This window comes from Nomascus leucogenys, chromosome 10 (assembly GCF_006542625.1).
Source record: "Nomascus leucogenys isolate Asia chromosome 10, Asia_NLE_v1, whole genome shotgun sequence".
NCBI classification, from domain to species: domain Eukaryota; kingdom Metazoa; phylum Chordata; class Mammalia; order Primates; family Hylobatidae; genus Nomascus; species Nomascus leucogenys.
The window spans coordinates 58,430,905-58,553,000 of NC_044390.1; the positions used below are offsets into that span (position 1 = coordinate 58,430,905).

The 122,096-nt window shown below is 45.7% G+C and overlaps 3 protein-coding genes and 1 pseudogene across 5 annotated transcripts; 2 read left to right on the forward strand and 2 right to left on the reverse strand.

Moving 5' to 3' along the window:
• Positions 1-444: 444 nt before the first annotated feature.
• ZNF791 (zinc finger protein 791) lies at positions 445-19,382 on the reverse strand. Of its 2 annotated transcripts, XM_003275581.4 has the most exons (4): positions 19,218-19,382; positions 6,940-7,066; positions 6,047-6,107; positions 445-3,139 (listed from the first exon to the last, which is right to left on the reverse strand). In XM_003275581.4, the coding sequence occupies exons 1-4, from the start codon at positions 19,218-19,220 to the stop codon at positions 1,600-1,602; spliced, it is 1,731 nt and encodes a 576-aa protein (XP_003275629.1). In that variant the 5' UTR covers positions 19,221-19,382; the 3' UTR covers positions 445-1,599. The 2 variants fall into 2 exon arrangements, with proteins under 2 accessions (XP_003275629.1, XP_012365050.1); XM_012509596.2 differs by lacking the exon at positions 6,047-6,107.
• A 97-nt stretch (positions 19,383-19,479) lies between these two features.
• ZNF490 (zinc finger protein 490) lies at positions 19,480-62,204 on the forward strand. Of its 2 annotated transcripts, XR_004032009.1 has the most exons (6): positions 19,480-19,736; positions 21,111-21,155; positions 45,419-45,545; positions 46,078-46,138; positions 47,266-48,896; positions 62,179-62,204. XR_004032009.1 is itself a non-coding variant. In XM_003275786.3 (5 exons), the coding sequence occupies exons 1-5, from the start codon at positions 19,620-19,622 to the stop codon at positions 48,503-48,505; spliced, it is 1,590 nt and encodes a 529-aa protein (XP_003275834.1). In that variant the 5' UTR covers positions 19,480-19,619; the 3' UTR covers positions 48,506-53,177. The 2 variants fall into 2 exon arrangements, 1 of the variants encoding a protein (XP_003275834.1); XM_003275786.3 differs by lacking the exon at positions 62,179-62,204 and having other exon boundaries at positions 47,266-53,177.
• Positions 62,205-66,576: 4,372 nt separating this feature from the next.
• Positions 66,577-67,334, reverse strand: LOC100598285 (annotated as a pseudogene).
• A 1,523-nt stretch (positions 67,335-68,857) lies between these two features.
• On the forward strand, positions 68,858-93,708 carry ZNF564 (zinc finger protein 564). The gene is made up of 4 exons (XM_003275785.3): positions 68,858-69,052; positions 90,025-90,151; positions 90,412-90,472; positions 91,172-93,708. Exons 1-4 carry the CDS (start codon positions 69,050-69,052, stop codon positions 92,640-92,642), a joined length of 1,662 nt encoding a protein of 553 aa, XP_003275833.1. The 5' UTR covers positions 68,858-69,049; the 3' UTR covers positions 92,643-93,708.
• Positions 93,709-122,096: the final 28,388 nt, after the last annotated feature.

Sequence of the window (122,096 nt, forward strand, 5' to 3'; positions counted from 1 at the left end):
ATTGTACAGCTGTACAAAAATATTTTATGTCCATATTCTATAAGCTTTTTCTATTACATTTTTTTTAAACTATTTTTGTTAAAGACTAACTAAGACACAAACACACATTAGTGTAGGACTACACGGGGTGAGGATCACCAATATCATTGTCTTCCGCCTCCATGTTTTGTCCCACCAGAATACGTTCAGGAGCAGTCCTGCACATGGAGCCATCATCGCCTATCATTAACAATGCCTTTTTCCTGGAATATCTCCTTAAGGACCTGCCTGAGACTGTCTTACTGTTAAAAAAAAAAAAATAGGAATACATTCTACAACAGTATTGTGAATATATAAACCAGTAACTTAGCCATTTATTATCAAGTATATATTGCACATAATTATACGTGCTGTAATTTTTTTTTTTTTGAGATGGAGTCTCGCTCTGTCACCCAGGCTGGAGTGTAGTGATAGATCTCAGCTCGCTGCAACCTCCACCTCCTAGGTTCAAGCGATTCTCCTGCCTTGGCCTCCCAAGTAGCTGGGACTACAGGCACACCAGAACGCCCAGCTAATTTTTGTATTTCTAATGGAGACAGGGTTTCATTATGTTGACCAGGCTGGTCTTGAACTCCTGACCTCAACTGATCCTCCCACCTCAGCCTCCCAAAGTGCTGGGATTACAGGTATGAGCCACCGTGCCCAGCCAATTTTTTTTTTTGATAGTCTCACTCTGTCACCCATGCTGGACTGCCATCGTGTAATCTTGGTTCACTGTAGCCTTGAACTCCTGGGCTCAGGCAATCCTCCTGCCTCAGCCTCCCATGTAGATGGGACTACAGGGTGTGCTACCACATTTAGAAAATGTTTTTATTTTTTGTAGAGACAGGGTCTCACTAGGTTCACCAGAGTAGTCCTGGCATCAAGCAATCCTACTGCCTTAGTCTCCCAGTGTTGGGATTACAGGTGTGACCATGCTCAGCTGTGTTGTACTTTTTTTTTTTTTTTTTTTTTTTTTGAGACAGAGTCTCGCTCTGTTTGCCGGATCTCGGCTCACTGCAAGCTTGGCCTCCTGAGTTTATGCCATTCTCCTGCCTCAGCCTCCCAAGTAGCTGGGACTACAGGCGCCCACCACCATGTCTGGCTAATTTTTTGTATTTTTAGTAGAGACGGGGTTTCACCGTGTTATCCAGGATGGTCTCAATCTCCTGACCTCGTGATCCACCCGCCTCGGCCTCCCAAAGTGCTGGGATTACAGGCATGAGCCACCGCGCCCGGCCGCTGTGTTGTACTTTTATACAACTGAAAGTGCAGCAGGTTTACACCAGCACCATAAACACTTAAATAATGTGCTGCACTATGGTGTTACTACTGCTACTAAATTGCAGTTGATAGAAATGTTTTAGGTGTTATATAATCTTATGGGGCTACCAACCTATATATGGTCCATTGCTGACTGAAACATGACTATGTGGTACCTGACTATACATGAATTATCTTGTATCTCGCTTTCTATATTACTTACATTGATAGGATTTCTCTCTTCAGTGGGAATTTTCACAACTTTGAAAGTATCTGTTAGAATTGAAAACTTTCCCCTATTTCTCACATTTATAGTTTCTATCGATTGTGCATTCTCATATGTTTTTTTAAGGATGTGGACACACTGAAGGCTTTTCCACATTGCTTACATTCAAGAGATTTCTCACAATTGTGAACTCTTGCATGTCTTTGAAAGGAACTGTGAAGACTAAAGGCCTTCCCGCATTCTTTACATTTATAGGGTTTCTCTCCAGTATGCATTCTCATGTGTCCGTGAAAGCTTGTGGGATAAATAAAGGCCTTCCCGCATTCCTTACATTCATAAGGTTTCTCCCCAGTGTGAGTTCTTTTATGTATCCGAATGTAACTAGAACAACTAAAGGCTTTTCCACATTGTTTACATTCATAGGGTTTCTCTCCAGTGTGAGTTCTTTCATGTGTTCGTAATGCACTAGGAAAAATGAACACCTTCCCACAGTCCCTACATTTATAAGGTCCGTCTCCAGTGTGGGTGATCATGTGTCTTCGAAAGTTCTCGAGAGAAATGAAGGTTTTTGCACATTCCTTACACTCATAGGGTTTTTCTCCAGTGTGATTTCTCCTGTGGATTTGCAAATCTAGAGGATAATTGAAGGTTTTCCCACATTTTTTACATTCGTAGGGTTTTTCTCCAGTGTGAGTCCTTTCATGTATTCGAAAGTAACTGATCCTACTAAAGGCTTTCTCACATTCTTTACACTTATAGGGTTTCTCTCCAGTATGCACTCTCAGGTGTACTCGAAAGGCTGCGCGTGCACTGAAAGATTTCCCACATTCTTTACATTTATAGGGCTTCTCTCCAGTATGAATTCTTTCATGAATTTGAATGGAGGTGGAACATCTGAAGGCTTTACCACATTGTTTACATTTATAGGGTTTCTCTCCAGTGTGAATTCTTTCATGTACTCGTAAAAAACTGGGAAAAATGAATGCCTTCCCACATTCCTTGCATTTATAAGGTCTATCTCCGTTGTGTGTTATCATGTGTGTTAGAACACTTGTGTGGGAAATGAAGGCTTTCCCACATTCCTTACATGCATAGGGTTTCTCTCCAGTGTGAGTTCTTTCGTGTACTCGAATAGAACTGGAACAACTGAAGGCTTTCCCACACTGTTTACATTCATAGGGCTTTTCTCCAGTGTGAATCCTTTCATGAACTCGAAGTGAACTGGAACAACTAAGAGCTTTTCCACATTGCTTACATTCATAGGGTTTTTCTCCATTGTGAGTCCGCTCATGTCTTTGAAAGGGTTGGTGATATATGAAGGTTTTTCCACATTGTTTACATTTATAGGGTTTTTCTCCAGTGTGACTCCTTTCATGTCTTTGAAAGGATTTGAGATAACTAAAGGCTTTCCCACATTCCTTACATTTATATGGCTTCTCAAATAGCTCATATCCAGTGTGAGACCTCATGTGTCTAGTAAGGGATGAAAGACGCATGAAGACTTTTCCACAGATAGTACATTCATATGGTTTTACTCCAGCAGTCTTCTTTGTCACACTGAGATTGGGACTGAAGGTTTCTGCACATTGACTACCTTCTTTACCTTCACAGAGTCTCTCTCCCATATGGCTTCTGTAAAATATTAGAAGCACAGTAATACTGGTTGTGTATTAATGATTTTATATTTATTATCAGGTAGTAGAACTAAATTTTTTTTTTTTTTGAGATGGAGTTTTGTTCTTGTTCCCCAGGCTGGAGTGCAATGGCATGATTTCAGCTCACTGCAACCTCCACCTCCCAGCTTCAAGTGGTTCTCCTACCTCAGCCTCCCAAGTAGCTGGGATTAACAGGGATGCACCACCACGCCTAGCTAATTTTGTATTTTTAGTAGAGATGGGGTTTCACCATGCTGGTCAGGCTGGTCTTGAACTCCTGACCTCAAGTGATCTGCCCGCCTTGGCCTCCCAAAGTGCTGGGATTACAGGCATGAGCCACTGCACCCAGCAGCAGAACTAAATTTTTATCATTTTCAGGGAAATAGTTTTCTGCCCCGTCTGACTTGTTTAAAAACGAACATACTCAATGTTCTGCAAGAGGGCTTGTGTCACTGATAGCTATTATCAAAACAGTAATATTGATGTATGGGTTTTTTTTTTTTTTTTGGTTTCGTTTTGAGACAGAGTCTCACTCTGTCACCCACACTGGAGTAGAGTGATGCAATCATGGCTCACTGCAGCCTTGACCTCCCCAGCTCAATCAGTCCTTCCACTTCAGCCTCCCATGTAGCTGGGACTACAGGCATGCACCACCATGACTGACTGAATTTTCTGTTTCTTGTAGAGACAGGGTCTTGTCTTGTTGCCCAGGCTGGTTTCGAACTCCTGAGCTCAAATGATCTGCTCACCTTGGCTTCTGGAAGTTATATGTGAGGCTTTAAAATACTGTTTCTGGGCGGGTACAGTGGCTCACGCCTGTAATCCCAGCACTTTGGGAGGCTGAGACGGGCAGATCACGAGGTCAGGAGATCAAGACCACCCTGGCTAAGAGGGTGAAACCCCGTCTCTACTAAAAAAACAAAAAAATTAGCCAGGCGTGGTGGTGGGTGCCTGTAGTCCCAGCTACTTGGGAGGCTGAGGCAGGAGAATGGTGTGAACCTGGGAGGCGGAGCTTGCAGTAAGCTGAGATGGCACCACTGCACTCCAGCCTGGGCGACAGAGCAAGACTTCATCTCAAAAATAAAAATAAAAATAAAAATAAAATAAAATACTGTTTCCACACCTAGGCATGGTGGCTCATGCCTGTAATCCTAGCACTTTGGGAGGCTGAGGTGGGTGGATCAATTGGGGTCAGGAGTTTGAGACCAGCCTGGCCAACATGGTGAAACCCCATCTCTACTAAAAAATACAAAAATTGGCTGGGCATGGTGGCTCACGCCTATAATCCCAGCACTTTGGGAGGCCGAGGCGGGCAGATCACGAGGTCAGGAGATCGAGACCATCCTGGCCAACATAGTGAAACCCTATCTCTACTAAAAACACAAAAATTAGCTGGGCATGGTGGTGCATGCCTGTAATCCCAGCTACCTGGGAGGCAGAGGCAGGAGAATCCCTTGAACCAGGGAGTGGGAGGTTGCAGTGAGCCAAGATCGCACCACAGCACTCTAGCCTGGTGACAGAGCAAGACTCCGTCTCAAAAAATAATAATAATAATAATAAATAAAAAAAAATTAACCCGGTGTGGTAGTGTGTGCCTATAATCCCAGCTACTTGGGAGGCTGAGGCAGAAGAATTGCTTGAACCCAGGGGTTGGAGGTTGCAGTGAGCCAAGATCACACCACTGCACTCCAGCCTGGGTGACAGAGCGAGACTCTCTCTCACAAAACAAACAAACAAAAAAAACCGTTCCCAAGTACAATATTTTTCTTTCTTCTTCTTCTTTTTTTTTTTTTTTTTTGAGATGGAGTCCCCCACTCTGTCGCCCAGGCTGGAGTGTAGTGGTGTGATCTGGGCTCACTGCAACCTCTGCCTCCCAGGTTCAAGTGATTCTCCTGCCTCAGCCTGAGTAGCTGGGATTACAGGTGTGTGCCACCACACCTGGCTAATTTTTGTATTTTTAGTAGAGACAGGTTTTCACTATGTTGGCCAGACTGGTCTTGATCTCCTGACCTCTGGTGATCCACCCACCTCACCTTCCCAAAGTGCTGGGATTATAAGCGTGAGGCATAGTGCCTGGCCCAAGTGTAATATTTTTCAGCCAGTGGACATCTGTGTCACTTGAGAAAACATTTTTGGTAAACATTTTCTGATAATAAATAAATTTGGGGCCCAGTGGCTTGTGCCTGTAATCCCAGCACTTTGGAAGGCTGAGGCAGGTGGATCATCTGAGGTCAGGAGTTTGAGACAAGCCTTGCCAACATGGTGAAACCCTGTCTCTACTAAAAATACAAAAATTAGCCAGGTGTGGTGGCACGTCCCTGTAATCCCAGCTACTCGGGAGGCTGAGGCAGGAAAATCACTTGATCCCAGGAGGCAGAGGTTGCAGTGAGCAAAGATCATGCCACTGCACTCCAGCCTGAGTGACAGAGCAAAACCTCATCTCAAGAAAAAATAAATAAAACAAATAAATAAATAAATTTGGAGCTGAGCTTGCTTCTTGTTTTAAAAGTGTCACGAGTTTTTTTTTTTTTTTTTTTTTTTTTTTGAGACAGAGTCTCGCTCTGTTGCCCAGGCTGGAGTGCAGTGGCGTGATCTCGGCTCACTGCAACCTCTGCCTCCTGGGTTCAAGTAATTCTCTGCCTCAGCCTCCAGAGTAACTGGGATTACAGGCGCCCACCACCACAGCTGGCTAACTTTTTTTGTATTTTTAGTAGAGATGGGGTTTCACCATGTTGGCCAGGCTGGTCTTGAACTCCTGACCTCATGATCCACCCACCTCAGCCTCTCAAAGTGCTGAGATTACAGGTGTGAGCCACCGTGCCCGGCCATAACATTTTTAAGATTCTTTCAAGGAACACTGCTATTTCTTGTGAGTGCAACTCACCTTAGATTTCGTCCTTGGTTTTTGTGTTGATCTTCAACACTTGGGTCTTCCCATTTTTCCCCTAAAATGTAGATCAAGAATAATCATGATAAATTATTAAAAATTATACAAATGTTATTAGATTATAGGTTCACAATGAGCTATAACCATGCCTGGTTTATTTACAGAAGTGTTCCCTTTTCAGATTCCAAATCTCGGAACAGTGATTATGAGCAAGAAATGCCAGTTCTCTAATTGACGATATGAAAAAATGATGTCACCAGGGTGCGGTGGCTCATGCTTATAATCCCCACACTTTGGGAGGCTGAGGCGGGTGGATCACCTGAGGTCAGGAGTCTGAGACCAGCCTGGCCAACATGGTGAAACCCTGTCTCTACTAAAAATACAAAAATTAGCCGGGCATGGTGGTGGGCACCTGTAATCCCAGCTACTCGGGAGGCTGAGTCAGGAGAATCGCTTGAACCCGGGAGGCGGAGGTTACAATGAGCCAAGATCCCGCCACTGCACACTGCACTCCACCCTGGGGAACAGGACGAGACTCTGTCTCAAAAAAAAAAAAAAAAAGGCCAGGCACAGTGGCTCACGCCTGTAATCCCAGCACTTTGGGAAGCTGAAGTGGGCAGATTACCTGCGGTCAGGAGTTCAAGACCAGCCTGACCAACATGGTGAAATCCCGTCTCTACTAAAAAGAGAAAAATTAGCCAGGCATGGTGGCACATGCCTGTAATCCCAGCTACTCGGGAGGCTGAGGTAGGAGAATTGCTTGAACCTGGGAGGCTGATGTTGTGGTGAGCTGAGATTGTGCCATTGCTCTCCAGCCTGGACAAGAGTGAAACTCCATCTCAAAAAAAAAAAAAAAAAAAAAGAAAAAGAAAAAATGATGTCATCCTTACCTATAGATGCCAGGTTCTTGAATGTTTCCTGCATCACATCTCTGTAGAGTTTCTTCTGTGAAGGAGCCAGCAGAGCCCACTCCTCCTGGCTGAAGCTCACAGACACATCCTCAAAAGCCACTGAGTCCTGAAATATCCAATATAAGTAAAGGAGAATAGGTGAGATTGACAAGGATGAGAGGTATACTCAATTCATAAGAAATTCACACACGATTTTGTGGTCTCCAAACATTTAGTGTATGACTCGATTGTTAGAAATTTAACAGCACATTGAACACATAAACTTGTAGCTACATCTTCACTGTGGTCACTGTAAGTCCTACTGCTCTCTAATGGTAGTATCCAGTTCAACTTGGAAAAATGAAAAAAATCCTACACAAATGAGACAAATTTTAGGATCAATTTTTTTTTTCTTCCTTTTTGAGACATAGATGGTCTTGCTCTGCTACCTAGGCTGGAGTGCAGTAGTACAATCACAGCTCACTGGAGCCTAGACCTCCCCGGCTCAAGCAATCCTCCAACCTCAGCCTCCTGAGTAGCTGGGACTACAGGAACACACCACTACACCTGGGTAAGTATTTTGTGTATATTTTTTGTAGAGATGGGGTTTTGCCATGTTGCCCAGCCTGGTCTCAAACTCCTCAGCTCAAGCGATTCACTAGCCTTGGCCTCTCAAATTGCTGGGATTACAGGCAAGATCTTCAATTCTTTATGAGATAAATTCTTATTTCTTGTTTGTTTGTTTGTTGTTTTCTAAGAGACAGGGTCTTGCTCTGTCACCCAGGCTCAAGTGCAGCAATCCTAACTCACTGTAGCCTCAAATCCCTGGGCCCCCAAGACATCCTCCTGCCTCAGCTTCACGAGTAGTTAGGACTACAGATGTGCAACACCGCTCCCAGATAAATGGTTTTTTTTTCTTTCTTTTTTTTTTTTTTTGAGACGGAGTCTCGCTCTGTAACCCAGGCAGGAGTGCAGTGGTGCGATCTCGGCTCACTGCAACCTCCGCCCCTCCAGGTTTAAGCAATTCTCTACCTCAGCCTCCGAAATAGCTGGGATTACAGGCACGTGCCACCACGCCCAGCTAATTTTTTGTATTTTTAGTAGAGACGGGGTTTCACCATCTTGGCCAGGCTGGTCTTGAACTCCCGACCTCGTGATCCACCCTCCTCGGCCTCCCAAAGTGCTGGGATTACAGGCGTGAGCCACCGCATCCGGCCGGAGTTTTGTTATATTGTCCAGGTTGATCTTGAACTCTCGGCCCCAAGTGATCCTCCTGCCCCAGCCTCCCAAAGTGTTGTGATTACAGGTATGAATAACCACACCCAGCCCACAGCCTAATTTCTTATTACCCAAATCATTCAGCATTCCTTAAGATGTGGGATTAAATGAGGTGGAGGTTTTAATAAGTAAATACACATTGAGACTCTTCTATCCCCTTTTGTTATACATGAGAGGCCAGGAGGCTTGTGGAAATCCAACTTCTAAGAAGGTCTGGCTGCCCATATAGTCCTGAAGTATTTGAGGCCATTAGAAGCAGTCAGATTCTGCTGACTGAATGGAAATACTCTTTTAGAGACGTATTAATTTCAACTTGTTTCCGATATATATATCCTCATGTGTTGGCATTACAGGCATGAGCGACCGTGCCTGGCTGTGTGTGTAATATCTATCATAGACCCAGTTTTTCCTTTTACTTTCTGTCCCATTTCATGAGGCTAGGAAGTTACTGGGAAGACAAAGCTCAGGCACAAGGAAGGGGCCCTCACAACTTAGACCTTCACAAAATCCTTATACCCATGAGCCTCAGAACTGCTTGCAACCAATTTTTAGCACAAATACATATACACATTGAGATAAAATGTCAGAAGAGCACTTTCTGGAAGATCCATAATCATGTCATCTGGGCTTTGCTGACCTTGAAGAATAGATTGACAGTATCACTTTTCGGGGGACTTCATTGACGTCCACAATGGTCTGATGGTTAATTTGCCCATGATTATAAAATTAACAGGTAATTTCATACCTCCAAAAGAACGTAAAATCTGGGTCAGGATGGCTCATGCCTGTAATCCCAGCACTGTGGGAGGCCGAGGCGGGTGGATCACCTGAGGTCAGGAGTTCGAGACCACCCTGGCCAGCATGGTGAAACCCTGTCTCTACTAAAAATACAAAAATTAGTTGGGCATAGTGGCGCATGCATGTAATCTCAGCTACTTGGGAGGCAGAGGCAGGAGAATTGCTTGAACCTGGGAGGCAGAGGTTGCAGTGAGCCAAGATTGCACCACTGCAGTCCAGCCTGGGCAACAGAGAGAGACTCTATCTCAAAAAAAAAAAAAAAAAAAAAAAAAAAAGAACATAAAATCTCCTTTCTCCAGTTTCAGGAGGAAGTGATCCCAGACAGACAGTCTAGGGGCTGTTGTCCCAGGTTCTCTCATTTCCGTGCACTCACGTGCACCATACATTAAAAGATCCACACAGTTAGAGGGGGTTTTCTTCAGTAATTAGGACTATGGTCTGAGCAGGAAGAAATTTGGCTCCAGGGAGCTCTGCCTTGTGACAAGTCCATCTGCATGCCTGGGTGCTCTCTGTAAGGTTTATTTACATTTACATTTAATAGAAAATAAATATTTTGGCCAGGCGTGATGGCTCATGCCTATAATCCCAGCACTTTGGGAGGCTGAGGTGGGCGGATCGTTTGAGTCCAGGAGTTCGAGACCAGCCTGGGCAACATGGTGAAACCCCGTCTCTATAAAATATACAAAACTTGGCCAGGCGTGGTGGTGCATGCCTGTGGTCTCAGCTACTTGGGAGGCTGAGGTGGGAGGATTGCTTGAGCCAGCAAAGTCAAGGCTGCAGTGAGCCATAACTATACCACTGCACTCCAGCCAAAAATAAATAAAGATAGGGCACGTGCGGTGCTCACACCTATAATCCCAGCACTTTGGGAGGCCAAAGTGGGTGGATCACGAGGTCAGAAGATCGAGACCATCCTGGCTAACACAGTGAAACCCCGTCTCTACTAAAAATACAAAAAATTAGCTGGGTGTGGTGGCGGGTGCCTGTAGTCCCAGCTACTCGGGAGGCTGAGGCAGGAGAATGGCGTGAACCCGGGAGGCGGAGCTTGCAGTGAGCCGAGATTGCGCCACTGTACTCTAGCCTGGGCAACAGAGCGAGACTCCGTCTCAAAAAAAAATAAAAAAATAAATAAATAAAGATTTCATATATAGCCTTTTACTAAATAATAAAAATAAAAGAAAAAAAAGGTTTATCTCCTTGCTAATTAGGATATAAATGTCAAATAGTTCCCACTTCAAACTGAGTAGGAATACAAAACTAGTTGATTAAGATAACATTAGTGGCCGGGCACGGTGGCTCACGCCTGTAATCCCAGCACTTTAGGAGGCCGAAGCGGGTACATCATGAGGTCAGGAGATCGAGACCATCCTGGCTAACATAGTGAAACCCCGTCTCTACTAAAAATACAAAAAATTAGCCAGGCGTGGTGGCGGGCGCCTGTAGTCCCAGCTACTTGAGAGGCTGAGGCAGGAGAATGGTGTGAACACGGGAAGCGGAGCTTGCAGTGAGCCAAGATCGCGCCACTGCACTTCAGCCTGGGCGACGGAGCGAGACTTCGTCTCAAAAAAAAAAAAAAAAAAAAAAAGATAACATTAGTGTTGATGACTACAGAGAACAATCATGTACAAACGGAGGAGCAACTGATACACTCCACCACTTTTTTTAAGTTTGTAAATTTAAACTTGACCAAGATCCAGTAATTTTTATCCAACTACCAGAGAATTTATTGTGCGTTTGCACTTGCAGACTGAAACAAAAATAGTAGGAGCATTATTTTCTACAAAGCAAACAAAAACAAAACCTTGTGAAAAAGTGTAAACACCACAACCATTGGAATGGATAGCCTGCAGCTTCAGATAATAGCATGTGAGAAATATACTGAGAGGTGGCCAGGCATAGTGGCTCATGCCTGTAATCCCCAGCACTTTGGGAGGCCTAGGTGGGTGGATCATGAGGTCGAGATTGAGACCATCCTGACCAACATGGTGAAACTCCATCGCTACTAAAAATACAAAAATTAGCTGGGCATGGTGCTCATGCCTGTAGTCCCAGCTACTTGGGAGGCTGAAGCAGGAGAACTGCTTGAACCCGGGAGGCGGAGGTTGCAGTGAGCTGAGATCACACCACTGCACGCCAGCCTGGCAACAGAGTGAGACTCCATCTCAAAAAAAAAAAAAAAAATACACACACACACGCACACACACACACACACAGAGAGGTAAACAAATTACCATAAAATTATTATTTATTTATTTATTTTGAGGTGGAGTTTTGCTCTTGTTCCCCAGGGTGGAGTGCAGTGGCATAATCTCGGCTCACTGCAGCCTCCGCCTCCCGGGTTCAAGCGATTCTCCTGTCTCAGCCTCCTGAGTAGCTGGGATTACAGGCACGAACCACCACGCCTGGCTAATTTTTTGTATTTTAGTAGAGGCAGGGTTTCACCATGTTGGCCAGGCTGGTCTTGAACTCCTGGCCTCAGGTGATCTGCCCACCTTGGCCTCCCCCAAAGTGCTGGGATTACAGGTGTGAGCCACCACGCTCGGCCTTTATTTTATTTTTCAGACAGGGTCTCGTTGTTGCCCAGGCTAGAGTACAGTGGTGCAGTCAGGGCTCACAGCAGTCTCGACTTCCCGGACTCAAGCAGTCTTCCCGCCTCAGACTCCTGAGTAGCTGGGACTACAGGTGTGCATCACCATGCCTGGCTAATATTTTCATTTTTTGTAAAGATGGGTCTCACTATGTTGCCTAGGCTCCAAAAAACCCTTTAAGTGTCATTCCATTAATACTCATTAAATGTTCAAAGGAGGCAAAAATTAAAAAAAAAATACTTGTGGAAAAGAATAGATGGTTGGTGGACATGGTGGCTCATGCCTGTAATCCCAGTACCTTGCAAAGCCACGGTGGGTGGATCACCTGAGGTCAGGAGTTTGAGACCAGCCTGGCCAACATGGTGAAACCCCATCTCTACTAAAAATACAAAAATTAGCCGGGCATGGTGGTGTGCACTTCTAATCCCAGCTACTTGGAAGCTGAGGCAGGAGAATTGCTTGAACCCAGTGGGTGGAGGTTGCAGTGAGCTGAGATCTCGCCTCTGCACTCCAGCCTGGGCGACAAGGGCGAAACTCCGTCTCAAAAAAAAGAAAAAGAAAGCAAAACTTAGCCCTGTATGTGGCATGCACCTGTAGTTCCAGCTACTCAGAAGGCTGAGGTGGTGGTTGCAGTAGGCTGAGATCATGCCACTGCATTCCAGCCTGGGTGACAGGGTAATCCTCTGTCTCAAAAAAAAAGAGTTCCAGCAGGTAGAAAATCAGAAAGGACAAAGTTTAGTTGAAAGGCAACAACTGGGTTTAATTAAAATCCATGGAATGCTTCATCCAACAGAACAACACACATTCTTCTCAAGTTCATGTGGAACATTCACCAAGATAAACCATGTTTTCGACAAAAACACACCTTAACAATTTTCAAAGAATATACATTATATAAAATATGCTCTCAGACCACCATGGTATTAATCTAGAAATCAGTAACAGAAGAATAGTTAGAAAACCATCAAATATTTGGAAATAAAACCCAACACAGTTCTAAACATGAATCAAAAAAAATCTCAAGAAAAATTAAACTTGGGCCGGGCGCACTGACTCACACCTGTAATCCCAGCACTCTGGGGGGCCGAAGTGGGCAGATCACGAGGTCAGGAGTTCGAGACCAGCCTGGCCAACATGGTGAAACCCCGTCTCTACTAAAAATAAAAAAATTAGACAGGCACGGTGGCACGTGCCTGTAATCCCAGCTACTTGGGAAGTTGAGGCAGGAGAATCGCTTGAACCCAGGAGGTGGAGGATGCAGTGAGCTGAGACTGCACCACTGCACTCCAGCCTGAGTGACACAGTGAGACTCTGTCTCAAAAAAAAAAGAAGAAAAAAGAAAAATTAAATTTGAATTAAATGAAAATAGAACTTATCAAAATTTGTGGAATGCAACAAAAATAGTACCTAAGTGAAATTTATACTATTAAACTCTCACACACCCACAAAAAATTGGTACATGGATCTTACACCTTTCACAAAAATTAAGCCCAAATTGATCACAGATGTAAATGTAACATGTAAAACTATCCACTTGGCTTTGGTGATGAATTTTTAGATAAACCACTAAAAGCACAATCTATGAAAGGAAAAAATAAGTTTCACTTCATTAAAATGAAAAACTCCTACTCTGTGAAAGAAAGTGTTAAAAGAATAAAAATAAAAGGCACAGACAAATTTTTGCAAATCTTCAGAAAAGCACTTATCTGATTAAGGACTAGTATCTAAAATATCCAAAGAATTCTTTTTTTCTTTTTCTTTTTTTTTGAGACAGTCTTGCTCTGTTGCCCAGGGTGGAGTGCAGTGGTGCAATCTCAGCTCACTGCAACCTCCGCCTCCTAGGCTCAAGCGATTCTCATGCCTCAGCCTCCCAAATAGCTGGGACTACAGGGGTGTGCCACCACATTGGGCTAATTTTTTTTCTCCGATCCCTTGGCAGCTCCAGCCCCGGCCTCGGCCCCACCACTTCTCAGCCCTGCTTCCCAGCAGCCTGGGTGGCCCATGAGCCACCATGCCTAGCGTCCTTTTTGTTTTTTTGAGACAGGATCCATTATGTTGCCCATGCTGGGCTTATAATCCTGGGTGCAGGCAATCCTCCCACTTTAGCCTCTGGAGTAGCTAGGATGACAAGCGTGTGCCACCATGCCTGCCTCCAATTCGAACTCTTAAATCTCAACAACAATAAGACAAATGAACCAGTGAAAAATGAGCAAAAGACCTGAACACACACCTCACCAATGAAAGATATACAGATGGCAAATATACATATGAAGAGATGCTCAACATTATATGTCATTAGGGAGCTGCAAATAAAACTGAAGAGATATCACCTTACACTTATTAGAATGTACAAAGTTCAAAATGCTGAGAACAGTAATGGATAGCAAAGATGTAGACAACAGGAATTCTCATTCCTTGCCAATGGGAATGGAAAATGGTATGTCTACTTTGGAAGATAGGCAGTTTCTAACAAAACAAAACATCCTCTTACCAGAGGACCATGCAATCACATTCCTTGCTATTTACTCACATGAGTTGAACACCACTGTTCATACAAAAACCTGCCCATGAATATTTACGGGAGGTCTCTTCATAACTGCCAAATTTAAGACTTAACCAAGACATCATGCAACAGGTTTATGGATAAACAATCTGTGGTACAATGCTTTTTTTTTTTTTTTGAAATGGAGTCTTGCTCTTGTTGCCCAGGCTGGAGTGCAATGGCACTATCTCAGCTCACTGCAACCTCCACCTTCCAGGTTCAAGCAATTCTCCTGCCTCAGCCTCCCAAGTAGCTGAGATTACAGGTGTGTGCCACCACACCCGGCTAATTTTTGTATTTTTAGTAGAGACGGGGTTTTGTCATGTTGGCCAGGCTGGTCTCAAACTCCTGACCCTGTGATCCACCCGCCTCGGCCTCCCAAAGTGCTGGGATTACAGGCATGAGCCATCATGCCCGGCCGGTACAATCTTATGATGAAATATTGTTCAATGATAAGAGAAATCAGGTATCAAGCCATGAAGACACAGAAGAACCTTAAAAGTACATTGCCCAGTGAAGCAAGCCAATCTGAGAAGGCTATATATCCTGAATAACTCCAAGTGTATTACATTCTGGAAAATATAAAACCTTAAGACAGCAAAAGTATCTTTGGATGTCAAGAAATTGTGGGAGGCCATGCGCTGTGGGAGGCCAGAGCGGGAGAACTGCTTGAGCCCAGGAGTTCCAGACCAGCCTGGGCAATATGGCGAAACCCCATCTCTACAGAAAATACGAAAATTAGATGGGCATTGTGGTGCATGCATGCAGTCCCAGCTACTCAGAGGAGGCAGGAGGATCACTTAAGCCCAGGAGGTGGAGGCTGCAGTGAGCAATGATCTTACCACTGCACTCCAGCCTGGGCGACGGAGTGGGACCCTGTCTCAAAAAAAAAAAAATAGTTGAACATGGGAGACTAAGGTGGGAGGATGGCCTGAGGCCAGGAGTTCCAGACCAACTTGGGCAACAGAGTGAGACACTATATCCAAAAAAAAAAAAAGGCCAGGCACAGTGGCTCATACCTGTAATCCCAGCCCTCTGGGAGGCCGAGGAGGGCAGATCACCTAGGTTGGGAGCTCAAGACCAGACTGACAAACATGGAGAAACCCCATCTCTACTAAAAATACAAAATTAGCTGGGCATGGTGGTGCATGCCTGTAATCCCAGCTACCTGGGAGGCTGAGGCAGAAGAATTGCTTGAACCTGGGAAGCGGAGATTGCGGTGAGCCGAGATTGTGCCATTGCACTCCAGCCTGGGCACCAAGAGTGAAACTCCGTTTCCAAAAAAAAAAAAAAAAAAAAAAAAAGGTTAAACATATTCCCCAGCTTGGACCCAGACTCTCCCAGCTTGAAAAATGTAACCCCGGCCCAGCGTGGTGGCTCACACCTGTAATCCCAGCACTTTGGGAGGCTGAGGCAGGCAGATCACCTGAGGTCAGGTGTTCGAGACCAGCCTGGTCAACATGGTCAAACTCCATCTCTACTAAAAATACAAAATAAATTGGCCAGGCGTGGTGGCACACGCCTGTAATCCCAGCTACTCTGGAGGCTGAGGCAGGAGAATTGCTTTAACCCAGGAGGCGGAGGTTGCGGTGAGCTGAGATCGTGCCACTGCACTCCAGCCTGGGCAACAGAGTGAGACTCGGTCTCAAAAAAAATAAAAATAAAGAAAAATGTAACCCCTAGAGTGGGTCAGTACCTGGTAATGGAGGATGGAAGCACCTGATCAGCAAGGAACTATGGGAGCTCCACACCTCTTTCTCTCCTATGGCAGCAAAGAAACATTAGCTTCCCTAGGTTTCCGTTTTCCCAAGTGAGGAAAACTCTCAACCAGATTGAGATTGAGGTTCTGATGCAAATGAGCTCCCCAATTCATTAACCCTGTCTCTAGGAAACATAAGTCCTGACCTCCACAGACACTGTCAATATGCACCAGTTACACTCAGTACACCTATATTACGGAATTGAAACTCAAACGTAATGTCTAAAAACACACCCATGGAAACCATAATTAAAATTTCAGACATCCTCCCCCCTTCCCCTAACAGCATCTGCCTGTGCATCCTCAGCTTCCAAGTGCTCTGCAGTTTCTCTCAGTACAAGGGGATCCTTCCATGGTGGGCATGAGTAGCCGGCAGACCTGTAGGGGAGGCTCCCTAGGAAGAACCAATTGGGCCTTCAGTGATCTTTCTTTGCAGGCTCAAGGGTGGACTTGGAATCACTTATCTCAGGCCTCTGCTCCCCAGTCACAAGGCTCTGGAACACTACTAGTAATTTTAAATGAGACAATTTAATTAAATTCTTTTTTTTTTTTTGAGATGGAGTCTCACCCTGTCACCCAGGCTGGAGTGCAGTGGCGCGATCTCAGCTCGCTGCAAGCTCCGCCTCCCGGGTTCATGCCATTCTCCTGCCTCAGCCTCCAGAGTAGCTGGGACTACAGGCACCCGCCACCATGCCCAGCTAATTTTTTGTATTTTTAGTAGAGACGGGGTTTCACAGTGTTAGCCAGGATGGTCTCGATCTCCTGACCTTGTGATCCGCTCTCCTCGGCCTCCCAAAGTGCTGGGATTACAGGCGTGAGCCACTGCGCCTGGCCCTTAAATTCTTAAGGATTGTTCCTTAAACATCCAGCAGAAGGCCTGGCACAATGGCTCACGCCTGTAATCCCAGCACTTTGGGAGGCTGAGGATGGTGGATCACCTGAGGTCAGGAGTTCGAGACCAGACTGGCCAACATGGTGAAACCCCGCCTCTACTCAAAATACAAAAAAATTAGCCAGGCATAGTGGTGCGTGCTTGTAATCCCAGCTACTCGGGAGGCTAAGGTAGGAGAATGGCTGTCAATATGCACCAATTACACTCAGTGCACCTACATTACATATGTGAAACTCAAATATAATGTCTAAAAACACACCCAAGGAAACCACAATTAAAACCTCAGACATCCTCCCCTCTTCCCCTAACAGCATCTGCCTGTGGATCCTCAGCTTCCAAGTGCGGAGGTTGCAGTAAGCCAAAATTGTGCCACTGCACTCCAGCCTGGGCAACAGAGCAAGACTTGGTCTTAAAAAAAAAAAAAAGAAAATCCCAGCAGAATTACTTAAACACAGTGTTTACGTACAAAGGAAGCAAAAGACTGGGCGCGGTGGCTCACGCCTGTAATCCCAGCATTTGGGGAGGCCGAGGCGGGCGGATCATGAGGTCAGGAGATCAGGAGATCGAGACCATCCTGGGAAACATACTGAAACACTGTCTCTACTTAAAAAAAAAAAAAAAAAAAAAAAAAAAATTAGCTGGGCGTGGTAGCTTGTGCCTGTAATCCCAGCTACTTGGGAGGTTGAGGCAGGAGAATCGCTTGAACCTGAGAGGCAGAGGTTGCAGTGAGCTGAGATCGTGTCACTGCACTCCAGCCTGGCGAGAAAGCTAGACTCCATCTCAAAAAAATAAATAATAAATAAATAAAGGAAGGAAGAAAATTTTAAGGCATTTAACAAGAAAACCCACTATTGCTTTCAGAAAATGAGAACGTCGGGCCAGGCATAGTGGCTCATGCCTGGAATCCTAGCACTTTGGGATGCTGCGGGTGGAGGATCACTGGAGCCCAGGAGTTCAAGACCAGCCTGAGCAACACAGCCAGACCCCATCTGTTTAAAAAAAAAAAAAGGCCGGGCGCGGTGGCTCACGCTTGTAATCCCAGCACTTTGGGAGGCCAAGGCGGACGGATCACGAGGTCAGGAGATCGAGACCACGGTGAAATCCCGTCTCTACTAAAAATACAAAAAAATTAGCTGGGCGTGGTGGCGGGCGCCTGTAGTCCCAGCTACTCGGAGAGGCTGAGGCAGGAGAATGGCGTGAGCCCGGGAGGCAGAGCTTGCAGTGAGCCGAGATATCGCGCCACTGCACTCCAGCCTGGGTGACAGAGTGAGACTCCGTCTCAAAAAAAAAAAAAAAAAAAAGAAAATGATGTCAATTAATTATTTCCATGGCAATAAATAGTTTACAAAAGTATTACTCCTATCTGAATGCTTCTAGATGTTGCAAGTTTAAGTCCTGGAATATCATCTGAAACATCAAACTAAAAGAATAGACCTCAGAAACATATTCCACGTGCTCAGGGAAAGAACAAAGAATTTTTAACAAATGTAATATTGGGATGTTTTTTGTTTTCTGAGATTCATTTCTTTTTTGCCCTTTGGAAATATTTTGTACTGTCTCTCAAGTTCTTCTGATAACATATATTTTATATTTATTGGAAAAATGACATTCAAGTGAATAAATCTTTTCAAGGTCATAAACCCAAGGCGGGACAGTGCCAATCTGAAACTGTGCTGAAAAGATAGATTACCCAGGAAAGTTTACAAAAAGTTACCTCAACGCAAAGGAGTTCCCATAGGATGTCTGTGCCCTGGAAAGATACCAGGATGAGGGACACAGCATTTTATGCAGATTAGTTCCAAGTGAATAATTTTTCTGATTTTTCTGATGTAAAATATCCACAAACAAGAAATAAATCGTTTAAAAGAGGCATCTATTGGAAAAAAGATTATTAAAATACTGCGTGTGTTTGAAATGCACCACGCAGGACAAAGAGTTGGTGACGATGTTTTCCACTGGAGAGCGGAAATAGGCGTTTGAGAATGCGGGGAGGGATCCGGAAATCTAGGGATCAATGGCCCGCCGTGGGAGGAGCTAGGCTGGGGGACAGGGTAGTGGATTTGAGACTCCGCTTCCAACATCTTTGGAAGACTCACGGGGAAACCGCCTTTGGGAAGAAAGAAGGGACTGGGGACCCCACAGACTGTAGCTCCTCCCACACAAACCAAACACACAAGGCGGGATTCTCCCCATGACCCTCCCGTGGTCCCTGCACAATCTGGGAAAGACGCGGGGCTGCGGGCGCGGAGCTGTCCAGAGAGGGCTCCGGGGCTGGGACCGCGGTCGCCGCGCAGGGATGGGACAGGACGCTTGGAGTTCCAGCTGCCAGCCCAGCCCCACACTGCGGCCGGAGGTGACCGTGGGGAGGCCCGGGTCCCGCGATCACGGCGGGTTCCAACTAGTCTGGCCCTGCACACTCACCATTTTCCGGCCTCGCAGGTGTCTCGGTGTTGTCCCTACGGTTCACGGAGCCAGCGCAGGGTACAGCGCATCCGATGCAGGGGCACAGCAACCTGACGCGTCAAGGCGCCAGGAGACCCCAAGCTAGGCACAAACCGATCGCTTAGTGACGTAGCACGCATTTGCGCAGCGTAGCGGTACCCTCATTTCCGGCGCCGCCCCTGATTGGACAATTATGCAGCCACGCCCCCTTTTGTCCGAATGACAGCTAGGCGGCAGGTCTAGTAGCTAGGCAGACCTCGCTTCCGCCGGTGGGACGGAACTGGTGCCCTCCGTGGACAATTGTGTTGAAGGAGAAATTGTTCCGGATCTCGGGTCGGACACGGAAGTCTTTCTGCAGTGTTTCTGGATGCGGGGACAGGGATGCGCAGGAATTCCAGTCTCAGTTTCCAGATGGAGCGACCCCTCGAGGAGCAAGTCCAGAGCAAGTGGTCGTCTAGTCAAGGCCGCACAGGAACAGGAGAGTCTGATGTCCTCCAGGTACCAGGGGCTTGGCATAATGTTGTAAGGCCTCTCGTGGAATAGTGACCCTTGTTTATAAACAGACGGTTACCCCATCATGTGTAATAAAAAGTGTGGCTGCATTTTAATCTTTGACCATAACAGCGTTGAGGCGTCCACCTTTCTTTTCCCCACCTCCACACATTTGGCACTTTAGAAAAGGAACCCCAAGCCAGGGCTTGGTGGCGCACACCTGTAGTCCCAGCTACTGCGTGGCGGGGGCGGTGGGGGAGGTGAGGGGGTGGGTGGGCTGAGGCGGGTGGATCGCTTGACTCCAGGAGTTTGAGTTCAGTCTGGGCAACATGGCCAGAACTCATCCCAAGAAAAAAAAAAGGAAAGAAAGAAAAAAGAATCCGTAGGACACCCGAGCACTTGGCTCTGGTGGTAAATTGCAACCCTAACCTGGGCACAGGGACTCTTCAGACCAATCACGATCTATGAGACTTGCTCAGTAAACTGCGTTTTACTCTAGAAGGAAATGGTTTGTTTTTGTTGTTTTTTTGTTTGTTTTTAGTTTAAGCATGTTTTTATTGCTTTTCATTTTTATTTTTATTTTTGTAGATTTATGGTTACAAATGCACTTGTGTTACGTGGATATATTTCATAGTGGCGAAGTCTGGCTTTTAGTGCACCCATCACCCAAAGAGTGTATGTTGTACCCAATAGGTAATATTTCATCCCTTATCCCCCCCTCTCTGCAACCTATTGGCATCTCCAGTGTCTATTATTCCACTCTGTATGTCCATGTTTACCCATTGTTTAGCTCCCACTTATATGTAAGAAGATGCAGTTTTTGACTTTCTGTGTTTGCGTCATTGCACTTAGGATAATGGCCTCCAGTTCTATCCGTGTTGCTGTAAAGTGGAAGGAAATTTATCTTAAATAAGTTTTCTAGAGTGTCCCTACAGAATTTTGAAAGGCCAAGAATCCAAGACCAGTCCGGGCAACATAGCGAGACCCCATTTCTAAAAAAAATTTTAAAAATTAGCTGGGCATGGTGTTCACCTGTAGTCCTAGCTACTTTGGAGGCTGAGGCAGAAGGATCTCAAGGCTAAGAGTTTGAGGTTACAGTGAGCCAAGATTGTGCCACTGCATTCCAGCCTGGGAGAGGGAGAGACTGTCTCTAAAATTTTTTTTTTAAGTAGAAACATATTTTTTTAAAGTAGAAACATATTTCATTTTTCCCATTATAGAGGAGACAGTGTAATCTTGAAAACTCCCATGATCCACCCTTCTTGTAGCTCTGTGTGTACAGGTAGATGTAGGGGGAACAATGCTTCCAAGGTTGTCAAATGTAATGTTTGGTTCTAAATTGCTGAAACTCACAAAATGCATCCTCTTATTTCTAATTAGATGCAGAACAGTGAACACCATGGACAAAGCATCAAGACTCAAACTGTAAGTGAGATCACTACCTGTCAGTGTGGCGACCTTCCTTATTTATAATGACCATTTGGGTCTGTGCTTCCATGACCTCTTTGTGGGGGGTCTTTGGGGTCTTTGTGAAGACACTCTCATAGTCAAGGCCAATAACCAGGCTCTCAGGTAAGTCCTGTTCATTGCCCTCACCCTGTACTTCCATTGTCCCTTACCTTCATTGGCTATCCCAACACAGCCACCTGCATCCTTTTGAATATCACATTTGGGCTGGGTGCAGTGGTTCATGCCTGTAATCCTGGCATTTTGGGAGACTGAGGTGGGAGGATTGCTTGAGTCCAGGAGTTTGAGACCAGTGTGGGCAATGTAGTGAGACTCTGTCTCTACAAAAAATAAAAAAAATGGCCAGGTGTAGTAGCTCGTACCTGTAATCTCAGCACTTTGGGAAGCAAGGTGGGTGGATCACTTCAGGCCAGGAGTTGGAAACCAACCTGGCCAACATGCTGAAACCTCATCTCTATTAAAAATATTTTTTAAATTAGCTGGGCATGGTGGGAAGCACACCTGTAATCCCAGCTACTTGGGTGGCTGAGGCATGAGAATCACTTGAATCTGGGAGGAGGAGGTTGCAGTGAGCTGAGATCGTGCCACTGTACTCCAGCCTGGGCAACAGAGCGAAACTCTGTCTCAAAAATAAATAAATAAATAAATAAAGATAAAAAATTAGCTGGGCATGGTGGCATAGTCCCAGCTCCTCGGGAGGCTGAGACGGGAGGATGGCTTCAACCTGAGGCTGTGGTGACCTGTGATGGTGCCACTGCACTCTAGCCTGGGCAACAGAGCCAGACATTGTCTCAAAAAAACACAAAAGGGCCGGGCGCGGTGGCTCACGCTTGTAATCCCAGCACTTTGGGAGGCCGAGGCGGGCAGATCACGAGGTCAAGAGATCGAGACCACGGTGAAACCCCGTCTCTACTAAAAATACAAAAAAATTAGCCGGGCGTGGTGGCGGGCGCCTGTAGTCCCAGCTACCCGGAGAGGCTGAGGCAGGAGAATGGCGTGAACCCGGGAGGCGGAGCTTGCAGTGAGCCGAGATCGCGCCACTGCACTCCAGCCTGGGCAACAGAGCCAGACTCCATCTCAAAAACAAAAAAAAAAAAAAAAAAAAACAAACAAAAAAAACACAAAAAACACACATTTGGAGTTATGTTTACTTGTTTGCATAGTTTGGACAAAACGATCACTGCACTTCTGACCTTCAAGGTAACCGTGCAAGAGACGGATAAGGCATGGGTTGGTATCGGGGTACCTAATTTTGTCATTGCTATCAGTTCCCTGATCTAAGTGACTCTGTAATCCCAACACTTTGGGCTGCTGAAGTGGGAGGAATTTCATGGGGAATGACTACAGCCTTCATGCATGTGGATACATAATCTGAGCCTGAATATGTCATCTTCACATAAAACCACTATTTGGTTATTGACTGTTCTGTGAATCCTGGGTTCCTTGGATTATGGGAGCTTCATTGTGGCTTTTCTGGCCAGGAACTTGCCTGACATTTTCAATAAGCCAATCCTTAAGTTCAGCATGCTGGTATTTTTCAGTGTCTGGGTCACCGTCCTTCCTGTCTGCTAAAACCTGAAACGGGGAAGGTATCAATCCTGGCCTCCACTGATTTGCTGCTGCTTCTCTGTCTGCAGATGCTATGCTGTTCTTGTTCGTTCCTTTTTTTATTTGAGACAGGGATCTTGCTGTGTTGCCCACGCTGGTCTCAAGCTCCTGACTTCAAGCAATTCTCCTGCCTCAACCTCCCAAAGTGCAGGGATTACAGGTGTGAGTCACTATGCCTGGCCTGAGTTTTCAGTTTTTGACAGTGCTCAGTATATATGGTGGCACACATTTGGACTTTAATACTGAGAAGTTCCATTATTATTATTGTTATTATATTGTATTACTATTAGTATCATGTTCTGTCACCCAGGCTGAAGTGCAGTGGCAAGATCACAGCTCACTGTAGAGTCGACTTCACAGGCTCCCTAGTAGCTGGGACTAGTAGCTGGAACTGGGACTCGGTGTGCACCACCATGCTTGGCTAATTTAAAAAAAAAATTTTTTTTTTAGCCAGGCATGCTGGTGCACATCTGTAATCCCAGCTATTTGGGAGGCTGAGGCAGGAGAATTGCTTGAACCCAGAAGGTGGAGGTTGCAGTGGGCTGAGATGGTGCCACTGCACTCTAGCCTGGGTGACAGAGCAAGACTCCATCTCAAAAAAAAAAAAAAGAAAAAAATTAAATTTTTTAAATTTTAGAGACAGGGTCCTGCTATGTTGCCCAGGCTGATCTTGAACTCCTGGACTCAAGTGATCCTCCCACATCAGCCTCCCAAAGTGTTGGGATTATAGGCGTGAGCTACCGCACCTGGCCAATTTCATTATTACTTATGAGCCATATGAGTTTAGACAAGACTTTGTGCTCTCCATACTTAACTTTTTTCATTTGCAAGATGGGAGGTATGATTGGGTGGGGCTAATCAAATGAAATACTAATGATTATGAAATCACATTAGTCACCACAGTGATGTGCAAACATAAATTATTGAAATATTGAATAAAAATGGGATTTTACTTGTTCTTTAGTAAAACACAAAGCTGTTCATTTTTTTTCTTTCCTAACATGTGCTGGAAATCTACCATATGGAAATGACACTTGGGAATGGTCATGGACTTTTAGGCCTTTGCTGATCATTAAAATAAAAATCTTCCAGTGATTCCATTTATAAAAGGACATCAAAGCCTGGGCAACAGAGTGAAATCCTGTCTCTATAAAAATAAAAAAAAATTGGCCAGGTGCAGTGGCTCACACCCGTAATCCTAGCACTTTGGGAGGCTGAGGTGGGTAGATCACTTGAGGTCAGGAGTTCAAGACCAGCCTGGCCAACATGTTAAAACCCTATCTCTACTAAAAATACAAAAAATTAGCTGGGCATGGTGGTGCACACCTGTAGTCCCAGCTACTCGGCAGGCTGAGACAGAAGAATTGCTTGAACTCAGGAGGCAGAGGTTGCAGTGAGCTGAGATCGTGCTACTGCACTCTAGCCTGGGCAACAGATAGAGACCCTGTCTCAAAAAAAAAAAAAAAAAAAGAATTACCCAGGGTGGTGGCATGTGCCTGTAGTCTCATAGCGGAGATCCCTTGAGTCCAGGAATTGGAGGCTACAATGACCTATGATTGTGCCACTGCACTCCAGCTTGGGCAATAGAGTGAGTCTCTGTTTCTAAAATGGAAAAAAAAAAAAATCCTATTTTAGGCCAGGCACGGTGGCTCACGCCTTTAATCCCAGCACTTTGGGAGGCCGAGGTGGGCGGATCACCTGAGGTTGGGAGTTCGAGAACAGCCTGACCAACATGGAGAAACCCCCCCTCTACTAAAAATACAAAATTAGCTGGATGGGGTGGTGCATGCCTGTAATCCCAGCTATTCGAGAGGCTGAGGCAGGATAATTGCTTGAACCCGGGAGGGGGAGGTTGCAGTGAGCTGAGATCATTGCACGCCAGCCTGGGCAACAAGAGTGAAACTCTGTCTCAAAAAAAACAAATTAATTAATTAAAAAAAATTCTATTCGAGGGTCTCAAATACACTTTTCTTAAAGGGATAGGAAAACCATTAACAAAATATTTAACAGAATACTTCACTTCTGGTCCACCAATAACCACTTCTCAAGCAGACACCAGCTGGGTGTGCCATATCATTCAATTTAATTGTGACAGTATCTACCTGGAGACAGAGTCCAATACCAGAAGCTAACGGCTCACAAGAATGCCCCTCACTGCAAATGTCAGTTGTAAGTCCCAGGATGTGACCTATGCTGACCAACAAGCTGTAAATCAGGGTTTTCATGACCCACTCTTTGGGTTTGATTAATTTGCTATATAGCAGCCTACAGAACTCACAGAAACACTTTACTTACATTCACCCATTTATTACAAAGGGCTTTTTTTTTTAATAGAGCAGGGTTTCACTCTGTCTCCCAGGCTGGAGTGCAGTGGCAGGATCATAGCTCATTGCAGGCTTCAACTCTTGGGATCAAGCGATCCTCCCTCATCAGTCCTGCAAGTAGCTAGGAATACAGGCATGTGCCACCACACTCAACTAATTATGTCCAGGCTAGTCTCAACCTCCAGGTCTCAAGAGATCCTCCCACCTTGCTCCTCTCAAAGCACTGAGATTATAGGAGTGAGTCACTGTGCCTAGTCTTACAAAGGGTATTTTATTATTTATTTATTTACTCTTATTTTCAGACAGGGTCTCACTCTGTTGCCAGGCTGGAGTGCAGCAGCATGATCTTGGCTCACTGCAACCTCCATCTCCTGGGTTCAAATGATTCTCGTGTTTCAGCCTCCCGAGTAGCTGGAATGACAGGCATGCTCCACCATGCCCAGCTATTTTTGTATTTTTAGTAGAGAAGGGGTTTCACCATGTTGGCCAGGCTGGTCTCGAACTCCTGACCTCAAGTGATCCATCTGCTTTGGCCTCCCAAAGTGCTGGCATTACAGGTGTGAACCACTGCGCCCAGCCTACAAAAGATATTTTATTTTATTTATTATTATTATTATTTTTTTGAGACGGAGTTTTGCTCTTGTCGCCCAGGCTGGAGTGCAATGGCGCGATCTCAGCTCACTGCAACCTCTGCCTCCCGGGTTCAAGCAATTCTCCTGCCTCAGCTTCCCAAGTAGCTGGGATTATAGGCGCCCACCACCACGCCTGGCTAATTTTTTTTTTTTGAGATAGAGTCTCACTCTTTTGCCCAGGCTGGAGTGCAGTGGCACAGTCTCGGCTCACTGCAGCCTCTGCCTACCAGGGTCAAGCGATTCTCCTACCTCAGCCTCTCAAGTAGCTGGATTACAGGCCCACGCCACCATGTCCAGCTAATTTTGTGTGTGTGTGTGTGTTTTTAGTAGAGACGGGGTTTCACCATGCTGGCCAGGCTGGTCTCGAACTCCTGACCTCATGATCCGCCCACCTTGTCCTACCAAAGTGCTGGGATTATAGGTGTGAGCCACTGCATCTGGCCTAATTTTTGTATTTTAAGTAGAGATGGGGTTTCACCATGTTGGTCAGGCTGGTCTTGAACTCCTGACCTCAAGTGATCCACCTGCCTCAGCCTCCCAAAGTGCTGGGATTACAGACGCGATTACAGGCACACCTGGCCCTACAAAGGATATTTTAAATGATACAAATGAACAGCCAGATGAAGAGATACCTCCAGGCACATGGTTATGTTCTTATTTACCAACCAGAAGGCTCTCTGAGCCCTGTTTTTGGGTTTTTATGATGTCTTTATTATGGTGACACAATTAATCACATCATTCACTATTGGTGATCAACTCAACCTTCAGTTTTCTCTTCCCTCCCTGGCGCTGGGGACAGAGCTAAAAGTTTCAAAGCTCCAGTCACATGGTTGGTTCCCCTGGCAACTAGCCTCACATCCTGCGGTTTGTAGGAGCTTTCCGAAAATCACCTCAGTAACATAAACTTAGCTGTGGCGGAAAGGGGATGGTTATGAATAAGTAAAGACATTTCTTCCACCTTTCACTCTGGAACTCTTCTAGAGCTATTTTAAGAACTGAATACAAAAGGCCATTTTTTTTTTTTTTTTTTGAGATAGGGTCTCCTTCACTCTGTCACCCAGTGACAGTGGCACAATCTTGGCTCAATGCAGCCTCCACCCCCAGGTTCAAGCAATCCTCACACCACAGCCTCCTGAGTAGCTGGGACTACAGGTGCACGCCACCACATCTGGCTATTTTTTTGTATTTTTAGTAAAGATGGGTTTTCGCCATGTTGCCCAGACTGGTCTGAAACACCTGAACTCAAGCATCCACCTACCTTGGCCTCCCAAAGTACTGGGATTACAGATGTGAGCCCCAGCCCCCAGCCTTTTTTTGTTTGTTTGTTTTTTGTTTTTTGAGACAGAGTCTTACTCTGTCACCTAGGCTGGAGTGCAGTGGTGTCATCACAGCTCACTGCAACCTTGACTTCCCTGATCTCAGGTGATCCTCCCACCTCAGCCTCTCAAGTAGCTGAGACTGTAGGCACACACCCCTATGCCTGGCCAATTTTTGTATTTTTTGTAGAGATAGGATCTCACTGTGTTGCCCAGGCTGGTCTTGAACTCCTGGGCTCAAGCATCCTGCCTGCCTCAGCCTCCCAACGTGTGGGATTACAGGCAGCCCAAATATTTTAACAAAAGATACTCCAATTGCTCTAGTCGCTTAGGAAATTACAAGATTTTTAGCAACTGTGAGCCAGGAACCCTGGACAAAACGCAAATTATATATTTCACAATATCACAACTTTCTTTTCCACCAAAGTGGGGGGTGGTACTCAAAATGATACCCTCTCTCTGCAGTTTGACTCAATTATAACTTGGATATTCTCTAATTTTTGTATTTTTTGGAGAGACGGGTTGTGTCATGTTGGCCAGGCTGGTCTGGAACTCCTGGGCTCAAGTGATCCACCCACCTTGGCTTCCCAAAGTGCTAGGACGAGAGTCCTGAACATTTTTTCTCTATTCTGATGTCACAATCTCCAAAGTTATCTAAAACTTGCATTCAAGAGCACCTGTTAGAGCTTTAGAGCTGATTATAAAACCACCTTCTAAAGAGGACCAAGACAAGACAACAATTGTTTATGGATGACAAAGTTTTAGGGTAGCCATAGTTAAAGATGCAATTGACAAGGAAATCTGTTACTCTGTGGCACACAATAATTTAACATTACAATTATAATTATTACTGATAACATACACTAAGATATATCAGAATTACAAGAGTTTTCCATCATTTTGGAACACATACCAATAACATATATATACAGATATAGTCCAAAGAAAGCCATACCCCATTTTATATTTGACATTGCTTCCTCTATGATTTTTGTACCAAATAAGCCAAATTTCACGTTTACATTAGTATACTATTACTGTTAAACCCAATTCTTTTCTTTTCTTTTCTTTTCTTTTTTTTTTTTTTTGAGACGGAGTCTCGCTCTTTTGCTCAGGCTGGAGTGCAGTGGCACATCTCGGCTCACCGCAACCTCCGCCTCCCGGGTTCACACCATTCTCTTGCCTCAGCCTCCCAAGTAGCTGGGACTACAGGTGCCCGCCACCATGCCTGGCTAATTTTTTGTATTTTTTTTTAGTAGAGACAGGGTTTCACCATGTTAGCCAGGATGGTCTCGATCTCCTAACCTTGTGATCCGCCTGCCTCGGCCTCCCAAAGCGCTGGGATTACAGGCGTGAGCCACCACGCCCGGCCTAAACCCAATTCTTAATAAAACCTTATAGATATATTTACCCAATTTTATAGACATATTTACGCCAATGTTTGGCAATTTTTATAGTTTTTTATTACCCTTTACAATTTTTGTTGAAGAGCAGGTTAATGTTCTAAGAGAAACCCGTTGTGCTTTTAATATTCAATTTATAGAAAAACTGGATAATACCCAATTTAACTTTAGCCAATATGTTTACACACATAATTTCTTTTACAATCAACCTTCCACAACTTGCTTAAACTTTCAGCTTTATTTTATCTAAATCCATTAACCTTTTAATTTAGGCAAAAAAATCCACATTCCCATGCCTTCTTATAATCTTTTTACCAAAGGTGTACTCTACTTTACTTACACGCCTTGCATGTAAAACTGTTTTTTCCAGTAGTCTCAGTTACATGTTACAATATTGATTCTTAGCAACTTTTACTTTTGGTGAAAAACCTGATAAGTGATTTTAGTTATGTACCAGGTGGGGAGCCTAGGACATAGACAGAAGTGCAGATAAGGTCTGACTCATTCTAGCATCTAACTTCATGTGTCCCAGGCCTTCCCTAGCTGTAAAGCAGGCAAGTTGTACAGTTAAGAGTCATAATGGCATTTTATGAAGCATTCAGGAGGCCTAAACACCTTTAAATTGTACAGCATTTCTTGCATAAATTCCCTTTCATAAATTCTTTCATGACTTACACTCTGTGATAGGCCTTGACTTTCTGACTTGTCCTAAACATCCCTCTTTTTTAACAACCTGTCATTTTTCTTTAGGACAAGAATCTATCATACAAGATCCTTTTTTATATAAAATATCTTTAACCAAAAATACTTATTTATTTTTATAACTTTCTTTATGTCTCTTTTTTTTCTTTCTTTTTTTTTTTTTTGAGACAGAGTCTCACTCTGTTGCCCAGGCTGGAGTGCAGTGGCGTGATCTTGGCTCACTGCCCAGGTTCAAGCGATTCTCCTGCCTCAGCTTCCCGAATGGCTGGGATCACAGGCACCCTGCCACCACACCCGGCTAATTTTTTTTTTTTTTTTTTTTTGAGATGGAGTCTTGCTCTGTTGCCCAGGCTGGAGTGCAGTGATGCAGTCTCAGCTCACGGCAACCTCCGCCTCCCAGGTTCAAGCGATTTTCCTGCCTCAGCCTCCCTAGTAGCTGGGACTACAGGTGCACACCACCATGCCTAGCTAATTTTTGTATTTTTAGTAGAGATGGGGTTTCACTGTGTTGGCCAGGCTGGTCTCGAACTCCTGACCTCATGATCCGCCTGCCTCAGCCTCCCAAAGTGCTGGGATTACAGGCGTGAGCCACCGCGCCTGGCAGAATCCTAGGTTTTAAAAGGGGAGAATTATTGACGGGCATGGTGGCTCACGCCTGTAATCCCAGCACTTTGGGAGGCTGAGGCGGGCAGAGCCCAACCTAAGGTTGGGAGTTCGAGACCAGCCTGACCAACATGGAGAAACCCCGTGTCTACTAAAAATACAAAATTAGCCAGGCGTGGTGGCTCATGCCTGTAATCCCAGCTACTTGGGAGGCTGAGGCGGGAGAATCGCTTGAACTTGGGAGGCGGAGGTTGTGGTGAGAGGAGATCGCGCCACTGCACTCCAGCCTGGGCAACAAGAGAGAAACTGCCTCCAAAAAAAGAGAGAATTATTATGAGGCTAGACCATGTGATGCTTTTACAGTACACTTAACAATTTTTTTTCCCAAAGACATTTCTAAGTGTCTAAACCACACTTTTTCTTAAAAACCTGAGTAGCTTCTGTTGCAATAGCTATTTTTTTTAATTGTTGTTTTTGTTTTTTGAGACAGTCTCGCTCTGCCACCAGGGTTTGACCATGTTGGCCAGGATGGTCTCGATCTCTTGACCTCGTGATCCGCCCGCCTCGGCCTCCCAAAGTGCTGGGATTACAAGCGAGAGCCACCGCACCCGGCCGGAATCTATATTTTTTAATTTTTAATTTTTATTTTTGTGGAGGCGGGTTCTTACAATGTTGCCCAGGCTGGTGTGGAAATCCTGGCCTCAAGGGATCCTCCCGAAGTGCTGAGATTACAGGCTTGAGCCAACGTGCCCGGCCTTTAATTGTCTTAAAAGGAAGTAAATTCTGACACATGCTACAACATCGGGAAGATTGAGGACATTATGCTAAGTGAAATAAGCCAGTCGGAAAAGGACAAATACAGAATAATTCCACTTATATGAGGTACCCACAATGAAATTCATACAATCAAAAAGTCGCAAGAGTGGGTGTCAGGGGCTAAGGGTGAGCGGTAAATGGGATGTTATTCAATCGATAAAGAGTTTCAAATTTGCAAGATTAAATCAGTTCTAGAGATTGGTTTCACAATGTAACTACACTTAATACTACTGAATAGGCCACTTAAAAATGGACCTCGGGCAAAGAACAAATTCCTCTTACATGCAAATATCCCCGCCGGGAAAACCCACTCTGGGAAGCTAGCTCGGCTCAACCACGTGCCCTACTGCATGGCTGTCACTCAGGGGCGAGGGGGCGGGGCCACACAAACTGTCCAATCAGCATCGGTGTTGAAAAGGCGCTGGCACCCTAGCTCTGAATGCGCGTGTGAACATCCTTATTCTAGCGGTTCGCTAGGATTGCGTCCCAGCCTCGGACCGTCTGGGGCTCTGCATATGCTTTGTCGCACTGGGACCTGCAGGTAGTGAGGGATCCGTAGGGAGGACTCCTGGAGCCTCCGTAAGCCGAGAAATGGTGAGTGTGCGGGGCCGGGAGTCCCGAGACCTGAGGAGGGGACTTGTCGGAACCGGCTGTGGGAAGACCTGAGTCCCCCCTGGCGCAGCTGACCCGAGGGTGTCCCAGCAGCGTGGGGCTGGGCCGGCAGCTGGGACCTCAGGCGTCCTGTCCCGTCCCTGCGACTGCGGCCCCGGCCCCGGAGCCCTTTCCGGGCAGCTGGGCGCCCGCAGCCCCGCGTCTCCGAAGATTGCGCAGGGGCCACGGGAAAGTCATGAGGGATTCTCGTGCGTTTGAGAATCCATTTGGGTCAGAACATTAAGGTGAATCCACCTGTGAGAATTGAAGCCTGGAAGAGGGAACATTTTTTTGTAGCTAGGGGAGAGGAGGGCGTGTGGAGCTCCCAGAGTTCGTTCCTGTGGCTGCTCAGATGCCCCTGCTGTCATCACCAGGCACTGACCCACTGTCTGGGTTACCGTTCTCAAGTTTTGGAATTTGTTTTTGAGACGGTCTCGCAGCGTCGCCCAGGCTGAAGTGCAGTGGAGCCATCAAACCTCATCGCATCTCAAGCGATCCTCCCTCCTCAGCCTCCTGAGTAGCTGGGACTAAAGGCATCTGCCACTATTGGCTAATTTCAAATTTTTATTTTGCAGATACAGGGTCTTGCTATGTTGCTCATGCTAGTCTCGAACGCCTGGCTTTAAGGGATCCTCTTGCCTTGGCCTCCCAAAATGTTGGTAATATAGGCGTGACCATGCCTGGCCCTTGTGAATGTATTTACCTTTCGATTGTGAGTTTTCCATTTTAACGGTGGAGAAGCAATTCCTTATCTAAACAGATTAAAACGTTTGCGTTTCTTTCCCTTGGATTCCTTGATCAAATCACTTTTTTTGAGACAGAGTCTTTCTGTGTCGCCCAGGCCGGAGTGCAGTGACACCATCTTGGTTCACTGCAACCCCTGCCTCCCAGGTTGAAGCAATTCTTATGCCTCAGCCTCCTGAGTAGCTGGTATTACAGGCATGTGCCACCACACCCGGCCCATTTTTGTATTTTTAGTAGAGATGGGATTGCATTTCATTGACCAGGCTGTTCTCGAACTCCTGGCCTCAAGTGATCTGTCTGCCTCAGTCTTCTAAAGTGCTGGGATTACCGGTGTGAGCTGCTGCGCTGGCCCAAATCACCTTTTTTTTCTTCTTTTTCTTTTTTCTTTTTTTCTTTTGACAAAGTCTTGCTCTTTTGCCCAGGCTGGAGTGCAGTGGCATGATCTTGGCTCACTGCAACCTCTGCCTCCCAGGTTCAAGCAATTCTCCCTGCCTCAGCCTCCTGCGTAGCTGGGATTACAGTCACCTGCCACCACACCTGGCTGATTTTTGTATTTGTAGTAGAGATGGGGTTTCGCCAGGTTGGCCAGGCTGGTCTCAAACTCCTGACCTCAGGTGATCCACCCACCTCAGCCTCCCAAAGTGCTGGGATTGCAGGTGTGAGCCACCACGCCCAGCCCTGAAACCTTTTAATGCCACCAGTGCCATGGGTGAGGCCCATAACCTACGATTTGAGGTTCTCTGGAGGAAAAAATGTATTAATAAATATTAAGGTAGGAAGATAACCCTTCTGCCCGGAAGTATATCAAGTGACCACAGAAACAAAACAGAGAAAGATTAAAGAAGGAAGGGCACAAAAGAAAAAAAATGAAGCATTTTTCTAGGTTTTGACCTAATTGCAACTCCAAAATATAGTAAACGAATTATGCAACTAAAAAAAAAAGGCCGGACATGGTGGCCCACACCTGTTATCCAAACACTTTGTGAGGCCAAGACAGGCGGGTCAGGAGTTGGAGACCAGCCTGACCAACATGGAGAAACCCCTTCTCTACTAAAAATACAAAATCAACTGGGCGTGGTGGCGCATGGCTGTAATCCCAGCTACTAGGGAGCCTGAGGCAGGAGAATTTCTTGAACCCGGGAGGTGGAGGTTGCGGTGAGCCGAGATCACGCCCTTGCACTCCAGCCTGGACAACAAGAGCGAAACTCGGTCTCAAAAAAAAAAAAAAGAAAAGGACGCTGCATGTGCATGGCTTTCAGGCCTCTCCGACATTGATTCTGAATTTTATCATTTTTTAAATCATTCATATATATATATATATATTTCTGGTTTCAAACTCCTGGGCTCTAGCAGTCCTCCTGCCTTGGCCTCCCAAGGTGCTGGGATTACAGGAAAAAACCACCAGGCCCAGCCTAGTTCTGAATTAATTTTAACATCTCTGTAATGCACTAACTGACAATCATTCATGGGATTAATCAATCCTAGGAATCAGTTATATCTGGAGATCCCAGTAAATGTAAGCAAGGTACACTGATTGATTGATTGATGGATGGACTGATGGAGTCTTCTTGCTCTGTTGCCCAGGCGGGAGTGCTGAGACAGACTCTCACTCTGTCACCCAGGCGGAAGTGCAGTGGTGTGATCTCAGCTCACTGCAACCTCTGCCTACTGCTGTTGTTCCTGTTGGCACCCACAACATCATTTGGGCTTTTTTGATGTTCAGGAGGTAACACAGTCCTTTATAAAGATTCCTTAAGCCCATTTATGCTGTGACTTGCAAATTGGTCATCATTGCCTGGATATCGCTACCACAAAGGCTCTAGACACTGTTTAAATTGCCATACGGCAGGCACTCCTGTTAGTGCCTCCAGAGCACTATAGAGGCTTTTTTTTTTTTTTTTTTTTTCTGAGATTGAGTCTGGCTCTGTCTCCCAGGTTGGAGTGCAGTAGCGTAATCTCGGCTCACTGCAACCTCCGCCTCCCTGGTTCAAGCGATTCTCCTACCTCAGCCTCCAGAGTAGCTGGGATTACAGGTGTGCACCACCACACCCAGTTAATTTTTGTATTTTTAGTAGAGACGGGGTTTTACCGTATTGGCCAGGCTGGTCTCAAACTCCTGACCTCCGGTGATCTACCTGCCATGGCCTCCCAAAGTGCTGGGATTACAGGCATGAGTCACCATTCCTGGCCACTATAGTGGCTTTAGAAACCTCCTCTCATGCCTCTTGTAATTATCCATGATGACCATAAGTTGTCCATAGGGCTCTGATGCAACAAACAGCCCTTGACCCCACACTATATGCCATTAAAGCTGCAATGATCACCTTGTACTAGGTTATCCTGAACATTGAGGCTCTCCCAGGCCCTGAGCATGTGACTTTACTCAACTGCTCATTTTGCCATGGGTCCTGGAAACAGCAACCTACACAGACCACCTTTCAAAATTACAGAGCCAAATGTTAGCCTTCAGCATATCCTCTCTGTAGGAGTTGGGGTGGGAGGGTGGCTTCTTTTCTTACCTCCTTGCCAGATGTCATGGTGCTGGAGGAGGTCTACCTTGTCCTAGATCCTTTGCTACTGAGTGAATAGCAGTGGGGAGTGTGTAGACTTGATGGCTGACATGGCCACATTTGTACACGTTGGAGCTCTCGGTGAAGAGCTGCTGCTTTTTATCCCTTAATTAAAATGGACCTGATAAAGGACTGGATTCAAGGGGCAGCTCATCAGTTAGTCGTCTTAGCACTGGCCAACAATAAATCCCACCTGTACATGTTTACACACTCTTGAGTGATTGTCTAAGAGTTGCACCTTTGTAGTAAAAGAACTCTGGGAATATTAGGCTGGGTGTGGTGGCTCACACCTGTAATCCCAGCATTTTGGGACGCTGAGGCGGGTGGATCACTTGAGGTCAGGAGTTCGAGACCAGCCTGGCCAACATGGAGAAACCCTGTCTCTACTAAAAATACAAAAAAAATTAGCCAGGCGTGGTGGCTCGCGCCTGTAATCCCAGCTACTCAGGAGGCTGAGGCAGGAGAATTGCTTGAACCTGGGAGGCGGAGGTTGCAGTGAGCCGAGATTGCGCCACTGCACTTCAGCCTGGGCAACAGAGCGAGACTTCATCTCAAAGGGAAAACAAAAAAAACCCCACAAAACTCTGGGAATCTTTTTTTACCTCATGGTTAGCCATATAAGTCAAGATAATACACACCACTACACAGGGTAATCCCACAATCCAAGGCTCCACCTGGACACTCATATTCGTGCAAGAGTTCCAGAGGCTACTGATACTAATCAAAGCTCTTATTGCACTTCTCAAAATAGAGAGTGATGGGCTTCTGAACAAGGCATCCTGTGGAACTTCATCGCCTTTACCAGTCTCTGGCTCACAAAGCACCATAAAGGCTTACTAAAATAAAATTCATGAATTGAGTGGAAGGTTGTATGTTTCATTCATCAACCAGTCATGGTGTGAATTGTCATTATCCTGTCTTCATCGTTTTTCTTTTTCTAGTAGACTTTATTTTTGTAGAGCTATTTCAGACTTATAGAAAAATTGATGAGGAAGTGTAGTGTTCCCACTTGATCCCTCTGCCTCCACATAGTTTATCCTTTTTATATTTTGTATTACTTTAATACATCTGTTATAATTGATGTACCAATATTGATGCCTCAGACTCCACAATTTACATTAGGGCTGACTCTTATACAATCTATAGGTTTTGGCAAATGTATAATAACTGCTATTCATCATAGCTGCATCATGTAAGGACGCTTTCCCTCACCTAAATATCGCCTGTGCTTCTCCTATTCATTAATCCGTCCCTCTTCCCAAATTCTTGACAATCAGAAGCCTTTTTACTCTGTCATAATTTTATCTTTTCCTGAATGTCATCTTTGAAACTATACAGTATATAACCATTTAGATTGGCTTCTTTTACTTAATAATATATGTTCAAGTCAAGGTTCCTCCACATCTTATTATTTTTTTTTTAATTGAGATGGGGTCTCATCATAACACCCATGCTAGTCTTGAACTCCCGGACTCAAGTGACCCTCCTGCCTCAGTGCCCTGAGTAGCTGGTACTACAGGTGGGAGCCACCATACCTAGCCTCCATGTCTTTTCATGGCTTGATACCTGATTCTCCTGCCTCAGCCTCCCGAGTAGCTGAGATTATAGGCAAGCGCCACCACACTCAGCTAATTTTTGTATTTTTAGTAGAGACAGGGTTTCACCGTGTTGGCCAGGATAGTCTCGATCTCCTGACCTCATGGTCCGCCCTCCTTGGCTTCCCAAAGTGCTGGGATTACAGGCGTGAGCCACCGCGCCCGGCTGATACATGATTTCTTTTTATCATTCTATGGGTGAACCAGATGGTTTATCCATATGTCTATTGAGAGGTATCTTGGTTCACTCTAAGGTTAAGGTTTTGAATAAAACTATAAGCATTCATGTGCAAGTTTTGGCATGAACATAAGTTTTCAACTCTTTTGAGTAAATACCTAGGAGCATGATGGCTAGATTACAATTTAAGAGTGTGTTTTGCTTTCTAACTGTCTGCCTTTCAAAGTGGGAGTACCATTTTCCATTGCCAGCAGCAAATAATGATGATACTTACTGTTCTCTATCTTCATCATTTGGTGTTTTTAGTGTTTTAAAATTTAGCTATTTAGTGAGTGTGGTAATGTCTTACTCAGTTTTATTTATCTTAGTTTTTTTTTTTATTCCCTAATGCTGTGTGATGTCGAGCATGTTTTTTTGTTTTTTTTGTTTTTTTTGTTTTTTTTTTTGTGAGACGGAGTCTCGCTCTGTCACCCAGGCTGGAGTGCAGTGGCGTGATCTCGGTTCACTGCAAGCTCCGCCTCCCGGGTTCACGCCATTCTCCCGCCTCAGCCTCTCCAAGTAGCTGGGACTACAGGCGCCCGCCACCACGCCCGGCTAATTTTTTGTATTTTTTAGTAGAGACGGGGTTTCACCATGTTAGCCAGGATGGTCTCGATCTCCTGACCTCGTGATCCGCCCGCCTCGGCCTCCCAAAGTGCTGGGATTACAAGCGTGAGCCACCGCGCCCGGCCTTGAGCATGTTTTCATGTGCTTCTTTACCATCTCTAAATCTTCTTTGGTGATGTGTATGTTCATATCTTTTGCCCATTTTTAATTGGATTGTCTTCCTGTTACTGAGTTTTAATAGTTCTTTTAGTAGTTGGAATACCAGTCCTTTATCAGATAGGTGTTTTGCAAAGAATTTCTCCCTGTCTGTAGCTTGTCTTTTCATTTTCTTAACATTGTGTTTCCCAGAGCGGGACTTTTTTTTTGGGCGGTGGCGGGGATGGAGTCTCTGTCACTCAGGCTGGAGTGCAGTGGCGTGATCTCGGCTCACTGCAACATCAGCCTCTCAGGTTCAAGCGATTTATTCTACCTCAGCCTCCCAAGTAGCTGGGACTACGGGCATGCACCACCACGCCTGGCTAATTTTTGTATCTTTAGTAGAGACGGGGTTTCACCATGTCGGCCAGACTGGTCTCGAATTCCTGACCTCAAGTCATCCGCCCGCCTCGGCCTCCCAAAGAGTTGGGATTACAGGCATGAGCCACCGTGCCCGGCCCCAAAGCAGGACTTTTTTATTTTAATGAAGTCAAACTTACAATTTATGTTACGTTATAATTCATCATCAAACCCAAGGTCATCTAGATTTTCTATGTTATCCTCTAGGAGTCTTATTGTATTTTACAGTTACATCTTTGATCCATTTTCATTTAATTTTTCTTTTATTTAAAAAAAAATTTTTTTTTGAAGAAATAGAGATGGAGTGTTGTTATGTTGCCCAGATTGGTCTTGAACTCCTGGGCTGAAGTGATCCATTCCACCTTAGCCTCCCAAAGTGCTGGGATCACAGGCGTGAGCCACTACACCCAGCTGCCTTTGGTTCTTCATCAAAGCTCAGTTGACTATATTTATGTGGCTGTATAGGAAAGGAATTGGCCTTGTATGTTGAGCTTGTGTCCTTCAACCTTGCTCTTATTGGTTCCAGGAATTTTCTTTGTTGTGGATTTTTGAAATTCTCTACATACACAATCATGTCATATGCAGAAAGACAGCTTTAGTTCTTCCTTCTCAGTTGGTATATCTTTTATTTCTTTTTCTTTTTCTTAGTTTCACTGTTGTACAATGTTGAATAGAAATGGTGAGAGGGGCCAGGCGCGGTGGCTCATGCCTGTAATCCAGCACTTTAGGAGGCCGAGGCAGGGGTTGGGGGGATCATTGACGTCAAGAGTTCACGACCAGCCTGACCAACGTGGTGAAACCCCATCTCTACTAAAAATACACAAATTAGCCAGGCATGGTTGGGTGCACCTGTAATCCCAGCTACTCAGGAGGCTGAGGCAGGAAAATCTCTTGAACCTGGGAGGTGGAGGTTGTTACAGTGAGCTGAGGTGGCACCAGTGCACTCCAGCCTGGGCAACAGAGTGAAACTCCATCTCAAAGAAAAAAAAAACAAAAGGCCAGGCATGGTGGCTCATGCCTGTAATCCCAGCACTTTGGGAGGCCGAGGCGGGCGTATCACAAGGTCAGGAGTTCCAGACCAGCCTGGTCAATATGGTGAAACCCCGTCTCTACTAAAAATACAAAAAAATTAGCGGGGACGTGGTGGCACATGCCTGTAATCCCAGCTACTCCGGAGGCTGAGGCAGGAGAATTGCGTGAACCCAGGAGGCGGAGATTGCAGTGAGCCAAGATCATGCCAGTGCACTCCAGCCTGGGTGACAGAGCGAGACTCTGTCACTAAATAAATAAATAAATAAATGGTGAGAGTGTGAGAAGGGTCTTTCTTACCTTGTTCCTCATATTACTGGGAAAACATCTAGTTTTTCACATTAAGCATGATGTTAACCGCAGGTTTCTTGTATGTAGTTTCTCAAGAAGTTCCTCTTGCCCGATGCAGTGGCATGCACCTGTAGTCTTTGCTGCTTGGGAGGCCAAGGCAAGAAGATTGCTGGAGCCCACCAGTTTGAGGCTGTAGCAGTATGACGGCGCCTCTGAATAGCCAATATACTCCAGCCTGGGCAACTTAATGAGACCTGTCTCAAAAAAAAAAAAAGAAGAAATTCCCTTCTATTCCTAGTTTGCTATCATAAATGTTCAGTTTTGTGAAGTGCTTCTTCATTTTCCCCCTTTCGTCATATTAATAATCTTTGTCTTTTTGTTGTTAGTTGACTTGAGGAGACACTTTTCAGTTAATTATTGATATGTTCACAAGACCACCTTTTGGTTTTGTTGTTTTTTCTCTATTTATTTATTTATTTATTTATTTATTTTTGAGACAGAGTCTCGCTCTGTCACCCAGGCTGCAGTATGATGGTGTGACCTGGGCTCACTGCAACCTGTGCCTCCTGGGTTCAAGTGATTCTCCTGCCTCAGCCTCCAAAGTAGCTGGATTATAGGCCTGTGCCACCATGCCTGGCTAATTTTTGTATTTTAGAGTACATTAGAGAGTACTGCCAGGCGCGGTGGCTCACGCTTGTAATCCCAGCACTTTGGGAGGCCGAGGCGGGCGGATCACGAGGTCAGGAGATCGAGACCACAGTGAAACCTCGTCTCTACTAAAAATACAAAAAAATTAGCCGGGCGTAGTGGCGGGCGCCTGTAGTCCCAGCTACTCGGAGAAGCTGAGGCAGGAGAATGGCGTGAACCCGGGAGGCGGAGCTTGCAGTGAGCCGAGATCGTGCCACTGCACTCCAACCTGGGTGACACAGCGAGACTCCATCTCAAAAAAAAAAAAAGAGAGTATTTTTGTAATTTTGTATTTTGTATTTGTAGAGATGGGGTTTCACCATGTTGGCCAGGCTGGTCTCAAAGTCCTGACCTCAGGTGATCTGCCTGACTCAGCCTCCCAAAGCGCTGGGATTACAGGCGTGAGCCACCATGCCTGGCCTGTTATTAGTTTTTTAAGTTAGACATTGAGATTATTGATTACAGATCATTCTTTGGTGGTATATGTGTTCAGTCATATAAATTTCAGCCAGGCACTCCTTTTGCTGCATTCTACGTGTTTTGATAAGTTCTATTTTTATTTAATTCAAAATAATTTTTAATGTCTCTTGAGACTTTTCTCATCCATGCATTATTTAGAAGTTCAGGATTTAATCTCCAAATATTTGTGGGTTTTCAAGCTATCTTTCTGTTAGCAGTTCTGGATCTGAGAACATGTTTTGTATTCTCTAGTCTTTTAAATTTGCTAGGAAGTATTTTATTTACCAGAATGTGAGATATCTTGGTGACCATTCCATGTGAACTTGAGAAGAATGTATATTCTGCTGTTACTGAATGAATTATTCTGGTTTTCAATTAAGTCCAGTTGTTTTGATGGTGCTGTTCAATTTAATTATGTCCTTCCAGATTTCTGCCTGCTGGATCTCTAAATTAATGGTGGGGGTTATTGAAGTATACAGCTGTACCAGTGCATTCATGTATTTCTTCCTGCAGTTGTATTAGTGTTCCCCTCATATATTTTGCCACTCTGTGGTTATGTACGTACACAGTAAGGATTGCCTTGTCTTCTTGGTGAATTGACCCCTTTGTCAGTATGTAATGCCCTTCTATCACTGATATTTTCATGCTATGAAGTCAGCTTTTTCTGAAATTAGTAAGGCTGTGCCAGCTTTTAAAAAATTAGTGTTGGCCGGGCATGGTGGTTCACGCTTGTAATCCCAGCACTTTGGGAGGCCAAGGTGGGCACATCAGGAGGTCAGGAGTTTGAGACCAGCCTAACTAACGTGGTGAAACCCTGTCTCTACTAAAAATATAAAAATTGGCCAGGCATGGTGGCTCACACTTGTAATCCCAGCACTTTGGGAGGCAGGCGGATTGCCTGAGGACAGGAGTTTTGAGACCAGCCTGGCCAACATGGTGAAACCCTGCCTCTACTAAAAATACAAAAATTAGCCGGCATGGTGGCAGGCGCCTGCAATTCCAGCTACTCAGGAGGCTGAGGCAGGAGAATTGCTTGAACCCGGGAGGCAGAGGTTGTAGCGAGCCGAGATTGCGCCACTGCACTCCAGCCTGGGCAACAAGAACGAAACTTCGACTCAAAAAAAAAAAAAAAAAAAAAAACAAATTAGCCAGGCGTGGCGGTGCGCGCCTGTAATCCCAGCTACTCAGGAGACTGAGGCAGGAGAATCGCTTGAACCCGGTAGGTGGAGGTTGCAGTGAGCCAAGATTGTGCCACTGCACTCCAGCCTGGGTGACAGAGCGAGACTTTGTCTCAAAATAATAATAATAATTAGTGTTAGCATAGTATATCTTTCTCTATTCCTTTATTTTTAATATATCTTTGTGATATATTTATATATTATTACTTTTTATTATTATACTTTAAGTTCTAGGGTACATGTGCACAACGCGCAGGTTTGTTACATATGTATACATGTGCCATGTTGGTGTACTGTACCCATTAACTCGTCATTTACACTAGGTATATCTCCTGATGCTATCCCTCCCCCCTCCCCCCAATCTTTGTGATATATTTAAAGTGGATTTGTTGGCCTGGGTATGGTGGCTCGCACTTGTAATCCCAGCATTTTGGGAGGCTGAGGCAGGATGATTGCTTGAGGCCAGGAGTTTGAGACAAGCCTGGGCAACATAGTGAGACCCCATCTCTATAAAAAGAAACAACAAAATTATCAAGGGATGGTAGTGCACAACTGTAGTTCCAGCTACTCAGAGGCTGGGGTGTGAGAGTCCTTTGAGCCTAGGAGTTTGAGGTTACAGTCATCTGTCATCCCACAACTGCACTCCAGCCTGGGTGACAGAGCACGACCCTGTCTCTAAAAAACAAAAGAAAGTAAAAAATAGTGGATTTCTTGCAGACAACATATATTAGGTATTCTTTTTTCTTTTTCTTTTCTTTTTTTTTTTTTTTTTTTTTTTTTTTTTTGAGATGGAGTTTTACTCTTGTTGCCCAGGCTGGAGAGCCATGGCGCGATCTTGCCTCACTGCAATCTCTGCCTCCCAAGTTCAAATGATTCTCCTGCCTCGTGAGTAGCTGGGATTGCAGGCATGTGCCACTGCACCTGACTAATTTTGTATTTTTAGTAGAGACAGGGTTTCTCCATGTTGGTCAGGCTGGTCTTGAACTCCTGACCTCAAGAGGTCTTCCTGCCTTGGCCTCCCAAAGTGCTGGGATTATAGGCATGAGCCACGCCTGGCCAGGTATTCTTTTTTGTCCACTATGACAGTATCAGTGAGCTGAGATTGTGTCACTGCAATCCAGCCTAGGCAACAGAGTAAGACTCTGTCTCAAAAAAAAAGAAAAGAAATAAATTTGTGGTCTGATAATTCCAGCAGCTCTTTTATATCTCAGTCTGGTTCTGGTGCCTGCACTCTCTTCAAACCGTCTAAGTCTTTTAATATATCTTGTGATTTTTGTTGAAATCTGGGCATGGTGTTGAAAAGGAACTGAGACAAACAGGCTTTAAATGTGAGGATTTAGTTTATCCTATTGATTTTAGGCTGTGTTTACTATTTTCAGTAGCTGTAGGTGTCAGATAAAATTGCCTTTGGTGTCCCTGGTTTTCTGTGTTCTGTCATTTTTGGGGTTCTCTAGAGATTTCTTCAATTGTGAAACATGCAGAAATAAATAGAATATCGTTTCATTGTATCCTACTATTTTATTTTATTTTATTTTATTTTATTTTATTTTATTTTTCGAGGTGGAGTTTCGCTCTGTTGCCCAGGCTGGAGTGCAGGGGCGCGATCTTGGCTCACTGCAACCTCTGCCTCCGGGTTTAAGCGATTCTCCTCCCTCGTAGCAGGGATTACAGGTGCCCACCACACCCGGCAAATTTTTGTATTTTTAGTAGAGATGGGGTTTTGCTATGTTAGCCAGGCTGGTCTCAAACTCCTGACCTCAAGTGATCTGCCTGCCCCCAACCTCCCAAAGTGCTGGGATTACAGGCGTGAGCCACCACACCTGGCCTGTTCTACTGTTTTAAAACAAAAACCCAGGCTAAGAGTGGTGACTCATTCCTATAATCCTAGCACTTTGGGAGGCCGAGGCAAGCAAATTACTTAAGGTAGGAGTTCGAGACCATCCTGGCCAACATGAAGAAACACCTCGTCTACTAAAAATACAAAAATTAGCTGGGTGTGGTTGCACATGCCTGTAATCCCAGCTACTCGGTTGGCTGAGGCAGGAGAATTGCTTGAACGCTGGAGGCAGGGGTTGCAGTGAGCCAAGATTGCACCACTGCACTCCAGCCTGGGTGACAGAGCAAGACTGGGTCTCAAAATAAAAACAAAACTCTAATGTCACACTGTTACCAGTGGCTGGAGTGGAAACATGATATAATCCTATGAATCATCTGTCTTCTGGTGAGCCTGTGCCCCTGAGCCATGATGTTCTGTGCTATGATAAGAAAGACATTTGGTCTTTGTGTGTGGTTCCTAGTACAGAGTTCCTAAATCTCTTGGAATTTCATGAGCGATAAGCGTAATGGAGCCTCTTGTTGTAAATAAATGACTATTGGAAGGAATGCCTACCTAACTTCAGGGTGGGGATTGACATCCCGAAAAACACCCAGTCTTGATCTTCCTCTAGCCCTAGCCCCCAAAGTCGGGGGAGAGAAAAAGGGCTGGAGGTTTAGTGCTTGGACTCCTGACCTCAAGTGATCTGCCCACCTCTGCCTCCCAAAGTGCTGGGATTATAGGCGTGAGCCACCCCACCTGGCCTTTGACTGCTCACAGCTTTAAAACCTCATTCCTTGGTTTCCACTGTGTACCCCACATATGGATGTGGTAGGAAGAAAGCCTGGGTCACCCTCATTTGGTGCTGGCAACAGAGCCAATTCACATCAGCCTCCACCTGTATGCTTGAACTCACACTTGCCCACTCCCTAATGTCAGTAAAAATCCTCAGCCAGACTCTTTTTCTTGCTCTCTGAAGCCATTTCACAAGTGCTTGAGAGTTACACAGAGTTGCCTGAGATCTCAAGCATGCAAGTAATAAACCTTTATGAGTACAGGGGTTTTATAGAGGTCCAAGTTGCTGTGCTTTCTTTCCAATAACCTCCTAGACCCATGAAATGAGACAGAAAGGGAAAACTGAACCTATGATAAATATTACACAAACACATTGAAATTAATACTAATGCAAAAGAATATTTTCATTCAGCCACCTGGATTTGCTTGGTTCTAATGGCCTGAGATCCTTCAGGGCAACATGGCCAGTGACTTCTGGCTTTTCACAGACTTCCTGATCTCTCATGTTGTTTATGAAAAAGAAAAATACAGTTTTTCATCCTTAATGGGAGATGTGCAGCTTATAGTCTAAAGGGTGTATTCATTTATTAAAATCTCATCCAGATTCGACCCCAATCGAATCTATCACTCAGTTTCATGAAATGCTGAGTGATATGGTATGTAATAAGGTACAAAATGAAAGCGTTTTTCTCACAAGGAATTGATGATCTTACAATTTGTTTCATTTGTATAGCATTTCTCTCATATCTCCTAGATGGTCTTGGGCCTGCATTTAAAGAACAATAAGGTGGCCGGGCGCAGTGGCTTATGCCTGTAATCCCAGCACTTTGGGAGGCCGAGGGGGGGCGAATCAAGAGGTCAGGAGATCAAGACCATCCTGGCTAACATGGTGAAACCCCATCTCTACTAAAAATACAAAAAATTAGCCGGGCATGGTGGCACGCGCCTGTAGTCCCAGCTACTCAGGAGGCTGGGGCAGGATAATCACTTGAACCTGGGAGGAGGAGGTTGCAGTGAGCCAAGATCGCACCACTGCACTCCAGCCTGAGCGACAGAGCAAGACTCCATCTCAAAAAAAAAAAAAAAAAAGAAAAGAACAATAAGGCTTCAAGTGATCACAGTTAAAATATAGAAATAATAGCCGGGCGCGGTGGCTCACACCTGTAATCCCAGCACTTTGGGAGGCCGAGGCGGGTGGATCATGAGGTCAGGAGATCGAAACCATCCTGGCTAACACCGTGAAACCCCATCTCTACTAAAAATACAAAAAATTAGCTGGGCATGGTGGCAGGCGCCTGTAGTCCCAGCTACTCGGGAGGCTGAGGCAGGAGAATGGTGTGAACCCAGGAGGCAGGGCTTTCAGTGAGCCAAGATAGCGCCACTGCACTCCAGCCTGGGCGACAGGGCAAGACTCTGTTTCAAATATGTATATATTCAATATATTGAATATATATATACAGAGAGAGAGAAATAATTTTTGTATGTTCACGATAGTGTTAAATTTGTGAGGAAGTGAGTGTGGAAAGAGTCAAGAGTTCTGACAACCAAGTTATACCACTAAACCGAGACTACAGGATTATATGGAATTTCTCAGGAATTCTGAGAATGGATCCTCACTACTGCAAATCTCTCCCTTCCTCCTAAACACACATGGGGGATGTTTTAGGACTCCATCTCCCTTGAGGATGTGGCTGTGAACTTCACCCTGGAGGAGTGGGCTTTGCTGGATCCTGGTCAGAGGAATATCTACAGAGATGTGATGCGGGCAACCTTCAAGAACCTGGCCTGTATAGGTAAGGGTGACATAATTTATCTACTTAATTAAGGAGAGAACAGGTGTTTCTTGCACAACAACTGTGTTCCAAGGTTTAAAATGTGGGAAGGGGCCAGGCACGGTGGCTTGTGCCTGTAATCCCAGCGCTTTGGGAGGCTGAGGTGGGTGGATTACGAGGTCAGGAGTCTGAGACCAGCCTGACCAACATGGTGAAACCCCGTCTCTACTAAAAATATAAAAAACTAGCCAGGCCTGGTGGCAGGTGCCTGTAATCCTGGCTACTTGGGAGGCTGAGGCAGGAGAATTGCTTGAACCCGGGAGGCCAAGGTTGCAGTGAGCTGAGACCGTGCCACTGCACTCCAGCCTGGGCAACAGCGAGACTCTGTCTCAAAAAAAAAAAAAAAAAAAAAAAAAAATGTAGGAACAGAATACTTTAGTAAGTAGACCAGACAGGGTCATAGCTAATCAATAGCTAATCATAGATCTTAGAGTGTTATAATTTTCTGTAATTTCCAATAATTTATAGTGAGTTCTCTGGGCTTGTATTTTAGGAGAAAAATGGAAAGACCAGGATATTGAAGATGACTACAAAAACCAGGGAAGAAATCTAAGGTGAGTTGCATTCACGAATAATTATATAGCCCCTGAGAGAATCTTAGTATTTCATAAATTTCAAAAGCCAAGCAAGCAAAACAATAAGCAGAGTTTCAAGTTTATTCATTCTGAGAAAATTTTTACTGAAGGTGTTTCATTGAAACTGTCATGGGCAGCCAGGTTCGGTGGCTCATGTCTGTAATCCCAGCACGTTGGGAGGCCGAAGCCGGTGGATCATGAGATCAGGAGATCGAGACCATCCTGGCCAACATGATGAAACCCCGTCTCTACTAAAAATACAAAAAATTAGCCGGGCGTGGTGGCGCGTGCCTATAGTCCCAGCTACTTGGGAGGCTGAGGCAGGAGAATCGCTTGAACCTGAGAGATGGAGGTTGCAGTGAGCCGAGATCGATCCACTGCACTCCAGCCTGGTGACAGAGCGAGACTCCGTCTAAAAAAAAAAAAAAAGAAGCTGTCATTGGCTGGGCAAAGTAGTGAATACCTCTAATCCCAGCCTTTGGTAGGTGAAGGCTGGAGAATTGCTTGAGGCCAGGAGTTCAACGCCAGCCTGGTCAACATAGCGAAAACCTGTCTCTACAGAAAAAAAAAAAAAAAAGCAATAGATGTTCAGAGTGTGAAAAGAAATCACTATGAAACAGCATTTAAAAATCCTGGCCGGTCGCAGTGGCTCATGCCTGTAATCCCAGCACTTTGGGAGGCTGAGGCGAGCGGATCACCTGAGGTCAGGAGTTTGAGACCCCGTCTCTACTAAAAAAAATACAAAATTCATGGGGCGCGGTGCTGCATGTCTGTAATCCCAGCTATTTGGGAGTCTGAGGCAGGAGAATCACTTGAACCCAGGAGGCGGAGGTTGCCGTGAGCCGAGATCACGCCACTGCACTCCAGCCTGGGCGACAGAGAGACTCCGTCTCAAAAAAAATAATAATAATTTTTTTGACTTTTGATAATAGCTATGGTCACGGCCTGTTCTAGAGTATTGAGTATATTAGCTTTCAAAACAATTTAGACAGGGCAGATAACATACAGTTTCTCTGAAAATATTTAAAATGTAATTCTGGTACTTGCTAATAAATATAAGATCATTAATACAAAACTATTAATAATATGGTACTCATTCTTTACAGAAGTCCTATGGTTGAAGCACTCTGTGAAAATAAAGAAGATCGTCCATGTGGAAAAAGCACTAACCAGATTCCTGATGTTAATACGAACCTGGAAACTCCTACTGGATTAAAACCATGTGACTGCAGTGTGTGTGGGGAAGTCTTCATGCATCAGGTCTCCCTTAATAGACACATGAGATCTCACACTGAACAGAAACCAAATGAGTGTCACGAATATGGAGAGAAGCCACATAAATGTAAAGAATGTGGGAAAACCTTCACTCGCAGCTCCAGTATTCGAACCCATGAAAGAATTCACACTGGAGAGAAACCCTATGAATGTAAGGAATGCGGCAAAGCCTTCGCATTTCTCTTTTCCTTTCGAAACCATATAAGAATTCATACTGGAGAGACACCCTATGAATGTAAGGAATGTGGGAAGGCATTCAGATATCTTACTGCTCTTCGGCGCCATGAAAAAAATCACACCGGAGAGAAACCCTACAAATGTAAACAGTGTGGAAAAGCCTTTATATATTACCAGCCTTTTCTAACCCACGAAAGGACTCACACTGGAGAGAAACCTTATGAATGTAAGCAATGTGGAAAAGCCTTCAGTTGTCCCACGTACTTACGGAGTCATGAGAAAACTCATACTGGAGAGAAACCTTTTGTATGTAGGGAATGTGGGAGAGCCTTCTTTTCTCACTCAAGCCTTCGAAAACACGTGAAAACCCACACCGGAGTTCAACCTTATACATGTAAGAAATGTGGGGAAGCCTTCAAGTCATCTAGTTCCTGTGAAGTGCACGAAAGAACTCATTTTGGAGAAAAACCCTATGAATGTAAACAATGTGGTAAAGCCTTCAATTCTTCAAGTTACCTTCAGTTGCACGAAAGAGTTCACACTGGCGAGAAAACTTATGAATGTAAAGAATGTGGTAAAGCCTTTCTTTATTCCACTCACTTTCGAATCCATGAAAGAACTCATACTAGAGAGAAACCCTATGAATGCAAACAGTGTGGTCGGGTCTTCATTTACTTCAGTCACCTTCGAAGGCACGAAAGAAGTCACACTGGAGTGAAACCGTGTGAGTGTAAGCAGTGTGGCAAAGCTTTCACTTGTTTAAATTCCCTGAAAGTACACAAAAGAATTCATACTGGAGAAAGACCCTTTCAATGTAGACAATGTGGTAAAGCCTTCAGTTACTCAAAGTCTTTGCACGTGCATGAAAGGACTCATACTAGACAGAAGCCCTAAGAAAGTAAAGAGTGTGGTAATGCTATCAGTTGTATTAGTTCCTTTTGGAAGTATGAGAGCACTTATGCTGGAGAGAAATTCAAGGAATGTAAACGGTGTGATTAAGCCTTCAGTTGTCCTAATTCACTTTGAAGACATGACTCATGCGGCAATGAAATATTTAACAAATGGAGGAAGAACTTCCACTCTCCTGCAGTATTGTAAATATGTGAATGGACTCCATGGACAGAAACCCTATGAATGTAAGGAGTGTGGGAAAGCCTTCACTTCACATAATCTTTTAAAGACACTTGAGAATATATACTGGAGAGAAACTATAAAGAAAACTCTGTATCCATCCCATCTTTTGTGGGGTTTGTTTTTTGTTTTTGTTTTTGTTTTTTTTTGAGATGTAGTTTTGCTCCTGTTGCCCAGGAGTGCAGTGGTGCGATCTCGGCTCACCGCAACCTCCGCCTCCCAGGTTCAAGCAGTTCTCCTGCCACAGCCTCCCAAGAAGCTGGGATTACAGGCATGCGCCACCACGCCTGGCTAATTTTGTAATTTTAGTAGAGATGGGGTTTCTCCATGTTGGTCAGGCTGGTCTCGAACTCCCGACCTCAGGCGATCTGCCCACCTCGGCCTCCCAAAGTGCTGGGATTACAGGCGTGAGCCACAGCACCCAACCTTTTTCCCCCCCCCCACCCCCAAGATGGAGTCTGTCGCCCCAGGCTGGAGTGCAGTGGTGCGATCCTGGCTCACTGCAACCTCTGCCTCCTGGGTTCAAGCAGTTCTTCTGCCTCAGCCTTCCAAGTAGCTGGGATTACGAGTGCCCACCACCATGCCCAGCTAATTTTTATATTTTTAGTAGAGACAGTGTTTCACCATGTTGACCAGGCTGATCTTAAACTCTTGACCTCAAATGATCCACCCACCTCGGCCTCCCAAAGTGTTCATTTTACTTTTTTTTTTGAAATGGAGTCTCACTCTGTTGCCTAGGCTGGAGTGAAAGTGGCGCAACCTCTGCATCCCAGGTCAAAGCAATCCTCCTGCCTCAGGCCCCCTAGTAGCTGGGATTACAGGCACGTGCCACCACGCCCAACTAATTTTTATATTTTTAGTAGAGATGGGGTTTCACCATGTTGGCTAGGCTGGTCTTGAACTCCTGACCTCAGGTAATCTACCTGCCTTGGCCTCCCAAAGTGCTGGGATTACAGGCGTGAGCCACCACACCTGGCCCCCAGTTCTTTTTTTTTTTTTTTTTTTTTTTTTTTTTTTTTTTGAGACGGAGTCTCCTTCTGTTGCCCAGCCTGGAGTGCAGTGGCACGATCTCAGCTCACTGCAAGCTCCACCTCCTGGGTTCATGGCCTCGGCCTCCCAAGTAGCTGGGACTACAGGCGCCGACCACCATGCCCGGCTAATTTTTTGTATTTTTAGTGGAACGGGGTTTCACCGTGTTAGCCAGGATGGTCTTGATCTCCTGACCTCGTGATCCGCCCTCCTCAGCCTCCCAAAGTGCTGGGATTTACAGGCGTGAGCCACCGCGCCCGGCCTCCAGTTCATTTTAAAACCATGAAACCACCCACACTGGAGAGCAGCCTTCTTAAATGTAAGCAATATGGGAACATCTTCAATTACATCTGCAACCATTGTCGAGATTCCTCGTAGGAAGAATTAAAGGAATGGGGAAGAAGGACTTGGGCCCCAGCAGGCCTTTTGTGGCATCCAGTCAGAAGTTAGGAAACACCCTCTAGGGCAGTGCCTGCCCTCAGCTCACACACATGACTGGAGAGAAGTGAGAAGACCCCAGAGTCTGCCTTTTAAGTTTCCATCAGTGTCCTCGGGTCAGACTGTGGGAATGCTGTGCTTCTAAAACAAAGGTTTGCATCTTACAGTTCTCCCCAAGTGGGATCTGCCTGTGGACATCCTAATTCACAGACAGTGTCAGCATTGCATTATTCCAGGGCTGTTTTGAGGTCATCTCCAGCTCCATTTCCCATCTCAAAACTACACTTTGGATACTTACTGGGAAACATGTTTAAAAATTCACATCTAAATTTCTCTGTGGCAACCGCAGGTGGCTCTGAGGTGAGAGGGCTGAAGAAGCAGAACCTGTGTCATGGGACACGCCCCTTGACCACACAGCATCCACTCTCCTGCGGTTACCAACCCTACACCAACCACCACAGTCAGAATAATCTCAAAACTGCTGGTGGAGTCACAGACACACTCTGCCATGTCTTAGCTGTAGGACACTCAGAATTCTTACCTCCCCTAACTTGCTTTCCTTGTTTTCTGGCACATTCTACCCTGAGATATTCAGCGGCATATGCACTGATGATGCTCCGGCCTTCTCACGTCAGCGCATGTCACATGCATCCTGCTCCAGGACTGGTTTTCTAGCCTCCCACTGAGACTAGCACTTAGCTCTTTTTGGAAAAGGACCCACCCTGCAGACCGCCAGCTCTGTTGTGTATGGGAGGTGCTGGTGTCAGGGTTCACAAGCCATGGAACTACCTTGCTTCACATCACAAGGCAAGGTGAACTCAACTCCCAATAAACTGCTTGCTGGAGCCACCGAATTCTCCCTTTCCTGAATTGCACAGGCATGATAGGGGTCGGGTCTGTCCTTTGTTGGAGTCAGTCCCCCCTTTTCTTAGAGAGCAAGTCAGTGTGTTTTAGAAGGGAGGTGGGAGCACTGAGGGAAACTAGGTCACCATCCACCCTCATAACAACTTACAGTCTCCCTGGGTCCCAGAAGTGATCTTTGTGTCGCTTGGAGACCTGTAGTCGGAACTCTTTAGGCCTCTGGCCTCCACCCTCCCCCAACAGCAGGGATGGGTCAGGTGGCAGCATCCAAAACCACGGTGAAGACACTAGGGTCCAGAGGCTGACTGGAGCAAGGTTTGCTGGCAGATGAGGCCTCAGTGGAAGTGATGGCTACTGTGGAGATGCAGTGGAGGACCTGGTGGCTGAGCCAGGAGATACACACCTTTGCTTCTCTCACCAGGAACATTTATGGTAGTTCGAGGGGTTGGAACATTATGACTCAATGCATTTCAGGTCCTGATTTTCACATTCTTGGGCTGCCATGTTGTGCTTTTGTAGAGACATGATTATTGTACTGTGGGAGGCCAGGAAGTTTGAGATTCCTTCACTGTCAGAATGGGCTCAAGGAGCCATCTTTTGTGATAGATGTTGGGGAACTAAGGGGTATCTCTGCTACAGGAATGGGAGTGAGAACATTCACTTTTTGAAGGACAAGTATGTGTGGGTCTATGATGATGTCTTTGTAAAACTCATTTGTGTATGTGTCTGTGTGACATTATTCATATTCATTAAGTATTTTCCTCTGTGTAACGCCCTCTGATAGGTGTAGTCAACAAAGCTGTGCTAATATCTCTGTCCCCTTGATCTTGGCATTCTGGAAGACAAGAAAGCAAGCGAGAATATATAAGGCACTATGGTGGTTATTCCTGAGGAGCCAGAGAAACCTGGAGAAGAGATCAGAACACCTGGGGTCCTTCTGTTTGGGAGCATCTTTTAGTATGTGGGCTGTTACATCTGTGGGTTTGTGAATTTGTGTCTGTCCACCTGTATGTACAGTGACAAAGTGTGTGATTTTTGTATATTTGTCTAGAGGGCTGTGTGTATATATATTTATATATGTTTTTAAATATGGAATGCTTTTTTTTTTTTTTTGAGATGGAGTCTCACTGTTGCCAGGCTGGAGTGCAGTGGCGCGATCTGGCTCACGGCAACCTCCACTTCTCGGGTTCAAGTGGTTCTCCTGCCTCAGCCTCCCGAGTATGTGGGACTATAGGTGCGTGCCACCACACCCAGTTAAATTTTTTTGTATTTTTAGTAGAGATGGAGTTTCACCATGTTGACCAGGATGGTCTCAATCTCCTGACCTTGTGATCCACCCACCTTGGTCTCCCAAAGTGCTGGGATTACAGGCATGAGCCACTGCGCCTGGCTGGTTTTTTTGTTTGTTTGTTTTGTTTGTTGGTTGGTTTTTTGAGATGGAGTCTCACTCTGTCACCAAGCTGGACTGCAGTGGCATGATCTTGGCTCACTGCAGTCTCCACCTCCCAGGTTCAAGCAATTCTCCCGTTTCAGCCTCCTGAGTAGCTGGGATTACAGGCGCGTGCCACCATACCCAGGTAGTTTTTTTATTTTTATTAGAGATGGGGTTTCACCATGTTGGCCAGGATATTCTCGATTTGATCTTGTGATCTGCCCACCTCGGCCTCCCAAAGTGCTGGGATTAGAGGCTTGAGCCATCGGGCCCGGCTGGAATGCTTGTATTTTCTTGCCTGATTTCCCTGGGAGCACCCCCCTTAACACTGAATGGAGCTGGTGAGAGCAAATATCCTTGTTTCTGATATTAGATATTAAAAATATGGTTTTTCACTATCAAAGATTTTGTTGGGTTTTTCATATATGCCTTGTAGCAATTCGAGTAAATTCTATTCCTAGTTTATTGTGGATTTTTAATCATAAATGTGTGTTGAATTATGTCAGATGCTTTTTTTGCATCAGTCGAGACTGTCATTTTTCCATCATTTCCTAAAATGGTATATTCCACTGATCAATTTCCATATGGTGAACCATCCTTACGTTCCAGGGACAAATCTCACTTGGCTATATTGCATAATGCTTTGAATCTATTGCTTTATATGCTTCGCTGGCATTTATTTCAAGATTTTTGCATCAGTATTCGTAAGGTACAGGAATGCCATCTTCCTTGCTCTCACGCCATGTCACACTTGCTTGAGGGCCCTGCATTGTTCTCCCTGAGACCTCATTTTTGTAATAAGTCTTTTCATATTCTCAGTGTGTATGTGCACCACATAGCCCTCTGTGTCAACATCTGAAGCACACCTTTTCAGGCAACCATAACAGTTGGCACTGTCAGCAGGATGTCTAGATGTTGGTCACCACGCAATGGGTCAGCTTTCCCTTTCTCTCAGGTGCTAACTTGCTCTGCTACCTGGTGGCCAGCATGCTTTTTGAGCTGCTGCTGCTTGCTGCTCTGTGTTCCATTGTTGGGGCCGAACAAAATTCTGTTCCAGATTTAGCCAACCAAAGATGGCAGTTTCTATAAGTCTTTGGCATTTAAGAGCAGGAGTATTGGATTTGGGCCCTCCTTAAAATGGTCTGGGGCTAGGAGTTTTCACTTTGCCTTTCTATGTAGAATGAAGCTGGGACTGATGCTAGGTGTTGGCCTTGTCCTATAGGTCTGGTGGTGAGATTTTATCTTGTGCATGTTGGGGCCCCATTATTGGTCATTCCTGAAAGAGCAGTCATTTGAAAATGAGAAAGAGCCAGGCGCGATAGCGGTGGCTCACGCTTGTAATCCCACCACTTTGAGAGGCCAAGGCAGACAGATACCTGAGGTCAGGAGTTTGAGACCAGCCTGGCCGTTATGGTGAAACCCCATCTCTACTAAAAATACAAAAATTAGCTGGGCATAGTGGTGGACGCCTGTAATTCCAGCTACTCGGGAGGCTGAGGCAGTGGAATCTCTTGAACCTGGGAGGCAGAGGTTGCAGTGAGCCAAGATCACACCACTGCACTCCAGCCTGGGCGACAGGGTAAGACTCTGTCTTAAAAAAAAAAAAAAAAAAAAAAAGAAGGCTGGGCATGGCGGCTCACACCTGTAATCCCAGCTACTCAGGAGGCTGAGGCAGGAGTATCACTTGAACCTGGGAGGTGGAGGTTGCAGTGAGCTAAGATTGCCCCACTTTACTTCAACCTGGGCAGCAGAGTGAGACTCCATCTCAAAAAAAAGAAAAAATAAGAAAGAAGAGAAGGTAGGGAAGCTACCATTAGATGGTGTCCTGAAGTTCACACTCAGCTGGACCTTTAAGTACCTCTGCTGCTGCCGCCGCCCATGCCTCCATCTCAACAGAGACCCTGATCCTCTGGGTTATAAGGGACAACCCCCGTGGCATTCCTGTAGCTCAACAAATGTATTAGTTCAAACCTGAATAAATCCCAATATCCTTAAATTATGTTAAGCATCTGTTGTCATCCAGGAAATTCCTGCTAGGGTTTCAATGTCTTCTCCATAGTTCATTGAAATGTGGTCCAGCGTGGTGGTTTTAGGCCTGCTGGGAGGTGTTTAAGTCATAGGGTAGATCCCTCATGAAAGACTTGGTGCTCTTCTCATTAGTAAAATCTTGTTCAGGCTGCATCTGGTGAGGGTTTCACCTGCCTACATTTGCAGCAGAAAGCAGAAGGGGAGCCAGCATGTGCAGAGATCACGTGGTGAGGCAGGAAGTAAGAGGACATCAAGGAAGACAGACCCTTTAATAACCACTCTCATGGGAACCATTCCTGTGAAAGCAATAACAGAAGGGCGGTAATCTATTGTGATGGAGTTGCCTTTTTGACCCAAACACCTGCCACCTGGCCGCACCTCTCAAAACAGCTGCTTTGGAGATCAGATTTCAACGTGAGGCCAGGCATAGTAGCTCATGCCTGTAATCCCAGTGCTTTAGGACACAAGGTGGGAGCATTACTTTATCCCAGGAAGTTGAGACCAGCCTGGTCAGCATAGCTAGGCCCCATTTATTTAATTAATTAATTTATTTATAGATGGAGTCTCTCTGTCACCCAGGCTGGAGTGCAGTGGCGCGATCTCGGCTCACTGCAACCTCCGCCTCCCGGGTTAAAATTTTTAATTTTAACATCTCTGTAATGCACTAACTGACAATCCTTCATGGGATTAATCAGTCCCAGGAATCAGTTATATCTGGGAATCCCACTAAATGTAGGAAGGTACACTCTATAATTTATTTATTTATTTATTTTGAGACAGAGTCTTGCTCTATGACCCAGGCGGAAGTGCTGAGACAGACTCTCACTCTGTCGCCCAGGTGGAGTGCAGTGGCGCGATCTCAGCTCACTGCAACCTCCACCTCCTGAGTTCAAGCTATTCTCCTGCCTCAGCCTCCCAAGTAGCTGGGAATACAGGTGCGTGCCACCACACCTGGCTAATTTTTTGTATTTTTAGTAGAGATGGGGCTTCACCATGTTGGTCAGGCTGGTCTCGAACTCCTGACCTTGTGATCCACCCGCTTCGGCCTCCCAAAGTGCTGAGATTACAGGAGTGAGCCACCTCACCTGGCCTGACTTGACCTCCCAATAGCTTGCAGGTAAGAGTTTTTTGGGTTTTTTGTTTTGTTTTGTTTTTCTGAGACGGAATCTTGCTCTGTCGCCCAGGCTGGAGTGCAATGGTGAAATCTTGGCTCACTGCAACCTCTGCCTCCTGGGTTTAAGCAATTCTCCTGCCTCAGCCTCCCCCTACCCCGAGTAGCTGGGATTACAGGCATGTGCCGCCAAGCCTGGCTAATTTTTTGTATTTTTAGTAGAGACGGGGTTTCAGCATGTTTAAGCAATTCTCCTGCCTCAGCCTCCCCCTACCCCGAGTAGCTGGGATTACAGGCATGTGCCGCCAAGCCTGGCTAATTTTTTGTATTTTTAGTAGAGACGGGGTTTCACCATGTTGGCCAGGCTGGTCTTGAACTCCTGACCTTGAGTGATCTGCCCACCTTGGCCTCCCAAAGTGCTGGGATTACAGGAGTAAGCCACCGCACGTGGCTGCAGGTAAGAGTTTTTAAAGGCAGGAGTATTGTAAAGACAGCAGAGGAAACACACACACAGACACACACAGAAAAGCAGGGGTAAATTTCAGGAAAGCAGAGGCTACAGGCAAAATCATAAGTCAGTACATGGAGGTTACACAGTGGTATAAGCTTAAAAGGATGGAATACTTTGAAGTGGGGCTCATAAGTCACAGGTAGATTCAAATATCACATTTGCAATTGGTTAAGGAAGAGAGAAGTAGGCCGGGCGCGCTGGCTCACGCCTGTAATCCCAGCATTTTGGGAGGCCGAGGCGGGCGGATCACCTGAGGTCAGGAGTTCGAGACCAACCTGACCAACATGGCAAAAACCGTTCTTTACTAAAAATACAAAAATTAGCCGGGTGCGGTGGTGGGCGCCTGTAATCCCAGCTACTCGGGAGGCTGAGACATGAAAATGGCTTGAACCCGGGAGGCGGAGGTTGCAGTGAGCCGAGATCACGCCATTGCACTCTAGCCTGGGCAACAGAGTGAGACTCCGTCTCAAAAACAAACAAACAAACAGGAAGAGAGAAGTTTTGTTTAAAAATTTAAGCTAGGCTGGGCAAGTGGCTCACACCTGTAATCCCAGCTACTTGGGAGACTGAGGCAGGAGAATTGCTTGAACTTGGGAGGTAGAGGTTGCAGTGAGTTGAGATCACGCCATTGCACTCCAGCCTGGGCAACAAGAGTGAACCTCAAAAGTTAGGGAAGCCGACAGTGTAGCCTTTGGTCTGTGGCCAAAGGCCCGAGAGACCCTGGCAAATCACTGGTGTATGTCCAAGGATCCAAAAGCTGAAGAATTTGAAGTCTGATGTTTGAGGGCAGGAAGTATCCAGCACAAGAGAAAGATGAAGACGGAAAGACTCAACAAGTCAGCTCCTTGCATTTTCTTCTGCCTGCTTTATTCTAGCCACGCTGGCAGCTGATTAGATGGTGTCCACCCAAATTGAGGGTGGGTCTGCCTCTCCCAGTCCACTGACTTAAATGTTAATCTCCTTTGGCAACACCCTCACAGACACAACCAGGGACAATATTTTGCATCCTTCAATCACGTTGACACTCAAGTATCACACTAAACTCAAGGAAGGGGTTTTTGGAACCCCAATGTTTAAGCTGGTTGGTCAGAAGTTCTAGAGGCCCTGGCTTGTGACTGGCATCTAAAATGAGGGACAGTCTTGTGGAACATTGTCCTTAATCTTTGGGATGTGATGCTATCTCCAGATAGACAGTATTGGAATTGAATAGAATTTGAGGATATCTAGCTGGTGTCCGCTGGAGAGTCCTCTGCAAAATCGCTTTCTGGGTGTATGTGGAAAAGCCTAACACTCAGAGGTATTGTGTTGATTTGTTTTTCTCTATATTCTCACAACATCCCAAGTTCATAGATTAGACTACTTAATATTGTGAAGTTATCCAATTGTAAATCACTACTCAAAGTGATTTACAGATTCAATGCAATTCATAACAAATTCAATGGCATTTTTTTTGCAAAAATAGAAAAAAGAATCTCAAAATGTATATGAAACTTCCAAGGATCTCAAATATCCAAAACAATCTTGAAAAACAAGAACAAAGCTAGAGGCCTCACAATTCCTATGTTCAAAACATAGTACCAGCCGGTCACAGTGTCTCACACCTGTAATCCCAGCCCCTCGGGAGGCCGTGGTGGGTGGATCACTTGAAGCCAGGAGTTCAAGACCAACCTGGCCAAGATAGAGAACCCCCATCTCTACTAAAAATACAAAAATTAGCCGGGCGTGGTGCCGCACGCCTGTAATCCCAGGTACTTGGGAAGCTGAGGCAGTACAATCGCTTGAACCTGGGAAGCAGAGGTTGCAGCGAGCCGAGATCGGGCCACTGCACTCCAGCCTGGATGACAAAGTGAGACTGTCTCAAAAAAAACAAGCCAAAACAAAAAACATAGTACTAAGTGTGACCTTCTGGAAGGTCAAAGAATAAAAACCTCTGCTTATTATGAATGTTTTGAGAAAGTCAGCCAAAGCTTTGGCAGAAAAATATCCAGGAAAGCTCCACCAGAGGGTCCTTCACCACCACGACAGTGCTCCTGCACATTCCTTTTGTCGAACAAGAACAATTTTGGAGAGTTTTATTCCAAAATCATTAGGCATCCACTGTACCATCCTGATGTGGCTCCTCCTCCCTGCTCCAATTTTTTTTCTTTTTTGAGACGGAGTCTTGCTCGGTCGCCCAGGCTGAAGTGCAGTGGTGCGATCTAGGCTCACTGCAAGCTCTGCCTCCCAGGTTCACACCATTCTCCTGCCTCAGCCTCCCGAGTAGCTGGGACTACAGGCGCCCACCACCACCCCCAGCTAATTTTTTTGTATTTTTAGTAGAGACGGGGTTTCACCGTGTTAGCCAGGATGGTCTCGATCTCTTGACCTCATGATCCACCCACCTCAGCCTCCCAAAGTGCTAGGATTACAGGCGTGAGCCACCGTGCCCGGCCTCCCTGCTCCAACTTTTTTTGGGAGGCAGGATCTCACTTTGTTGCCCAGGCTGGAGTGCAGTGGTAGGATCAGGGCTCACTGCAGCCTCAACTTCCCCAGGCTCAGGTGATCCTCCCACCTCAGCTTCCCCAGTAGCTGAGATTACAGGTATGCGCCACCTCACCTTGATAATTTTTTGTATTTTTTTGTGAAGACAGGATTTCAGCATGTTGGCCAGGCTAGTTTCAAACTCCTGGATTTAAGCAATCAGCCTCCCAAAGTGCTGGGATTATAGGCTTGAGCCACCAAGCCCAGCTATTTCCTAATCTTAAAAAAATCTTTAAAAGGAACTCATTTTTGTTTGGTTAATAATGTAAAAAAGACTATTGACATGATTAAATTTCCATGACTCAGTTCTTTAAGGATAGACTAAATGCCTGGTCTCATCACTTGGAAAAGTGTCTTGATATTGGCCGGCACAGTAGCTCATGCCTGTAACCCCAGCATTTTGGGATCGAGGCAGGAGGGTCTCTTGAGTCCAGGAGTTCGAGGCTGCAGTGAGCTATGATTGCACTACTGCACTCCAGGGTGAGAGAGTGAGACCCTGTCTCTAAAATATGCAAAAGAAAAAAGAATGCCCCATAGGAATAGATGTTCAACATCACAAGTCATAAGAGAAATGAAGATCAAAAGCACAAAGATAATTCTTCACGTTTATCAAAATCACAGAAAATAAGTGCTGGTGAGGATCCATAGAATTTGGAATGCTTTTCATTGCTAGTGGGAATGTAAAATGGTGTAGCTATTATGGATAACAGGATTTAGGTTCTCTTAAACACTCACATACCCCTAGATAACGCAAGTAATATTTGAACATATTTTTGTGTGTTTTTTATTTCTTTTTTTAGATGGAGTTTCACTCTTGTTGCGCAGGCTGGAGTGCAATGGCATGATCTCGGTTCACCGCAACCTCTGCCTCCCAGGTTCAAGGGATTCTCCTGCTTCAGCCTTCTGAGTAGCTTGGATTACAGGCATGTGCCACTACACCTGGCTAATTTTATATTTTTAGTAGAGAGAGGTTTTCTCCATGTTGGTCAGGCTGGTCCGAACTCCCGACCTCAGGTGATCTGCCTGGCTTGGCCTCCCAAAGTGCTGGGATTACAGGTGTGAGCCACCGCGCCCAGCTTGTTTTAATTTCTTTGTAGGTATCGCTTCATCCATCTCGATTTTTATGCATGTTAATATAAATTACACAAATCTGTACACTTCCCGCCTAATTCCTCATTGCTCACATCATTAACCACAGTTCAATACTTTTTTTTTTTTTTTTTTTTTAGACAGAATCTCACTCTGTTGCCTGGGCTGGAGGGCAGTGGGCAAGATCTCAGCTCACTGCAACCTTCACCTCCCAAGTTCAGGTGATCCTCCTGCCCCAGCCTCTTGGGCAGCTATGATTACAGGCGCCCACCACCACGCCTGGTTAATTTTTGTATTTTTAATAGAGACAGGGTTTCACCATGTTGCCCAAGCTGGTCTTGAACTCCTGAGCTCAGGCAATCTGCCCACCTCAGCCTCCCAAAGTGCTAGGATTATAGGCGTGAGCCACCACGCCCGGGCTTTTTTTTTTTTTCTTTTTTTTTTTAGACAGAGTCTTGCTCTATCACCCAGGCTGGAGTGCATTGACATGATCTCGGCTCACTGCAACCTCCACCTTCTGGGTTCAAGTGACTCTCCTGCCTCAGCCTCCCAAATAGTTGGGATTACAGGCATGCACCACAATCCCTGGCTAATTTTCGTGTTTTTAGTAGAGACGGGGTTTCACCAGATTGGCCAGGCTGGTCTTGAACTCCTGACCTCAAGTAATCCACACGCTTCGGCCTCCCAGAGTGCTGGGATTATAGGCGGGAGACACCACGCCTGGCCAGGACTGGTAATTTTTTTTTTTTTTTTTTTTTTTTAAAGACGGAGTTTCGCCGGGTGCGGTGGCTCACACCTGTAATCCCAGCACTTTGGGAGGCTGAGGCAGGTGGATCACGAGGTCAAGAGATCGAGACCATCCTGGCCAACATGGTGAAACCCCATCTCTACTAAAAATACAAAAAGGTAGCTGGGCGTGGTGGCACACACCTGTAGTCCCAGCTACTCAGGAGGCTCAGGCAGGAGAATCGCTTGAACCCAGGAGGCGGAGGTTGCAGTGAGCTGAGATCATGCCACTGCACTCCAGCCTGGCAACAGAGCGAGATTCCGTCTCAAAAAAAAAAAAAAAAAAAAAGACGGAGTTTTGCTTTTGTTGCCCAGGCTGGAGTGCAATGGCGCAATCTCGGCTCACTGCAACCTCTGCCTCCCAGGCTCAAGCGATTCTCCTGCCTCAGCCTCCCAAGTAACTGAGATTATAGGCGCTGGCCACCACACATGGCTAACTTTTTTGTATTTTTAGTAGAGACGGGGTTTCATCATGTTGGCCAGGCTGGTCTTGAACTCCTGACCTCAGTTGATCCACCAGCCTTGGCCTCCCAAAGTGCTCGGATTACAGGCATGAGCCACCGCGTCCGGCCAAGACTGGTAATTTTAAATGGAAAAGTATGCCGGGCACGGTGGCTCACGCTTGTAATCCCAGCACTTTGGGAGGCTGAGGCGGGCGGATCACGAGGTCAGGAGATCGGGACCATGGTGAAACCCTGCCTCTACTAAAAATACAAAAAATTAGCCGGGCGTGGTGGCTGGCGCCTGTAGTCCCAGCTACTAGGAGAGGCTGAGGCAGGAGAATGGCGTGAACCCGGGAGGTGGAGCTTGCAGTGAGCCAAGATTGCGCCACTGCACTCCAGCCTGGGCGACAGAGCAAGACTCCGTCTCAAAAAAAAATAAATAAATAAATAAAATAAAAAATAAAAAAAAAATGGAAAAGTATGTCACAATTTGGTTGAGTTTAGAAGTAGTGTCAGAATGTTTGAGAGAACATACATTACCACTTATTCGTATATTTATATTTTAGATTTGTAACAACTGCTAAGGACTTCTGAAGAGTTTTATTGATGGAGAGATTTTAAAGGATTAAAGAATAAAACATCGCATTTGTAAATGCCATGTAAAATGTTTAGATTATTTCAGCACTCCCACTGGGTTACGTGGGAGCCACAAACAAATGGTTCTGAGCAGGCTGGGCGTGGTGGCTCATGCCTGTAATCCCAGCACTTTGGGAAGCCAAGGCGGGTGGATCACTTGAGGTCAGGAGTTCGAGACCAGCCCGACCAACATGGTGAAACCCCGTCTCTATTAAAAATACAAAAATTAGCTGGGCGTGGTGGCCCACATCTGTAATCCCAGCTATTTGGGAGGCTGAGGCAGGAGAGTTACATGAACCTGGGAGGCGGAGGTTGCAGCAAGCCGAGATTGCACCATTGCACTCCAGTCTGGGCGACAGAGCAAGACTCCCTCCCTCAAAAAAAAAAAAAATGTTCTGAGCAGAGGAAAGACTGATCTGATTTAGGTTTTGCGTAAATATCCTCCAGCTGTGGGCTGCGGGGCTTGTGTCGCTGGGTGGGTGAGTTAGGTGGACAAAACTGGATCCTAGTGCCTCGCGCCCCTTTATTGTTGTTGTTGTTTTTTTTTTTGAGACGGAGTCTCGCTCTGTCACCCAGGCTGGAGTGCAGTGGCGCGATCTCGGCTCACTGCAAGCTCCGCCTCCCGGGTTCACGCCATTCTCCTGCCTCAGCCTCTCCGAGTAGCTGGGACTACAGGCGCCCGCCACCACGCCCGGCTAATTTTTTGTATTTTTAGTAGAGACGGGGTTTCACCATGGTCTCGATCTCCTGACCTCGTGATCCGCCCGCCTCGGCCTCCAAAAGTGCTGGGATTACAAGCGTGAGCCACCTCGCCCGGCCGCCTCGCGCCCCTTTAAAACGAATAAAAAGACGTAGTTCTCAACCAGGGACGTCCTGGGTGATGCTCTGCTGGTCCTGCAGCCTTAGGGCTTTTTCCAGACGCTTTGACCTGTGCACTTCTGCTCCCACGCGGCCAGCACCTGAACTGCAGCAACGTCCTGCAGACCCAGTTTCCTTTTTTGGTACCAGGCACATGCAGGGCGTGGACAGATCCTACAATGGAACCAGCCAGAGACTGCCCTAGAGAAACTCATATGCCGGGATTTGGATGTTTGTAGGATAACATCATGAGCAGCAGCTTTGCAGGACCACACATGTTCCAGGGAGATTCTCAGAGGAGAGATCTTTGGGCAGTGTCTCCAAGGACCAGTAAGAATATTTCAGGAAGACACAACGAGAAAAAACATTCTAGGCAAAGTGAAAACTGACATTGATACTCTGACCCCAACCCCTCTTAACTGCTACTTCTGACCTGGGTCGTGGAGTTGCCATTCAAGCCCTATACCCAATACTCATCTTGAACTACTTAACTACTTATTTATGTATGTATGTATTTATTATTATTATTATTATTATTTTTTTTTTTGAGACGGAGCCTCACTCTGTCACCCAGGCTGGAGTGCAGTGGTGCGATCTCGGCTCACTGCAACCTTCACCTCCTGGGTTCATGTGATTCTCCTGCCTCAGCCTCCCGGGCAACTCTGATTACAGGTACCTGCCACCATGCCTGGATAATTTTTTTTTCTTTTTCTGAGACAGAGTTTCACTCTTGTTGCCCAGGCTGGAGTGCAGTAGCATGATCTCGGCTCACTGCAACCTCCACCTCCCGGGTTGAAACAATTCTCCTGCCTCAGCCTCCCGAGTAGCTGGGATTACAGACACGTACCACCACGCCTGGCTAATTTTTGTATTTTTAGTAGAGACAGAGTTTCACCATGTTGGTCAGCCCGGTCTCGAACTCCTAACCTCGTGATCTGCCCGCCTTGGCCTCCCAAAGTACTGGGATTACAGGCGTGAGCCATTGCGCCTGGCCCCACCTGGGTAATTTTTGTATTTTTAGTAGAGACAGAGTTTCACCATTGTTGGCCAGGCTGGTCTTGAACTCCTGACCGCGGGTGATCCACCCACCTTGGCCTCCCAAAGTGCTGGGATTACAGGCATGAGCCACCAAGCCCGGCCTACTTATTTCTTCTCACTCCCATCATCCCGATTGCCACCACCCAGGTCTAGACATTCACCTGGGTACTTGTCAAAGTGTCCTTGGTCTCCCAAACTTCAATTCCTAGTCATTCACCTCAGCACCAAAGGGACATTTTTCTGTCTCTTCCCTGCTCACACACCTCCCATGGCTCCCTAGTGCTCTCAAGTACAAGTCCAAGCTCCTCAGCCTGGCACCTGAAGTCTTGAAGACCCAGTTCTGCCTGCCCCACTATATCATTAGCATGACCAACTAGAAAGACATTAATAAAAAGAATAGAACTACCTCTATTTATTGAGTGCCTACCTGGTGCTTAGACATGTGTCTTGCAGTTTCAAGGTGCATTCACAACAGCTTTATTATCTTCATTTTACAGAAGGGGCTATTGAGGTTCAGAGAACTCAAGGGACTTGTTCAAGGTCCCCAGCCTAGGTGTGAACTCAATTCTTTCCAACTCCAAAGCTCAGGCCTAAACCCAACGCTCTGTCTCCTCCATGACAAACCTCTAGTGAGATGGGTTTAACTTTCTTGCCATTTCTGTCTTTTACTCTACTTGAGCCACTATAACAAAATACAATTACAAAATAACAAAATACAATACGATAACAAAATATGATTCTTGACACCATGAAGTCCAAGGTCAAAATGACAGTAGATTCTGTTCTTGGTGAGGGTTTTCTTCCTGGCTCAAAGATGGCTACTTTCTGGTTGTGTCCTCAAGTTGGGAAGAGGGCATGGGGGTGACAGAGAGAAAGACAGAGAGAAAGAGAGGTCGCTGGTGTCTTTTCATTATTATTATTATTTATTAGTAGTAGTATTATTTGAGACGGAGTCTCACCCTGTCATCCAGGATGAAGTGCAGTGGCGCGATCTTGGCTCACTGCAACCTCTACCTCCTGGGTTCAAGTGATTCCCCTGCCTCAGCCTCCGAAGTAGCTGTGATTACAGGTGCCCGCCACCATGGCCAGTTAATTTTGTATCTTTAGTAGAGATGGGGTTTCACCATTTTGGCCAGACTGGTCTCGAACTCCTGATCTCAGGTAATCACCCACCTAGGCCTCCCAAAATGCTGGGATTACAGGTGTGAGCCACCACACTCGGCCTGTTATTATTATTATTGAGGCAAGTTCTTGCTTTGTCACGCAGGCTGGAGTGCTGTGGCACAATCATAGCTCACTGCAACCTCAAACTCTTGGGCTCAAAGGATCCTCCTGCCTCAGCTTCCCAAAGTGCTGGGATTACAGGTGTGAGCCACCCTGCCCAGCCTGGTGTTCTGGTGTCTCCTTTTTTTTTTTTTTTGAGACGAAGTCTCGCTCTGTCACCCAGGCTGGAGTGCAGTGGCGCGATCTCGGCTCACTGCTAGCTCCGCCTCCCAGGTTCACGCCATTCTCCTGCCTCAGCCTCTCCGAGTAGCTGGGACTACAGGCGCCCGCCACCACGCCCGGCTAATTTTTTGTATTTTTAGTAGAGACGGGGTTTCACCGTGTTAGCCAGGATGGTCTCGATCTCATGACCTCGTGATCTGCCTGCCTCGGCCTCCCAAAGTGCTGGGATTACAGGAGTGAGCCACCGCACCCGTCCTTTTTTTTTTTTTTTTTTTGAGACAGAGTCTTGCTCTGTCGCCCAGGCTGGAGTGCAGTGGCGCGATCTCGGCTTACTGCAACCTCCGCCTCCTGGGTTCACGCCATTCTCCTGCCTCAGGCTCCCAAGTAGCTGGGACCACAGGTGCCCGCCATCACGCCCGGCTAATTTTTGTAGTTTTAGTAGAGATGGGGTTTCACAGTGTTAGCCACAATGGTCTCGATCTCCTGACCTCATGATCCGCCCGCCTTGGCCTCCCAAAGTGCTGGGATTACAGGCGTGAGCCACTGCGCCCGGCCCTGGTGTCTCTTCTTATAAGTTAACTGATTCCATCATGAGTGCCCCACCCTCATGACCTCACCAATTATCTCCCAGAGGCCCCATCTCCAAATACCAGCACACTAGAGGGTAGGGATTTATTATATTAATTTATTGGAGGTGGGAGACAAACATTTAGTCCCTTTAAATAGTGGAGTTTAATTCTCTTCCCTTTGAATGTGGAGTGCCAGTTTGTTGTTGTTGTTGTTTTTTTCGAGACAGGGTGTCACTCCCAGGTAGTGCAGTGGCAAGATTATGGCTCATTGCAGCCTCGACCTCCCGGGCTCAAGCGATCCTCCCACCTCACTTTTTGAATTTTTGCAGTAAAGATGAGCTGAGATTCTGTGTAACCATTTAAGGGTTCCTGGCACTGCATCTCTTGGCCACTAGCTGAATCTTGACATGGCAAGTTTTAGCTAATGCCAAGGGGAGATGCAGAAAATGCTAAGTTGACTTAGGGGCTGTGCACAGGAACTAAAAGGCAGGAAAGTACTAAATATTGCCAAGAGCATCAACCCCAGGATGGACTTTACCTTCTAGGAGCTCTAAACTGGCACCACCCCCAGTGCTCACATGGCTGACTTTATCCTCCATGTTCCATTTTGCACAGCAAGTGGCAGTGTCTCCACCACCTATGATGGTGATGCAGCCCCTAGAAGTGGCTTTCACCACCTCGTCCATGAGGGCTTTGGTTCCCCGGGCAAAAGCTTCCCATTCAAAAACCCCCACAGAAGGCCGGGCGTGGTGGCTTATGCCTGTAATCCCAGCACTTTGGGAGGCCAAGGTGGGCAGATCATGAGGTTAGGAGTTCAAGACCAGCCTGGTCAACATGGTGAAACCCCAGTCTCTACTAAAAATACAAAAATTAGCCGGGCGTGGTGGCACGCACCAGTAGTCCCAGCTACTCGCGAGGCCGAGGCGGGAAAATCACTTGAATCAGGGAGGAGAAGGTTGCAGTGAGCCAAGACTGTGCCATTGCACTCCAGCCTGGGTGACAGAGTGAGACTCCATCTCAAAAAACAAACAAACAAAAACCCCCAAAAAACCCCACAGGACCATTCCACACAATCTGCTTAGCCTGAGTGACAGCCTAAGCATACTTCTTGCTGCTTTCAGGACCACAGTCCAAGCCCAGCCAGCCAGCAGGTATGCCAGAAGCCACAGTGGCTTGGCCAGTCTTGGCATTCTCATCAAACTTGCCAGCAGTGACAAAGTCAACAGGCAAGATAATCTTCACACCATTCTTCTCAACTTTGGACATTAGGTCTTTGACAATCTTGGGTCCTTCTTCATCAAACAGAGAAGTGCTAATCTCCATGTTGTTGAGCACCTTAAGGAAGGTACAAGCCATTCCACCACCAATAATCATCTCATTGATTTTGCCCAGCATATTCTTGATCAGCTGGATTGTGTCTGCAACTTTAGCTCTTCCCAGGATGGCCAGGAAGGGTTGCTCTGGGCTCTCCAAGGCCTCGGCAAAGTAGTTCAGCTCCTTCTTCATCAAAAAACCACCAGCCTTCTGTGGCAGATTGACTTCTCCCATGGAGCTGTGGGCTCTGTGAGCAGTGCCAAAAGCATCATTGACGTAGACATCCCCTAGCTTGGGAAGTGAAGCTTGGAAAGCTTCTAATTTGGCTGGCTCAGCGTTAGCCTTGTTCCCAGGAGCATCTTTTCCCTTCCTCTTCCTCCACATGAAAGTGGAGGTTCTCCAGCAGGATGACAGACCCAGCAGCTGGGTTGGTATAAGCTTTCTCCACTTCTGGGCGTACACAGTCCTTCAAGAACAGAACTCCTGACCTCAGGTGATCTGCCCGCCTTGGCCTCTCAAAGTGCTGGCATGAGCCACCGCGCCTGGCCAGGAATGTGGATTCTGAGAAGCTGCAGAGCTGTGAAAGCAGGAGACCCATGTGCAGATGTGGTTGGGTTGGGGGCGGAAGATTCTGTCTTTTCTGAGGTTGTACCTTGGCGCCTGGGGCCATTTTCTGGGCAGTGTTTTGGTTTTAGCATTCATGGGGTAACTGGGATCAGGCTGTAATTTGTATACATGAAGAAAATCTGTGAAGGTCAGGCTCAGTGAAAGACTTGTTTGCACTGTCCCCTGAAGAAAAGGTTTGGGAACATGACAGTTTATTTAGGTCACAACTTTACAATGACTCCAGGTGAGAGTTTCCTGCTGGTACAAATGAAGGTTTTGAAGGAAAGAGTGTTTCCACACTGTGAGGAAAGGACTGGAGGGCACCTTGAGCCCCCAGAGTTGAATTAAGTGTCCCTGTCTCATCACCAGGTTCTGATCCACACTGGGGTTCCATTTCAGCAGTTAGAGTCTGGGTCCCAAGCTTGGGATTATTTTATTTTATATTTCATTTCATTTCCTCATTTCATTATTTCATTTCATTTCATTTCATATTTCATTTTTTAGTCTCGCTCTGTCACCCAGGCTGGAGTGCAATGGTGTTATCTTGGCTGACTGCAACCTCCCCCTCCCGGGTTCAAGCGATTCTCGTACCTCAGTTTCCCGAGTTGCTGGGATTACAGGCACCTGCCACCACGCCTGGCTAATTTTTGTATTTTTAGTAGAGATGCGGTTTCACCATGTTGGTTAGGCTAGTCTTGAACTCCTGACCTTAAGCAATTTTCTCACCTCGGCCTCCCAAAGTGCTGGGATTACAGGCGTGAGCCACCGCGCCCGGCGCTTGGGAATATTTTTAACGTTATGATTGTGGGTTTTCCTTGTGAACTGCGGGTGAAGCAGGCTGCTTGTCTGAGCTAGTTCAAATGTTTGCTTACTTCTCTTGGTTTCTTTATAGATGATCGCTGTCATAAAAACTCCAGTTTTTCCTATACATTTAATAATTTTATTTCTTTGTCCGTTTTAATTTTCTTGCCTGAAAGAAGCAAGCCCTCCTCCCTCCTGTTACACTGTGGTCTGGCCTGGCGTGGGCGCGCCTCCTACTCTGAGGCCAGGGGATGGCTCCACTGGACGCCGAGTCTGTCATTCCCTGTGCACACTTGTGACTCTGTGTCCGGGAGGAAAAGGCAGGAAGGGCACTCTGAGCGCAGAAACACGCCCATGTCAGCCCTGCAGAGCCTGAAACACTTTCTGCTTAAATGCAAATATTCTCCCCGGCACAGAAGGTTACAGAGGGAAGGAAGCCCGGCCCGCGAAGGGCAGTGGCCAAGACCCTGTCAATCTGTCTTTACTCAGCCACATACCGCATTGCTTCTCCTGTCACTCAGTACCAAGGGGGCAGGACTTGGATCATCACCCAATCAGGCGCACTGGGGCGGGGACCTGCCAACCATCCAATCAGAAACTCTGCAAGGGGGACGGGGGGTAACGTTCAACAACTCCGCGGGGTCTTCCTGTTTCGTGTCCGCTGCGTTTGGGTTCCGGTCTCCGCTTCTCAAGTGGCCCGGGTGACTCTACTGCAGCGTCTGGCGCGCCGGGACCTGCACAGGCCGGAGAGAGCCGTAGGCAGGACCCCGGGACACTCTGGAAGCCAGGAAATGGTGCGTGTGCGGGGCCGGGCGTCTGGAGACTGGGGGAGGGGCTTGTGGGAACCGGCCGGAACCGGCTGTGGAAGCATCCTGGCCTCCCTGTAGCGACTCCAGGGTCTGAGACCCGAGTTCCCTGGCGCAGCTCGGCCCTCTGTCCCCTCGGCCGCAGGGTGGGTTGGGCCGTAGCCAGTACCGCGGGCGTCCTGTCCTGTCCCTGCGCGGCGACTGCGGCCCCGGCCTCGGAGCCCTCTCTGTGCAGCTCCGCGCTCGCAGCCCCTCCTCTCTCCAGATTGTTTGTGCCGGGACACGGGAGGGTCACAAGGCGGAATCCCATCTCGGGTGTGGGGTTCGTGCATGGGAGGAGCTGTGGGCTGTGGCCTTCCCAGTACATCCTCTTTTTTTCCGGGGGACTGGTCTCCCTCCGAGTCTTCCAAACGTACTGGAAAAAGAATCTCAAACCTACGACTCCCGTTTTTTTAGCCTAGCTTTTTCTAGGGCTGGGAATAAATGCCTAAATTTCCGGTTCCTTCCCCACATTCCCTCCCCTCGCCAAATCAACATTATCAGCTGTTTTTTGTTTAACATTTAAGGCACAGTATTTTAGTTGTTTATAGTTTCTTTCACCATACTCTTTTGAAAGGATTTGTTTTCTGTTTGTGGATTTTTTTTTTCTTTTCAGACAGAGTTTCGCTCTGTCGCCCAGGCTAGAGTGCAGTGGGAAGATCTCAGCTCACTGCAACCTTCGCCTCCCGGGTTCAAGCAATTTTCCTGCCTCAGCCTCCCGAGTAACTGGGATTACAGGCATGCGCCACCACGACCGGCTACTTTTTGTATTTTTGGTAGAGACTGGGTTTCGCCACGTTGTCCAGGTTGGTCTCAAACTCCAGACCTCAGGTGATCCGCTCACCTCCGCCTCCCAAAGTGCTGGGATTACAGACGTGAGCCACCGCGCCCGGCCTCTTGTTTGTGTACTTGTAACCTGAGAGGGAAACAGAGAATAAGAAACTGACACTCTACGGTAAAAATTTTTTTTTTTTTTGAGACTAGAGTTTCGCTCTTGTTGCCCAGGCTGGAGTGCAATGGCGCGATCTCAGCTCACTGCAACCTCCACCTCCCGGGTTCGAGCGATTCTCCTGCCTCAGCCTCCCGGGTAACTGGGATTACAGGCATGCGCCACCATGTCCGGCTAATTTTGTATTTTTAGTAGAGACAGGGTTTCTCCATGTTGGCCAGGCTGGTCTCCAACTCCCGACCTCAGGTGATCCGCCCCCCTCAGCCTCCCAAAGTGCTGGGATTACAGGCGTGAGCCACCGCGCCCGGCCATGGTAAAAAATTTTTGTGCTTCCCCTCCTTTTATCTTTCCTAAGCCCCGACGCCTAATCAGAATGTCTTTGGGTGGAGTTTCCCCTCTGGAAACTTTACAAGGTGATGTGGCCCTCCATCTTTTTCTGGTCCTGATTTTCAGAACTGCCTGGGCCTGACCCAGGATACCCACAGCTGCCACTTCTCTTGGAGGATCTAGTGATTATCAACCCCTGGGTCACTCCTCCCAGAGGACAGCTTAAGGTGCAGGGGTGGGGCCTCTTACGGGAGCAGCTGCATGCCCTGAGGTGGGAGGAGTCTCCTGGTATCCCCTTCCTCTGAAAAGTTTACCCTTTGGGACGCTCAGCTTTTCTTCCTCAACCCCAGTTTCCGTTCCTTAGGGTCACATTGATGGTTACCCAATCTTAGGCTGTTATTGAGAGGAAAAGACACAAATGATTCCTGACCTCTGGATTGTTTTTAGTCTAGTGAAGGGAGAAAAACCTCAAAGGAGAAGGAAAACCTACTCCGTTGAAATGGTGCGAGAACCTGAAAGTTAAAATGCGCTTGGGGCAGACTGAGCAGGGCACAGTTCACTGTCTTCAGGGAGGTTGGTCACTGAGCACTCAGCCAGGATGGGGCTGGGAGATGTCTTAGGGGATAGGGTGACCTCACCTGACATTGGAATCAGATAAATGTCTGTATTCCAGGTCAGCACTGCCTCTCCCTGGGTTTGTAAACCCTTGAAAAGGTTTATTTGCTTATTTGATCCTATTTTTCATTAAATGTAAAATGTATTTTATCAGGCCTGGCGCGGTGGCTCACGCCTGTAATCCCAGCACTTTGGGAGGCTGAGGCGGGGGGATCACAAGGTCAGGAGATGAGACCATCCTGGCTAACACGGTGAAACCCTGTCTCTACTAAAAATACAAAAAAATTAGCCGGGCTAGGTGTCGGGCGCCTGTAGTCCCAGCTACTCGGGAGGCTGAGGCAGGAGAATGGTGTGAACCCCGGGGGGCGGAGCCTGCAGTGAGCTGAAATCGCACCACTGCACTCCAGCCTAGGCGACAGCGAGACTCTGTCTCAAAAAAAAAAAAAAAAAATGTATTTTATCAGTAGTGCTTGAAAGACAAGATAAAGTGTTTACAAAGAGAGGGTCACAAAGGGGAGAAAGAGGCAGAAAGTAGATTTGAGGGAAAACAATTATCTAGTCTTACATTCAATTTGTTAAAAAATCTTATTTGTGTAGTTTCTTCCCCATAACATGTATGGTAGGTTTCTCAGGTCTATTTTCTTCTTTTGGGTGATTTCAGATCAATCCCAGAACTTAGCCTTGAGAATGCTACTGGGGATAAGAACCTCAGATAAGTAGGGAAATCCAGTCTTCCATTATGGCTACAGAGAAACCAATACATTTCCACAAGAAAGTGTAGTAGATAATTGGTGAAATACAGAGATTCTCTAAAATATCTTCTCTTTGCAGGGTAGAGATTTTGTCGTAATGGATAACTGTTCTGTATCCTTTCATCTGGACTTTGGTGATTAATGCTAAATCCTATCAGATGGGACTTTGAAATATTAAATATTAGTGAATTAAATATTAGTAAAGAAGTTGTCATGGAAGTAATAATAATGTGACATCTCTATTGTCTGAAAGGGATAGATAAATGTGCTTTTCATGTTTAAGCGATAGAATACAAATGTCTTGCCGGCCGCAATGGCTTACGCCTGTAATCCCAGCACCAAGGTGGGGGGATCACGATGTCAGGAGATCACGACCATCCTGGCTAACACGGTGAAACCCCGTCTCTACTAAAAAATACAAAAAATTGGCTGGGCGCGGTGGCTCACGCCTTTAATCCCAGCACTTTGGGAGGCCGAGGCAGGCGGATCACAAGGTCAGGAGATTGAGACCATCCTGGCTAACACGGTGAAACCCCGGTCTCTACTAAAAATACAAAAATTAGCCGGGCGTGGCAGCGTGTGCCTGTAGTCCCAGCTGCTGGGTGGCTGAGGCAGGAGAATGGCGTGAACCCGGGAGGCGGAGGTTGCAGTGAGCCGAGATCGTGCCACTGGACTCCAGCCTGGGCGACAGAGCTAGACTCCGTCTCAAAAAAAAAAAAAAAAAAAGAATACAAATGTCTTACAGTTTCCTTTCCTCCTATATACATAAACAGTAAGTTTGAGTGATTTTGCTGGATTCTTCAAACACAGGATATTTTCTTACTTAAAAGTAAGTGAAACTGGGCACAGTGGCTCGTGCCTGTAATCCCAGCCCTCTGGGAGGCTGAGGTGGGTGGATCACCTGAGGTGAGTTTGAGACCAGCCTGACCAACATGGAGAAACCCTGTCTCTACTAAAAATACAAAATTAGCTGGGCGTGGTAGCGCATGCCTGTAATCCCAGCTACTCGGGAGGCTGAGGCAGGAGAATTGCTTGAACCCAGCAGGTGGAAGTTGCGGTGAGCTGAGATCGTGCCGCTGCACTCCAGCCTGGGCAACAAGAGTGAAACTCAGTCTCAACAACAACAACAAAAAAGTAAGTGAATACTCTTGTCTGAGGAAGCAGAGGTCTGAGGCCAAGTGTGCCTCCGAGTGACTCCAAACTAAGAGCCTGCAAAAGGAGGTCATTGAAGTCCCAGTTGGTTCTTCCTGGGTAGAACTTGGCAGGCATCCCAGCCTGATCACTCCAACCAGGGGAGGGGCCCTTTATACTGAGAGAAGCTACAGACCACTGGAAAGCTGGGGATGCACACATAGGTATAGTTGGGAGAGTGATACCTTGTCTGAGGTTGTAATTGTTATTGTTCAGATAATAACAGTAAACCATGGGCTCCCATGATTTGAGAGAGCTGTTTCTAGACATCCTCAAATACAAGAAATCTGGAGTTAGGTAAGAAGTAACTTTATGTGAAAGGAGTATAACGAAAGGGTGAAAGTAGTAGATACAAGATCTGCAAGCATCCCAGAGGTTAGGCAGAAAAGGGTTTTCTGGTAGAAGTGACAGCTTACATCTATAATCCCAGCACTTTGGGAGGCCAAAACAGGAGGATTGCTTGAGGTCAGGAGTTTGAGACTAACCTGTACAAAATAGTAAGACCACCTCTCTACAAAATTAAAAAAATTGTGGTGGTGCACACCTGTAGTCCCAGCAAAGGCTGAGGTGGGAGGATCCCTTGAGCCCAGAAGATCAAGGCTCCAGTGAGCAATGATTCTGGCATTGTACTCTAGCCTGGACAACAGAGCAAGACCCTGTCTCCCCTTCTCCTCTTCCCCTAAAAAAGTTTTTCCTTCACAGGGAGGAACAAATAAGATTAGGAATAGGTGGGAAGAGAGGGCAGAATGGAAAGTGCAAAATCGGATCCTAGATCAGAGAATATTTTTCCTGAGGTTAGTCTGTTTTTAGGATGGTTTATAAAGGAGGGATTGGGTGGGTGCTTCCTTAGGCTGTGGAGGGTGGGTCAAAGTTCAGGGCCTGAAAGGAGGAGAGAAACTTAACCATTAAGGTTGGATTTACAGATATTTTGTTTTGACTGATCAGTGAAGACAAAACTGTCCAGCCAATTGTTTATGAAGTAAACAGTGGGAATTTGGAGAGTCTGTCTAGCTTTCTTTTTTTTTTTTTTTTTTTGAGACAGAGTCTTGTTCTGTCGCCCAAGCTGGAGTGCAGTGGTGCGATCTTGGCTCACTGCAAGCTCCACCTCCTAGGTTCACGCCATTCTCCTGCCTCAGCCTCCCGAGTAGTTGGGACTACAGGTGCCCGCCACCACACCTGGCTGATTTTTTTTTTGAATTTTTAGTAGAGACGGGGTTTCATCGTGTTAGCCAGGATGGTCTTGATCTCCTGACCTTGTGATGCGTCCACCTCGGCATCCCAAAGTGCTGGGATTACAGGCGTGAGCCACCACGCCCAGCCGCCTGTCTGGCTTTCTTATAGGTAAAATAAAGGACGTCTAAATTAGTAATAGGGTTTTTTTCTCCCCCCAGTATCCTGCTTCTCTGGAACACCAAGGGTGGTGGTGGTTGAGAGTATTTTAATCATAGCTATTCTGTAGGATTATAGAGCTTGGGTAAAATTCAACATTGTCAGCAATTTGGTTTTGTATCCACAGAGTTGGTTTAGTCAGAGTGTAATTTCTGCAGATGTCTGTGAGGGTCAGACTTAGAGAAAGACACCTTTGGCTTCTTTCTGCTGGAGAAAAGCTTTATGAATTTATGAGTGTATTTGCTTCTGTGATGTAATAAATATATTTGGTGTTTGTCTGCAGTTCCTGGGACAGGGATCCTAAAACCCTTGTAATTCCCTAAGTGATAGGTGGAGTGTGTTTTGTGATTCACAACAATCCCCTTTCAGACCATACTTGAGTTTTAAGCTAATGAGGTGATTCTGTGGAACCTCTGGATACTTTCAGAGTGGAAACTGATGACCAGAAAGACCAAACCCATTACTAGAGGGTTGTTACTTTAAGCTCCATTCCCTACCTCAGGAAAGAGTGGAGGCCGGAGATTGAGTTGTGTAAAAATTTTTGAGCAAAGACATTCAGAGAGTTCTTCCAGGTTGATGAGCACATTGATGTGCTGGGAGGGTGGTGCACCCCAAGATGAGGAGCGTTGCCTATCCACTCCCCTTTCCCTGCCATTTTTCAGCTCTTATTTGCCTGTTCCTGAGTTATACTTAAGTAACATGTTTCGCTGAGTTGTTTGAATAGTTTTAGCAAATTATTGAACCGGAGGAGGAGATTATGGGAGCTCATGATTTGTACAGAGTTGTTCAGAAGTGTGGGTGGCCCTGTGGTTTTTGACTGGCATGTGAACTGGTATGTTGTGAGACTGAGCCCTGAACTTTTAGGATCTGTCCTAATTCCGAGTGGTGTCAGAACTGAACTGTTAGACACCTAGTGTTAGAACTGGTCAGTGTTTACACTTTTGGTGTCACAGAAAAGACACCAGAGGTCAGAACCTTAAACTGACTCCACGTAAACATTTGGTCACTGGTGAGAATTGAGACCATGAATCACATCAGAAGAGAAGAGAGTAGGGTGTGTGTGTAGGGTCCAGCCCCACAGGGTCGGTGGGTCTCTCCCCGTATGCGGAGATGAGAGAGTGTAGAAATAAAGACACAAGACAAAGAGATAAAAGGCAGCTGGGCCCGGGGGACCACTACCACAAGTCGCAGAGACCGGTAGTGGCCCCGAATGCCAGGCTGCACTGATATTTGTTGGATACAAGACAAAGGGTCAGGATAAGGAGAGTCAGCCATCTCCAGTCATAGGTAAGGCCACGTGGGTCACGTGTCCACTGGACAGAGGGCCCTTCCCTGCCTGGCAGCCGAGGCAGAGAGAGAGAGGAGACAAAGAGAAAGACAGCTTATGCCATTATTTCTGCATATCAGAGACTTTTAGTACTTTCACTAATTTACTACTGCTATCTAGAAGGCAGAGCCAGGTGTACAGGATGGAACATGAAGGTGGACTAGGAGCGTGACCACTGAAGCACAGCATCACAGGGAGACGGTTAGGCCTCCGGATAACTGCGGGAAAACCTGACTGGTGTCAGGCCCTCCACAAGAGGTGGAGGAGCAGAGTCTTCTCTAAACTCCCCCGGGGAAAGGGAGACCCCTTTCCCGGTCTGCTAAGTAGCGGGTGTTGTTCCTTGACATCTTTTGCTACCGCTAGACCACGGTCCGCCTGGCAACGGGCATCTTCCCAGACGCTGGCGTCACCGCTAGACCAAGGAGCCCTCTGGTGGCCCTGTCTGGGCATAACAGAAGGCTCGCACTCTTTTCTGGTCACTTCTCACTGTGTCCCCTCAGCTCCTATCTCTATATGGCCTGGTTTTTTCTAGGTTATGATTATAGAGCAAGGATTATTACAATATTGGAATAAAGAGTAATTGCTACAAACTGATGATTAATGATATTCATATATAATCATATCTAAGATCTATATCTGGTATGACTATTCTTGTTTTATATTTTATTATACTGGAACAGCTCGTGTCCTCGGTCTCTTGCCTCGGCGCCTGGATGGCTTGCCGCCCACATGTGTGGAGCTCCCAGAATGTTTCTCTCACTCACTTCTTCTTTTTTTTTTTTTTTGAGACGGAATTTCGCTCTTGTTTCCCAAGCTGGAGTGCAATGGTGCGATCTTGGCTCACCGCAACCTCCGCCTCCTGGGTTCAAGCGATTCTCCTGCCTCAGCCTCCTGAGTAGCTGGGATTACAGGCATGCGCCACCATGCCTGGCTAATTTTTTATATTTTTAGTAGAGACGGGGGGTTTCTCCATGTTGGCCAGGCTGGTCTCCAACTCCTGACCTCAGGTGATCCGCCCGCCTTGGCCTCCCAAATTTCTGGGATTATAGTCGTGAGCCACCGCACCCGGCTGCATCACTCATTTCTTTTTTTTTTTTTTTTTTTATTAATTTTTTTTTGCACACAAAAACAATAAACATTTTCTAAAAATACATACAAACAAAAAGATGCGTATCAAACATATTAGGAAGGTTGCACATGGGAAGTCGGGGAATAGAAATGGGGGGTGGGAATTAAAATAAATGAGAGAGGGACTTTATATGGATCAGTGATAATAACTCAATCCTCTATTTGACAAAGAAGAAGGAGAAGGAAGAGGAAGAAAAAGAAAGTGGGATAAAGGATCAGAAAGGGAGGAAAATAGAAAAAATTAGAGTATGACTCCAGGGTAGACCTGTTTTGTTGTCGCTGGGTTGGTTGGTTGGTTTGTCTGTTGTATTTTTCATATGTTTCGCCATGTTGGCCAGACTGGTCTCAAACTCCTAGCCCGAAGTGATCAACCCGCCTTGGCACCCCAGAGTGCCGGGACCACAGGCGTGAGCCACCACGTCCAGCCCCCACATTGCCTCTGGCCTCCGCGGTAGACCTCCCAGACGGGGCGGTCGGGCAGAGGCGCTCCCCACATCCCAGACAGGGCGGCCGGGCATAGGCGCTCCTCACTTCCCAGACGGGGCGGCCAGGCAGAGACGCTCCTCACTTCTTCCCAGATGGGGCGGCCGGCAGAGGTGCTCCTCATTCTTCCCAGACGGGCGGCCGGCAGAGGTGCTCCTCACTTCTTCCCAGATGGGGCGGCGGGCAGAGGTGCTCCTCATTCTTCCCAGACGGGGCGGCGGGGGGTGCAGTGGGGCGGGGGCAGAGGTGCTCCTCATTTCTTCCCAGACGGGGCGGCGGGCAGAGGTGCTCCTCACTTCCCAGACGGGGCGACCGGGTAGACGCGTTGCTCATTTCTTCCCACACGGGGCGGCTGGGCAGAGACGTGCCTCACTTCTTCCCAGACGGGGCGGCCGGGCAGAGGCGTTCCTAACTTCTTCCCAGACGATGGGTGGCCGGGCAGAGGCGCTCCTCACTTCCCAGATGATGGGTGGCCAGGCAGAGGTGCTCCTCACTTCCCAGACGGGGCGGCCGGGCAGAGGCGCTCCTCACTTCCCAGACGATGGGTGGTCGGGAGAGGCGCTCCTCACTTCCCAGACGATGGGTGGCCGGGCAGAGGCGCTCCTCACTTCCCAGACGATGGGTGGTCGGGCAGAGGCGCTCCTCACTTCCCAGACGGGGCGGCCGGGCAGAGGCGCTCCTCACTTCCCAGATGATGGGTGGCCGGGCAGAGGCGCTCCTCACTTCCCAGACGATGAGTGGCCGGGCAGAGGCGCTCCTCACTTCCCAGACGGGGCGGCCAGGCAGAGGCGCTCCTCACTTACCAGGTGATGGGTGGCTGGGCAGAGGCGCTCCTCACTTCCCAGACGATGGTGCCTCACTCATTTCTTAGGAGTGGGCCACATCTTCACATGAATGGTCCTCAGGCTTGCTTAACCTTCTAAATGTGGATTTCCTTGTGAACTGTGGGTGAAACAGGCTGCTAGGTAATAGATCCCAGAGAGAAAGGATAGTTCTCCTTGTAGGCCAACAGGAAGAGGGTGGCTGTTTAGAACCTGACATACACACCTAACCAGGGAGCAAGACAGAGGAATCTGGACAGACACCTTTATAGGAGACTCTGTGGGAGTTCCAGTTGGTGAGTTTAGGGCAAGCAGATGGGAATTCCGTGGAGTCACATGTTGACTGAGAGGTGGTCCCTGCAGCCTCTCTGTGCCTTCCTTGTGTGGGGTCAGTTGGATGATTTCTAGCAGTTTGTATCTAGCCGTCTCTGGGGAGGTGGTCACAGGGAGGCGGCTGTGTAAGGCAGATAACTGGATTGACCACGTGGAGGAAATGGGAGGAGGTGTAGAACTGGAAACTGTATTAAGGGTGACTAAGCCCTGCCTCTGGTATGAGAAAGTTAAAGCCATATTCAAAGTGGCTTCTGAGGTAACCTACAATTTTAAGAATTCACTGCAATAGACAGCTCTACACTGAATTCACAACACTATGTGGAGATGATGGCAGAAGATGGGTTACCCCTGCCCCTGGGGTTTAACTGTCTGTCGTTTCTGTCCCTGACTGACCATACCTGCTCTGTCATAGGTTCACATACCTTACATAGATGCCCTGGTTTCAGAATTTCCCATATTTCTTTGGTCTGTCTTTCTGCTACTGCCATAATGTCCTAATTATTTCATAAGCCTGATGTATGGTTGAGAAAGTGCTGTACTGTCTTAGTCACCTGGGGATGCTGTAATACCTTGCCATTGGCTGGGTGGCTTAAAGAACACACATGTAGTTTTCACATTCTGGAGGCTGGAAAGTCCAAGTTCAAGGTGCTGGCAGATGTAGTATCTGGTAAGGGTCTGCTTTGTGGTTTTCAGATCATCATCTCTCATTGTATCTTCACAAGGCAGAGGAAAGAGGAAGCAAGTTGTCTCCTGTCATTTCTTCTAAGGGTGCTAATCCCATTTATGAGGGCACCACCCTCATGATCTCTAACCCCGATTACCTCCCAAAGATGCCACCTCCTAATACAACATTAGGAGTTAGAATTTCAGTATATGAATTTTGGGAGAGACACACAGATTCAGGCTGTAACATATTCTAACAGTGTACTGTACGAAGTCTTTGCTGTATTTAGATATTTGAGTTCTATTTCAGTTTTTTTTTTTCTTTATGAGACGAAGTCTCGCTTTGTTGCCCAGTCTGGAGTGCAGTGGCCCGATCTTGGCTCACCACAACCTCCACCTCCTGGGTTCAAGTGATTCTCCTGCCTCAGCCTCCTGAGTAGCAGGGACTACAGGTGTGCCACCATGCCTGGCTAACTTTTTGTATTTTTGGTAGAGACGGGGTTTCACTATGTTGACCAGGCTGGTCTTGAACTCCTGACCTCATGATCCACCCACCTTGGCCTCCCAAAGTGCTGGGATTACAGGCATGAGCCACTACACCCGGCTATTTCAGTTTTTAGAAGTGGCCCCCTTCTCTTCCTTCCCTTCCCTTTCCCTTCCCTTTTTTTTTTTTCCTGAGATGAAGTTTCACTTAGTCACCCAGGCTGGAGTGCAGTAGTATGATCTCAGCTCACTGCAACCTCCGCTTCCTGGGTTCAAGCCATTCTCCTGCCTCAGCCTCCCGAGAGCTGGGATTACAGGTGCACCCCATCACGCCTGACTAATTTTTTTGTATTTTTAGTAGAGACAAGGTTTCACTATTTTGGCCAGGCTGGTCTTGAACTCCTGACCTTGGGTGATCCACCTGCCTTGGCCTCCCGAAATGCTGGGATTACAGGCGTGAGCCACCGTGCCCGGCCCCTTCTTTTCTTTTTTCAGGTGGAGTTTCCCTCTTGTTGCCCAGGCCGGAGTGCAATGGCATGATCTTGGCTCACTGCAACCTCTGCCTCCGGGATTCAAGTGATTCTCCTGCCTCAGCCTCCCAAGTAGCTGGGATTACAGGATGTGCCACCATGCCCTGCTAATTTTGTATTTTTAGTAGCAACAGGGTTTCACTATGTTGGTCAGGTTGGTGTCGAACTCCTGACCTCAGGTGATACACCCACTTCGGCCTCCCAAAGTGCTGGGATTACAGGCGTGAGCTACGGTGCCTGGCCCTTTTTTCTTTTCCTTCCTTTCTTTCCTTTACTTCCTTCCTTTCCTTTTTTCTTTTCTTTCTTCCTTTCCCTTTCTTTCGTTCCTCTCTTCCTTGAGATGGTCTCCTTATGTCACCAGGCGTGATCTGCACTGGCGTGATCATAGCTCACATAGCCTACAACTCTTGGGTTCAAGCGATCCTCCTGCCTCAACCTCCTGAGTAGCTGGGACTACGGATATGTGCCATCGTGCCCAGCTAATTTTTAATTTTGGTTGAGGTTTCATTATGTTGCCTAGGCTGATCTTGAACTCCTGGCTTCAAGTGATCCTCCTACCTTGGCCTCCCAGAATGCTGAGATTCCATGTGTGTGCCTGGTCTAGAAGTAGTATTTCTTAAACCTTTTTTTTTTTTTTTTTTTTTTTTTGAGACAGAATCTCACTCTGTTACCCACGCTGGAGTGTAGTGCCCTAATCTTTGCTCACTGCAACCTTTGCCTACCTGGTTCAAGCAATTCTTGTGCCTCAGCCTCCTGAGTAGCTGGGACTACAGGCGCCCGCTACCATGCCTGGCTAATTTTTGTATTTTTAGTAGAGTCAGGGTTTCACTATGTTGGCCAGGCTGGTCTCGAAAACCTTGGCCTCCCAAAGTGCTGGGATTACAGGCGTGAGCCACCATGCCCGGCCAAGAAATGGCATTTCTTTTTTTTTTTTTGAAACGGAGTCTCACTCTGTCACCCAGGCTGGAGTGCAGTGTCACAATCTTGGCTCACTGCAACCTCCTGTCTCCCAGGTTCAAGCGATTCCTCGGCCTCAGCCTCTTGAGTAGCTGGGATGACAGGTGCCTGCCACCACGCCTGGCTAATTTTTTGTATTTTTAGTAGAGACGGGGTTTCACTGTATTAGCCAGGATGGTCTTGATCTCCTGACCTTGTGATCTGCCCGCCTCGGCCTCCCAAAGTGTTGGGATTACAGGTGTGAGCCACCACACTGGCCCTATGCTATCTTTTAAATGTTTACTTCAGTGGCTTGATGCTCACAATTCGGAGTACACTGAGATTTATTTGTGTATTGAGTTTTCATCGTGGAAACTTACTAAACATATTGCATATGAGGAAACTACATAAAACAGTTGCACAGTCAACTGAAACATTGTAAAGGGAATGTCAGTCTAATGACACCCAGGCCACACTTTGAAGACTTCTCACCACATGCCCCACTTGAAATGATTCCTAGAAGCTAAATCATCCAATCTCTTTCCAGGTGGGGCCAGTGGTATAGATGATAAGATAATTTCCTTGCTTTTCTTAACCTGTGTATTTAACCCTATGTCAATATATTTTATTTTAAGCCAGTCAATTATATATTCTACTTTCGAATGAATCTTACGCAAGTGGCGTTATACTGTATGTACTATGGAATGTCAGGTTTCTTTTTTCTTTTTCTTTTTTTTTTTTTTTGAGATGGATGGTTGCTCTGTCACCCAGGCTGTAGTGCAGTGCCATGATCTTGGCCCACTGCAACCTCTGCCTCCTGGGTTCAAGCGATTCTTCTGCCTCAGCCTCCCAAGTCACCGGGACTACAGGCACATGCCACCTCGCCCGGCTCTTTTTTTTGTTTTTGTTTTTGTTTTTGTTTTTGTTTTTTGTATTTTTAGTAGAGATGGGGTTTCACCATGTTAGCCAGGATGGTCTCGATCTCCTGACCTTGTGATCCACCCGCCTCGGCCTCCCAAAGTGCTGGGATTACAGGCGTGAGCCACTGCGCCCAGCCAGCTTTCTTTTTTACACAATTATGAATCTTCCATGAAAGGTTAGTTTATTTGCTTTTTTAATTCATAGTTTACAGAAAAATTTAGGAGCTATTACAGAGCCCCTTCTCCCTACCTCACCTATTTTTTTTTTCTTTTGAGACAGAGTCTTGCTGTGTCACCGAGGCTGGAGTGCGGTGGCACGATCTCATCTCACTGCAACATCTGCCTCCTAGATTCAAGGGTTTATTCTGCCTCAGCCTCCAGAGTAGCTGGGATTACAGGCGCCCACCACCATGTCCAGCTAGTTTTTTTTTGTATTTTTTTAGTAGCTACTGGATTTCGCCACGTTGGCCAGGCTGGTCTTGAACTCCTGACCTCAGGTGATCCACCTTCCTTGACCTCCCAAAGTACTGGGATTACAGGTGTGAGTCAACACGCCTGGCCTATCTCTTCTATTTTTAACATATTGCCTTAGTGTAGTGTATTAGTTATGATTGTGAACCAACATTACATCTCATGATGATGAAAATTGATGAAGCAACATTATTATTAACTAAAGTTGATACTTTTTTTTTTTTTTGGAGACAGCATCTTGCTCTGTTGCCCAGACTGGAGTGTATTGGCACAATCATAGCTCACTGTAGCCTTGACGTCTTGTACTCAAGCATCCTTCTGTGTCAGCCTCCCAAGTAGCTGGGATTACAGGCTTGTGCCGCCACACTTGACTAGTTAAAATTTTTTAATTATTTATTTATTTATTTATTTTTAGACAGAGTCTTGCTCTGTTGCCCAGGCTGGAATGCCGTGGCGCAATCTTGGCTCACTGCAACCTCCGCCTCCTGGGTTCAAGCAATTCTCTGCCTCAGCCTCCCAAGTAGCTGGAATTACAGGTGCCCACCACCATGCCCCACTAATTTTTTTGTATTTTCAGTAGAGACGGGGTTTCACCATCTTGTCCAGGCTAGTGTGTAACTCCTGACCTCGTGATCCACCCGCCTTGGCCTCCCAAAGTGCTGGGATTATAGGCGTGAGCCACTGTGCCTGGCCAAATTTTTTTTTTTTATAGAGACAGCATTTCACTATGTTGCCCAGGCTGGTCTTAAACTCCTGGGCATTAAGCAGTCCTCCTGTCTTTGCCTCCTAAAGTGTTAGGATTACAGGTGTGAGCTATTGCACCCAGCTAATATTATTTTATATTGTACTTTATTTTGTATTTATACATTAACAGTGTAAATGTATATTCATATGTTAAATGTGTATTATATAATCATTTTACATTTTAACTATTTTTTTTATTCTATTTAAAAAAATCTATTGAGACTTAGTTAACTTTCACCACTACTATTCAACATAGTACTGGATGCTCTAGTCAGAGTAATTAGACAAGAAAAAGAAAAGATATCAAAATTGGACAGGAAGAAGGAAATTTTTTCCTGCTCACAAATTATATGATTTTACACGTAGAACATCCAAGAGAGTCCCCCACCCCGCACACACACTTAGAAGAAATAAATGAATTAAGCGAATTGGTAGGATACAAACTGAACCTTCAAAAATCTGTTATTTCTTTGCTTTTTTTTTTTTTTTTTGAGACGGAGTCTCACTCTGTTGCCCAGGCTGGAGTGCAGTGGCGCGATCTCACTCACTACAAGCTCCGCCTCCCAGGTTCATGCCATTCTTCTGCCTCAGCCTCCCAAGTAGCTGGGACTACAGGCGCCCACCACCATGCTCGGTTATTTTGGGTTTCACTGTGTTAGCCAGGATGGTCTTGATCTCCTGACCTCATGATCCACCTGCCTCGGCCTCCCAAAGTGCTGGGATTACAGGCGTGAGCCACTGCGCCCGGCCTAAAAATCTGTTATTTCTATGCATTGTTACTGAATAACTCAAAATGGAAATTAAGAAATTTTTTTTTTTTTAGACGGAGTTTCACTCTTGTTGCCCAGGCTGGAGTGCAATGGCGAGATCTCGGCTCACTGCAACCTCCCCCTCCCTTGTTCAAGCGATTCTCTTGCCTCAGCCTCTCGAGTAACTGGGATTACAGGCATGCACCACCATGCCCGGCTAATTTTGTATTTTTAGTAGAGATGGGGTTTCGCCTTGTTGGTCAGGCTGGTCTCGAACTCCCGACCTCAGGTGATCCACCTGCCTCGGCCTCCCAAAGTGCTAGGATTACAGGCATGAGCCACTGTGCCCGGCCTAGAAAACATTTTCTTCCATATACTTGAAATCATCTTTAGCTCACTTACAATACCTAATACAATAAATTTTAGGTAAATAGTTGTTATATTGTGTTGTTTAGGGAATAATGACAAGAAGAAAAAGTCTATACGTGTTCAGTATGTACCTAACCATCATAGATCTAACTACATAGTACATGATCAGAGGGTGGTTGAATCTGAGGATGCAGAAACCCCAAGTATGGAGGGCTGACTGTAACACATCATTGGATGATAGATAAACAAAATGTGTATATCCATACAGTGGAATGTAATTCTACCATAAATACAAAGTGGGGATGCATGCTACAACATGGATGTGACTTGAGAAACCTATAATGAAGCCAGTCACAAATACCACGTGACATGATTCTGATTATATGAAAGTCTTTGCCATCATTTGATGTTCTCAGTGTTTTAAATTTTAGCCATTCTAATAAGGGTTGTGTTGGTCTTTAATTTTTAAATTTGTAATTCCCCAGTGACAAAATATGCATGTTTTCATATGTTTATATGCCATCTATATATTTTATATAATTATGTCTTACGCAGCAAAGACGATTTTATTTCTTCCTTCTCAATTGGTGTACTTTTTATTTTCTCTGTCTTGTTGCTTATCTAGGACTTTAAGGATGTTGTTGAATAGCAGTGGTGAGAGAAGACATTCTTATCCTGCTTCTAATCTTGTCTAGAAAGCATCTAGTTTCTCACTGTTAAGTATGATGTTAGCTGCAGGTTCCTCATTGATGTTCTTTCTGAGGAGGAAGTTCTCTATTCCCAGTTTGCCACCATGAGTGGATGGTAGATTTTGTCAAATGTTCTTTAGTTTTTACTTGCTTCCTTTCATTTCTGATCTTAGTAATTTCTTTTTTCTTATCATGACTAGAGGTTTAGCAATTTTATTGTTTTTTTTTTTAATCTCTATTGATTTCCTGCCATTTGATTGACTTCTCCAATTGTTCTGTCTGTCTGTGTGCTTACTTGGGTTTAATTTGCTCTCGTTTTTCTGTTTTCCTGTTTTTTTTTTTTTTTTTTTTTTTTGGAGACAGCAGCTTGCTGTGTAGCCCAGGCTGGAGTGCAGTGGCATGATCTTGGCTCACTGTAACCTCCATCTCCCAGGTTCAAGTGATTCTTGTATCTCAGCCTGCTGAGTAGCTGGGATTACAGGCATGCGCCACCACGCCCAGTTAATTTTTGTATTTTTAGTAGAGATGAGGTTTTACCATGTTGTCCAGGCTGGTCTCCAACTCCTAGCCTCAAGTAATCTGCCTGCCTTGGCCTCCCAAATTGCTGGGATTATAGGTGTGAGCCACTGCACCCAGCCTGAAGTAGACTCTCAGATGATTCAGTATAAACCCTTGTTCTTTCCTGGTGTAGGTGTTCAATGCTGTAAATATTCTTCTATGCACTGCTTTTGCTGCATACCATAATTTTTCATAAGTTTTGTTTTCATTTTCGGTCAAAATAATTTTTTATTTCTCAGACTTCTTTGATCCATGTGTTTATTTAGAATTGTGTTGTTTAATCTCTAAGGATTTGGGGGAATTGGTAACTATCTCTGTTATTGATTTCTAGATGAATGACTTGTGGTCTGAGCATACTTTGTATGAGTTTTTTAAAATTTTTCATATTTATTAAGGTGTGTTTTATGCCCCAGTATTTGGCTTATTTTTGTGAATATTCCTGTGAACTTGAGAAGAATTTGTGTTTTGCTATTGTTAGATGAAGTATTCCCTGCATTTCAGTTAAATTCAGTTGTTTGATGATTCTATGTCCTTTCGGATTTTATCCCTGTTGGATCTCTTAATTACTGCTGGAGGGGTGCTGCAGTCTCCAACTATACAAGTAGATTAGTGTATTTCTCTCTGCAGTTCTATCAGTTGTATTTTGCCGCATGTATTTTGCAGCACTTGTTATGCAAACACACACTAAGGGTTGTCAGGTCTTCTTGGCATGTTGAGTCCTTTATCATTATGTGATGCCCACTTATATCTCTTTATTTATTTATTTTAAAAATTTAATTTATTTTTTTTTTAGAGACAGAGTCTCACTCTGTCTCCCAGGCTGGAGTGCAGTGGTGTGATCATATAGCTCTTTGCAGCCTTGAACTCCCAGGCTTCAGCAATCTACCTGCCTCAGCTTCTTAAGTAGCTGACTACACGTTTGTGATACCACCACTGGTTAATTAAAAAAAATTTTTTTTTAAATTTTTTTGTGGAGATTAAGGTCTCGCTGTTCCCCAGGCTGGAGTGCAGTGTCTATTCACAATAAATTATAGCGCATTATATTCTTCAGCTCCTGGGCTCAGGTGATCCTCCATCTCAGCCTCCTAAGTAGCTGGGACCATAGGCATGTGCCACTGCACCTGGCTTATCTCTGTGTTTTTTCCTTTCTCTGAAGTGTACTTTGTGATACTAAGATAGCTATACCGTGTTTCTTTTAATTAATGTTAGCATTTTATGTATTTCTCTATCCCTTTACTTTTAATATGTGTGTCTTTGTATTTAAAGTGGTTTCGTTTTAGCCAACTTACTATGTTTCTAAAATCCACTATAACAGCATCTGTCTTCTAATTATATTTGGACCATTGACATTCAAAGTGATTATCGATACAGTTGTATTAATATCTACCATATTTTTTACTTTTTTCTATTAGTTGCCCTTGCTTTTGTTTGTTTTTTTGTCTCTGACCTTCCTTCTTGGGCTTTAATTGAGCATTTTACCTGGAGGTGTGACATATTCTGTAATCATATGATTTGTTAGTGAGCCTTTGTTCCTGATCTGGGTTGTGGCCTTCTGTGGTATTGTAAGAAAGATGTGTGGTCTTTTCTCCTCAGTGCCTACCATGGCTCTCCTCCTATGTTTTTTTTTTTTTTTTTTTTTTTTTTTTTTTTTTTTGAGACAGAGTCTTGCCACCCAGGCTGGAGTGCAGTGGCGCGATCTCGGCTCACTGCACTTTCCACCTCCTGGGTTCAAGTGATTCTCCTGCCTTAGCCTCCCAGGTAGCTGGGGTAACAGGTGCGTGTCACCATGCCTGGGTAATTTTTGTATTTTTAGTAGAGACGAGGTTTCGCCATGTTTCCCAGGTCAGACTCAAACTCCTAACTCAAATGATCCTGACTCAAGTGAACTCAAGTGATCTGCCTGCCTCAGCCTCCCAAAGTGCTGGGATTACAGGCATGAGCCACCATGCCTGGCCAGTATTCAGAATTCTTGTTAAAGGTTAGGGAAGCTATCATGTTGTTCTTCAGAGGAGTTTGACCATTGTTAGATACTCATTATTCCTGCTACATTTAGAGAAGAACTTTTTGTTGACTCTTCAACAGTCTTTAGGGGATTTATAGAATTTAAAAAATATTTTGTAAGAGGCTATCTTGAGGACATTTCATTCTTTCTGAGAACCCATCTTTCCAGCCAGGTGTGGTGGTTCACACCTGTAATCCCAGCACTTTGGGAGGCTGAGGCAGGAATTTGAGATCAGCTTGAGCAACAAAGTAAGACCCCATCTTTACAAAAAATTTAAAAATTAGGCGTGGTGTCTTGTGACTATAGTTCTAGCTACTTGGGAGGCTCGGGAGGGAGGATCACATGAGCCCAGGAGATGAAGGCTTCAGTGAGCTGTGATCATGCCACTGCACTCCAGTGTGGATGACAGAGCAAGATCCCATTTCTAAGAAAACCAAAAGAACCCATCTTTCCCCTTATTTTATTTTGCCTTGACATTACACAATATAATATCACATAGTGACTGGTCAGGAATCATTTCCTCTTGAAATTTGAGAAAGAAGATTTTATGTTCTTTTGGAGAAAAGCACTGCTGATCCCTTCATGTATTTTATAATCATGGTCAAATTCGCCATCAAACCATCTGGACTTGAATGAAATCCCTCAGAAATTGCAACTCTTAACCTGTTCCTCAAGGTTAGCAAGTCATAGGATACCTTGTTATGTGTCTGCCAGAAAAAACTCTTCTGGCATTTTATCTTCTTAGTATGTGTGTGTATATAAGGTAAAAATAGGTGGGAAACTGCCCTTAACGTTCATGACTGTGGGAATTTTGCTGGGTGAGGGGGCGCTGCCTAAGTTGCCATACCTTCTTCTTCATGCCTGTATTCTGTCTTCCCAGTAGCTTCCTAGCCTAGTGAAATGGGACAGAGTCAAAGGAATCAGTGACTCTATAACAAATGTTATACATGCAGGTTAAAATGACTACTTTTGTAGAGGAATATTTTCATTCAACCAACTTGATCTGTCTACGTCTAATGGCCTGGAATCCTTCAGGAAAGTATGGTCAGCTGGATTTTGTCAGAAAGTGGATTTCTATGGGCCTTCTGGCCTCATGTTTGACGAAGGGAACAGAAGAAAATGGTTCCACTTCTTCAGTGTATATTTATTTATTCATGGATACCTTTTTCAGGTTTTATCCTGTGTTTCTTTCTTTCTTTTTTTTTTTTTAGAGACAGAGTTTTGCTCTTGTCACCCAGGCTGGAGTGCAGTGGCACAATCTCTACTCACTGCAACGTCCACCTCCTGGTCTCAAGCGATTCTCTTTCCTCAGCCTCCCAAGTAGCTGGTATTACAGGTGCCCACCACCATGCCCGGCAAATTTTTTGTAATTTTAGTAGAGACAGGGTTTTGCCATGTTGGGCTGGCTGGTCTCAAACTCCTGATCTCAGGTGATCCGCCTGCCTCTGCCTCCTGAAGTGTTGAGATTACAGGCGTGAGCCAGTGCACCTGGCCTACCCTATGTTTCATGGAATGCTGATTGGTGTGAGATATGAAAGGAGATAGAAGTTTTTCCCAGAAGGAATTATGATCTTAAATTTTTTTTTTTTTTGAGACTTAATCTGTCTCTGTCCTCCAGGCTGGAGTGCAATGGCACGATCTCAGCTCACTGCAACCTCCGCCTCCTGGGTTCAAGCTATTCTTCTGTATCAGCCCCCTGAGTAGCTGGGATTACAGGTGTGTGCCACCGTGCCTGGCTAATTTTTTTGTATTTTTAGTAGAGACAGGGTTTCACCGTGTTGGTCAGGCTGGTCTCAAACTCCTCACCTCGTGATCTGCTTGCCTCAGCCTCCCAAAGTGCTGGGATTACAGGCGTGAGCCACCAGGCCTGGCCAAAATTTGTTTTCTTTGTATAGCATTTTATTTGTTTCTCCAAGGTGAACTGGATCCTGCCATTAGAGACCAATAAAACTTGTAGTGACTACAGCAATAATGTAGAGATCAGTTGCATGTTTTCATGGGGTAATTAAATTTATGAGAAAGTGAATGTAGACAGAATTCTGACAACCATATTTATTTATCATAAAACAAATGTTTGGAGACTGCCACATCATTTGTCAACTTTTGTTTGTTTGTTTGTTTGTTTGAGACGGGGTCTCTCTCTGTCACCCAGGCTCAAGTGCAGTGGCGTGATCTTGGTTCACCATAATCTCTGCCTCCCTCGTTTAAGCAATTCCCCCGCCTCAGCCTCCTGAGTAGCTGGGATTACAGGCATACGCCACCACGCCCAGCTAATTCATGTATTTTTAGTAGAGATGGGGTTTCACCATGTTGACCAGGCTGGCCTCAAGTTCCTGACCTCAGGTGATCTGTGTGCCTTGTCCTCCCAAAGTGCTGGGATTACAGGCATGAGCCACCACACCTAGCCATTTGTGAACTTTTATGAATTGGGTTTACACCCCTGTACTGTCATCTCATTCTTCCTCCTGCATTGCATATTTGGGATGTTTTAGGACTCAGTGGCCTCTGAGGATGTGGCTGTGAACTTCACACTTGAGGAGTGGGCTTTGCTGGATCCTTCCCAGAAGAAACTCTACAGAGATGTGATGCGGGAAACCTTTAGAAACCTGGCCTGTGTAGGTAAGGATGACATCATTCCTTCTCTTAGTCAGTTAGAGAAGAAGTATTTCTTGCCTTTTAATGCTTTTTCATGATGTCTGATGTGGAAAAGGGAATACTTGGGTGAGTAAATCAGGGATGTTTGCACCTTATCATGAACTTAGAATCTAGTCATTTTTCTGTAATGTCTATCAGTTCAAAAGGTTCACTAGAATCTAGTCATTTTTCTGTTTTCTGTGATGTCTATCAATTCATAAGGATTTTTTCTGACTCTATTTTAGGAAAAAAATGGGAAGACCAGAGCATTGAAGATTGGTACAAAAATCAGGGGAGAATTTTAAGGTAATTTGCACTAACAAGAAAAAGCAATGTCTCCTTCTTAGTGTGTCATGAAATTTTAAAAATAAGGAAACAAACCAATAAGCCCAGCTTCAAATTTATTTATTCCTACAACTTTTTCACCAGAAAAAGAAAAAGTGTGACATAGATGTTCAGTGTTGCAAAATCATTCACTTGGAAATAGTATTAAGAAACTGTATATATGGGGCCGGGCGCGGTGGCTCACGCTTGTAATCCCAGTACTTTGGGAGGCCGAGGCGGGCGGATCACGAGGTCAGGAGATCGAGACCACAGTGAAACCCTGTCTCTACTAAAAATACAAAAAAATTAGCCAGGCGTGGTGGCGGGCGCCTGTAGTCCCAGCTACTCGGAGAGGCTGAGGCAGGAGAATGGCGTGAACCCGGGAGGCGGAGCTTGCAGTGAGCCGAGATCGGGCCACTGCACTCCAGCCTGGGTGATAGAGCAAGACTCCGTCTCAAAAAAAAAAAAAAAAAAAAAAAGAAACTGTATATATGAATATCACTTTTTTATTAATAGCTACTGTTGAGCCCTCTTGCAGAGCATTCCATCCATTCACTTTCAAATAATTCATACAGGCCTGAAAACTTACCCTTGCCCCGATTATGGTAAAAATGTAAGTCGAATACCTATTAATAAATATAAAGTCACAAACCACTAAATCTTGCTTTCTATTTTTTCCAGCAATCATATGGAAGAGGGACTCAGTGAAAGTAAAGAATATGATCAATGTGGAGAAGCCTTCAGTCAGATTCTCAATCTTAATCTGAACAAGAAAATTCCTACTATAGTAAGACCATGTGAATGTAGTTTGTGTGGGAAAGTCTTCATGCATCATTCATCTCTTAGTAGGCACATCAGATCTCACCTTGGACACAAACCATATGACTATCAGGAATATGGAGAGAAACCATATAAATGTAAGCAGTGTGGGAAAGCCTTCAGTTCTTGTCAATCCTTTCGAAGACATGAAAGAACTCACACTGGTGAGAAACCCTATGCATGTCCGGAATGTGGGAAAGCCTTCATTTCTCTCCCAAGTGTTCGAAGACACATGATTAAGCACACTGGAGATGGACCATATAAATGTCAGGAATGTGGGAAAGCCTTTGACCGCCCCAGTTTATTTCAAATACATGAAAGAACTCACACTGGAGAGAAACCCTATGAGTGTCAGGAATGTGCGAAAGCTTTCATTTCTCTTCCAAGTTTTCAAAGACACATGATTAGGCACACTGGAGATGGACCTTATAAATGTCAGGAATGTGGAAAAGCTTTTGACCGCCCCAGTTTATTTCGAATACATGAAAGAACTCATACTGGAGAGAAACCCCATGAATGTAAACAGTGTGGGAAGGCCTTCATTTCTTTCACAAATTTTCAAAGTCATATGATTAGGCACACTGGGGATGGACCTTATAAATGTAAAGTATGTGGGAGAGCCTTTATTTTTCCCAGTTATGTTCGAAAGCATGAAAGAACTCATACTGGGGAGAAACCCTATGAATGTAATAAATGTGGTAAAACCTTCAGTTCTTCCAGTAATGTTCGAACACATGAAAGGACTCACACTGGAGAGAAGCCCTATGAATGTAAGGAATGTGGGAAAGCCTTCATTTCTCTCCCAAGTGTTCGAAGACACATGATAAAGCACACTGGAGATGGACCTTATAAATGTCAGGTATGCGGTAGAGCCTTTGACTGTCCCAGTTCATTTCAAATACACGAAAGAACTCACACTGGAGAGAAACCCTATGAATGTCAGGTATGTGGGAAAGCCTTCATTTCTCTTAAAAGGATTAGAAAGCATATGATACTGCACACTGGAGATGGACCTTATAAATGTCAGGTATGTGGTAAAGCCTTTGACTGTCCTAGTTCTGTCCGAACACATGAAAGAACTCATACTGGAGAAAAACCCTATGAATGTAAAGAATGTGGGAAGGCATTCAATTATGCCAGTTCCATTAGAATACATGAAAGAACTCATACCGGAGAAAAACCCTATGAATGTAAGCAGTGTGGAAAAACGTTCAGTTATTCCAGTTCCTTTCAAAGACATGAAAGAGCTCATAATGGAGATAAACCCTACGTAAGGAATGTGGGAAAGCTTTCATTTATCACACAACCTTCGAATACCTGTGAAAATGAATAGTGGAGGACAGTTCTACAAGTATCTACATATCTAAAGAATATGGAAAGTCTTCAGTTTGCTTTCTGGGTTTTGGACTTGTTTGGGAGCTCACCCCTTTCTCCTGTTTCTCACTTTTGGAATAGGAATGTCTATCCTGTGCCTGTCTCATATTTTGGAAATACACAACTAGTTTGGTTTTCACAGGTTTGGAGCTGAAGAATTTTGCCTCAGCATGAATTGAGTCTCATCCATGTCTGAGTTATGTGATATTGAGATGACACTTTGGAGTTTGAGTTTAAACATTAGGCTTCATGCTGGAATTAGCTGAGACTTTTGAGGCCTTTGGGATGAGATGAATATATTTTACATGTGATGACATGGATTTTGGGGGCCAGAGGTGTAATGTTTTGGCCGAGTGTATGCCCCCTCAGATTCATATGTTGAAACCTTACCCCCACCCCCCCACCCCAATGTGATGGTGTTTGGAGGCCCTGTCTCTGGTGGTTTTTAGGATTGGAGGACATCATGAAGATGGAGGCCTTGTAATTGGGATTAGTTTCCTGATAGGAGTCCCTAGAGAGCTAGCTTTGCCCTTCACCATGAGAGGGTGCAGTGAGAAGATAGCTATCGTTGAACCAGGAAGCAGGCCCTTACCAGACACGGACTCTGCCAGTGCCTTGATATTGGACTTCCCAGCCTCCCAAACCGTGAGAAATAAATGTTTGTTGATGAATTAAGCTTTCCAATTTATGGTATTTTGTTTTAGCAACCCAAGCTAAGACACAATCCAATTTTTAAATGGAGGAAAGGACTTGAATAGACATTTCTCCAAAGAAGATATCCAGATGACCAATAAGCACATAACAATGCTTGACATCTTTAGTCATTAGGGAAATACAAATCAAACTCAAGACATGCATAGTGTCTCATTACGATTAGTAGTATCAAAGATGGAAAACGAGAAATACTGGCAAGGATGTGGAATGTTGGAGAACGTTGTGCACTATCACTGGGAATATACAGTGGTATAAGCCTGCTGAAAACAGTATGGCAGATCCCCAGATTAAAATATAGAAATAACATATGATCAGCATTTCCATTTCTGGGAAAATAAAAAGATTGAAAGCAGTCTCAAATAGGTTTTGTACACCTGTGTACATAGCATCATTCACAATAGGTAAACTCTGGAAACTACTCAGGTTTTCATCAACAGATGAATAAACAAAAGGAAGTTTATGCATACAAGAGGATGTTACTGAGCCTTACAAAGGAAGGAAATTTTCACATATGCTGCAAGATGAACCTTGACGTGCTAAGTGAAATGGGCCATTCGTGTAAAGACAATACTGTATGAGTCTACCTATATGTGGTATCTAGAATAGTCATATTGATAGAAAAAGTACAATACCATTTGCCAAGGATTAGGGAAATTGGGTAATGGATAGTTATTTAATGGGCATAGAGTTTCAATTTTGCAAGATAAAAAGGGTTCTAGAGATGGATAGTAGTGATGGTTGCACATTAGTATGAATGTTCTTAATGGCACTGAACCGTACACTTAAAATTGATTATGATGGTGAATTTTTATGTATGTTTTACACACAAAAAAGGGAAAAAAGGCCACAGTACTGCACAGACCTTGTGGGACCTTCAGCATACCAAGACACTCTAGGTCTCTCTCTCTCTTTTTTTTTTTTTTTTTTGAGATAGGGTCTTGCTCTGTCACCCAAGCTGGAGTGCAGTGGTGAGATCTTGGCTCACTGCACCCTCTGCCTCCCAGATTCAAGCAATTCTCATGCTTCAGCCTCTTGAGTAGCTGGGATTACAGGTGTGCACCACCACACCTAGCTAATATTTGTATTTTTAGGAGAGACAGAATTTCGCCATGTTGGCCAGGCTGGTCTTGAACTCCTGATCTCAAGTGATCTGCCCACCTTGGCCTCCGATAGTGCTGGGGTTACAGGTGTGAGCCACTGTGCCTATTCTCTAGGTCTCTTTCCTACTTGTTCTCAGCACTGTTTTTTTTGTTTTTCTATCCATGAGGGACCTGTTCCTACACAGTCCATTTGGATTTTAGTAGGCATTTAGATTTGATCCCCAGGATTGACTCCCCTGTCTCCTCCCTCCTTCACTGTAGAACTGGACCTCACTCCCAGACCCAGGGCCTGTGATAACCACTTCCCTTTATTGAGGAGGGATAATTTTAATTTCTCTGCACACTATTCACAGACATATATCAAATATATATCTGATAATTTAAGCAAATAGAAATTTTTTGCTTGGAAATCTTTAAGAATATGAGAAGAAATTAGCAGCATATACTGTCCAGAAAAGGTGGGAGAGAACTTCTTAGGGATGGAAATTTTATGTAATAGGTAATGTGTAACTATTGACCGCTAATTCTGTACCTGGGATAAAGGTGTTGTTCAAGAAATGGAGAGCCAGGCCTGGTGTGGTGGCTTACGCCTGTAATCCCAGCACTTTGGGAGGCCAAGGCAGGCAGATCACTTAAGGCCAGGAGTTCGAGACCAGCCTGGCCAACATAGTGAAACCCCATCTCCACTAAAAATAGAAAAATTAGCTGGGTGTGGTGTTGCACACCTGTAATCCCAGCTACTTACTTGGGAGGCTGAGGCAAGAGAATTGCTTGAACATAGGAGGCAGAGGTTACAGTGAGCTGAGATCACGCCACTGCACTCCAGCCTAGGTAACAGAGCAAGACTCCATCTCAAAAAAAAAAAAAAAAGCAGTGGATAAATAGGAAGTCACTGCTTGCACAATAAAGAAATAAATGGGCCAGGCCCAGTGGCTCATGTCTGTAATCCCAGCACTTTGGGAGGGTGAGGTGGGTGGATCACGAGGTCAGGAGTTTGAGACCATCCTGGCCATCATGGTGAAACCTGAACTCTACTAAAAATACAAAAAGTTAGCCAGGCATGGTGGCGCATGCCTGTAATCCTAGCTGCTTGGGAGGCTGAGGCAGGAAAATTGCTTGAACCCGACAGGCGGAGTTGCAGTAAGCCAAGATCCCACCACTGCACTCTAGCCTGGGTGACAGAGTGGGACTCCATCACAAAAATATATATATATATATATATATAAAAAAGCTCTGCAAGGAAATGAAGCAAGTGATCCCTCTTGGAGTGGATTTCATGAAGTACCTTTAAATGGCAGAACATCAGGTTTCCATTTCCAAAAATATTTTTCTTCATGGTCTGACTGAAATAGTGACTGGTGTTGGAGAAATGGGTGGAAGATAGCATAATAAACCAAATTGTTCTTTCTAGTGAAGAAGGCATGAATCACCCAAAACTAATAATCACGGAATTTACTTAGAAGGTATGGAAGAATAAGCAACCATAGAAGAAATCAGTATAGTTGTCACAGAACTAAGTTACAAGCATTAGTTCTGTTTCTCAGGCCAGGTTGTATCTTGTTCTCAAGGAATAGTTCAGTGTAAATTGTGGATACCATTGAGAGAAGTTTTAACTTTCTACTTTATGAAAATGATGATGACAATAATACTGCAATATGAATACTACTAATGGAAACACTATGCCCAGGCATGGTGGCTCACGCCTGTAATCCCAGTACTTTGGGAGGCTGAGGTGGGCAGATAGCTTGAGGTCAGGAGTTCGAGACCAGTCTGGCATACATGGTGAACCCCCGTCTCTACTAAAAATATAAAAATTAGCCGGGCATGGTGGTACATGCCTGTAATTCCAGCTACTCGGGAGGCTGAGGCAGGAGAATTGCCTGAACCTGGGAAGTGGAGGTTGCAGTGAGCTGAGATCATGCCACTGCACTTCAACCTATGTGGCAGAGTGAGACCCTATCTCAAACAAAACAAAGCAAAACAAAATGCTTTAGACAGAGTTACTGTCAAGCACGTCACTATGCACCTTCTGTGGGTTGGCCTATTACATTTCACCTGTCTACTGATGCTCCAGTGTGGCCACAGCCTGAACTGCAGCACGTTCCTGCAGATACCCCTTTTTTGGTGAACAAGTAAATGCTGCTTCTAGTCCCCTTGGTACTAGGTCTGTGCAGAGCTCAGAGACAGATGAATCCAGCCAGAGACTGCCCCAGAGTAACTCCCAGGGGTGGGATGAGTGAGAGAATGATGAGATTGAGATGTTTGATGTAATCTCGTGTCTGTTTTTGCTTTTGTTGCCTGTGTGTTTGAGTTCTTATCCACAAAATCCTTGCACAGACAAGGTCATGTAGAATTTTCCTGTTTTCTTTTAGTAGTTTTACAGTTTCAAGTCTTACATGTAAGTCCGTAATCCATTTTGAGTGGATTTTTGTATATGGTGAAAGATAGGGGTCCAGTTTCGATGTTCTGCATGTTGATAATCCAGTTTTCCCATCACCATTCATTGAAGAGACTCCTTTCTCCAATCTGTGTTTTTGGCACCTTTGTGAAAAATCGTTGGTAAGTGTGTGGATTTATTTCTGGTTTCTCTATTCTGTTCCACTGGTCTATGTGTCTGTGTTTATGCCAGTATGGTGCTTTTTTGGTTACTTTAGATTTGTAGTCTATTATGAAGTCAGACTCAAGATTACTTTGGCTATTTTTATGGTTCCGTATGAATTTTAGGATAATCTTTTTGATTTCTGTGAAGTATGGATTTCGTATTTTGATAGGGATCACACTTGAATCTGTAAACTGCTTTGGGTGGTATGGACATTTGAAGAATATTCTAAGCTGGGCATGGTGGCTCACATCTGTATTCCCAGCACTTTGGCAGGCGGAGGCAGAAGGATCACTTGAGCCCAGTAGTTTGAGACTAGCCCAGGAAACAGTGAGACCTCGTCTCTACAACAAATATTTTAAAAATTAGCTGGGCGTGGTGGTGTGTGCCTGTAGTCCCAGCTGAGGCAGGAAGGTCACTTGAGCCCAGAACATCAAGGCTGCAGTAAGCTGTGATCACAGCACTGCACTCCAACCTGGGGTGACAGAGTGAGACCCTGTCTCAAAAGAAAAAAAAGAAATCAGTCCATGAACACAGAATATCTTCGCATTTATTTGTGTCCTCTTCAATTTATTTCACTGGCATTTTATAGTTTTTATTGTAGAGCTCTTTCACCTCTTTGGTTATATTTATTCCTAAATATTTTATTTTTGTAGCTATCATCTGTGGAATTGGTTTCTTGATGACTTTTTCTAATAGTTTGCTGTTGGCATATAGAAACACTACTGTTGTTTTTTTGTTTTTTTTTTTTTGAGACAGAGTCTCGCTCTCTTGCCCAGGCTAGAGTGCAGTGGCACGATCTTGGCTCACTGCAACCTCTGCCTCCCAGGTTCAAGGGATTCTCCTGCCTCAGCCTCCCGAGTAGCTGGGACTACAGGCGTCTGCCACCATGCCTGGCTAATTTTTTTTTTTTTTTTTTTTGTATTTTTAGTAGAGATGAGGTTTCACCATATTGGCCAGGCTGGGGCCACTACTGATTTTTATATGTTGATTTTCATATCCTGCAACTTTGCTGAATTTGTTTTAGTTCTAACAATTTTTTGGTGGTGTCTTTAGGGTTTTCTTTTTTGTTTCTTTTTTTTTTTTTTTGAGACAGAGTCTCGCTCTGTTGCTTAGGCTGGAGTGCAGTGGCACGATCTCGGCTCACTGCAGCCTCTGCCTCTCGGGTTCAAGCAATTCTCCTGCCTCAGCCTCCTGAGAAGCTGGGATTCCAGGCGTCTGCCACCATGCCCAGCTAATTTTTGTACTTTTAGTAGAGACGGGGTTTCACCATGTTGGTCAGGCTGGTCTTGAACCCCTGACCTTGTGATTCACCCGCCTCGGCCTCCCAAAGTGCTGGGATTACAGGCGTGAGCCACCATGCCCGGTAGGGTTTTCTATATATACAATCTTGCCTGCAAAAATATAATTTTACTTCTTTTCCAATTTGGATGGCTTTTCTCCTTCCTTCCCTCCCTTCCTTTGTTGTTCTGTTTTGTCTAATAATTCTGATGAGGGCTTCCAATACAACATTGAATAGAAGTGGTGGGAGTGCTTATCTTATTCCAGATCTTAGAGAAAAAGCATTCTATTTTTTCCTGTTCAGTATGATGTTTGCTATAGGTTTGTCATATAAAGCTTTTACTGTGTTGAGATATGTTCCTTCTATACCTAATTTGTTGTGAGTGTTTTTTGTTTTGTTTTGTTTTGCTTTGTTTTGTTTGAGACGGAGTCTCACTCTGTCACCAGGCTGGAGTGCAGTGGCACGATCTCAGCTCACTGCATCCTCTGCCTCCTGGGTTCAAGTGATCCTCCTGCCTCAGCCTCCCGAGTAGCTGGGACTACAGGCATGTGCCACCATGCCCAGCTAATTTTTTGTATTTTTAGTAGAGATGGGGTTTCACCGTGCTGGCCAGGATGGTCTCGATCTCTTGACCTCATGATCCCACCTTGGCTTCCCACAGTGCTGGGATTACAGGCATAAGCCACTGCGCCTGGCCCTGTTGTGAGTTTTTATCATGAATTATATGGAATGTTATCAAATCATTTTCTGCATGTATTGAAATGATATTTTTTTCTTGTTGATTCTGCTACTGTGACGTATCACGTTTATTGGTTTCCATATGTTGAACTCTCCCTACATCCATGGGATGCATCCCACTTGGTCAGGGCGAATGGTCTGTTCCATGTGCTGTTGAATTCAATTTGCATGTATTTTATTGAGGATTTTTACATCTATATTAATCTTATTAGTCTGTTCAGATTTTCCATTTTTTCATGACTCAATTTTGATAGGTTGTACGTGCCCAGGAATTTATCTATTTCTTCTAGGTTTTCCAATTCATTGGCATGTAGTTGTTCATGATAGTCTGTTTTATAATTATTTGTATTTCTTTAGTATAAGTTGGAATGACCCTGTTTTTTGTTGTTGTTGTTTTGAGACAGAGTCTTGTTCTGTCACCCAAGCTGGAGTGCAGTGGTGCGATCTCGGCTCACTGCAACCTCCCCCTCCCGTGTTCAAGTGATTCTCCTGTCTCAGCTTCCCGAGTAGCTGGGATTACAGGCATGCGCCACCATGCCCAGCTAATTTTTTGTATTTTTAGTAGAGACAGGGTTTTACCGTGTTAGCCAGGCTTGTCTCGAACTCCTGACCTCAAGTGATCCTCCGTCCTCGGCCTTCCAAAGTCCTGGGATTATAGGCGTGAGCCACCACACCCATCTGACTCTTTTTTCTTTTTTCTTTCTTTTTTTTTTTTTGAGACTAAGTCTCGCTTTTGTCTCCCAGGCTGGAGTGCAGTGGCACGATCTCGGCTCACTGTCACCACTGCCTCCCCAGTTCAAGCGATTCTCCTGCCTCAGCCTCCCCAGTAGCTGGGATTACAGGTGCCCACCACCACACCCAGCTAATTTTTGTATTTTTAGTAGAGACGGGGTTCACCATGTTGGCTAGGCTGGTCTCGAACTCCTGACCTCAGGTGATCCACCCGCCTTGGCCTCCCAAAGTGCTGGGATTATAGGTGTGGGCCACCATGCCCGGCCAACTCCTTTTTTATCACCTCTGAATTTCTTCATTTGAATCTGCTATTTTTGTCTAGTGAGTCAGGCTAGAGCTTTGTTGATTTTATTTTTTTTTAAAACTCTTCATTTTGTTGATCTTTCTTTTTTCTTTTTTTTTTTTTGAGACAGTCTTGCTCTGTCACCCAGGCTGGAGTGCAGTGGCATGATCTCGGCTCATTGTAACCTCTGCCTCCCGGGTTCAAGTGATTCTCCTGCCTCAGCCTTCCAAGTAACTGGGACTACAGGCACGTGCCACCACGCCCAGCTAATTTTTTTTTTCTTGTATTTTTAGTACAGACGGGATTTCAACGTGTTAGCCAAGATGGTCTCGATCTCCTGACCTCGTGATCCACCTGCCTTGGCCTTCCAAAGTGCTGGGATTACAGGCGTGAGCCACCACGCCTGACCTCGTGTTGTTTTTTAATCTCTATTTCATTTATGACAGCAAACACTACTACCTCACCAGTGTGGTTGCCCAGATGATTTATGATGTTAATAAGCTATAGCAACTCAAAGATATCTTGATTCATGAGAATCAGTCTGTATCCTGCCAACTACACCAATTGTAATAATTTAGGATCTTTAAAATGGAGAGCACCCTTTCAATGATTACGAGAGACATAAGATGGAAATAAGGATTTTATTACTCACAGGTCCTGGAGGATACACAGCATGCACGGAGGCCACACACACAGAGGTCAGGGACCACATGGAGAGAAAGGGAGAAATGGATGAACCCATGGGTCGGTACCTTTATTAGAATCCAGAGTGTTACCGAAAGTTTCCCCTAGGGATATGGCCGGGCGAGGTGCCTCACGCCCATAATCCCAGCACTTTGGGAGGCCAAGGCAGGTGGATCACGAGGTCAGGAGATCAAGACTATCCTGGCTAACACGGTGAAACCCCGTCTCTGTTAAAAACACAGAAAATCGTCCGGGCGTAGTGGCACGCGCCTATAGTCCCAGCTACTTGGGAGGCTAAGGCAGGAGAATCGCTTGAACCTGGGAGGTGGAGGTTACAGTGAGCCAAGAGCACGCCACTGCACTCCAGTCTAGGTGACAGAGCGAGACGCTGACTCAAAAAAAAAAAAAAAAGAAAAGAAAAAGTTTCCCCTAGGGAATTTTAATTGGTGGGTTTAAAGCAAGCAGGCACAAGTTCAAGTTCACAGTGTGACTGAGATGTGGTCTCTGTAGCACACCTACACAGTTCATACGAAGCGTGGGGGTCAGTGGGGCCAGTTTGAACATTATATCTAGCTGTCCTATAATGAGATGGTCACTGGGAATCAGTTGTCTAAGGCAGATTTATGGAGGAACTGGGAGGAGTTGGAGAACTGGAAACTCAACAGTGAATAAACCCTGCTTCTGGTATGAGAAAGTTCAACTTGTATTTAAAATGGGTGTCAAGGCAACATAAAATTATAAGAATTCACTACCAGTTTTGAGAATCAGTGAAATCCAACCATGGTTCACAGGGTTAATCGCTTTATTTATTTATTTATTTATTTATTTATTTTTTATTATACTTTAGGGTTTTAGGGTACATGTGCACAATGTGCAGGTTTGTTACATATGTATCCATGTGCCATGTTGATTTCCTGCACCCATTACTTGTCATTTAGCATTAGGTATATCTCCTAATGCTGTCCTCCCCCTCCCCCACCCACAACAGTCCCCGGAGTGTGATGTTCCCTTCCTGTGTCCATGAGTTCTCATTGTTCAATTCCCACCTATGAGAGAGAACATGCGGTGTTTGGTTTTTTGTCCTTGCGATAGTTTACTGAGAATGATGTTTTCCAGTTTCATCCATGTCCCTATAAAGGACACGAACTCATCATTTTTTATGGCTGCATAGTATTCCATGGTGTATATGTGCCACATTTTCTTAATCCAGTCTATCGTTGTTGGACATTTGGGTTGGTTCCAACTCTTTGCTATTGTGAATAGTGCCGCAATAAACATACGTGTGCATGTGTCTTTATAGCAGCATGATTTATAGTCCTTTGGGTATATACCCAGTAATGGGATGGCTGGGTCAAATGGTATTTCTAGTTCGAGATCCCTGAGGAATCGCCACACTGACTTCCACAATGGTTGAACTAGTTTACAGTCCCACCAACAGTGTAAAAGTGTTCCTATTTCTCCACATCCTCTCCAGCACCTGTTGTTTCCTGATTTTTTAATGATGGCCATTCTAACTGGTGTGAGATGGTATCTCACTGTGGTTTTGATTTGCATTTCTCTGATGGCCAGTGATGATGAGCATTTCTTCATGTGTTTTCTGGCTGCATAAATGTCTTCTTTTGAGAAGTGTCTGTTCATGTCCTCTGCCCACTTTTTGATGGGGTTGTTTGTTTTTTTCTTGTAAATTTGTTTGAGTTCATTGTAGATTCTGGATATTAGCCCTTTGTCAGATGAGTAGGTTGCAAAAATTTTCTCCCATTCTGTAGGTTGCCTGTTCATTCTGATGATAGTTTCTTTTGCTGTGCAGAAGCTCTTTAGTTTAATGAGATCCCATTTGTCGATTTTGGCTTTTGTTGCCATTGCTTTTGGTGTTTTAGACATGAAGTCCTTGCCCACGCCTATGTCCTGAATGGTATTGCCTAGGTTTTCTTGTAGGATTTTAATGGTTTTGATACCCAGCAAAGGGAAGGTTAATCGCTTTCTTAACAACCTATGAAAAGTTAAATCAGCCATGCACAGTGGTTCACACCTGTAATCCCAGCACTTTGGGAGGCTGAATCAGGAGAACTGCTTGAGTTCAGGAGTTTGAGACCAGCCTGGGCAATATAATGAGACCTCATCTCTGCAAAAAAATTTAAATATTAGCCAAGCATGTTGGTACACACCTGTAGTCCCAGCTACTCAAGAGGCTGGGGTGGGAGGATTGCTTGAGCCCAGGATATGGAGGTTGCAGTGAGCCAAGATTAAGCCACTGCACCCCAGCATGGGTGACAGACCAAGACTCTGTCTCAAAAACAAACAGAAAAGGTAAATCGTGTATATAAAAGCAAACTGAACATGTTATTTTTGTATCTTTATTAATTGCATATAGTCCTCCAGAAAACTGGTTTGAGTCATTTTCCAGAAAGGGAGTCAGTGGATCTCCTTCTAGTTAGGGCACGTTAATATCTGTATACACTCCCTGGGGTGTGGATGTTTAGGGTTGTGCTGAGACCTCCAGTATTTACAGCAGATTGATGGTGAGCTTAAAATATTCTATGTTGGCTGGGCGTGGTGGTTCACGCCTGTAATCCCAGCACTTTGGGAGGCTGAGGCAGGTGGATTATTTGAGGTCAGGAATTCGAGACCAGCCTGGCCAACATGGTGAAACTTCATCTCTACTAAAAATGCAAAAAAATTAACAAGGTGTGGTAAGGCATGCCTGTAATCTCAGCTACTCTGGAGGCTGACCAGGAGAATCGCTTGACGCAGGAGGTGGAGGTTGCAGTGAGCTGAGATCATGCCACTGCACTCCAGCCTGGGCGACTCCATCTCAAAAAAAGTAAATAAAATTAAAAAAAATTCTGTGTCCTCAATGATCAGGTGGTGACCCAGGTTTGGGGGAACAGAAGCAAATACAATGAATGAGGTTTGTACCCAAGATATCACAGTCTATCCTGGAAGACAAATGCAAGTGATTAGAGGATCTGAGAGTCACAGGTGTATTCTACCTGAGTCCTCTTTCAAAGGGATAGTTATTTATACAATGCTTAAGGTTTAGCTACAGAAATGATTGGGTGGGTCAGTTGTGGTGGGGTGGGGTTGAGAGAGATTCACATGGGTAAACTGGACATGTACATCCCCAGCCACAGAGCACCTGGTGACAACTATGTACTGTGAAGGTCAGGCGGCCACTGAAGCAGAGAAAAAAGGGAAGAGCTCACATTTGATTAGTTCTTTTCATAAGTGTTAATGTGAAAATAATAGTTCGCTAGCATCTTTGTTTTCTAAAAGGAATACTTAGTTCGCCAATTTTAAAATATATTTATTTATTTAATTTTTTTTAGAGATAGAGTCTCATTCTATTGCCCAGGCTGGAGTGCAGTGGCACAGTCTTGGCTCGCTGCACTGTTGACCTCTTAGGCTCAAGTGACCGTCCTGCCTCAGCCTCCTGAGTAGCTGGGACCATAGATGCGCATCACCATGCACTGCTAAGTTTTTAAATTTTTTTCTAGAGATGAAAATCTATGCTGCCCAAGCTGGTCTTGAATTCCTGGGCTGAAGCGATCCTTCCACTGCAGCCTCCCAAAGTGCTGGGATTACAGGCACAAGCCATTACTTATGCCCACTCCAGTGTTTTTTTTTTTTTTTTTTTTTTTTTTGAGTCGGAGTCTCGCTCTGTCGCCAGGCTGGAGTGCCAGTGGTATGATCTCAGCTCGCTGCAGCCTCTGCCTCCTGGGTTCAAGCGATTCTCCTGCCTCAGCCTCCTGAGTAGCTGGGATGACAGGCGTGCGCCACTACGCACAGCTAATTTTTGTACTTTTCATAGAGACGGGGTTTCCCCATGTTGGCCAGGATGGTCTTGATCTCTTGACCTTGTTATCCGCCCGCCTCGGCCTCTCAAAGTGCTGGGATTACGGGCGTGAGCCACTGCGCCCGGCCTGGTGTTTTAATCCATATAAAATATTTTTAAGATTTTCTGCCTCTGCTTTATATATAAACACAGGAGGAAACCCAGGAGTCTGCTGGTGTCTTTTTCAAACAGTACGATTGAGAGTCTGTCTCATGTAGCTGATCAGTGCTGGTGAGAAGCAGGTGAGTAACCTGCAGTGGGCAGCAGCGCCTGCAGCCAGTGACTCCAACCTGAGGCCAGTCTGGAGCTTGCAAAGGGAGGGAAATGGAGCTCCTCATGTGGCTTTCTGGGCAGCCTGCTGTCTCTGTAGGTGGCCTCCGGTTGCTCGGAACAGCTACAGGAGTGCAGATTCTGAGAAGCAAAGCCCTGGAAAGCGAAAGATTCATGTGAAGACATGCTTGGGGTGTTGTGTCCTTTCTCAGGCTGTAACTATTTTCTGGGCAATGTGTCTGTTTTGGCATACATAGGGTCATTGTGGTCCAACTGTAATTTGTAAATATGAAGTAAATCTGGCATGGTCAGGCTTAGATAAAGACTCATTTTGGAGAAAGGATTTATGTAGCTGATAGTTTATGTAGGTTAGAATGTTAAACTGACTCCAGGTAAGAGTCTCCTGCAGGTGCAAATGAAGGTCTTGAAGGAGGCAGCTTTTCCACATGGTGTGGAGGGTACATAAGGGCATGTTGAGCTGCCAGAGTTAAATCCTTAGGTTTCCCTACCTCATCAGGAGGGTCTGATCGACCTGGGCATCCATTTCAGTAGTCAGAGTCTGACTCCCAAGATTAAGAATATGTTAAACCTGAATGCACGTTTTCCTTGTGAACTGTGGGTGAAGCCTGCTTTCCTGAGCTAGTTCAGATGTTTGCTTTCCTTTTGATTCTTTTATGGAATAATGCTGCCGTATAGCTATGCATTTAATAATTTTTCCGTGCCTTTATTTATTTTATTCCCACATTGGCCTGGTTTTTTTTTGTTGTTGTTGTTTTTGTTTCCTCTGGGCTGAAAATGAGTAGACTGAGAGAGAAGGTGAGAGAATGGCTTGGCCATGGCACCAACTGCCCCATCCCAAATTCCTGATCTCTGCAGGACATCAGGCCCTCCCTGCTGTTCCAGTGTGGCCTGGTTTGGACTCAGCTTCCTCTTGCTCTGAAGGAAGGAGATGTCTCCATTGGACACTGAGTCTGGAATTCCTTCTGCACATCTGTGACCTGGAAGAGGCAGAAAGGGCCCACCGAGTACAGAAGAGGCCAGGAGCAGTAGCTCTGGAAAGCCTGCGGACAATTGTGTTGATGCCTCCAGTGGAGCCTGATTTGGTTGCCTGGAGGAAGCTGGGCCTGCTATTGGCTGCGGCTACAGCCTATCCCTGCAGCCACCTATTAGATTACTTCTATGACGCAGGGGGTGGGGCCCGAATCTATGCAATCAGGGGCGCTGGGGCGCGCTGTGAACAGTCCAATCGGGTGCGCCGGCAGGATGCCTGGGCAACGGTCAACAAGTCCGCGGGGCAGGTCCTTTCTGCAGAGGACGCCACAGGTGGCGCCGCTGCAGCCTCTGTCGTGCTGTGACCAGCTCTGATCAAAGGAGGCGTAGTAAGGAAGCCAGGACACCTGGAAGCCGGGATGTGGTGCGTGTGCGGGGCCTGGAGTCCCTGGACTTGGAGGAGGGGTTGGTTGGAATCCAGCCGGATCCAGCTGTGGAGGGACCCGGGCCTCCCCGCGGCGACTTCGGGATCTGGGACTTGAGTCCCCCTGGCGCAGCTCGGACCTTGGTCCTCTGGGCACCAGGGTGGGTCTGGACCGGCAGCCGGGACCCCAGGCGTTCTGTCCCGTCTGCCCGTGGCGACCGCAGTCCCGCGTCTCCAGATTGTGCGGGGTCACGGGAGGGTCATGGGGGGATCCCGCCTCGGGTGTCGGGTTCGTGTGGGAGGAGCTGTGGTGTGTGGGATCCTCAGTCCCTCATCTTTCCCTGGGGTACTGGTTTCCCTCCAGGTCTTGTAAATGTATGGGAAGGAGGGTTCCAAAGACACGACCCCGGCCCTCATACAGGGGCTGGGAATCAATGCCTCCCTGCATTTCCGAAGGCCAGCTTTCCTTCTCCAATTCACAGCTTTATCAGGTTTTTGTCCGTCATTCTACATTTCCAACACAGTATTAGAACTGCTTATTCGTTTTTCCCTGCAAAGCAATGGATATGGATGGCCTTTTTTTTTTTTTTTTTCTTTTTTTGAGTCGGAGTCTTGCTCTGTCGCCAGGCTGCAGTGCAGTGGTACGATCTCAGCTCACTGCAACCTCCGCCTCCTGGGTTCAAGCGATTCTCCTGCCTCAGCTTCCCAAGTAGCTGGGATTACAGGCGCCCACCACCATGGCCAGCTAATTTTTTGTATTTTTAGTAGAGACGGGGTTTCATAATGTTGGCCAGGATGGTGTCGATCTCTTAACCTCGTGATCTGCCCACTTCGGCCTCACAAAGTTCTGGGATTACAGGCGTGAGCCACCACACCCAGCCAACTTGATCAGCTTTTTGTCCATTCTACATTTCCAACAAACAGAGTATTAGAATTGTTTATGCAGTTTTCCCTACAAAGCAATGGATGGCTCTTTTTAAGAGGTTTGTTTTCTCTTTGTGGACTTTTCCTCTGAGAGGAAAGCAGAGAGTAAGCACCTGGCGCTCTACCTAAAAAACCTTGTGCCTCTCCTTTCATCTTTCCTAGGCACAGACACCTTATCAGAATGTCTGTGGTTTGAGGTTCCTATTTGGAAACTTTACGGGGTGATGTTTCCTTAGCCTACCCTCTATCCTTCCCTGGTCTTAGATTTCAGAACTGCCTGGGGCTGAGCCAAGATGCCCACAGCTGCCAAGTCTCTTGGATGATCTAGTGAATTATGAGCTCCTTGGTTATCTTCTCAAAGATGGGGTTGGGGCCCCTCAGGGGAGCAGCTGGATACCCTGGGCTGGAAAGAGTCTCCTGGTATCCCCCTCAAATAAATAGCCAACCCCCGAGGCACTGAACTTTACTTCCCCAACCCCAGTTTCCATTCCTTTGGGGATACTGGGGGTCATCCAATCAGATGCTGGTATTGAGGGGTATTGATTCTTGCTTTCTGAATTCTCTCAGACTACAGAAGGGAGAAAAACTATACCGAAGGACAAGAAAAAACGCACCCAAGCATGGCAGTGCAAGAAAACTGGAAAGCGAAATGCATTTTGGGTACACGGGGGTGTACAATGCATTGTCTTATCTTGGTATGGTGATCATTGAGCACTCCATTGAGGGTGAGGGAGTGTCCCATGTGACAGGATGACCTGACCTGACGAGTCAGACATGCCTGTGTTCTAGGTCAGCGCTACCTCTCCCTGGGTTCGTCACCTTGAAAAGGTTTGTTCAGCCAGGCGCGGTGGCTCACGCCTGTAATCCCAGCACTTCAGGAGGCCGAGGCAGGTAGATCACCTGAGGTTGGGAGTTTGAGACCAGCCTGGCCAACATGATGAAACCCCATCTCTACTAAAAATACAAAAAATTAGTAGGGCATGGTGGCAGGCGCCTGTAATCCCAGCTACTAGGGAGGCTGAGGCAGTAAAATCGCTTGACCCTGGGAGGTGGAGGTTGCTGTGAGCCAAGATTGCACCATTGCACTCCAGCCTGGGCAACAAGAGTGAAACTCAGTCTGAAAAAAAAAAAAAAAAAAAGGGGGAGAAGCTTTAAGGAATGTGCAAGCTCGTCTGAAAAAAAATGGTGGAAGCTGTAAGGAATGTGCAAGCTCCTTGTGGGGAGTAAGCAAGAGATTGATCTTTGAGTTAAAGTCTTTATTGGGGCAAGGCATTATTCACACTCATTTTTTTTTACAGAATCTTGCTGCCATATAATTATAGTTTGCTGAAGCATTCAAGAATTTTATTCCATGATTTGAGTGTAAGAGTTTTATTGTCTTGGTTGAAAATCTGGTTGGATTGAGTCATAAGGTCTGAAGAAGCAAAGAGAATTCTGGAAATAAAATACTTATGCTTAGTTTAAATAATAATATAGGCCAGGTGCAGTGGCTCACACCTGTAATCCCAGCACTTTGGGAGGCTGAGGCTGGTGGATCATGAGGTCAGGAGTTTGAGACCAGCCTGGCCAACATAGAGAAACCCTGTCTTTACTAAGAATACAAAAAATTAGCTAGGTGTGGTGGCGGGCACCTGTAATCCCAGCTACTCGGGAGTCTGAGGCAGGAGAATCGCTTGAACCTGGGAGGCGGAGGTTGCAGTGAGCCGAGATCGCACCACTGCACTCCAGCCTGGGCAATAATTCGAGACTCCGTCTCAGAAAAAAAAAAAACAAATTATAATATGAACACCCACGGACTCACCACCCAGGTAAATAGGCCATTGGCAGCACTGGTATGTCACCCTGATCTCACCTCCCTTCTGCACCCAGAGGTGACCATAATGGTGATTTTTTTTGTTGTTATTCTTTATAGATTTACCATCTATTTACCATGAAGTAGAGTTTTGGCTATTTTGAGTTTTCACAAGTTAGTATTATTATTACAATTAATGTTATGCTGAAAGGGTTTTTTGTGATTTCTTTGCCTCAGTCTGTTGCACACACATTGCTGTCTGAAGCTTCATTCTATTGCTTGTGTACTAATGTTGTTTCAAGTTTATTTTTTGATCCTGGTGACAATGTCATTCTTGTTTATGTTTCCAAGTGCTAAATTATAAATTTTTTACATATTGGGGAAAAATTACTGAGTTGTATATTATGGATAAATGCATATTTAGTAGGAAATACTGATGGAGTATATCAATTAACCATTTGACCACTCATGCATGTGTGTTTATTCCTTGCAATTTGCCAATGCTTGGAATTATCTAATTTATTTATTTGTGCTCCTCTAGTGTTAAACACAATCTCTGTGTAATCATATGTTGCTTTTTACTGGTTACCATTGGTGTCGAACATTTTTCCTATGTGGTCTTTTATCTTCCATGAAATAATTTTCAGGCATTTTTTATATTTAACTCATTTTCATGTTTATTGTATTCCTTCTTTACCTTTTTTTGTTGTTTAGTTTTTATTTCATAATCATAAATTTAACTCTGCAATCCAGCTAGGCATGGAAGGTAATAAGGAAAACATGGAACCTAAAGGGAACTGTAGCAAGAGCACAAAGATTCTGGGATACTGCAAGCAAATGGAGTGGAGGGGTTCTTTCCTGAGCTACAGAAGGAATGGTCTGGTGGGTGGTTAAGATAAAACACGAGCAAACTTATTAGAGTTGTCCACAGTGAGCAGTGGTGATCTTTTTGCTGGTCTTGCCATTCTTGGACCCAAAACACTCCATGGCCTCCACAATATTCACGCCTTCTTTCACCTTGCCAAAGACCACATGCCTGCCATCCAACCACTAAGTCTCGGCAGTGGATGTTCTTAATGCTAAGAGAGGCCCTGTTAATGGCCAAGTGCTAGGATTTACTAGATGGTACGCATGGGTTTGCTGGGTCATTAAGTATTGTCTTGTAGATAGAGGCTCACTAGTAGTGTAAAAACATATGCTTGGATTAAAGCTATGACGAATTCAAAAATGGTTAAAATAATCAAGATATAAATGTGACTGATGCTGTGGGTAGGTTGATTGATGTTTGTACTGCGTGGTGCCTCCAATTAAATGAACAAGCAGAGGGCCAGCTGTAATACTGGCTGTTAGTCACACAGCTAAGGCTATTGGTTGAATGAAGAGGCTGGTGGTTTCTATAATTAGTAGTACGGGAATAAGTAAAATAGGTGTTTTCTGTGGTAGAAAATTGGGTAGGGATGCTTTTGTTTTGTGGTGCAAGCCAGTAATTACTGCTCCTGCTCATAGTGGAATAGCCATACCTAAGTTTATTGACAGTTGAGTAGTTGGTGTGAATGAGTGAGGTAAGAGCCCTAGTAAATTTGTTGAAACAATAAGATCAGTGAAATTAGTATAAGGGAGCAGGTTCGGCTGGGTGTGGTGGCTAACACCTGTAATCCCAGCACTTTGGGAGGCTGAGATGGGCAGATGCCTTGAGGTTGAGGCTGTAATGAGCCATGATGGCGCCACTGCACTCCAGCCTGGGTGACAGAGCAAGACTCTGTCTCAAAAAAAAAAAAGGGGCCGAGCACGGTGGCTCACACCTGTAATCCCAGCACTTTGGGAGGCTGAGGCGGGCGGATCACAAGGTCAGGAGTTTGAGACCAGCCTGACCAACATGGTGAAACTCTGTCTTTACTAAAAATACAAAAATTAGCCAGGTGTGGTGGTGCACACCTGTAATCCCAGCTACTCAGGAGGCGAAGCAGGAGAATTGCTTGAACCTGGAAGGCAGAGGTTGCAATGAGCCGAGATCATGCCACTGCACTCCAGCCTGAGCGACAGAGCAAGACTCCATCTCAAAAAAACAAAAACAAAACAACAAAAAAACAAAGGGATCAGGTTTGTCCTTTTATATTATGTATTATCATAATTTATTTTAGTATAAGTTGAATTATTAATAGTCACTATTGTATAGAAATTAGCCAGTTGTTAATCAGATGGCTAGGTGATGGAAATATTTGGAAACAGGATAATTAGAATAACTACAGGCAGGCCAGGCATGGTGACTCATGCCTGTAATCCCAGCACTTTGGGAGGCCAAGGCAGGTGGATCACCTGAAGTCAGGAGTTCTAGACCAGCCTGGCCAACATGGTGAAACCCCGTCTTTACTAAAAAATACAAAAAATTAGCTGAGTGTGGTGGTGGATGCCTGTAATCCCAGTTACTCGGGAGGCTGAGGCACCCGAAGGGCAGAGGTTGCAGTAAGCTGAGATCATGACATTGCACTCCAGCCTGGGCAACAAGAGCAAGACTCAGTCTCAAAAAAAAAAAAAAAAAAAAAAAGAATAACTACAGGCAGTTCTACTATTGTTGGGGTAATGAAAGAGATGTTCATTTTATTTCTCAAGGGGTTTCATGTTTCTATATTTCAAAAGCTTTTAGTGTTGAGTTTATTGGGTAGATGAATTTTGAAATTTTTAATTGAAATGGTGATAGGATTATGGATATGATAGTAATAAATCATGTGAATGTGTCTAGTTGGGATGCTTCACTGTGGAAAGATCATAACTCAGTCTTTAACTTAAAAGGTTAGTACTGATTAGCTTTACAGTGATATTATAATATAGATGCTGACCAGTTTTGAAGTGTTTTAGGGGTACTAAACAAGTTCAAGAACAATGGGTATGAAGCTGTGATTAGATCCACAGATTTCTGAGCACTGACCGTAGAAAGGCCTGATTGTGTAAATGTAAGGATTGCTTGGTTTAAACATCCTGGCATTGCATCTGTTTTTAGGCCTAATGATGGTAAGTTTCATGAATGTAGGACATCTTTTGATGAAATTAATATTTGAATTGATGTTTCTATGGGGAAGGCTACTTGATTGTCAAATTCAAGTAGCTGCAGCTCTCCTGGTTTTAAGTCTGTTGCAGGAAATCTGTAGGAGTCAAAATTTAGGTCTTCATACTTTGTATATTCATAGCTTCAGTATCATCTATATATATACATATATTTTTTCGAGATAGAGTCTCACTCTGTTGCCCAGGCTGGAATGCAGTGGCGCGATCTCAGCTCACTGCAAGCTCTGCCTCCCAGGTTCATGCCATTCTCCTGCCTCAGCCTCCCGAGTAGTTTGGACTACAGGCACCTGCCACCACACCCGGCTAATTTTTCGTATTTTTAGTAGAGACGGGGTTTCACTGTGTTAGCCGGGACGGTCTCGATCTCTTGACCTCATGATCCACCTGCCTCGGCCTCCCAAAGTGCTGGGATTACAGGCATGAGCCACCGAGCCTGGCCTTTTGTTGTTGTTGTTGTTGGGACAGACTCTTACTCTGTCACCCAGGCTAGAGTGCAATGGAACAATCTCGGTTCACTGCAACTTCCGCCTCCTGGGTTCAAGCGATTCTCCTGCCTCAGCCTCCCAAGTAGCTGGGATTACAGGCCCTGCCACTACACCCGGCTAATTTTTTGTATTTTTAATAGAGATGGGGTTTCACCATGTTGGCCAGGCTGGTCTCAAACTCCCGACCTCAGGTGATCCGCACACCTTGGCCTCCCAAAGTGCTGGGATTACAGGCATGAGCCACCGCGCCTGGCCAGTATCATCTATGGTTTTCATGGTTAGGGAGGGGTTATTAATTTCATATTGTATACAGAATATATAACGATGGAAGAGCAATTAAAATAAAGATAATAGGTAGAATAGTTCATACTGCCTCTACTTCTTGGGCATCTATAGCAGTAGATCCTACTGACAGGACATAATGGAAATGTGTTACAACATAATATGTATCATGTGGAATGATATCTAGCGATAGTATGATTCCAGTTAAACCTCCCCCTGTGAATTGGAAAATGAAGCCTAGTGCTCAGAGTATGGCAGCGGATCGTTTAATATTGCCTCCAGGTAGTGTTGTTAGTCAACTAAAGACCTTACTATCTGCAGGAATGGCAATAATTATGGTGGTAGATGTAGATCTGATCCTCCCGCCTCAGCCTCCTGAGTAGCTGGGACTGTAGGTGTGTGCCACCATGCCTGGCTAATTTTTGTATTTTTTGTAGAGATGGGGTTTCATCATGTTGGCCAGGCTGGTCACGAACTCCTGACCTCAAGTGATCTGCCTGCCTTGGCCTCCCAAAGTGCTGTGATTACAGGCGTGAGCCACTGTGCCCGGCCTAATTTAAACTAAATTTCTAGTTTATTGTTGAAAGTATTGGTGAGGGCCAGGCATAGTGGCTCATGCCTGTAATCTCAGCACTTTAGGAGGCTAAGGCAGGCAGATCACTTGAGGTCAGGAGTTCGAGCTCAGCCCTGCCAACATGGTGAAACCCCATCTCTACTAAAAATACAAAAATTAGCCGGGCATGGTGGCACATGCCTGCAATCCCAGCTACTCGAGAGGCTGAGGAGGGAAGATGACTTGAATCTGGGAGGCAGAGGTTACAGTGAGCCGAGATCACACTTTTGCACTCCAGCCTGGGCAACTGAGCAAGACTTCATCTCAAAAAAGAAAAAAAAAACAAAAAAAGAGAAAGTATTGGTGAGAGTAAGAGTGGTAGGAATAGGGTCCATACAGTAATGAGTGGTGATAAAAAGAGGGCTTGCTTTATAGTTTCTTTTTCTTTCTTTTTTTTTTTTTTTTTTGTGACAGGGTCTCGCTCTGTTGCCCAGGCTGGAGTGCAGTGGTGTGGCTTACTGAGTAGCTGGGACTACAGGACTGTTCCACCACACTTGGCTAATTTTTTAATTTTTTGTAGAGACGGGGTCTCACTCTGTTGCCCAGACTGGTCTCAAACTCCTGGGCTCAAGCAGTCCTCCTGCTTCGGCCTCCTAAAGTGTTGGGATTAGAGGTGTGAGCCACCACACCTGGCCTTATATTTTCAAATGGTCATTTTATTTTTATGTTATTAGTTGTTGGGAATATCACTAGTGATGTGGAGTAAATTAGGCATATGTAGAAACATTGATTAAATACAGCTATGACAGCCCTATGTGTGGGTATAATAAGGCTATTTTGTTGTTAATTCTTGAATGATAACTCCTTTGGGTATAAATCCTGTAAGGGGGGTTAGTCCCAGTAGGGAAAATTGATAAGAATTGTGGAAGTAGTAGTGGTAACTTATTTCATATATAATATAGTGATAATGTTATTGTACTTGTACTTAGATTAAATAATATAAATACTGTAATTGTTAGGGTTATGTAAATCAATAGATTTAGGATTGTGATAGAAGGGTTGTAGGCTAAAATTGTGATTATTCAGCCTATAGGAGCAACTGATGAGTAGGCCAAGATATTTCGGAGTTGTGTTTGGTTAAGTCGGCCTCAGCCCTCTTCGGGACAGATAGTGCTGCAATTGCCAGTAGCATATTTAGGTCTATTAAGGGTAGACTTGAAATATGATGGAGACTGGTGCTAGTTTTTGTTATGTAAGGAGGATTATACCTGATGTTAATGAGATCCCTTGTGTTACTTCTGGGATTCAGAAATAGAACGGGGCACAGGGCGCAGTGGTTCACGCCTGTATTCCCAGCACTTTGGAAGGCTGAGGCGGGCAGATCACTTGAGGTCAGGAGTTCCAGACCAGCCTGGCCAACATGGTGAAACCCCGTCTTTACTAAAAATATAAAAATTAGCTGGACGTGGTGTCAGGCTGCTGTAATCCCAGCTACTTGGGAGGCAGAGACAGGAGAATCGCTTGAACCCGGAGGCAGAGGTTGCAGTGAGCCAAGATCGCTCCATGCCACTGCACTCCAGCCTGGGCAACGGAGGAAGAGTCCATCTCAAAAAGAAAAAAAAATGAAGTAGAAGGGGGCTATTCCTAATTTTATCACAAGAGCTACGGTAATTGTTAGGAATGCTGCTTGGTTTAGTATTTTTGTGGTTTTCATTGTCCAGAGTACATTATATTGATAATAACAGCTAGGATTAGAATTGTAGATGTGGTTGCTTGTGAAAGGAAGTATTGGTTCAATCTAAATACACAGATAGGTCCTGGCCAAGACATGCATTCAGGAGCGCTTTCAGGAGGGATTCAATCCCAAACTCCTGCTCCCAAATGTCAAGGAACTATCCAAACTGCCAACTCAAGTCAGCAGAACATAGAACCCAGGCCTGGCAGGGCTCAACATGCAACACAGAGCAGCACACTCAGAGCACCAGCTCCCCCAGCCAGCAGCGCTCAGCCCACATGCCAGCCACCACCTGGCAGACCAAGTTAGTAATTCCAGCAAGAGAACACAGACCAATAAGGTGATAAAGGTCTAGGCATCCTGTGCATGGCACCAATTGCCATGGTCACCCCAGAGGTGCAGTTCCAATGTTGACAGAGATGCCAGTGTGGTTATGGTGCACACATGCTGAGAGGGTATGAAAAGGTTTAATTACTAAGATGATTGAGGTCTCTGAGAAAAGCAGGCCAGGCCCCTCAAGCAGGCATAATGACTTGAAAGAGTAAGGAAAGGAGCCTGGACTGGGTGTTTACTGTGATTGGGGGTAGGGCAGTAGGACAGTTCAGTTCCCCTCGAGGGGAAAAGCTTCTGAGGTGGGACTCTCCAGCAAGGCCCAAGGAGGGAATGCCTCAGCTTTCTCAGCTTGTCCAGGTATTGTAAACAAAAAATAAAATCCACAGCACCCTCCTGACTGAACAGACCCCTTCTTGGCCAAGGGAACCCCATAAAAACCCTAAACACTGAATTCCCAGGCCAGGCGCAGTGGCTCACACCTGTAATCCCAGCATTTTGGGACTGAGGATGGCTTGAGGCCAGGAGTTTGAGACCAGCCTGGGCAACACAGTGAGACCCCATCTCCACAAAGAAAGTAAAAATTAACTAGGCATGGTGGCATGCACCTGTAGTCCCAGCTACTCAGGAGGCTGAGGTAGCAGGATAGCTTGAGCCCAGTAGTTCAAGGTTGCAGTAAGCTATAATATGACTGTGCCACTGCACTCCAGCCTGGTTAACAGAGTGAGACACTGTCTTGAAAGAACGAAAACAGTAAAAACTGAATTCCCAGCCGTGGGAAGGGAGGTCGGACACACCCTGTTATAACCCCTCCCTTTTGGAGTTTAGGCACAACTGACCAGCATTAATGTTAAAGTAGAGACCATAAAACTAACAAAACTCTTTATGACAATAAGATACCAAATTATAAATTAAGACCTAAGGCCATGCTCTCCAAGGGTTAAGTCACAAACTCTAGGTCATTCTGACCCAGTGTATTGGTTAACAGATTTTCTTATCTTTTTTTTTTTTTTTGAGATAGGGTCTCTTGCTTTGTCACCCAGGCTGGAGTACAGTGACATAATCACTGCTCACCACAGCTTGGACCTCCCAGGCTCAAGTGATCCTCCCATGTAGCTGGGAATATAGGCATGTGCCGCCACACCCAGCTAATCGTTTTTACTTTTTTTTTTTTTTTTTGAGACGGAGTCTCACTCTGTTGCCCAGGCTGGAGTGCAGTGGCGCAGTCTTGGCTCACTGCAAGCTCCACCTCCCAGGTTCACGCCATTCTCCTGCCTCAGCCTCCCGAGTAGCTGGGACTACAGGCACCTGCCACCACGTCTGGCTAATTTTTTGTATTTTTAGTAGAGATGGGGTTTCACCGTGTAAGCCAGGATGGTCTCCATCTCCTGACCTCGTGATCCGCCCGCCTCAGCCTCCCAAAGTGCTGGGATTACAGGCGTGAGCTGCTGCGCCCGGCCTCGTTTTTACTTTTTTTTTAGATGGAGTCTCGCTCTTTCACCCAGGCTGGAGTGCAATGGCGCAATCTCAGCTCACTGCAACCTCCACCTCCCAGGCTCAAGGGATTCTTCTGCCTCACCCTCCCAAATAGTTGGGACCACAGGCACACACACCACACCTGGCTAGAGACAGGGTTTCACCATGTTGGCCGGGATGGTCTTGAACTCCTGGCCTCAACTAATCCACCTGCCTTGGGCTCCCAGAGTGTTGGGATTACAGGCATAAGCCACTGTCCCCAGCCTAATGCAGTCTGTGTGCCACAGCCTCCCAAAGTGCTGGGATTATAGGCTCCTGAGCCTAGCTGACTTCCTTAAACATTACTTTCTTTCTTTTTTTTTGTTTGAGACAAAGTTTCGTTCTTGTTGCCCAGGCCAGAGTGCAATGGTGTGATCTCAGCTCACCACAACCTCCGCCTCCCAGGTTCAAGTTATTCTCCTGCCTCAGCTTCCAGAGTAGCTGGGATTACAGGCACTGCCACCACACTCAGCTAATTTTGTATTTTTAGTAGAGACAGGGTTTCTCCGTGTTGGTCAGGCTGGTCTTGAACTCCTGACCTCAGGTGATCCACCCGCCTCGGCCTCCCATAGTGCTGCGATTACAGGTGTGAGCCACCACGCCCGGCCCAAACATTCCTTTCTAATGACTCCAAATGTTTAGACACAGCTTTACTCCTTTAGTCAACTGTAAATCAAAGAACCTCTGAATCTACCTGTAACCTGTAAGCCCCCGCTTCAAGATATTCTACCTTTTCAGGCCAAATCAAAGCCTACCTTCCATGTACTGATTTATGTCTGCCTGCAACTCCTGTCTCTCTAAAATGTATAAAACCAAACTGTAGCTGGGTGCTGTGGCTCGTGCCTGTAATCCCAGCACTTTGGAAGGCTGAGGCCAGCAGATCACTTGAGGCCAGGAGTTCAAGACCAGCCTGGCCAACATGGCAAAACCCCATCTCTACTAAAAATACAAAAAATTTAGCCGGGTGTGGTGACGCAGGCCTGTAATCCCAGCTACTTAGGAGGCTGAGGCACAAGAATTGCTTGAACCTGGGAGGCTGAGGTTGCAGTGAGCTGAGATTGTGCCACTGCACTCCAGCCTGGGTGACAGAGCAAGACCCTGTCTCAAAAATACCAAAAAACTGTAACCTGGCTGTCACTGGTGCACTTTCTCAGGACTTCTTGAGACTGTGTTTTCTGGGCCATGGTCACTCATATTGACTCAGAATAAAGCCTCCTTAAAATATTTGAGAGTTTGGTGTTTCCATTGACAGTGGGCAGCTGTTAGAAGAGGGGGATTGACACTGAATCTGCCAACAGTCAAATACCAAAAAGGGTGGAGTCCAATTACTCATTACAAGAGCAAACATGGATAAGAAAAACATGCATTTGCAATTGCTTGTTTTTGTTGTTGTTGTTGTGTGAGACGGAGTTTCACTCTTGTTGCCCAGGCTGGAGTGCAATGGCATAATCTCAGCTCACCACAACCTCCGCCTCCTGGGTTCTAGTGATTCTCCTGCCTCAGCCTCCTGAGTAGCTGGGACTACAGGCACCCACCACCACGCTCAGCTAATTTTGTACTTTTAGTAGAGACAAGGGTTCTCCATGTTGGTCAGGCTGGTCTCGAACTCCCGACCTCAGGTGATCCGCCCACCTCGGCCTCCCAAAGTGCTGGGAATACAGGCATGAGCCACTGCGCCTGGCCTGCAATTGCTTGTTTTAATAAAGAAACACTAATAGGATGCACAAGGAATTACCAAAAGTTTTTACGAAGGGCAGGGTGGCTGGAGCAAGAATCCTGGAATGAACCAGGATATGCTTGACAGTGAGTCTTAATGTTAGATTTTCCTGTCTCATAGACTTTTTTTTTTTTTAACTTTCACATGTATTATCTCTCTAAAATGAATGGAGGCCTGGTGCAGTGGCTCATATTTGTAATCCCAGCACTTTGGGAGGCCGAGCTAGGAGGATCACTTGAACTCAAGAGTTCAAGACCAGGCCAGGCGTGGTGGCTCACGCCTGTAATCCCAGCACTTTGGGAGGCTGAGGCGGGTGGATCACGAGGTCAGGAGATCAAGACCATCCTGGCTAACATGGTGAAACCCCAGCTCTACTAAAAATACAAAAAAATTAGCCAGGCGTGGTGATGGGCAGCTGTAGTCCCAGCTACTTGGGAGGCTGAGGCAGGAGAATGGCGTGAACCCGGGAGGCAGAGCTTGCAGTGAGCCGAGATGGCGCCACTGCACTCCCGCCTGGGCAACAGAGCGAGACTCCCGTCTCAAAAAAATAGTAGCATATTGTAATACATTAGGGTTTGGATATAACCATTAAATGTAGTAGAATTTTTCAAAGATTACAGAAGCTTTGAGGAGTAGTTTTCCTCGTATCAATTAAAACAGGAATCCATTTGCCCTGGGAATAGTAGAGCCTTTGAAGTTTCAAAGTTTTCTAGGGATATGCACACACACAAACTAATGTAAAAATAAAAATGCACCTGAGAAGTTAAACATATCCATCTCACACCATGAGCTTCTTTTGCCTGAAAGGAATAAAAATTCTGTTTGGTTCCAGGATTTGCTTCTCTTACATCATATTTCTCAATCAACTTAAATTTTCAAAGACCAACAAACTAAAAATTCTACAGACCCATACAGGGAATAAAATTACAAAATGCTAAAGGGAACTGGAGTTAAAGTGCTGCAATATTCAACAGAAAAAGGAATCCAAAGGAAAGAAACACAAACATTGAATCAGCTAAGTAGCCTGCTTCTCCGCAGTTCAGAAGAAAAACCAACATCCAGAAGGTTAAACACGTACCAAAGCTTGGAGTCCACTCTCTCTCCCTGTTGGGGTATAGTCCCTAGAGTGGAATAGTCCCTGGTGACAGTGAGCAGGGACACCTGAGCAGCCACAGGAATGAACTCTGGGAGCAGAGAATGCCCCTTCCCACTCGTTCTCATAAGTGACGAAACTGTCAGCTGGATTCAGATGAAGGTTCTGACACAAATGAACTCCCAAAGTCATTAACACCCATGTCCAGGAAACAGAACTTGTAACTTTCACAGACTTTTTCAATATGGAAAAATTACACCATGAGTGTACCCTAATGTGAAAGCAAAACTCAAACCTAATGTCTAAAATTAGACCCAAGGAAACTACAATTACGACCTAAACAATTACAACCCTCCCGGTTCCCCGAAAACCGCGTGCGGTTCCCAGGATTCCAGTGCTCTGTAGCTTCTCTCTGTATGAAGAGCTCCTTCCTTGGTGGATGTGAGCAAATAAGACACTTGCGGGGAAGGCTCCCCAGGAAGACTCGTCTGGGCTTTCAGTGACCTCCCTTTGCAGGCTCAAGAGTGGTCTTAGCTTGCAGTCACTAGTCTCTGGCTGCTGCTCCCCAGTCGTGTGGCTTTCAACCGCTATTGATGTTTATTTTTTTGAGACAGGGTCTCCCTCTGTCACCCAGGCTGTAGCGCAGTGGTGAGATCATAGCTCACTGCAGCCTCGACCTCCAGGGCTTGGGCTTAAGTGAGCCTCCCACCTCAGCCCCCTGAGTAGCTGGGACTACAAGCACAGGCTATGCAGCTAATTTTTGTATTTTTAGTAGAGACGGAGGTTTCACCATGTTGGCCAGGCTGGTCTCGAACTCCTGACCTCAAGTGATCCACCCACCTCGGCCTCCCAAAGTGCTGGGATTACAGGCGTGAGCCACCACGCCCGGCTGAAAAACGGGAACTTTCAAAGTTGCTTTTCTGGTAAAAGTTAAAGCAGAGGGGACTTTCCTTATGATGTTGGCTAAAACTGGCCTGTTGGGGATTTGACCGGCATCTCTTTCTCTCAGATAAACAACTTAGTTTCAGCTTGGTAGCGAGGAACGTCCCCGTGGGTAACTCATTTTGGTTTGGTCTGTTGGGTCTAGTGCAGGAGCTCAGTCTAAACCAATGGCTTCCTACAAATCGTATTTAACAGGGCGAATAATAATATTGTGAACTGGAGAGGGAAAGCTTCATTTGGAATGAAAGAGGGAATTGGCAAATTTAGGGATTTCCTGTCCTAGGAAGAGCTAGGCCGGAAAACGGGGTCGTGGATTTGAGATCCTGTTTTCACACGTTTGTAAAATTAAGGGGCAAACTGGTCCCCCTGGGGAAAAAGAGACTGGGGACCCCACGGACCACCGATCCTCCCACGCACGAACGCCACACCCGAGCCGGGATTCCTTCTCTCCCCTGACCCTCCAGTGATCCCCACACAATCTTGGAAGACGCGGGGCTACGGGCATGGAGCTGCCCACAGAGGGCTCCCGGACCGGGGCCGCAGTAGCCGCGCGGGGACAGGACAGGACTCCTGGGATCCTGGCTGCCGGCCCAGCTTCACTCTGCGGCGGGAGGAGGCCGAGCGCCGAGCTGCGCCAGGGGGCCTCGCGTCCACAGACCCAGGAGTGGCAGCGGGCAGGCCCGGTTCCCGCCACAGCCGGTTCCGGCCAGCTGCTCTTCAGGTCTCGGGATTCCAGGCCCCGCACATTCACCATTTCCTGGCTTCCGCGGTGTCCCCACGCCCTAACTACGACTCCCTCTGCCAGTGCGGGTCCCAGAGCGACAGAGGCTGCGGCAGAGCCACCTAGCGACGTTCGAGGCAGGAGAGACGCAAACCAGAACTCGCGCCGCGGTATCCACACGCCTTTGTACAGGGCGGCCCCACCCACCGCTCCGGCGGCGTCTCCAATTGGACAGTTTGTGAGGTTCCACCCCCTGTTGCCTGAGTCACATCTCAGCTGGAGGTCAGGTGGCTGAGCGATCCCGCTTCCACTTTTGTCCCTGAAACTGTCCTGCCAGAGACATTTGCATTATACCAGAACTTCATATGCTAGATATAAAGGCCCTCAGACCGGACACTGGCGTTTACCTGAAGAACCTTCTGAACGGGGACATAGGTGTGCGCGCAGGGAATGCCAGACAAGAGTTTCCAGATAAAGCGAACCCCTTGATGACTGACTCTTTAAGGAGTAAATCCACAGCAAAAGGGCCCTGGAGGCAAGGCCATACTGGATCAGGAGAGTCAGATATTCTCCAGAGGACAGTGGCTTTGCATCATGCTGCCAGGACACTCAG

Bases quoted from the DNA above. Each gene is read 5' to 3' on its own strand.
- ZNF791 (XM_003275581.4), bottom strand. The intron at 6,108-6,939 runs GTAAGGATGACA...TCTACATTTTAG, and splicing joins CAAGAACCTGGCATCTATAG to GGGAAAAATGGGAAGACCCA. The intron at 3,140-6,046 runs GTGAGTTGCACT...AATATTTTACAG, and splicing joins AACCAAGGACGAAATCTAAG to AAGCCATATGGGAGAGAGAC.
- ZNF564 (XM_003275785.3), top strand. The intron at 90,152-90,411 runs GTAAGGATGACA...ACTCTATTTTAG, and splicing joins TAGAAACCTGGCCTGTGTAG to GAAAAAAATGGGAAGACCAG. The intron at 90,473-91,171 runs GTAATTTGCACT...TATTTTTTCCAG, and splicing joins AATCAGGGGAGAATTTTAAG to CAATCATATGGAAGAGGGAC.
- ZNF490 (XM_003275786.3), top strand. From the start codon at position 19,620: ATGCGCAGGAATTCCAGTCTCAGTTTCCAGATGGAGCGACCCCTCGAG. The intron at 45,546-46,077 runs GTAAGGGTGACA...CTTGTATTTTAG, and splicing joins CAAGAACCTGGCCTGTATAG to GAGAAAAATGGAAAGACCAG. The intron at 46,139-47,265 runs GTGAGTTGCATT...CATTCTTTACAG, and splicing joins AACCAGGGAAGAAATCTAAG to AAGTCCTATGGTTGAAGCAC.